The sequence below is a fragment of the Gouania willdenowi genome, chromosome 1 (genome assembly GCF_900634775.1).
Source record: "Gouania willdenowi chromosome 1, fGouWil2.1, whole genome shotgun sequence".
Lineage (NCBI taxonomy): Eukaryota > Metazoa > Chordata > Actinopteri > Blenniiformes > Gobiesocidae > Gouania > Gouania willdenowi.
Window position 1 is genome coordinate 296,877 of NC_041044.1, and position 142,500 is coordinate 439,376.

General features: G+C 40.5%; 4 protein-coding genes and 1 long non-coding RNA gene across 10 annotated transcripts in view; 3 read left to right on the plus strand and 2 right to left on the minus strand.

Annotated features, from left to right (window-relative positions):
- Positions 1 to 11,173: 11,173 nt before the first annotated feature.
- Positions 11,174 to 96,665, minus strand: LOC114465759 (tau-tubulin kinase 1-like). Of its 5 annotated transcripts, XM_028450993.1 has the most exons (19): positions 96,506 to 96,665; positions 88,509 to 88,603; positions 84,570 to 84,615; positions 82,952 to 83,110; positions 78,190 to 78,337; positions 77,814 to 77,887; positions 77,546 to 77,686; positions 73,462 to 73,566; positions 57,579 to 57,644; positions 57,411 to 57,503; positions 55,138 to 55,263; positions 54,892 to 55,046; positions 53,965 to 54,175; positions 49,616 to 49,788; positions 36,748 to 37,088; positions 30,945 to 31,126; positions 15,804 to 17,170; positions 15,321 to 15,735; positions 11,174 to 11,199 (listed from the first exon to the last, which is right to left on the minus strand). In XM_028450993.1, exons 3-18 carry the CDS (start codon positions 84,570 to 84,572, stop codon positions 15,327 to 15,329), a joined length of 3,753 nt encoding a protein of 1,250 aa, XP_028306794.1. In that variant the 5' UTR covers positions 84,573 to 84,615; positions 88,509 to 88,603; positions 96,506 to 96,665; the 3' UTR covers positions 11,174 to 11,199; positions 15,321 to 15,326. The 5 variants fall into 5 exon arrangements, with proteins under 5 accessions (XP_028306794.1, XP_028306784.1, XP_028306802.1 ...); XM_028450983.1 differs by lacking the exon at positions 11,174 to 11,199 and having other exon boundaries at positions 14,967 to 15,735; XM_028451001.1 differs by lacking the exons at positions 11,174 to 11,199; positions 88,509 to 88,603 and having other exon boundaries at positions 14,967 to 15,735.
- Positions 96,666 to 111,438: 14,773 nt separating this feature from the next.
- On the minus strand, positions 111,439 to 114,122 carry LOC114468015 (uncharacterized). The gene is made up of 5 exons (XR_003674600.1): positions 113,884 to 114,122; positions 113,148 to 113,267; positions 112,703 to 112,785; positions 112,371 to 112,546; positions 111,439 to 112,293 (listed from the first exon to the last, which is right to left on the minus strand). It is a non-coding gene; the product is annotated as an uncharacterized LOC114468015 (long non-coding RNA).
- On the plus strand, positions 113,745 to 118,306 carry commd1 (copper metabolism (Murr1) domain containing 1). Its single transcript, XM_028454614.1, has 3 exons — positions 113,745 to 114,167; positions 114,671 to 114,943; positions 117,935 to 118,306. The coding sequence occupies exons 1-3, from the start codon at positions 113,994 to 113,996 to the stop codon at positions 118,052 to 118,054; spliced, it is 567 nt and encodes a 188-aa protein (XP_028310415.1). The 5' UTR covers positions 113,745 to 113,993; the 3' UTR covers positions 118,055 to 118,306.
- Positions 118,307 to 119,892: 1,586 nt separating this feature from the next.
- Positions 119,893 to 130,350, plus strand: LOC114471070 (uncharacterized). The gene is made up of 8 exons (XM_028459620.1): positions 119,893 to 119,923; positions 120,718 to 121,109; positions 122,823 to 123,123; positions 123,814 to 123,944; positions 124,093 to 124,154; positions 126,328 to 126,485; positions 129,761 to 129,916; positions 129,983 to 130,350. Exons 1-8 carry the CDS (start codon positions 119,893 to 119,895, stop codon positions 130,348 to 130,350), a joined length of 1,599 nt encoding a protein of 532 aa, XP_028315421.1.
- An 8,344-nt stretch (positions 130,351 to 138,694) lies between these two features.
- tpcn3 (two pore segment channel 3) overlaps positions 138,695 to 142,500 on the plus strand; it is a 44,639-nt gene continuing 40,833 nt past the window's right edge. For both annotated transcript variants that reach the window (XM_028460725.1, XM_028460733.1), the window contains exon 1: positions 138,695 to 138,943. In XM_028460725.1, coding sequence (XP_028316526.1) covers positions 138,872 to 138,943 — 72 coding nt within the window. In that variant the 5' untranslated portion in view covers positions 138,695 to 138,871. The remainder of the gene's footprint in view (positions 138,944 to 142,500) is intronic.

A 142,500-nucleotide genomic window follows, 5' to 3' on the forward strand; every position in this document is an offset into this window, starting at 1 on the left:
TGGCCAAGTGTATGTTGTACACACGAGGAATTTGACTCGGTCAACTGTGCTCTCTCCAATAGTGAAACATTCAATAATAAACAATCCACTAGAAGAGATGATAATAAGTATAAACATAAGTATAAATATAAACAGTAGTTAGACTAGAATGTGCAAATAACAAGACATTGTAACATTCGTAGGAGTGACGAGCCCCAGCACGGTTTGGAGAGCTTCCTTAAATGCTTGGAAGTTACTTAACTTTAAACTATCTCTTATTTCAATCAATTATCAAGAATTTCAGGAGGACCCTTTTTAAATCTCAGGCGACCCAGATTGGGCCACCAACCCAATGTTGAGAACACTTAATTTTTCCCTTAAAAGTGTCTAAACCCAGTGAAGGTGTTTTATGGTCTTGCACGCTAAGTGCTGGTGGAACAAGAAGAAAATGGTTGGAGGGTTTTGAGGTATATTATTTTCCTATGATAAAATATAAATCAAACATCAGAGGGACGTTGGCCCCTCCCTTCCCTTTTTTACATAAGAATACATTTGGATTCTTAAAACCATATGATAAATATCATTGGAAAATCACTTATCTGATCATTTTGGATGTGTCTCCGTTTTCCTCTCTCTTGTGTCCGCCTGCCTTTGTGCCCTCCAACCTCCTCGACCTCCTCCTCCTCAGCCTTAAAAGGTCAAAGCCAGGGTCAACTGTACGCTCCTTTTGGAAATTTGAAGATCTGTCCCCACTTTTGCAGTTGGATTGGAAGTCTCTGTAGTCTCTGGAATAGATATTATGTTAGAACATCCACAATATGTCATATTGTCACGTGTCTATTTCCCCTTTGCTTCCCAGTTATAGTTATGGACAATACTTCCCTTTAATTCTCATCCCTCATCATAAGAGCAGTGACCAGGCATGGCGGCGAAGGAGGTAGGATCGGAGTCGAGAAGGCGGTGGCATCGTCTGTTCGGAAACACTCAGAAACAGAAAGAGAGGAAAACATTAAGACTTAAATGAATAATTTAAAATATCTCTTTTCTTTAGTTGGATCTGATTCGTCTCCTTTGTGTATACAGCCAGCGACCTGCATATTGGAAAAAACAACACAATAACAACAACTAAGACGAAGACATAGACAAGTGCACACCACAACGAGTATACACATATAACAACAAAAAAACATGGACACTGAACGTGAACAGTAAGGTCAGTCAAGGTCAAAGCCAGTCATTCCACTGAAAGTGGTATCATATATAAAAAAAAAACGTCGTTTGGTGTTTTTAAACACCCAGAAAAAAAACCTTTAAAACTTGGTAAACTTTTTAGAAGGCCCAAGGCCTAAAACCATAATTTTTTTTTTATTTTTAACAAGCAGCAGTGTTTTCTGAACACCCCACTACATAATTGGCAAAAACAGGGAGAAGATCTAGTGCATCAAAACCCAGGAGGAAAGGAAGGTGAAACAGAGGAACATGTGTAGTCAAACAGCCATTCATCGGTCAATCACTCAATGACACGTCCACGGCACATTCGCACTCACAACGCGGTTCTCTCAGGCATACGTAACGTGTCATCATTCAGTCACTCATGCACCGCACACGTTCATGCCTCAATTTTCACGTCCATGCATTCACAAGGTTTTGTTGCATAGTGTCTAAGTAGAATATAGGTCTCATCTAACCCACCAGCGGCGATAGCCAGTCCACCTCGTCTCTCGGGGTCAATGAGCTCTTATTGCCCCCCCATGCTTGGCAACCTTTTAGTGTTAATTAATTGCTTTTTACTGGTATCATCTGATTACTAAGAGGTACGCTCCTTTTTACTTCCGCCTTGGCGGAGTCTTAGATTATCGCCCGCGGTACTGACAGTCTACTAGCTGCTGATCAGGCAGAACTCGCACGGCCGTGCCTCAATAACAAACTCAACCCCGGTACCGAACCTGGGGGAAACTCTCAACAGCTGCAAATTCCAGAAACTTAAAACAAATATCTGAATTAGCTGGAGACCCTCTCAACCTGGCCTTATGAAAATATAAAACTGGGAGAATTTCCAGGGGAACCTTCCAACTTCTGACTTTAAGAAAAATATAAAGCTGGAAGGAGTATGGGGGAAGGGTAACCTCCCAACCTGTGACTTTATTTAAAATATAAAGCTGGGAGAATTTCAAACTCGACCACTCGTTACTCCGGAGATATAAAAACCCTCCGAATTAGCAGGAGAATTATAAACACCACCAACGCAGAACTGTCAGGACTTTATTGGGCACCTCTAAGATTGAACGGAGCACGCAACCTCTAATAACCCTCACTCTAAGGGAACGTAGAAATTTGTTCAGAACGGTATTCGGTTACCAAGCATGTATCAAATCAGGTGGACCACTATCCCCCGAAGAGCGCTTTCCCTAGCAAGGTTTATCCTTTTTCTGCACATTAAACCAGGACTTCTTGTTTGAAAAGTAATTGTCTATGTACTCATAGCAACTAATGGGACAGTTTTTCTCAGGAAAAATCTGGTACCCCCCCTGCTGTCGAGTGGCTTTGGGCCGGCCAGACAGTCCGACGCGGTAAGGGGGAGGCGCGCAAAATGAAAACAATGAATGTTGAACTAGGCTGTCTGTCGCAAGCAGCTTCAAAAAGGGTAAGGTACAGATTGTTTACGAGGGTATCGGTCAAAAAAATGTCAAAATGTAAACTTGGTTGAGGCTGCAGTCCTCAATCTCTGTCTCAATTTTCCTGAAATTGAGTAAAAACAAAAGAGAAAAAGAGGAATCGTTCAGAAATAACAAAGGAGAAAAACGTGTGAGCTCAAAAAAATCATGGCCAATAAAAATTAAAACTTCAGCTCCAAAAGCTGAGGCAACAGAGGGCTCTTTCTTCAGCGGATGTAACTATATCTTGCATTGTGGGGGCCTCCCCTCAACAAGAAAATAAAATGAAAGAAAAGCAAACAAAAACAACCTTATCAGTAACACTATTTTCTTCCCTTTTGTTTGTTCTTTTCTCATAAAGGCAACAGCAGTGTAAATAAATGAGCAACATAATGAATAAAAGCAAAGATAAATGATGGGCACACTTGATCTCATGTGGCAAACAGAAGGGTTCTGTGTGAAGTTCTGGTGGTCCTGTGTTTCAGCTCATAGTTATGAATGTGGGTGTGTGACTGTATGTCTGGTCTGTCTGCGTGTGAGAGAATAAATGAAAACAAAATAATCTAGTGCACAGTCAGAAGATAGAGGGGTTAGTATTGTGCGAAGGAGAAGCTTGTTGGCTATTTGCTAGTTGTCCCCCTCCATGCCAAAGTTCAAGGCTAAAGTGATTTAGCACTACCACCAAAGGCTGTGGTGGACTTCTTGTGGCTTGGTATCCTTGTGGCTTTTGAAACAGTGTCTTTTCTGGTGAAGATATTCCATCAGACGTGTGACCAGTCTGCAGTTGCTGCCCATCATTCAGGCAGTAGTCGTGGCGTTTAACTCGCAACTCATTGGTGGGGGAGTGTCCACTCCGACGCCCACAGGTTCTCAGTCTTTGATGATGGGGCAGGATGTGTTAATCCCAGCATGCGGCCCATTCATAGACGATGAAGAGTTGACTTGGGACTGAGCGAGTTATTTCAGCATTGCTTTGCTGAATGGGAGTTGAGTCCTTGAGTCCTGAAAGGTCACAGACCTTTGATTGTCAATTTCCTTCTGATGCTTGGTCCTTTGAATGATGTTGACATTCATTAGCGTAAGAGTTGAAGGTGATTTCATTCTTTCATTGAAGATGTCGTTTCTTCAGGGGCAACCGCAAAGCCAACAATAGAATAATAATAAAAAAAATGATAATGATGATAACAGTAATATTAAAATAAAATAAAATGAAATACTGTATTCATCTGTGTGTGTGTTTGAGTGTGTGTTGCTCATATTCATTTTAGAGTGAACCCATCAAACATGAAATCAAAATAAAATTTAAAATAAAAATAGTGTCTGTGTGTAATGGCACTATTCTGTCAGCAGGGGGAGAGGTGAGAAATCACAATGTTGTGTCACAAAATCAATGAGGGGCGCTACCTCTCTCTCTCTTGTGTGTGTGTGTGTGTGTCTTCTCGTGGGTGTGGCTCTCTCTCTCTCTTTGCATGCGCGTGCGCTGTGCGTGTGCGTGTGCGCCCGTGCGCGTGCTTCCCTCTCTCTCTCTGTGCGTGGGTGCGTGCGTGCGTGTTTGGCTCTCTCTCTTGTGAAAACTAGAGAAAACCTGTGAAAACTAGTGAAAACTAGAAAAAACTAGAAAAAACTAGAAAAAAAAATGTGAAAACCAGTGAAAACTAGTGAAAACTAAAAAAAAAACCTGTGAAAACCAGTGAAAACTAGTGAAAACTAGTGAAAACTAGAAAAAACTAGAAAAAACTAGAAAAAAACTGTGAAAACCAGTGAAAACTAAATAAAACCTGTGAAAACTAGAGAAAACCTGTGAAAACTAGAGAAAACTAGTGAAAACTAGTGAAAACTAGTGAAAACTAGTGAAAACTAGAGAAAACTAGTGAGAACCTGTGAAAACTAGAGAAAACCTGTTAAAACTAGAGAAAACCTGTGAAAACTAGAGAAAACCAGTGAAAACTAGTGAAAACTAGAAAAAAACTAGAAAAAAACTGTGAAAACCAGTGAAAACTAGTGAAAACTAGTGAAAACTAGAGAAAACCAGTGAAAACTAAATAAAACCTGTGAAAACTAGTGAAAACCTGTGAAAACTAGTGAAAACCTGTGAAAAGTAGAGAAAACCTGTGAAAACTAGAGAAAACCTGTTAAAACTAGAAAAAAACCTGTGAAAACTAGTGAAAACCAGTGAAAACTAGTGAAAACTAGAAAAAACTAGAAAAAACTAGAAAAAAACTGTGAAAAAACTAGAAAAAAACTGTGAAAACCAGTGAAAACTAGTGAAAACCAGTGAAAACTAGAGAAAACCAGTGAAAACTAAATAAAACCTGTGAAAACTAGAGAAAACCTGTGAAAACTAGTGAAAACCAGTGAAAACTAGTGAAAACTAGTGAAAACCTGTGAAAACTAGAGAAAACCTGTGAAAACTAGAGAAAACCTGTTAAAACTAGAGAAAACCTGTGAAAACTAGAGAAAACCTGTGAAAACCTGTGAAAACTAAATAAAACCTGTGAAAACTAGAGAAAACCTGTGAAAACTAGTGAAAACTAGTGAAAACAAGAGAAAACCTGTGAAAACTAGTGAAAACTAGTGAAAACTAGAGAAAACAAGAGAAAACCTGTGAAAACTAGAGAAAACCTGTTAAAACTAGAGAAAACCTGTGAAAACTAGAGAAAACCTGTGAAAACTAGTGAAAACCAGTGAAAACTAAATAAAACCTGTGAAAACTAGAGAAAACCTGTGAAAACTAGTGAAAACTAGAGAAAACCTGTGAAAACTAGAGAAAACCTGTGAAAACCTGTGAAAACTAGAAAAAACCTGTGAAAACTAGTGAAAACCAGTAAAAACTAGAGAAAACCTGTGAAAACCAGTGAAAACCAGTGAAAACTAGAGAAAACCTGTGAAAACTAGACAAAACCTGTGAAAACCAGTGAAAACTTGTGAAAACCTTTGAAAACTAGACAAAACCTGTCAAAACTAGTGAAAACCTGTGAAAAGTAGAGAAAACCTGAGAAAACTAAAGGAAACCTGTGAAAACTAGAGAAAACCTGTGAAAACTAGTGAAAACCTGTGAAAACTAGTGAAAACCTGTGAAAAGTAGTGAAAACCAGTGAAAACTAGTGAAAACTAGTGAAAACCAGTGAAAACTAGTGAAAACTAGTAAAAAGTAGTGAACACTAGATAAAACCTGTGAAAACCAGTGAAAACTTGTGAAAACCAGTAAAAACTAGTGAAAACTAGAGAAAACTAGTGAAAACCAGTGAAAACTAGTGAAAACTAGTAAAAAGTAGTGAAAACTAGATAAAACCTGTGAAAACCAGTGAAAACTTGTGAAAACCAGTAAAAACTAGTGAAAACTAGAGAAAACCAGTGAAAACTAGTAAAAAGTAGTGAAAACTAGATAAAACCTGTGAAAACCAGTGAAAACTAGTGAAGATTTTAGGAGTTCAGTCACTCACCAGGTTGTTGGTTCTCTGGCTCCAGTAAACCTACGTTAGAGGAACTAAACACAAAACTGCTGAATACATGTGTATTATTGTATTGTATTATTAAGTAGTGTTGTTTATTGATCTTAGTCCAACTTTTAATATTTTAGTTAAATGTATGTTTTTTTGAAGTTCAATCAATCAATCAATCTTTATTTGTATAGCGCCAAATCATAACCAATGGTATCTCAAGGCACTTTACAGTAGAGCAGTCTTAAGGACGGACTCTTCATTTTATGGATACACACATATGCATATATACGTATATACACATACATATGTATCCCACACCCAACATGAATTCATCATGGCGGCAAGGAAAACCTTCTGTTAAGCAGCAGGAACCTTGTGTGGATCCCATTCCTATGATGAACAGCCATCCACGTTATGCTGTGTTGGGTGTGTGCAGAGGAAAGGGTGGAGACAGAGTTGTTGAGACTCTGTAACTCCACACTGAGGATCCCACGGACCTGCAAGACAAAAGCCAGAAGGAGTACAGGAGCAAACACACAAGGGAAGAAGCAGACATAGAGGGAGTGTTTGAAAGAGGAATGGGACCCTCTCCGGTCCCTCTCTAACCTAAATGACCTCTCTCTTAACGCCCTCTCCAACCTCTCTCCAACCGAGCATGCCAGACCCCCCCCCCCCCCGGCAGTCTATGCCTATTGCATCTTAACTATGAGCTATGAGCTGGTTCCTAACTAAAAGCTTTATCAAAGAGGAATGTTTTGAGCCTAACCTTAAAGGTAGAGAGGGTGTCTGCCCCCCGAACCGTGGTTGGTAGATGGTTCCAGAGAAGTGGGGCCTGATAACTGAAAGCTCTTCCTCCTATACTACTTTTAGAGACGAATGGAACAACGAGTAGTCCAGCATTTTGAGAGCGTAGTGTTCTGGGGGGATTGTATGGCACTACAAGCTCCTTGAGATAGACTGGTGCCTGTCCATTTAGGGCTTTATAAGTGACAAGAAGAATCTTGAATTCTATTCTATATTTTATGGGAAGCCAATGCAGAGAGGCTAATACAGGAGTAATGTGATCTCTTCTCCTAGTTTTAGTCAGTACACGTGCTGCAGCATTTTGAACCAGCTGAAGTGTCTTAAGCGACTTGCTCGGGCAGCCTGCTAAAAGAGAATTACAATAATCCAGTCTAGAGGTAACAAAAGCATGGACTAGTTTTTCGGCGTCGCCCTGAGACAGGATAGATCTGATTTTAGCAATGTTACGGAGATGAAAGAAGGCAGTTCTTGAAGTTTGTTTTATGTGAGAGTTGAAGGATAAATCCTGATCAAATAGAACCCCAAGGTTTCTAACAGTTGTGCTTCGTGCCAGAGTAATGCCATCTAGGGCAGTTAGGCTAGCATAGGTTTCTCTAAGGTGTCGCGGGCCCAGTACAATGACCTCAGTCTTGTCTGAGTTGAGAAGAAGAAAATTTTGGTCCATCCAGGCCCTAATGTCCTTTAGACAGACCTCAAGTTTAGATAGCTGATTTGTCTCACCTGGCTTCATTGATACATACAGTTGGGTATCATCAGCATAGCAGTGGAAGTTAACAGAGTATTTTCTCATAACATTACCAAGGGGGATCATATAGATACAGAAGAGGATTGGACCTAGCACAGAGCCCTGAGGAACCCCGTAGCTTACTTTAGTGTACACAGAAGACTTATTATTCACGTGTACAAACTGGTACCTATCAGATAGGTAGGACTTAAACCAGTTTAGGGCAGTCCCTGTGATTCCAAGTAATTTCTCTAATCTCTCTAGTAGAATATAGTGATCTATAGTGTCAAAAGCTGCACTAAGATCTAATAAAACCAGCACTGAGAGTCGTCCTTCATCTGAAGCCCAGAGTAGATCATTAGTTACTACGTAGCCTATTGATAGGGATATATTTATTGTCTCCAACAAAGATGGGCAGACTAGGGGAATAACTTCTTTAAACAGCTTAGTTGGGATCGGATCTGAAAGGCAGGTCGATGGTTTGGAGGATGAAATAATAGAGTTAAGTTCCTGAAGTCCTATATGTGTGAAACAGTTTAGGTTAGGCCTATTTACATTTAATGGTACAGCAGGCCCAGGTGAAGGCAGGGAGTGGCTAATTTTATCTCTAATCTTATGAATTTTATGGTTAAAAAATGTCATAAAGTCCTCACAGCTGAGGGCTAGAGGAATCATGGGCTCAATAGAGCTCTGACTTTGTGTTAGCCTGGCTACAGTGCTGAAAAGGTACCTCGGATTATTTTTATTTTCTTCAATTAGTGAGGAGTAGTATGTAGATGGACTATGTCGTAAGGCTGTCATGTATTTACTATGGCTTTCTTGCCAAAGTATTCGTGACTCCTCTGTTTTATTGGAGCGCCACATTCTCTCTAATTTACGGGTTGTTTGTTTGAGTGTGTGAGTTTCAGAGCTAAACCACGGAGCTTTCCTCTGACGTTTAATAGTTTTTTCCCTCAATGGGGCAATTGAGTCCAAGGTGGATTTTAGTAGACTAGCAGAGCTATCGACAAGCAGATCCAGTTGAGAGGGGTTATAATTAATATCATAGTTATTTATTGGATGGTGCACTGAGTTTAAGGCAGCAGGAATGGCCTCTTTAAATTTAGCCACAGCACTGTTGGACAGATTTCTACTCCTAACTATTTTATTGCACAGTGCGAGATCCTCTAGGATAATGTTAAAAGATATTAAAAAGTGATCTGATAGCAGAGGATTTTCAGGGTAGACTTTTAGTTCATTAATATCAAGGCCATATGTTAGAACAAGATCAAGAGTATGATTTAAACGATGAGTAGCTTCATTAATAGTTTGAAAAAAGCCAACTGAGTCTATTAGGGACATAAAGGCTGAGCTCAGGCTATCACTATCTTTGTCCACATGGATATTAAAATCTCCTACTATCAGTATTTTATCAGAACTGAGGACTAAGTTTGATATAAACTCAGAGAATTCTGATAGAAATTCAGAATAAGGGCCTGGAGGACGGTAAATTATCACAAATAAGACTGGCTGGCAGGTTTTTGATTTGGTATGAGATAAATTTAGAACCAGGCTTTCAAAGGAAGTGTAATTGGCCTTTGGTTTAGGATAAATTAGGAGAGAGGAATGATAAATAGCTGCTACACCACCTCCACGGCCTATGTCTCGTGGCATATGAGTATTTAAATGACTGGGAGGAGTGGCTTCATTTAAACTAACATATTCATCTTGATACAGCCATGTTTCAGTTAAACAGAATAAATCAAAGTTATTTTCTGAGATAAGGTCATTTACTAGTAGAGATTTGGATCTCAGTGATCTAATATTTAATAGAGCACATCTAATGGTTTTATGTTTTGGTGTTTCTACATTTGAGATTTTAATTTTTTTCAGATTTTTATAATTGATAGCTCTTTTATTTGATTTTATGTTAAAATCATTGTGAAATATGGGTCGGGGGACAGACACCGTCTCCATAAAATAATATTCATCACCATCACAACAGTTGTCATGGCGATGAACACAGCTATCATAATAGCAATGGGAGGGAAACTGTCCTAAGGCAAGCGCAGAGGGGCGTGGAGGACTCCGCCTCTGTAACATGGTCTCATTCATGAGATGTCATAACAGTGACTGTGCCATGTTTTCTGATAGTAGAGATGCTCCCTCCAAAGTAGGATGGATTCCATCTCTTCCTATCAGGTTCGGTTTTCCCCAGAAGGATCTCCAATTATCAATGAAGCCCACCTCGTTTTCTGGACACCACCTCGATAGCCAGCGGTTAAATGATGACATGCTATAGGCTATACATGTCATCACTGGTCAGATTTGGTAAGGGACCAGAGAAAATTACGGAGTCCGACATTGTTTTAGCATAAGCACAAACTGATTCAAGTTGAGTACAGTGCTCGTCGGAAGTATGTATTCATATAGTGGGAGGAGCTTAAGAAGAGTGGTCAATTATGGGCATAATAATGTGTGTGTGTACCTGTGTAACTTTCACTAAATGTATCTATTGTCAGTAGTTAGATGTAGAGGCAGGTGTGACGTGAGAGAAGCTGCAGTAATCATCAGGTGACCTTCACTATGTAGCACCGTTTACTGATCTGACTATAACACCACAGTCACTACCACCCAATGGACGGGTGTCGTTACACAGAATGTAACGGACTAAATGGTGGTCTGTTACACACACGTAGACAATGATCGATAGTGAAGCGCACCTGATCAGTGTGTGTGTGTGTGTGTGTGTGTGTGTGTCTGTGTGTGTGTGACTCTCTACCTTGGACTCTAATCTCCTCCGTTAGTTCTCACACACACACGCTGCTGATAAATGTACATCTGTCAACACAGCAGCCATTGTCATCAATAACTTCAGGGTGAGTCTGTCTGGTCTAAATATCGTACGGTCAAACTAACATGAAAATAAACGTTTTGAAACGTCATCACCAAATAAAAAACAGTAAAAAAATATTTTTCCTCAAAAGAGAAAAGAGAAGTCCACAGGAGCTCACGCACACAGATATAGATATAGATATAGATGGTGCTCTAGCGCCCCCTCACACCCTGAGGTCAAAAGCTGAATAGGTTTCATTTCGGGGCCGTCCAGAAGTGAAATAATATTAAAATAAACATTTTGAAATGACCAGATTATTCCAAAATAACAGATACACACACTCGGGGTATTTGGAACCTGTTGACAAAGTTTCAGGTCCAACTCGCACCGTGTCGGGGAGATATTTGCTCCACACACACACACACACACACACACACACACACACACACACACACACACACACACACACACACAGACGTCCCTTGCTTTTATAGGTAGATAATTAAGATGTTCTAGTTATTGTGTTGCCATGGGTGTAGCAGGTAAACCTCCCGTCGGTGATACAACCTTTCTCCTTTGTTTGGAGATGTTCAGATGTTTAAATCCTCTGTGTGTAGGTCTCCCTGGAACAGAAGGACAGTGAAGCACGGAGGTGGCATCATCATGTCTTTTGGCTGACCTTCAGTCATAGAGGAGATAAAACCATCAGAGCCATCATATGGTCCACAAAGACTGAACATCTGACAGGAAGTGCTCATGGAGATTAGGGCGTGTCACTTCCTGTGTGAGAGAAGAATTAGCATGTGAGTAACTGGAAGTCCTGAAGACTCAGCAAAGCACAGGGAGAACATGCAAACTCACAGTGAACGGTTACACCAAGGCTCTGGTTGTGTTACAGAAGGATTTGTACTGTTTCAGTCTTTTGGCACTAATGTGACATCATTTAGACGCTCTGTGGAGGATCAGTTACTGAGCAGGTGATGTCTGCCTCCCTGTGTGCACCAAGAAATACACACATGTTGTGTGTCTGTTGGACCATCAGTGATTATTGACATTAAAAAATCAAAAGTCTTAAAAAAATGTGTTTAATGTATTACCAATAAACCAAATATGTGCACGTTTTTTATTAAAAACACATTAAAAGGACTTTAGAATGATTTTATACCTTAGATCATAAACTATAGAGAGTCTCCATTTTAATCAGGATGTGACACACGTTGGTTGATGGTCACGTTGTTTGTCTTTAAAGGGGACACATGATGCTAAATCCACTTTTTTAGCCCTTAAATGCATTTTGTTGTATATTTATAGTGTTTAGAAGTACAGAAAAAATCAAATTAGTCTCTTCAGGTGCTCCGTAGATATCTTTATATTCTGTTTTGCTCATATTTTTCAATCTGTTTAGATTTTTCTATTCTCTATTACATTTTTTGAACTATTACATCACAGTATTTGCAGCAGAACTGCCAAATTAAGACATCAACTCCAGGTCCAACACTTTGAGCAATCCACCATTTTTATTTCTGGCTTTTATTTTGTAGTCCAAGCTCCAGGATGCAGAAGTTACGAGAGGATAAGCCAAAATGTTGGGTTGTTGGATGTAGTAACCCACACGCTTCATTACACCGTCTCCCAGCATCAGAACCTTTTCAAAGTGTCTGGTTGAGTTTTATTTTTTATAGAAATGTACCACATCTGTGGATAAGGTCATTTTTGTGTGTGTGAAGCACTTCAATGATGACTGCTTCATCAACCTCCACCAGTATAAAGAAGGATTTACAGAAAGACTTTGTCTGATTGAGGGTTCAATTCCTTCTATCTTTGGAGACGATGAACAGAGCACTTCGGTAAGCTGTAAATAACGCTAAAAAGTGTGATGATAAGACGTCCCTGTCATTGTTTTGTTAGCATTAGCAGTTGCACCGTCTTCATATGTTAGCGCTGTGTGCTCGTTTTAGATCCTTGATGATATGGCCTACGTGATTTAATTTAAGTCTAAAGTTTTCATTAGTCATTTCATTTTGACGTTTTTGTCTCAGAAAAGACTGTATTAAAATGCATTTCGTGACGTTAGCTTGGCGCTAGCGTTAGCTCGGTGCTTGTGTTAGCTCACTTGTTAGGGTTCTGCAGGTTCATCATCTTCATTTTCATCTCGCTCCACTGGGTCAGACTCTGGCTGGAACATGTAAGGCTGGATGGACAAGTCTAACGTTGTTGACATTTTATAAATAACCTCTGAATATAAAGTTTATGCTCCGCTACATAGCCATATCTCTTCTATCAAACTACAAAAATGGCCGAACAGGGTGGAGTTGAACCGAGTGTCACCTGAAGAGGGGGCGGGGTATGGAGTGTCTCATTTGCATTTAAAGAGACAGCACCAAAACGAGTTGCTCTCAGAAGCACATCAGAAAATGGGCAGAAAAGGGGTGGAGCTATAATAATGAGGAATTCAGACCCAGGCATTGCAGTTCTGCTTTATATAGACCACAACTGTATGATTTATATGTAAAAATGAAGGATTTAAAACCATGATATGTTCCCTTTAAATAACTGGTGCATTGTGGGAGGTAGAGGCGTAACAGGAAGTGTAGTTTTTCAGCAGCCGTGTGTAGCCCCTCCCTCAGTGATAAAGGTTGTATGTTAGGAGATGATTAAATATCACTTTCTCACCAACTTTCCACTCAGCATCACAAGCTGTTGTTAGCAGCAGAAACGAGCCATGGCTGAGTAGTTAGGTGTCGGAAGTGTACAAATATGGTTAGAAACTGTGATGAAAGCTGCGTGAAAGGACATGTGTTCATGGATTGGATGAGGATCAGCACCTGAACCAACAGGTAAGTTCTCCTGATAGAGTTCATCATTTAGCCTCAAGGAAACAAGAGGGAACAATGTGGTGGGGGTGTGGTTAGTGCCATGACACCCCCATAGTATCCCCTGTAAACAGAAACGTAATAGTGATCTGAACACGTATGTTTACAAACTGTATTCAACCACTTTCTGTGAAGGAATTCTGTCCATTAGCCTAGCCCATTATTAGCTTAGCCCATTAGCTTAGGTCATTATTATCTTAGTCCATTAGCTTAGCCCATTAGCTTAAGTCATTATTATCTTAGCCCATTAGCTGAGTCCATTAACTTAGCCCATTAGCTGAACCCATTAGCTTAGCTCATTAGCTTAGCACATTAGCTTAGGTCATTATTATCTTAGCCCATTAGCTTAGGCTAATGGGCCTTCTAAAAACATCTTCTACCACCTAAAGAACATCTCCAGAGTGAAAGGTTTAATGACTCAGAAAGATCAGGAGAAACTGGTCCATGCTTTTATCTCCAGCAGACTGGACTATTGTAATGGTCTTCATCAAACATCTACAGCTGGTTCAGAACAAAGAGGTCAGAACACATTACACTGGCTCCCAGTCAGCCTCAGAGGAGACTGTAAAGTTGTGCTGCTGGTTATAAATGTGTGAATGGGTTTGGTCCAGAATACATCAGTGAGATGTTAGTCAGGTATGAACCCAGCAGGTCTCTGAGATCTATGGACACAGGTCAGATAGTGGAGCCCAGAGCTCACAGTAACCATGGTGATGCTGTGTTTAGTTGTTATGCTGCAAAGAAGTGGAACAAACTGCAGCAGAGCTGAAGTCAGCATCACATGTGAACATTTTTAAATCAAAGATAAAGGAACTTTTTTTCTCTACTGTGTATGATTGAGAGAGATTTATGGTCATGTTGATGATGTCGTGTTTGTTGATGATTTTCATTGATTTTACTGATGATTTTAAATGTTCTTATTGATTTTAAACAATTGAATGTTTTATCATGTAAAGCACATTGAGTTGCCTTGAGTATGAAATGCGCTATATAAATAAATTTGCCTTGCCTTGCCTAGGCCATTAGCTGAGTCCATCAACTTAGCCCATTAGCTTAGCCCATTAGCTGAACCCATTAGCTTAGCTCATTAGCTTAGCACCATAGCTTAGCCCATTAGCATAGCGCATTAGCTTAGCCCATTAACTTAGCCCATTAGCTGAACCCATTAGCTTAGCTCATTAGCTTAGCACCATAGCTCAGACCATTAGCTTAGCCTATTATTTTAGCCCATTAGCTTAGCGCACAGATCTCTTACATACCATCCAATGTAATGTGAACATTTTCAGTGTGTAACTCGTACCGATATTTTGGAGCCAACGTCTCGATAACTCTTAGTGTCGTTATTTGGCTCAGAAACGTGAAACAAATGTTTCTGTTGTCATAGCAACCATTATCTTTACACTCCACCAATTGTTTACTAATAATTTCTAATTGTTTGTAAATATACAAACATGTTTGCGTTAACTCTCAGACAATCTGACGGACAGAACAAAGACGAGACTCCTCCCACATCACATGACCAAGGCTTTACTTCACAGGTGGGCACCCTGAATCCTGAATCAGGACCTGAGCTGCTTCTCGTGGTCCATCCTGTTTTTCTCATGCGTAACAAACACATTGGAACAGAAAGAGTTGATTTGAGATAAAAATAAAGATGCTTCAATGGGACGTGACTATTATTTACAGCAGCTCAGACCGTAAACAGGAAGAGAAATAAAGCATGCCTGTTATGTCACAAAGAGGCGGAGCAATGCAACAGGAGACAGGAAGTCTACTAGTCACATGGTTTAGGCATTCAAACGATTACACTTTAGCTATTATTGTGGCTAGTAACAGGAAGGATGAACTCTGACCCCCCATCCTTCAGCATGCACTGTGAGCCCCCCCCACACAGAGACTGTTGGTAGGAGAGCAGATGGTTTAAAGGCTGGAGATAAAGTGCAAACATTCCATCTGTGAAGCCTGTAGGATAGCATGAGTTAGATGTTAGCTGTTAGCCATTAGCCTTTAAAGAGAAACGTCGCTCACTATCTACTATCTGGTTGCCGTGACCTTCTCCCGGGCTTTGGCGTCACCTCTAGTAGCACCAACGGGCTTTGTTCTGGTCCTGGCCGGCGCCGCCATGGCTAAAGTGGACGGAGTGGAGGCGTCCTGTGAGGCGCTGCGACGCATGTTGGTTGTAGTCCTGGGGGGCAGCATGGGGACCGTTGGAGCTCGCACTGACAGCGGTTGCCTGGACGGACACGTTCGCTGAGGAGAAGGACTGTCAGTTCTGCAGTGGGCGGAGCTAAGGCTACGTCGGGTTCCAAACAGGGCGCGCAGCGGCATACGAGGGCTGCCTCCACACGGGGCGGGGGACGGTGTAGAGGAAGATGTGGGCCTGGCCGTGGCAGCTTTGGTTCTCCGTTGGCTGCTCAGCATGCTCAGTCCCATCTTTGGATTCCTAGAGAAGAAAACAGTCAACAATGAGAAGAGAAACATTCAGAAAAGAAGAGCTGGAGTGGAGCTTACCCATTGGTCACAGCGGACGCAGCTTTGATGGGCGGAGTCTCTGGGACGGAGAGGGGAGAGGCTGCTGCAGGAGGAGCACTGCCTCCCCTCGGAGATCTCCTCACAGCTTTCACTGGTCGGGGGATCCTGCTCCTACTCTCCTTAGTGTCCTGGTCCGCCTCTCTGAGCCGGCAGCTCCTTCCAGATGTTTCTGAGGTATGGGTGTCCTCCTCTGAGCCCGTGGTGGACAAAGTTTCAGAAGCTCTGGGACGATCATCGTCGCCTGAGGACAGTGACGACGACGTTCCGGAGAGCATCCTGGACCTCATCCAGCGACCCTGCTGCTTGTGAACCAGCAGGCGGGCCAGGTCCAGCTGCCTCACCCTGTGATGGAGCCGGTCCCGAGCCGAGGTGGAGGAAAGCTTCTCAGAGGCAGACTCCTCCTCTGAGACCAGTACAGGGATGCGGCTCCGCCCCTTGGACCTATGAGCAGCTGAGGGCTGTGATCCAGCTGTGGAAAATGATTCCATTGGACCATGACCTTCATGGACCTGCTCCTCTGGAGGATGGGGGCAGGTGTCAGTATTTGGTTGTTTGGTAGCTGACTGATCTGACTCCGCCTCAAACAAAAACTCTTTAGTCTCTTTGTTGGATTCCAGCTCTGAAGCTGAGTCCTTCGCAGCAAAGACTTCTGGATCCGCGTCCTTCGAGGGGCGACCGTTGGAAGACATGACGTTAAGGTGGGATGTTTCTGCAATGTGGATGAAGGTGCGCTCTACCTTAGTGAAGGGAGGAGATGCAGGAGCAATGGGAGGAGAAGGTCTCAAGTCTGATCTGAGTGCCGGGGACAACCGACCCGGCTCTGAGGCCTCGGGCAGGTTCACCTCCACAGACAGGAAGTGTTCGTTACGAGACTTGAGAGCAGAGGGGGTGGCTAAGTCTGCCTCCAGCATGGGATCACCACCAGAGGGAGACTTGCGAGTGTCTCCAGGAGAAAACAGGACCAGGGTTTTGGAGGCGTCCTCCATATCAGGGTCTGCATCTGCAGCTGAGGCGTGCTCCTTCGTCACCTTCTGGTCCTCAGCCATCAGCGTGGATGGTGCCGCCTCCTGGCTGCGCTCTGTGCTCTTCTGACTGGCCTCGCTGTTGGACTCACTCTTTGTGACGTCATCGTCTCTCGGCCCCAGTTCTTCTGGGAGTTCTTGGTGTGGTGTGGCGAAGCTCCGGCGCTGAGGCAGCGTGCCTGTTAGCATGACGGTCAGGAAGTCGGCTCGCTTGGCTTGTAGCTGAGGAAGGATGTGGAAGTGCTCCTTCTCATCGCTCTGACCCTTGGTACGGTAGTCTGGAGACGGAGGGGAGGGGCTGGTTGGCTCAGGGTGCGACATCACCTGCAGAGAGACAATGTTTTAATTCAACACATACAGTAAGTAACACGTCCTCATAGAGAAGCTAGTTTAGATGTAATATATATCTATATATCAGACCAAACCAGGAGGTCAGAGCTGGGCTGACCCTGACTCTACCTTCAGCTGCTGCTTCTCTGTTTGTGCTCAAACCATGGGAGAACATGGATGATCACTTTATTGATCAGGAGTTGGAGTTGATGGTCAAAGGAGATCCAAACTAGTTTAAGTAAAGACAGGTTTTAATAAACATGATGAACACATGATGACGAAAGGGTGAGAATGAAATATTTGAAATGAAGGAGAAACAGGAAGTGAAGAAGTGCTTCCAAAAAACCCTTTAATGGTGTTTTTGAACACAAGCCTTTTCAGATTGTCTAGATTACATACATTATTATAAAAGGCACAAAAATGCATTGCAGTTAATCCTTAGATATCAGATTTTCAAGTGTTTCCTTTCATAGATATTGATCATATAAACCAAAGCTGCTCATTAACATGCACATCAGTGACTGTATATATATATATGTACACAGGAAGTATTTACACTTTAAAATACATGCTTTACATTGTACAAGCACTACTGTACAGTCAGTGAGTGATGGAAAAGAGGCGTGAGTGTGTGTGTGTTTGTAAACTAAACAATGGGAGCAACACACACACACACACACAAAGCACAATGTGAAGCAGTGAAACCCTTTGAGAGCAAACATAAGGCTGCTGTGAGTGAATATGACTGAGTCTATAGTGTGTGTGTGTGTGTGTGTCACCCTGTTACTACAGTAGAAAGGCCACGCCCACCACACACAGCTCATCTGACCTCTGCAAGACAAACTCAGTCCTTTTCTTCAGAACCAATCAGAACACATGAAGCAGTGATAGTGTGTAAAAAGGCTGATCAGTTCTTTATGATCAATCAATCCTTCTCAGCACCAGGACACACACATCCATCCTAATGACCTACAATCATATGTTACAGTGAAGCTCTTTAAACATCAAACCATCTCCATGGTAACCATCTCCTTGTGTTAAAGCTCAAAGTGCAGGAGATAATACCCAATCAGAGCCCTCAGCTCTACAAAGATCAATAAAAGAGTCGGCGTTTAAGGGCAGGTCAGCTGACTGAACCAGAGAACAAGCAGCTACATGGAACCACCTCAGAACCTCTGATCTAGAACCAGTGGAGAACACAAAGCTCTGAGGTCTTTAAAGTCAATTTATTAGAATCAGTGAGGTTAGCATTAGCATTAAAAATAACGTACTACTCATACTAAGTGTGACGTCTAAATGAGTATATGGTACGTTCACATTAGATAGTATGAATAGATTATGTGAAAAATACCAGGATGTACACGATATGGGACATGTTTTAACTATGGAGGTTCCAGATGCATCTTGGGAAACTTGGAAGTGTACTTCAGTGGGAACACTGATCATTCTAATCATACTATAGTCTATAGTAGACAGTATATACTATAGTATATAATAGACAGTATATACTATAGTCTATAGTAGACAGTATATACTATAGTCTATAATAGACAGTACATACTATAGTCTATAGTAGATAGTATATACTATAGTATATAATAGACAGTATATACTATAGTCTATAGTAGACAGTATATACTATAGTATATAATAGACAGTATATACTATAGTATATAATAGACAGTATATACTATAGTATATAATAGACAGTATATACTATAGTCTATAGTAGACAGTATATACTATAGTATATAATAGACAGTATATACTATAGTCTATAGTAGACAGTATATACTATAGTCTATAGTAGACAGTATATACTATAGTATATAGTAGACAGTATATACTAATGTATATAATACAGTATATACTATAGTATATAATAGACAGTATATACTAATGTATATAATACAGTATATACTATAGTATATAATAGACAGTATAAACTATAGTATAAAGTAAACATACTCATTGAGTGTGTATTACGTTAGAGGGACATTTACTACACAGACCATGTGACCTGATGAAGTTCTTCTGATACAGGAAGTGATTCTCAGAGACAATTAGTTCAGAACAAAGAAGATACAACACACCTGTCACACATCAGCCAATCAGACGGCAACGTTCACCAGCAGAACCTCTCCAGCATCAGTACACACTAGTACACACCAGTACACACTAGTACACACCAGTACACACTAGTACACACCAGTACACACTAGTACACACAAGTGCTTCCTGTTAGAGTTAACATTTCTTTCCCATGCTGATGAAAGCAGCTCTGCCTCTTTGATATTAAAGTGAAAAAGTGAAGATAACTGATATATAAAAGCTTAAGCTTTGAAACTGTTAGTCAGAGCGTTGGAACGGGTCTTGAACGGGTTTTGCATTTTTGCTTTGCCACCAGCCTTTGTTTTTCATTCTTTCAGGATGGAAGCTTCTTCTTTACTCCTTTTTATTTTATCTTATAATAAATCTTTTTTATAAAACCATCAATGCTCCGACTGGACTCCATCATTCAACCAGAGCAATAAATCATGTCTCCAAATGAGGTCAACCGCAATTTCTGCCGTAACACAAAGAAACTCAAAGACAAAGAGTCAGGTGTGTGTTGACATGGTTACACACTGACCACATGAGAAACATTCAAAGCTTTATTTGTGATGTGTTCACATGTTTAAACGAGTGTTCATTGTGTCACTGTGTGTTACTCTTCATGTTCCAAAGTGTGTCCAAAGGACTTCATCCACACGTCGTTCTCGTACAGATGTTTACGTAGTGATCATCAATCAGAGTCATGTGACGTATTGCTGTGGACGTGTGAGGATGACCTGCATTCCTCCATCATTGCTTCTTCATTACAGCAGAAATCAGAGATTAACAGTCAGAGCAGCTTCATATGGTCACATGGTCCATGGTTCTACTGCAGCTTATTGCACGGAAACTTCTTCTTCTTCTTCACTGACGCAGTGTGTGTGTGTGTGTGTGTCTATGTGTGTGTGTGTGTGTGTGTTCCTTACAGTCCTACAGTGAACACGTAGTGTTAAGTTGTGTAGTAGTAGTTAAGACACGCCTAAGAAACCAGTCCCTCCTCCATCTTTGATAGAAGGGGGCGGGGCCCATAGTGACTGATCTAATCTCAGCCAATAGAAATATTTTATTGTAATATCAGTGTTCAACCCATAGACGGCAGTCATTCAGACATTTAAATACTAAAAATATTACATTTAAATACTTTAAAGAGTGGGATGAGGATCAATAAAGTACATTATTGATCCCTGATATAATTGTGAAATGTGTCTTTAAAATTAGAAAGGAAGTATCTCTCCTCAGACATGGTAGAAGTTTATACAGCCTGGATCTATTCCTGTTAACATGAGCAGTGACGACTTCATCAACTTCTTTACTGATAAAATTATAACAATTAGAAACAAAGTGATCAGTCATTTATTAAACAAAGCAGATCCTGAAATATCCCCAACATGCAGCTTTGATCTGAACTGATCTCAATAGTTAGTTCTTCTAAACCAACAACCTGTCTTTAGATCCAATCCCAACTCCACTACTTCCACAACATCTACTGATGTCCACCACATCTTCATTCTCATCCACTCACATATGTCTAGCACCAGGTGTCTCCATCAGACAGACCTCCGAACACTATCATGTTTCAGGTTCTTGATGCTAGAGCTAACGATGCTAACAGTTCCTGATCTGTGGTTTTCTGATGTTCTACCAGATGTTCTCTACCTCTGGTTCCAATGAACATTTATTTCTTCACTGTAGCTGATGCTGTTCATGTGGAATCATTGATTTTTGATGAGATGACTATTGTTGTAATTTGCACAATATAGATAAAGTTGAATTTATACCTAATCATGTATGTATTCAGCAGAACAAAGTGGTTTTAGGTGCACTTTAAGTTGAAATGACATCATTGATAAAACAGCTGCTAACACAATCACAACCATGAGCTAACAACACTGTCCTTTTCCTGCTGAGTCATTCCTTCCCTGAAGTCTAAATGCAAATATTAAAAAAAAAAAAAACTAAAACTAAAATAACTCCCGTGTAGGTTTGAAAGCGTGCGCTGTGATTGGCTGTTGAGCATTTAGCTCCAGCAGGGGGCGTGGCTAAGCAACTTCTGCAAACATTATGAACACTGCAATGCTGAGAGCGATGAGGGTTAAAGGTGGAGTGTGTGACCAACTCTGTGCACACTGTGTGTGTGTGTGTGTGTGTGTGTGTGCGTCAGTGATGGTTAGCGTAGCGTTAGCTCCCTCCTGGTCCACTTTAGCATAGCGTTAGCTCAGCTGCTGTTCTTGTTCATTAGCTTAGCTAGCATGTGCTGCAGCTGCGTCCGTGACACGTTGAGCACTGAGTGTCTGCTGCGGGGGCTCCCAGGGGCGGGCAGCGTGCCAGCGTGCCGTCGCCTACCCGACAGGTGGGAGGGCGTGATATGGGCGGGGCTACTCTCAGCAGAGCGGCTCCTCTGGATGAAACTTCCTGCTCCGTGCGGATACTGCTCTGTTTCCAGCGTAGAAGAAGAGAAGACGTAGGACGCTAACCTCCTCAGCTGGTTGGGGCGGGGCTGCTGCTGTCGCTCATCCTCCACCTGCAACACACACACACACACATGGTTAGCACATGCACGCACATGCCTGGCACAAGTTACATCCCAACATCACATCAGACAAATGGCAGGAGAGAGCTGATTGGCTACTGTCCTAAAGGGGCGGAGCCTGGGGAGCTAACCAGAGTGTTAAAGAGAAACTTTCCTAAGACACTTAGATTTTAGCAGAGTGGGTTTCCCCTACAGAGAGAACACACAGGCACCAGCACAACATCTGACTAAACCTACACACACACACACTGCATTCAGGAGGAAACGTCACCATAGCGATGCAAACAGAGGAGGGAACAGAGAGAGATGATTGGTCAGTCACACAAACACACACACGATGAGGGGAAGGAGGACACGTGTGAGAACAGAAGCCAAAGGAAAAGAAGAAGAAGAATGGAGTGAGAGAACAGAAGTAAAGAACTAGTCCTAAACTGTGCTTACCCAGAAACATCCCTTTATTTCTTCTGGTGTGGTCCCCATGGCAACCGCTCTGTTCTCTGTCCTCAGGTGATCAAACGTGACATACTGAGTCATTTAAAGCCAGCAGTGGGAATGAGGAAGAGGAGGAGGAGGAAGAGGAGGAGTCTAACCATGGACGTTCTATCAGTACTATGAGAGACGCACTAGTGTCACATGATCACACCCTGAGTGATGACATCACACTGCAGGTCATTAGTTGGTGTCATCACACTCAGCCTGTAAAGCAACGTGAGCAAACAAAGCTGAAAGAATGAAGAAAGAAAGAATCACAGAAACAAATGGAAACGAGCTCCGACCAATCAGATCATTGGAAATAAAAACAAAAAAAAACATCCCATAATTCATCAGATTCAGTTTCATCAGCTCTGGAAGACTAAACACACGCTGAGGCAACACACACACACACTACACACACACACTACACACACGCACACACTACACACAACACACACACACTACACACACTACACACGCACACACACACACGCACACACTACACACACACACTATACACACACTACACACACACACGCACACACTACACACACACTATACACACACTACACACACACTACACACGCACACTGCACACTACACACACACTATACACACACATACATGCACACTACACACACACACATGCACACTACACACACACACATGCACACTACACACACACAAACACTACACACACACACTAGACACACTACACACTAGACACACACACTACACACACACACTAGACACACCACACACACACTACACACACACACACACACACACACTACACAGTACACACGCACACACACACACATGCACATTACACACTACATACACACTACACACACACACACACTACACACAATACACACACACTAGACACACACACCACACACACACACACACATTACACAGTACACACGCACACACACACATGCACATTACACACTACATACACACTACACACACACACACACTACACACTACACACAATACACACACACACCCATGTGAAGGCTGTAGTGTTATAAAGGGTTTATTTGTGGGTATAAAATAAAATAGTGTGTGTAATTTATCTCAGTTAATTCTATGAGACATGAACATAATAAATGTGTTTGTTATTTCTTTAATCATTTTTATATTTTTTTTCGTTTGGTGTATTTTTCTGTAATGGATGTTTTTTGGAGTCAGTTTGTGTATTTTTTGTATAAATATTGTTATTATTTCTATTATTGTATTTGTTTTATTTTACCCATTTAATATATTTTATTATAAATACTGTGTGTGTGTCTACCTCCATCTCCTCCGTGCGTTATTCTCTGGAAGTACCACGAAAAAAAAACATTTGCAACACCAAAGACGCAACTCTGTCTCTAAACGGATCTGTGTGCGTTCAGCGTGTACATCCTGGTGTAGTGCACGCACGCGCATCACCCTTGCACAGAACAAACAATAATCATAATAGAGACGTGTTGTGGATCCATCGCTCACTAAAACGTTACATTTCTCTGTCTGAAGAAGCAGAATGTTTGTGATTAGGTCGGCTAACGGCCGTCAGCACAGCCGCCGCCCACACTCATGGAGATGAAGGAGGAAGTGAAGTCCGTGATCTGAGATTTAAAGGAAGTTTGGAATCACGGGAATAATATTAAATAACCATGAAATATTAACTTAAATTAAATTACTACAAACCCTAATCATCATGCTTCGCTAAGGGGGCTAACATACATGCTTTTCACTATAGATGCTTCCACGCCATCCCGACACGAGGAGTTGAGGGATATTTTTCACCCCTAATGAACACATAACAGTTAATCACTGCTCTGCACAATGCATTACACAGGCGTATATTAGATATTAGTTCCTTTAGTGGTGAAGTCGTCTCTAAAAGTACAGTGCACTGTGTATTAAAGAAAGATTCCCCACCACATTTATTCCACAACACTGCTCATCATGCTAACACTAATCATGCTAATACTAACCATGCTAACACTAATCATGCTAACACTAACCATGTTAACACTAATAATACTAACACTAATCATGCTAACACTAATCATGCTAACACTAACCATGCTAACACTAATCATGCTAACACTAATCATGCTAACATTAATACTGCTAACACTAATCATGCTAACACTAATAATGCTAACACTGATAATGCTAACACTAATAATGCTGACACTAATCATGCTAACACTAATAATGCTAACACTAATCATGCTAACACTAATAATGCTAACACTAATCATGCCAACACTAATCATGCTAACATTAATACTGCTAACACTAACCATGCTAACACTAATCATGCTAACACTAACCATGCTAACACTAATTATGCAAACACTAATAATGCTAACACTAATCATGCTAACACTAATCATGCTGACACTAATCATGCTAACACTAATCATGCTAACACTAATAATGCTAACACTAATCATGCTAACACTAATAATTCTAACACTAATAATGTTAACACTAATCATGCTAACATTAATACTGCTAACACTAATCATGCTAACACTAATAATGCTAACACTGATAATGCTAACACTAATAATGCTAACACTAATCATGCTGACACTAATCATGCTAACACTAATCATGCTAACACTAATCATGCTAACACTAATAATGCTAACACTAATAATGCTAACACTAATAATGCTAACACTAATCATGCCAACACTAATCATGCTAACATTAATACTGCTAACACTAATCATGCTAACACTAATGCTAAAACTAATCATGCTAACACTAATCATGCTAACACTAATCATGCTAACACTAATCATGCCAACACTAATAATGCCAACACTAATCATGCTAACACTAATAATGCTAACACCAATAATGCTAACACTAATCATGCTAACACTAATCATGCTAACGCTGCTCCACTGGCTGATCAACACCATGAATGTCTTTAAACTCACAATGAAATCTAAAGAGACTCCATTAATGTTGTCATGTTTCCAATAATAAACACTGATTTATGAGGAAAGTGTTGAGTTATTAATCACAGGCTGATGATCGAACTACAGAACCATTCACACCTGATCATACTGATATTAGAGAGATTATTAATAACCAATAAATGACTGATATCTGAAAGAAGAAAACTGATATAAGGATATAAACATGAACACATTCTTATAATATATAAAATAATATTGAAAACAAAGAAGCAGAACTCTACTACATTTACATGAATTGCCCCTCATTAGTAACAGTCAACATAAGGACTGTAAACACACTGATCAACAACAAGGTTAATAACACTAAATATTTACATTAGTTGGAACCTTTTTAAATGTATTTGAATGAACACATGAACTTGTGACTTATTAATAAGTGTAGTAAATCTTGTGTAGTCTCTGATATTAATAGTTGTTAATAACCAAACCTAAGAAACCTCTAGGCAGAGATTTTACACTAAATATAATACAGACTGTGTTATATGGAGGGGTTCCATCATCTCCTCATGGAGTAAAAAGTATGTTCTGCTAAATAACCTGTTTCATCAAACCAAGTCGCTCCATGAACCACCAGTGGTCACTGGTACCACAGCCACACACACACCAATCAATGTGAGGCCAACGTCACAGGACACTTTGTTTTAAACATATTTACAAACAAAGAACCCAACCATCACTTTGATAGTAATAGACAAACATGAAAATAAACACATACACACATACACACGTTTGTCACCAACTCATCTGTAGATTCACCTGAATATGAAAGAAAACCAACTTCAAAGTCAACTTCTCCATAGATCAAAGTGTGGTGTCACTGAGCTGATCATAGATCTGTAACACACCCTGATCAGCTCCATTAAGCAAACAATCAATCAATGGCTCAGGCTGTTCTTCCACCACTGTTTAAGGGTCAAAGGTAACAACAAAGCCAGATGTAAAACATGCAGCGCAGCAGCCTTGAGGATTGTAAAACACGTTTTACTGAATAAGAAAAGGAGCAACAGAAAGATTTATTTATGAACTACAGACGCTCAGAGAATCTATATGATGTTCTATGATATACATCAGATATTATTAGTTATCTGATCAATGATCCTGATCATGATACCAGGATCATTCACACTTTAAAGCATTGGAACTAATTGATATCCTTTAATTAATAAACACACAGTATGTCACAATGCATGGACACACACACACACACACACACACACACCAGATCAGTTATTTAACAATGTTTAAAATGTCACCAATGAGTCACCATTTTTCAAACTGATCCAGAATCAATACATTGATCCAGATCCCCTGCAAACTAGAATGGAATCTTCCACAAACTAAGGTCTGTGTTTGGGTCAAATTCTGTCAAAATATTTGAAGAACTTGTGATGTAATCCTGCTAACAAACAAACTAATAAATAAACACTGTAAATGTAATAACTAAAACAATTAAGTCTAATAATCTATAACTACTAACTAATTAATCAATAATCTATAACTACTAACTAATTAATCAATAATCTATAACTACTAACTAATTAATCAATAATCTATAACTACTAACTAATTAATCAATAATCTATAACTACTAACTAATTAAGTCTAATAATCTATAACTACTAACTAATTAATCAATAATCTATAACTACTAACTAATTAATCAATAATCTATAACTACTAACTAATTAAGTCTAATAATCTATAACTACTAACTAATTAATCAATAATCTATAACTACTAACTAATTAATCAATAATCTATAACTACTAACTAATTAATCAATAATCTATAACTACTAACTAATTAATCAATAATCTTTAACTACTAACTAATTAATCAATAATCTATAACTACTAACTAATTAATCAATAATCTATAACTACTAACTAATTAATCAATAATCTATAACTACTAACTAATTAATCAATAATCTTTAACTACTAACTAATTAATCAATAATCTTTAACTACTAACTAATTAAGTCTAATAACCTATAACTACTAACTAATTAATCAATAATCTATAACTACTAACTAATTAATCAATAATCTTTAACTACTAACTAATTAATCAATAATCTTTAACTACTAACTAAGTAATCAATAATCTTTAACTACTAACTAATTAATCAATAATCTATAACTACTAACTAATTAATCAATAATCTATAACTACTAACTAATTAATCAATAATCTTTAACTACTAACTAATTAATCAATAATCTATAACTACTAACTAATTAATCAATAATCTATAACTACTAACTAATTAATCAATAATCTTTAACTACTAACTAATTAATCAATAATCTATAACTACTAACTAATTAATCAATAATCTATAACTACTAACTAATTAATCAATAATCTATACCTACTAACTAATTAATCAATAATCTATAACTACCAACTAATTAATCAATAATCTATAACTACCAACTAATTAATCAATAATCTTTAACTACTAACTAATTAATCAATAATCTTTAACTACTAACTAATTAATCAATAATCTATAACTACTAACTAATTAATCAATAATCTTTAACTACTAACTAATTAATCAATAATCTTTAACTACTAACTAATTAATCAATAATCTATAACTACTAACTAATTAATCAATAATCTATAACTACTAACTAATTAATCAATAATCTATAACTACTAACTAATTAATCAATAATCTATAACTACTAACTAATTAATCAATAATCTATAACTACTAACTAATTAATCAATAATCTTTAACTACTAACTAATTAATCAATAATCTTTAACTACTAACTAATTAATCAATAATCTTTAACTACTAACTAATTAATCAATAATCTTTAACTACTAACTAATTAATCAATAATCTTTAACTACTAACTAATTAATCAATAATCTTTAACTACTAACTAATTAATCAATAATCTTTAACTACTAACTAATTAATCAATAATCTATAACTACTAACTAATTAATCAATAATCTATAACTACTAACTAATTAATCAATAATCTATAACTACTAACTAATTAATCAATAATCTATAACTACTAACTAATTAATCAATAATCTTTAACTACTAACTAATTAATCAATAATCTATACTACTACTAATTAATCAATATCTTAACTACTAACTAATTAATCAATAATCTTTAACTACTAACTAATTAATCAATAATCTTAACTACTAACTAATTAATCAATAATCTATAACTACTACTAATTATCAATAATAACTACTAACTAATTAATCAATAATCTTAACTACTAACTAATTAATCAATAATCTATAACTACTAACAAATTAATCAATAATCTATAACTACTAACTAATAATCAATAATCTATAACTACTAACTAATTAATCAATAATCTATAACTACTAACTAATTAATCAATAATCTATAACTACTAACTAATTAATCAATAATCTATAACTACTAACTAATTAACCAATAATCTATAACTACTAACTAATTAATCAATAATCTATAACTACTAACTAATTAATCAATAATCTATAACTACTAACTAATTAATCAATAATCTATAACTACTAACTAATTAATCAATAATCTATAACTACTAACTAATTAACCAATAATCTATAACTACTAACTAATTAAGTCTAATAATCTATAACTACTAACTATGAATCAATAATCTATAACTACTAACTAATTAATCAATAATCTATAACTACTAACTAATTAATCAATAATCTATAACTACTAACTAATTAACCAATAATCTATAACTACTAACTAATTAATCAATAATCTATAACTACTAACTAATTAATCAATAATCTATAACTACTAACTAATTAATCAATAATCTATAACTACTAACTAATTAATCAATAATCTATAACTACTAACTAATTAATCAATAATCTATAACTACTAACTAATTAATCAATAATCTATAACTACTAACTATTAATCAATAATCTATAACTACTAACTAATTAATCAATATCTATAACTACTAACTAATTAATCAATAATCTATAACTACTAACTAATTAATCAATAATCTATAACTACTAACTAATTAATCAATAATCTATAACTACTAACTAATTAATCAATAACTATACTACTACTATGAATCAATAATCGATAACTACTAACTAATTAACCAATAATCTATAACTACTAACTAATTAACCAATATCTATAACTACTAACTAATTAATCAATAATCTATAACTACTAACTAATTAATCAATAATCTATAACTACTAACTAATTAATCATAATCTATAACTACTAACTAATTAATCAATAATCTATAACTACTAACTAATTAATCAATAATCTATAACTACTAACTAATTAATCAATAATCTATAACTACTAACTAATTAATCAATAATCTATAACTACTAACTAATTAATCAATAATCTATAACTACTAACTAATTAATCAATAATCTATAACTACTAACTAATTAATCAATAATCTATAACTACTAACTAATTATCAATAATCTATAACTACTAACTAATTAATCAATAATCTATAACTACTAACTAATTAACCAATAATCTATAACTACTAACTAATTAATCAATAATCTATAACTACTAACTAAGTAACAATAATCTATAACTACTAACTAATTAATCAACTAATTATCAATAATCTATACTACTAACTAATTAATCAATAATCTATAACTACTAACTAATTAATCAATAATCTATAACTACTAACTAATTAACCAATAATCTATAACTACTAACTAATTAATCAATAATCTATAACTACTAACTAATTAATCAATAATCTATAACTACTAACTAATTAATCAATAATCTATAACTACTAACTAATTAATCAATAATCTATAACTACTAACTAATTAATCAATAATCTATAACTACTAACTAATTAATCAATAATCTATAACTACTAACTAATTAATCAATAATCTATAACTACTAACTAATTAATCAATAATCTATAACTACTAACTAATTAATCAATAATCTATAACTACTAACTAATTAATCAATAATCTATAACTACTAACTAATTAATCAATAATCTATAACTACTAACTAATTAATCAATAATCTATAACTACTAACTAATTAATCAATAATCTATAACTACTAACTAATTAATCAATAATCTATAACTACTAACTAATTAACCAATAATCTATAACTACTAATATATAACTACTAAACTATTAATCAATAATCTATAACTACTAACTAATTAAGCAATAATCTATAACTACTAACTAATTAATCCAATAATCTATAACTACTAACTAATTAATCAATAATCTATAACTACTAACTAATTAATCAATAATCTATAACTACTAACTAATTAATCAATAATCTATAACTACTAACTAATTAATCAATAATCTATAACTACTAACTAATTAACCACTTAGCTTTCAGTTTAGAATAAACACAACATTCAAAGCTCAGACAGGAAGTGAACCAGGAAATACTTCATCATCTGACAAGCATTTACTACCATGACTCAGCACTTTGCTGTGATACTGTAGATAAGTGATGATGATGATGGTGTGAGTTTGCGTTCAAACAGATGATGAAGCATGAATAGAACCAGTGCTCACACTCCACTACAGTTACAGTTACATGAGCCAATGATGTATTCATGTGTCCAACCAGGCTGGGTCTCTTACCGGCCTCTGGGGTCCAGTGGGTTCTGACTCCCTGCGACGGGGCCGTCCTGATGGCATGGAGTGACAGGGGGAGTGGGCGGGGCTTCCTGCGCTCCTCCTGGATGCCTCCTCCTCCGTTAGCGTCAGCATCCCCCTGCTACTCTCTCTGGTGTGGGTCTTTGGACGAACCACAAGCTCCGCCCCTGAGAGGAGAGCACAGGGTCAGGTTCTGATGGAGACCAGGATAATCAATAGAGGGTCATTGGTTCTAATCCTGATCAATCACTGTGGGATGTTGATCAGTCCCATAAACATAACTGTTGGAAGGTTAATAAGTGCTGAACATGTCTGGAAAGTGGAAAAATGTGTAGAAAAGACATTGAAATATGATACATTAAAAGGAGCAAAAATATGGCAAGAAAAAGTGGTGAAAATAAATTAGAATATAGTGACTTTGGTGTAGTTGCAGAAAAATGGTAAAAATAAGCAAAAAATGGCTGAAATTATTCAGAAAATATTCTTAGTATCTTGAAACTCACTAGTGACCCCCTCCCAGTGTCTTGTGACCCCGAATGAGGTCCTGACCTCAAGGTTGAGAACCACTTTTTAAGCCCTCCGAACCCCGAAACGTGCTTTCCCTCACAAACTGTCTGGTAAAGGTAAAACAATGGCTGAATGAAAACAGCCTCCAACTGAACTCCAGTAAAACGGAAACACTAGTCGTTGCCTCGGACATTATTGCTCCTCTTATCAAACAGCACCTTGGCGCCCTAAGTAGCACTGTTAAAAGTTCTATAAGGAACCTTGGAGTAATTTTTGATGAAGGGATGTCCCTAGAACGTCACTCAGGAACTGTTTCTTCCACCTGAGAAACATCTCAAAGCTGAGACACATAGTCTCTGGTCCTGAGCTTGAGATGGTCATCCACGCGTTTGTTTCCTCACGGTTGGACTATTGTAACAGTCTGTTTACATGCCTTAGCAAAAAGGATCTGGCTCGTCTTCAAGTGGTCCAGAACTCTGCTGCACGCCTCCTGACCCGTACCTGTAGGAGAGCCCACATCACTCCTATTTTAAAAACTCTACATTGGCTCCCTGTCATCTACAGGATGAATTTTAAAATCCTTGTGCTGACTTTCAGGGCCCTTCATGGCCAGGCCCCTGAATACATTGAGGGTCTGATCCAGCCCTATGTTTCAAACAGGAGCTTGAGGTCTTCCTCTCAAAACCTGCTGCTGGTCCCCCGCACCCGCTTTAAAACACGAGGTGATCACTCTTTTAAGGCGGTAGCTCCTCGTCTCTGGAATGCTCTTCCACACACTCTGTGGATGTTTTTAAAAGTCATCTAAAGACTCACTTTTTTATGGAGGCTTTCTTGACACACTCCTGTTTGTGAATGGACTCTTTTATACATTGTAGCATCATTGTAGTGGACTTTTATATGCATTGTGCCCTTTTTAAACTGTAAATTGTGAGGCACTTTGTGACCCTGGTCTGAAAAAAGCGCTATATAAATAAACTTTACTTACTTACTTACTTACACTTCCCTACATGAAGACGCAGCATAATATAAGGTTGAATCATCTACATAGAACACAATTTTTTTGCATTTTTGGTCACTCATGCAATATCATTACAGTAAACAGTAAGGGTCTGAGGACGCTGCCCTGAGGGACACCACACTAGATCTACTGTTCCATATAGCCATATAGCATCTAGAACACACACAGTTCATATCACATAACGTCCCACACACTTCAGTCTGAAAACAATCTGACATTTTTACCAATTGTCCCATAATTAATCAATATTCACACTGTAAATGTCTAATCTGATCAATACTTTTATAAATATGGATAATATAGTGAGGGGGTGTGTCCTTATTTATCTTCCATGTTCATCTTCCAATATATCAGTAACTCCATCACAGATAAAGGTAAATATGGTATAGTCATAAGCTCCTCCTACAGAAATAGATCTGCTATACATCATATCTGGTGGACATGTCAGCTCCTCTAAATAGTCAGTGTGTGTTTGGGTCTGGAACATGTTCAGTAAACTACTTAGCATATGTCTCAGCTCCCTGTAATGTGATCAGCTTAGAGCTATGAACATAGACTGTTCACATCACTAATGATTAGTCACAGATATACATTGGTTCTAGACTCACACAATCTGGAAATATGAACATATACTTTGTTTACTATTTTCATTGGTTCATAACTGTATGTGTGAATGTAATAAATAATCTGATGTGTTTTCATTAATAGTATAAATGTTACTCTCTATTGGGATATAGTATATACAGACCAAACAAACTCAAAATGTGTGTGGGATGTGTTGAAATGACATAGAATAATATAAAGTTATTTGTCCAAATGATGCTGATTGGTCGAGCCTTGATCTCACTAAAAACATTTTTTTAATCTTTGGGTATTGGAACAATTTTAGCGTCTTCAACAACATTGTTGACTTTTACACCAGAATAAACGTCTAATATTAGTTTATTATCATAGACACAAAGAAGTTTTTCACCTCTGACTTTAATCTGGTTTCATTCAAATATGCACTGTTTGTCTTTCACTATAATGTTATTGATGATATCATTTAATTCATAGTTATCACATGCACAGGTATCCATACGGTCTCTGAATGAATGACATCATATATCAGGGTTCTCACCAGGAATTCTTCACAGCATAGGGGGAACATGTAGAACTCTTTAAGAGTCAAACTTAGTGAAGTAAAGCTGTTTTTTAGTCTTACTTTTAGGGGTGTGTCATCTAAGGAACCTCACGATTCAATTTCAATTCAGTGTGCTACGATTTGATTAATCAATGATTAATACGATATTAACGATTATCACAAATTTTTATGCATTTTTTTCCCTCAGTTTGTAGCTATTTCATACTTTTAAACAATGTAGGTGTGTTTGTATCCATTCATTAATTAAATTATTATTAAACTGGGCTTTAAGCCTTTATTTGTCATGTATATACAGTATGTTGTTACACATACAGTGGGGCAAAAAAGTATTTAGTCAGCCACCAATTGTGCAAGTTCTCCCACTTAAAATGATGACAGAGGTCTGTAATTTTCATCATAGGTTCACTTCAACTGTGAGAGACAGAATGTGAAAAAAAAATCCAGGAATTCACATTGTAGGAATTTAAAGAATTTATTTGTAAATTATGGTGGAAAATAAGTATTTGGTCAATAACAAAAATTCAACTCAATACTTTGTAATATAACCTTTGTTGGCAATAACAGAGGTCAAACGATTACTATAGATCTTTACCAGGTTTGCACACACAGTAGCTGGTATTTTGGCCCATTCCTCCATGCAGATCTTCTCGAGAGCAGTGATGTTTTGGGGCTGTCGCCGAGCAACACGGACTTTCAACTCCCTCCACAGATTTTCTCTGGGGTTGAGGTCTGGAGACTGGCTAGGCCACTCCAGGACTTTCAAATGCTTCTTACGGAGCCACTCCTTCGTGTGTTTGGGATCATTGTCATGCTGGAAGACCCAGCCACGTTTCATCTTCAAAGCTCTCACTGATGGAAGGAGGTTTTGGCTCAAAATCTCATGATACATGGCCCCATTCATTCTTTCCTTAACACGGATCAGTCGTCCTGGCCCCTTAGCAGAAAAACAGCCCCAAAGCATGATGTTTCCACCCCCATGCTTCACAGTAGGTATGGTGTTCTTGGGATGCCACTCAGTATTCTTCTTCCTCCAAACACGACGAGTTGAGTTTATACCAAAAAGTTCTATTTTGGTTTCATCTGACCACATGACATTCACCCAATCCTCTTCTGGATCATCTAGATGTTCTCTATCAAACTTCAGACGGGCCTGGACATGTAGTGGTTTAATCAGGGGGACACGTCTGGTACTGCAGGATTTGATTCCCTGGTGGCGTAGTGTGTTACTGATGGTAACCTTTGTTACTTTGGTCCCAGCTCTCTGCAGGTCATTCACCAGGTCCCCCGTGTGGTTCTGGGATTTTTGCTCACCATTCTCATGATCATTTTGACCCCACGGGGTGAGATCTTGGAGCCCCAGATCGAGGGAGATTATAAGTGTCTTGTATGTCTTCCATTTTCTAATAATTGCTCCCACAGTTGATTTTTTCACACCAAGCTGTTTACCTATTGTAGACTCACTCTACCCAGCCTGGTGCAGGTCTACAGTTTAGTTTCTGGTGTCTTTTGACAGCTCTTTGGTCTTGGCCATAGTGGAGTTTGGAGTGTGACTGTTTGAGGTTGTGGACAGGTGTGTTTTATACTGATAACCAGTTCAAACAGGTTCCATTAATACAGGTAGCGAGTGGAGGACAGAAGAGCTGCTTATAGAAGAAGCTACAGGTCTGTGAGAGACAGAGATCTTTCTTGTTTGAAGTGACCAAATACTTATTTTCCACCATAATTTACAAATAAATTCTTTAAATTCCTACAATGTGAATTCCTGGATTTTTTTTTCACATTCTGTCTCTCACAGTTGAAGTGAACCTATGATGAAAATTACAGACCTCTGTCATCATTTTAAGTGGGAGAACTTGCACAATTGGTGGCTGACTAAATACTTTTTTGCCCCACTGTATATATTGAAATGTGTCCTCTGTATTTAACCCATCCCTGGGGAACAGTTGGCAGCCATGGGGAACTGTTCAGGGTTAAGGGACTTGCTCAACATCCCACAGTGATGGACCAGGTGAGGATTGAACCAGGAACCCTCTGATTACAAGGCCAGCGTCCTAATATATATATTACAATATATATATATATACATATATATATTAGCTTGTTCAGCTAATTCAATCTGATCTAACACAAAAGCTTATTCAGTAAAAATAAAGACTTCCAAACAAAACTTAAATGAGTAACAAATCACACAAGAAACTAAACATGTAGCTGTGCACAATCAAAGCAGAACATATAAAAACATATAAAACCTATAATATGAGTTCTCATAACACTTGTAGAATTTGGGTTTTTAAATAAAAGATAAAAGAACACAATGAATTATTAATGCCAGGGACTGTAAGTGTTGAGACAAATGTGCAGCTACTCATCATCGTTGTCTTTACTTTTAAATGATTGTGTTAGAAAATGAGCTGATCATTCACTGTGTTCTGCTGTACAGTTACAGTGTTTATAGACGGTCGGGTGGCCTGTCATAAACAGGTCCCCGTGTCTTGGCGCACTGAGGACAGCCAGTGCCGTGGGTGAGGGGGCTCTTCCCCCACCGAGGAGCGGAGAGGGTTTAGCGAGGTAACCGCGTCCACAACCTTGGTAAGCGGCGAGTTAGGAGTGGGGCGGTGCCTTTGCCGCCAGGCACATCCAGGGCCCAGTATGTTTGAGCCTCCGCGCAGAGCGGTGTCCGGACTGTCCGCACTCCTCGGAGCTTACAAACGTGGATGGTGATTATGGTTACGTGAGCAGAGGATGCATACAGGCAGCATCGGGGCCAGCTAAAGGGCTGCAGGGGTCCTCAGGTAAAGACGGGCGTCCGAGCCAATCGCCTGTATTAAATAGGTGCGGCTGATAATTGTGTTTCTGGGTTATTCAGATTAAAAAGCCTTAAAACAACCCGTGAACACGTGGGAGTCCCTTTAGTGTCAATGTGTGCAACAATTAATACAACGGTAACAATTAAAAAAGGAAAAAACAAAAGGAAAACCCCATACGTTGCTGAAAACTGAACATAGGGGGCGACATCGCTCCATAGGGGAGCAAAATTACGACTTTGGGGACCCCTACGCCCAACAGCGCTGGAGCGAACCCTGATATATATATATATATATATATATACATGTATTTACCTGCAGCCCTGAGCCTCCTCCTCTCCTCCTGCTCCTCCAGGGGCCTCAGCTCCTCAGGTTCCTCGTCTGTGGTTCCTGACGTGCTTGGAAGGAAGTCCCTAAGCTCCGCCTCCTTGTCTATGATCACCCACTCTTTGCTGTCAAAGTCCTCCTCCTCTGCTAGCGGCACAGAGCGGATGAAGGCATTGCTGTGAGCCTCCTGGTCCACGGATGCCACCGACACCTCCTGACGACCGCTGGTCTGACGGTCGCCACGGCAACCAGGGTCCACTGACAACATCTGGGCCGGTTGTGATGAGTAGACGTGACGGGACGGAGACCCGAGGATGTCCATCCTGGACCTGACATAGACACACCGTTAGCAGAGTTAGCATGTAGCTAACAGGATTAGTTAACATGTAGCTAACAAGATTAGTTAGCATGTAGCTAATGGAATTAGTTAACATGTAGCTAACAGGATTAGTTAACATGTAGCCAACACGATTAGTTAGCATGTAGCTAATGAAATTAGTTAACATGTAGCTAACACGATTAGTTAGCATGTAGCTAATGGAATTAGTTGACATGTAGCTAACCCAGAGCTGCCAAGCATCACCCTTTGAGTGTGACAGTCACACAATTTGATGCATTCTCACGCCACCCTTGACATTTCTCACACTTATATTTTCCCATTCAATATTCTATTTATTTTTTTTTTGATAATAAACTTTGGTCCTCATGGCTTCCCGTAGTTCAAGTAACTTTGATTGACTGACCGAGATCACCAATCCCAGACCAATCCATGTCTCTTTGTGCCTAAATCTAACCAACCACTGCAGGTATCACGCAATAATAAACCAATCAGAAGCAACATAAGGTGGGTCTTGACGAGCTGTCCCTAAATAGTAACTTTCTCTCACAACACGTGCCGAGAACATTCTTTCAGAAAGAAAGTTTCTAGAGGACAGACGCCTTCTGAGATGGTATGTAACGACCCAATTTTGTTCACTGTTTATATTGCTGTGTGTGTGTGTGTGTGTGTGTATGTGTGTGTATGTGTTTCTCTTCTCTAACTAACTCTGTCACTGCGCTGTAGCAGAGATCTGCTGCTGCTGCAGCTAACGGGGATGTTTACACATTCTTAAAGAGACAGTGTCCTGAATGTGATTTACTTTAAAAACTACTTTCAACAACTCAGAGCTGCCCTGAAAAAATCATCACTACATCATTTAATCACATTTAGCCTTAATGAAGGAAAAAGTCCAAATGTAGTTATTGTGCTGCTAGTGATTAATAAAAGGGTCTTTGTGGCTCCACTGACTTTGACCTATTATTGTTTTTATTGTAAAACTATTGATAAAAAATAAATAGTTTATATCACCTATTGTCATTTAGAGTAAAAATATATAGATATGAATATTGGTCCATATCACCCAGGCCTAATGTAACCAAGCAGTAACGTTTTATCTTGTAAAGGATATGATTGTCTAAACCAGTGATTCTCAACTGGTGGGTCGGGACCCAAAAGTGGGTCGCAGACCTGATCCGGCGTGGGTCGCAGACAGCTGGTCAAAAATAAATAAATACTTAAAATAAATTAAATTTTAATTAATAAATGACTTACTCTCATGATAGACTTGTCTTTTATTTTGAAAGAAATGTGTATTTTGACAGGCATGCTGTGAAGTGCATGTATATAGATTTATATTTTTAAAAAGATTATGTGTGTGTGTTTCCAACAGCTATTTAAGAAAAACTACATTTGGTTGGTTGAATAAAAAAAAAAAAATTGGGTCACGATTTAATGATTGTGACAAAATGTGGGTCCCAGGGTGAGACCAGTTGAGAACCAGGCCTGGTCTAAACTGTGTGAAATGAGGCGTTCAAACACTGTTTAAAGTATGATTTTATTAATATGAGTGTGTTACTCACTGGACTGATATGATGCCTTGTTATGTAGCAAGTGATGCTAATGCTAATGCTACACCACTTTACTTAAACAAAGTAAAAAGACTGTGACTATAAGAACATGTCAGACCTTTAGTTTAATGTTAAATATACTTAGAACCAGTTTGATAAAATGTTTATATACAATTAAAAAAAATATTTGTAAATGACCTTGTTTTAAATGATCTTTTATTCCTTTTTTCCATTTAGGGTGATGATTTTAAGTTATTGATTTGGTTTGTTTTATTGGTAAAAAACTTTAAAATTGTCTAAATGATTTGAATGAAAAAAATCATATTGTGATCGTGATTTTACAAAGAATAAATTGTGATATGATTTTGTTATGGTGAAAATTATTAGTTATGTTTAAAAATATATTTAATCCTTAAGCCTTGGTTGTAACTTTCCATTATGTGATTTTCATTTCTTCAACTTTGCTCTGGGTCAGACTGCCTTGTCCAAAGCACATGATATGCTTACACACACACTCACATAGTTCCTCAAAACATTCCCAAGGACAGGTGCGTAGGCACTCTCTGTGTGCGCACTCACATGTCACACACACACGCCATACACATCCATTCATTCACACACACAAACACAAACGCACACTCCTCCGTCTCTATGACAACCGACAGATACAGGACTGGTTGTTTAGACCCAAAAGAACAAACTGTCTTTCCTTTTTTCTCCCTCTGTCCTCACCTCCTCCCTCTCTCTGTATCTCTATCTCCTGGGGGGAGGAGAGAGGGGGACTGAGGGGAATATACGTATTGGATCAGAACTGTCTCACTCAATCATCGGACGTCCGCCTGGACGGACGCTAACTTTGTTCCATCTTGTACCTTTTTCTTAGTTTAGAATAAACATTTTTTATATAAAATCATCAATGCTTCTCCTGGATTCCATCATTCAACCAGAGCAATGAATTATGTCACCAAATGAGGTCAACCGTAAATTCTGCCGTAACAATTGGCGTCGACGAACTGAATCCATCTTCTGCTCTGTGGGGCGTCGATCGTGGACCAGCACTGGGTCGACACATTTGAAGCCCCGGGGCTGGCCCGCGGTGGTCCGCCCTCGGACAGAGACTGGAGCACGAACCATCGGTTGAACCTCAAACACCAATTCGGACTAAGGTAAAGCTGCCTTTATAAACATATATGTATAAATTTTCATTTACATATATATATATATTCGCTCTGTGTTGATTTTTTTTTTGGAACCAGTCAAGCATTGTATTGATTTTCAGCTTTGAGCTTTGATTTTGATCCTCAGCTGTTCTGTGTTTTGACGCAGTGAATAGCCATGAGAAGGGCTCAAATGGTTGAGGTTCTTTGCTTTTTAATGCTGTAGGTTCTCTCTGGTTTTCTTCGGGCTCGGATATTTTGTTTAGGCATAAAATACGGCTGGTCATTATTTACTTTGGTTTTGTTCGGACACCCACAGCCTGTGAGGTCCTGACCATAGATAGACGGGCAACAAGGTTTCCAAAACATCCCAGCGGTGCCATGATCTGAGTTCACCTCTGTACCGGAAGATTAAAACCCCGAACCTAACCTAAATTGTGTTTCTGTGAATCAAACAGATGAAGAATCCAATAAACAAATAATATATGCATACGCATATACAATCTTGGTATGATGTGAACTCAGATCATGCTTCAGTGAGTTTTACTTCTTTTTTTTTTATCTTTGTATGGTTGTATGGCTTTAATGCTTTCATTTGGACAAGTGTCAGCTTTCGGCTTCTGTGCGCCTTGATTTTTTTTTGTTTTGTTTTTCTCTCGAAGAGAGAGAGAGAGTCTCTCACACACACACACACACACACACACACACACACACACACACACACACACACACACATACACATACACATACACATACACACACACACACACACACACACACACACACACACACATACAGAAAGGGAGAGAGAGAGAGCACACACACAAACACGCGCACGCACAGCGCACGCACAGGCACGCGCACGGGCGCACGCACACGCACAGCCACACCCATCCCAAGAGAGAGAGGTGGCGCCCCTCACTGGCCAGTTTAGTGCACTACACACTTGTGACAGAATAGTGCCATTACACACAGACACTATTTTTATTTTAATTTAAAATTTTATTTTGATTTCATGTTTGATGGGCAACACACACTCAAACACACACACACAGATGAATACAGTATTTCATTTTATTTTATTTTAATATTACTGTTACCATCATTATCATTTTTTATTATTTAAATTGTTAGTTTCTGTTGGCTTTGTGGTTGTCCCCTGAAGAAACGACATCTTCAATGAAAGAATGAAATCACCTTCAACTCTTACGCTAATGGAATGTCAACATCATTCAAAGGACCAAGCATCAGAAGGAAATGGACAATCAAAGGAGTGTGACCTTTCAGGACTCAAGGACTCAACTCCCATTCAGCAAAGCAATGCTGAAATAACTCGCTCAGTCCCAAGTCAACTCTTCATCGTCTATGAATGGGCCGCATGCCAATGCCCCATCATCAAAGACTGAGAACCTGTGGGCGTCGGAGTGGACACTCCCCCCACCAATGAGTTGCGAGTTAAACGCCACGACTACTGCCTGAATGATGGGCAGCAACTGCAGACTGGTCACACGTCTGCTGGAAATCTTCACCAAAAAGACACTGTTTCAAAAGCCACAAGGATACCAAGCAACAAGAAGTCCACCACAGCCTTTGGTGGTAGTGCTAAATCACTTTAGCCTTGAACTTTGGCATGGAGGGGGACAACTAGCAAATAGCCAACAAGCTTCTCCTTCGCACAATACTAACCCCTCTATCTTCTGACTGTGCACTAGATTATTTTGTTTTCATTTATTCTCTCACACGCAGACAGACCAGACATACAGTCACACACCCACATTCACAACTATGAGAAACACAGGACCACCAGAACTTCACACAGAACCCTTCTGTTTGCCACATAAGACCATGTGTGCCCATCATTTATCTTTGCTTTTATTCATTATGTTGCTCATTTAGTTACACTGCTTTGGCCTTTATGAGAAAACAACAAACAAAGGGGAAGAAAATAGTGTTACTGATAAGGTTGTTTTTGTTTGCTTTTCTTTCATTTATTTTCTTGATTGAGGGGAGGCCCCCCACAATGCAAGATATGGTTACATCCGCTGAAGACAGAGCCCTCTGTTGCCTCAGCTTTTGGAGCTGAAGTTTTAATTTTTATTGGCCATGATTTTTTTGAGCTCACACGTTTTTCTCCTTTGTTATTTCTGAACGATTCTTCTTTTTCTCTTTTGTTTTTACTCAATTTCAGGAAAATTGAGACAGAGATTGAGGACTGCAGCCTCAACAAGTTTAAATTTTGACATTTTTTTGACCGATACCCTCGTAAACAATCTGTACCTTACCCTTTTTGAAGCTGCTTGCGACAGACAGCCTAGTTCAACATTCATTATTTTCATTTTGCGCTCCTCCCCCTTACCGCGTCGGACTGTCTGGCCGGCCCAAAGCCACTCGACAGCATGGGGGGGGTACCAAATTTTTCCTGAGAAAAAAAAATGTCCCATTAGTTGCTATGAGTACATAGGCAATTACTTTTCAAACAAGAAGTCCCGGTTTAATGTGCAGAAAAAGGATAAACCTTGCTAGGGAAAGCACTCTTCGGGGGATAGTGGTCCACCTGATTTGATACATGCTTGGTAACCGAAGACCGTTCTGAACAAATTTCTACGTTCCCTTAGAGTGAGGGTTATTAGAGGTTGCGTGCTCCGTTCAATCTTAAGAAGTGCCCAAAAGAAAGTCCTGACAGTCTGCGTTGGTTTATAATTCTCCTGCTAATTCGGAGGGTTTTTTTAATCTCCGGAGTAACGAGTGGTCGAGTTTGAAATTCTCCCTAGCTTTATATTTTAAATAAAGTCACAGGTTGAGAGGTTACCCTTCCCCCATACTCCTCCCAACTTTATATTTTTCATAAAGTCAGAAGTTGGAAGGTTCCCTGGAAATTCTCCCTAGCTTTATATTTTAAATAAAGACACAGGTCGAGAGGTTACCCTTCCCCCATACTCCTCCCAACTTTATATTTTTCTTAAAGTCAGAAGTTGGAAGGTTCCCTGGAAATTCTCCCTACTTTATATTTTCATAAGGCAAGGTTGAGAGGGTCTCCGGCTAATTCAGATATTTGTTTTAAGTTTCTGGAATTTGCAGCTGTTGAGAGTTTCCCGCGGTTTGGTACCGCGGTTGAGTTTGTTGTTAGGCATGGCCATGCGATTCCTGCCTGATCAGCAGATGAGCAGACTGTCAGTACTGCAAGGGACAATACTCTAAGTGTAGACTCCGCAAAGGCGGAAGTAAAAAGGAGCGTACCTCTTAGTAATCAGACGATACCAGTAAAAAGCAATTAATTAACACTAAAAGGTTGCCAAGCATGGGGGGGCAATAAGAGCTCATTGACCCCGAGAGACGAGGTGGACTGGCTATCGCCATTGGTGGGTTAGATGAGACCTATATTCCACTTAGACACTGCAGCAAAACCTTGTGAATGCATGGACGTGAAAATTGAGGCATGAACGTGTGCGGTGCATGAGTGACTGAATGATGACACGTTACGTATGCCTGAGAGAACCGCGTTGTGAGTGCGAATGTGCCGTGGACGTGTCATTGAGTGATTGACCGATGAATGGCTGTTTGACTACACATGTTCCTCTGTTTCACCTTCTTTTCCTCCTGGGTTTTGATGCACTTGATCTTCTCCCTGTTTTTGCCAATTATGTAGTGGGGTGTTCAGAAAACACTGCTGCTTGTTAAAAGAACTATGGTTTTAGGCCTTGGGCCTTCTAAAAAGTTTACCAGGTTTTAAAGGTTTTTTCTGGGTGTTTAAAAACACCAAACGACGTTTTTTTATATATGATACCACTTTCAGTGGAATGACTGGCTTTGACCTTGACTGACCTTACTGTTCATGTTCAGTGTCCATGTTTTTTTGTTGTTATATGTGTATACTCGTTGTGGTGTGCACTTGTCTACGTCTTCGTCTTAGTTGTTGTTATTATGTAGCTTTTTCCAAAATACAGGTCGCTGTAAGGAGACAAATCAGATCCAACTAAAGAAAAGAGATATTTTAAATTATCCAGTTAAGTCTTAATGGTTTCCTCTCTTTCTGTTTCTGAGTGTTTCCTAACAGAATGCCACCGCCTTTTCGACTCCGATCCTGTCTCCTCCAGCCGCCATGCCTGGTCACTGCTTGTTATGATGAAGGATGAGAATTAAAGGGAAGTATTGTCCATAACTGTAACTGGGAAGCAAAGGGGAAATAGATTGAAATAGACACGTGACAATATGACATATTGTGGATGTTCTAACATAATATCTATTCCAGAGACTACAGCGACTTCCAATCCAACTGCAAAAGTGGGGACAGATCTTCAAATTTCCAAAAGGAGCGTACAGTTGACCCTGGCTTTGACCTTTATGGCTGAGGAGAAGGAGGTCGAGGAGGTTGGAGGGCACAAAGGCAGGCGGACACAAGAGAGAGGAAAACGGAGACACATCCAAAATGATCAGATAAGTGATTCTCCAATGATATTTATCATATGGTTTTAAGAATCCAAATGTATTCTTATGTAAAAAAGGGAAGGGAGGGGCCAACGTCCCTCTGGTTTTTTATTTATATTTTATCATAGGAAAATATACATCAAACCCTCCAACTATTTTCTTCTTGTTCCAACAGCACTTAGCATGCAAGACCATAAAACACCTTCACTGGGTTTAGACACTTTTAAGGGAAAAATTAAGTGTTCTCAACATTGGGTTGGTGGCCCAATCTGGGTCGCCTGAGATTTAAAAAGGGTCCTCCTGAAATTCTTGATAATTGATTGAAATAAGAGATAGTTTAAAGTTAAGTAACTTCCAAGCATTTAAGGAAGCTCTCCAAACCGTGCTGGGGCTCGTCACCCCTACGAATGGGACAAGTACAGAGAGCAAAAGACAATATGATTGTTCGACTCAACTTAACTTTAATTCTCTCTAACCTTAAAGGGCCAATAATCTTGATAAACTCTGGTTCAGACACAGAATAGGAGACACTTTTGCCACCAATTGACCTTCAAAATTAAGTAAATTACATCTCAAATAATAATTATGAGGGAACTGACAAATTCAGCTCTATAAAAGAATTAGGCTATGTAATTAGGTGTGGAGTGTTAACATTATTCAGAATAAATAAAGGATAGAATAAAATTTCTCCTTCACAAATAAGAGATAGCTTTCTCACATCTCCATGTCTCTCAATTGTATGTATTCATCTTGAGAAGACATGTAATCACACTCCACACTTCTCCGTCCGACTTGCATGTCCTTCTCCGTCCGACTTGCATGTCCTTGTAAACAGTGGTTCTCAAATTGCTTCTCACCAGGTAAGTAGATGTACCACAGATAATCACTGCAACTCCAGCTATGCTTCTCCTTACTCCAGGAAAAGAAAATCGAATTAATACTTCCTGCTTTTCTTTCAGCCTCATACTTTCCCACTCGCGTGCGAATGGGCTACAGAGCTAGCATGGCTAAAAGCTCACTAACCCACACCTAACCATTGTGTGATTGTGCAGCAGCACCTTTTAGGATCTGAAAAGCTCTCAGATCCTGACCTCTGACCTGTCTCTGCGTTCCTGGCCATACTAACTATTCATTTAGTTAGTTAACTAACCCTAACACCCCTCATCTACAACGCCGACCTAGAAATGAACGACCGAAGGTGGACCGACACTTTCCAAATTCAACTTACGACCCACACGGCAGTGAGGGTCGCGGAGCGAGCCACGTGGATTCACGCATCACACTCCAGGAAGGTGCCAACAACACCACTGATCGTGGAACCGCAGTAAGGAGCGTTTCCTCTTTTCTGGATTAGGAGCAGTGTTTTGAGGAGCCTTTGTGTGCCCTGAAAGTTGCAACGAAGGGCAGAAGAAAAGTCCCCGGGGTTACAAGCTAATCTTTCTAACGGGGCATATGGTCTGTTGAAACCTTTGAAATCCAACCTTGAGGACATCGTGGGAGATCACAAGCATTTTCCCGCTGTGATGAAGAGGTCACGAGCCCCTCTGTTTATGCCCCAGGAGCAGGCTGGAATTATGCCATTATTCTGTCGTTTCATGTCACTCGTGTTCTGGTCATCGATTGGGGCGATGGTCCTGTCCGCGGTTCCAGTACTCCTCTGGCTCCTGGCCTCCAGGGGGACAATCGAGGACACTGGACTTGAACCAATGAATGCAAGTGTTGTTCCTAATGTGAATGATTCTTTTTACAGGGTGACTAATGCAAGCAGAAATAGACGCTGGATAAACGATATCGTCCTGCACGACACTTTAGCTGCGACCAATGTTACTCATCCGTTTTTCACGAACACCTGGTTCCGATACGCGCACTATCAAGCTAAAAGTAGGGGCCTATCCAACTGTTTTTGTTCTTACATGCCTGTGTCATCAACACACCCCCACTTAACCGCGATACCAATGGATGCTTCCGACTCCTTTTGTTATTTGTCTCACTCTAATTTCGGCATGGGGGACCCCAACCGTTGTTCTAAACCGCCAGTAAAAAAACTGACTACACTACGCGATGACACATCTTCCGCTATGTATGTAGATTACACGCGATCCACACTTTTTTCCCTTCTGTTTCGCCAGAAACGGAACTCGCAAACTAGGCCAGATTCCCGGTCATAATTTCAATTTTACTTAGTCCTGAATGCGACACCGCACATAATTCGCACACATGTGCCCACATTCATACACCCGGGACTAATAGCTTTCATCCACACGACGATCTGGGGTACGGCTGCGCGTCGAAACCTTAGAATACAGGTTTAAGTCCTTTGTTAACGCGTCATTTTTGGCCCTTACTGGCCTCTCTGGGGGAAATCACGAATATACGCTTAATGGTCCCACAAAGTAGAATGGTCCTAGACCTACAGACCGTGGCCAAAAGAGGCGTTTGACGCCATGAACAAAGACCGCCACGTCCTATAACCCTTCCGCCGCCGGAAGCCCAGCCTGAAGTGTTTATGATGAGTGTTTTTGATGTCTCAGATGATGACTCTGCTTACTGATGACACCTACATATGTTTTTGTTGCTGTGCTGTGCTGACATTTATACCATGTGTGTTTTTGCTACTAGTGATATATATTCCATATTCATTGATCACCAATGATGTTAGTTGCTAAGGATATTTGATTTTATTGTGCAGTGTCCCCTGGAAAAAAATAATGCTTATATCCATAGTGTTATAACGGTGTCAATATCATTTGTCCTACGGACCATGAGGTTGCGCTAGAATTACACTAATTTTGATTAATGTTTTATGTGTTTTGGGCTGTGCTTTGCTAAAGTTAAACAACTTACTAACTAATTTCGCTTTTTTTGTGTTGGACTTTGTCCAAAAAGAGTGGATTGTTATGGTGAAAATTATTAGTTATGTTTAAAAATATATTTAATCCTTAAGCCTTGGTTGTAACTTTCCATTATGTGATTTTCATTTCTTCAACTTTGCTCTGGGTCAGACTGCCTTGTCCAAAGCACATGATATGCTTACACACACACTCACATAGTTCCCCAAAACATTCCCAAGGACAGGTGCGTAGGCACTCTCTGTGTGCGCACTCACATGTCACACACACACGCCATACACATCCATTCATTCACACACACAAACACAAACGCACACTCCTCCGTCTCTATGACAACCGACAGATACAGGACTGGTTGTTTAGACCCAAAAGAACAAACTGTCTTTCCTTTTTTCTCCCTCTGTCCTCACCTCCTCCCTCTCTCTGTATCTCTATCTCCTGGGGGGAGGAGGGAGGGGGACTGAGGGGAATATACGTATTGGATCAGAACTGTCTCACTCAATCATCGGACGTCCGCCTGGACGGACGCTAACTTTGTTCCATCTTGTACCTTTTTCTTAGTTTAGAATAAACATTTTTTATATAAAATCATCAATGCTTCTCCTGGATTCCATCATTCAACCAGAGCAATGAATTATGTCACCAAATGAGGTCAACCGTAAATTCTGCCGTAACAATTTTTTTCCCCATATCTCCCACTTCTACATGTATATGTCTGTGTTAGACATTAACTTAAATGAATTAAAACTCTTAATCAGCTACTAACAGTGTTATAAACACTGTTAGTAGCTGAATTACACTTGTAGGTTATATCATCATAAATACATAGTAAATGAAACAAATGTCTGATCTAATGTTCATTTGAACTGTTCTTATGATTATTATTGTATGTAATAGTGTATTTCTATAGACATTGATTCAATGAAACATGACTTGATGTTTGAATGTTTTTTACATGATGATCTTTTTAATGACGTCCTTTCTGTTGCAGACAAGGAGAGCTGAGGTAAAGGTAGCACTGCCTTGGGCCACAGTGTTTTAAGTGGGAGCCTCTGTCATCATCAACATCTGTGATAAACACCTACAACATGAGACATGTCCCCAGATAAATGATGCACAGTTGTTGATATGAAATATTGATTAATAAATGGATATTGTCAAAGTTCTTGTTAGTTTTCATTTGTAATTTGTGGTTGATTAAAAATATCATTAGGAGGACACAGTGCAGGGAGAGCTGCTGGTATGGAGGTGATGACATCATTCTGAAGGTAGAAATCAATGTTAAAACAAAGTCATGTTAAAAAATGACTTTATTTATTTATCGGAACGCATCATGTCACTAAAGTCTCACTCTGTCATTTTCTGAAACTTGGCAGCCCTGGCTAACCAGATTAGTTAGCATGTAGCTAACAGGATTAGTTAACATGTAGCTAACAGGATTAGTTAACATGTAGCTAACATGATTTGTTAACTTGTAGCTAACAGGATTAGTTAGCATGTAGCTAACATGATTTGTTAACTTGTAGCTAACAGGATTAGCTAGCATGTAGCTAACTGAATTAGTTAACATGTAGCTAACAGGAGTAGTTAACATGTAGCTAACATGATTTGTTAACTTGTAGCTAACAGGATTAGCTAGCATGTAGCTAACTGAATTAGTTAACATGTAGCTAACAGGATTAGTTAACATGTAGCTAACATGATTTGTTAACTTGTAGCTAACAGGATTAGTTAGCATGTAGCTAACTGAATTAGTTAACATGTAGCTAAATGAATTGGTTAGAATGTAGCAAACTGAATTAATTAACATGTAGCGAACTGAATTAGTTTACATGTAGCTAAATGAATTGGTTAGAATGTAGCAAACTGAATTAATTAACATGTAGCGAACTGAATTAGTTTACATGTAGCTAAATGAATTGGTTAGCATGTAGCTAACTGAATTAGTTTACATGTAGCTAAATGAAACATGTCCATCACTAGTACGCTCTGAGTTAGCATGTAGCTAACTAATGCAGTTACCATGTAGCTCACTAATATAATTAGCATGTAGCTAACTGAAACATATCCAACACTAGCACGCTCTGAGTTAGCATGTGGCTAAGTGAATTAGTAAACATGTAGCTAACTGAAACATGTCCATTACTATCAATCTTTATCAATCTTTATTTGTATAGCGCCAAATCATAACCAATGGTATCTCAAGGCACTTTACAGTAGAGCAGTCTTAAGGACGGACTCTTCATTTTATGGATACACACATATGCATATATACGTATATACACATACATATGTATCCCACACCCAACATGAATTCATCATGGCGGCAACTTAGCATGTAGCTAACTAATGCAGATATACCATGTAGCTCACTAATGTAATTAGCATGTAGCTAACTGAAACATATCCAACCCTAGTGCGCTCTGAGTTAGCATGTAGCTAACTGAATTAGTTAACATGTAGCTAATTGAAACATCTCCAACACTAGCGCGCTCTGAGTTAGCATGTAGCTAACACTAAGACTCAGTGACCTCTGACCTCTGTCCGTAGCCATCGGCTCGACACTCAGCAGCAGACAAACGCTCAGACTCGGGACTGTTCACTCTGCGGTATCTCAGAGAACGGCCCTGACCCGTGGGAGAGTCGGGGGCCCCTCCTCGGATGGGGGACGATGGGCCAGCCCCTCGACCGCCGTCGTCTTCTGGAGCTCCCTACGGAAAGAAATGGAAATGACCTTTAACCTTTAGTTGTTGGTCCAAAGCTCTGAGAAGAATCCAGGGTTGGGGTCAATTATAATTGTAATCGTGTAATTGGTAATTAATTACAATTATGATGTCACTATAACTGTAATAAATATGTTGCTGTAATCACAATTGAATTGTAATATAGTTCAGAAAATTGTCTTCGTAATTGTAATTGACATGAACATTCAATAAAAACTATCAAATACTGTTCGGCTCGATGTCGCGCGCACTCCAAAGGAGCACATTGGTGTTTATACTCGGCTTATTCACTGTTGCATTACCCGCAGCCACGTTGAGAGAGCGTGTACCGTCTCCTCACCTGCAGCGCGGAGCGAGAGAGAGTGAGAGAGAGAGAGTGAGAGAGAGAGAGAGAGAGAGAGAGGTGCACTCTGTGGGACACTCAGCCGCTCCGTCCAAAATAAGGTCACCCATACGCACTCGCACAGATGCGACCAGATAATGACCATTTTGGTCACAGTCTCGAGCCCTGCTACGGGTACAAAATCCCAAAGGTTTGATGGTGGGGCATAAGCTCATCTGTTACGGGTTGGAAAGCATCGCAAAGGTGAGTCGGGCTTTCACACCACAGCGACTGAAGAGATTCTTCCCAGAAGTTGCACTTAAAGTCCGCCCTAAGAATATCGACTTGTTGATTAGCCACAGGGAAGGTTGCCTGGTTACCCAGCCAATAAAAAAGGTAGGAGACTTCGTCCTCCGGTATGGCCCCCTGGGAAAGACCATCGGTGGAACTCATGCTGGCCTCTTCAAGGTAATAGGCCTGGAGGCAGAGAGGTCTGATACCCACTTTGTGGGTTCGCTGAGAACAGCTTCAAGGGTGTACAGGGAGATTCTCGTGGATCCAATAGAACCTAGAAAAGTCAAGGTGGAAGGATGGGAAACAATCCTTTAAAGCACGGAAAGGCGCCTCAAGAAAGAGCCAGAATGGAAGACAAGAAGCAGATCCATGAGATGGTTTCGAGAGGGGCTGCCGTTACAGCTAACCTTCCCCAGGTTTCAGCCCCGGTGGGAGAGCACCAGGATATGATGGAAGAAAACTGCGTGGGTGACGCCTTGACGTCCCACAAGGACCTCAGTAATCCACCAGAGAAGTGGGAAACCCCTCGAAAGCGGGAGGCTTCTCCCCTAAGCAGTGGGTCCTATTGGACCAAAGTGGGAGATCTGGAGCCAGAGCTGTAAACACGACCAGTCCGAAAGTTGACTGGCCTAAAAATGGCCAAGAAGTCCAACGCGCGCATGGGTCAGAGGGAGAGCTTGAGACCCCACAGCGCGACAAAAGTGAGGGCCGGCGCACACCGGCTGACATGGGACCTCGGGATGAGAGATGTGCTCGGGACTGACATCAAGGGCCACCCTTGGCGAAAGCTGAGAGCTGTCCAGGTCAAAGTCGACAAGTCCTGGACGGGGTGGAGCGAGCTGGCTCAAGGCTGAAGACATGGTCTGGATTGCAGACCAGATTGCCTTGAGAGGACAATTCGACTAAATCGGGTACATGACGTATCCAGAAGAGAAAGGAGTGGTTCGGAACGTGGACGTAAGCAGCTGCTCAGCCATTCCCGCCCCCTCATCCCCAGGGCTCTTCGGAGGAACACCCACACGCCCACGGCATGGAGAGATGTCCGGAGGCTGGTGGTCCCGATTCCTGCTGAAGACCAACAGGAGGTGAGATAAGCCCTCACCAGGGGAAACCCTGGGGGCAACTGAGTGATCCAAGGGCAAACCTACACTTAGCAGGAGGAAAGGTGGCGGGGCCTACCTCCTTAGTTAGCTTGTATTGAGGTCTGCAGTGACCGCAAATAATTCCGCACAGAACTGTTGTCACCGCAGGCCTGTGCGAAATCCAGTGAGATCCCAGTGAGAGGGTTAAGCGACTGTTGTTTGTTTATTGTGGCCTCCCTGGATCTTTAATCAGTCGGCCAAGTGGGAGGTGTTCGGCTCGATGTCCCATAGCCTTTTCAGAGGGCTACAACCAAAGATCCAAACAGTCATTATCTATCTATAAAAGCAAGGGAGCTCATATTTGCTACATAGCTTCAGCTTGGTTTAAAGCTGTGCGATGTCGCATTTGTTTGTTCTGTAATGCTACAGTTAATGAATAACTTCATAAAATTATCTACCGCAAGCGAAGCAGAGCCGCGAGAGTTACGTGTGCGGCCAGAGCCAATCACTGAAGAGCTAGAGTAGCATGTAAGCGCACACACCAGACATGTGCACATAGCCAAGCAGACACAGACCACTGATATACTGTAGATGCTCCTATTGCATTGTTTTATCATCTCATTTACACCGAACAGTTGTTTGCTTTATTTCACTCCATTTGTGCACAAACATGTAAACCTATGTACGAAAAACAAAAATGTCGATCGATTGGAGAGAAGCGACTGAGCTCCGACTTCTTCCCGAGTCTACCGGCTCAGACAGCGTCTGCTGTTAGTGTGTGTGTGTGTGCTTGTATGTGTGTGTGATGCACTCTTGTTTACTTTCACAGCGGACACTTCTGTCCGTCTCAGGACACAGAACACCTGTCAATATCGACTATCATGTTCATTTTGCCAATCATTCAAAACGGCACACAGCTCACACACACGCACGCACGCACACACAGCTCAATAAATAGTTTTATTTGTACAAATGTATGTCTTTTATCACATTCTACCTAAATCGCCACATTGGTACAAACCTTATTTATCAGTTTATCATATTCATGTCTCATAGAAATAAACCAGATAAATCACACACACTATTTTATTTTACACCCACAAATAAACCCTTTATAACACTACAGAGTACAGTATGTACACCTCTATGTACATACAACCTTCAAACACATACTCATTTGACCATAAGCAGTGTTTGGAATAACGGCGTTTAAAATAACGGCGTTTGTTTTTCAGTAACGGGATAATCTAACTAATTACTTTTTACGCCGTTACAACACCGTTAACGTTACTGAACGTTAAATGTGGTGCGTTACATGCAGTGATTGAATGAACTTTTATCCAAAAGTATCCCTGGATTCTTACACAGCTGTAGTGAGGAGGTGGGATAGTAACAAGGTGAGAGATTATGATTGGCTAAGGCGACGTCATGTTTCATGGTAGCCAATCAGAGCCAGTGTTTTTACACACACACACACTACAGATGTGATGACTCAGCAGAGATGGTGAGTGTGGAACAATCTGATGAAAAGTTGTTATTTTTAAGGTAACGATACAAACACTACTTTATATTAATTATGGTCAAAGACAAGAACGTACATGTGAAGTGTTCATTATATCCAGGAGTGAAGACTTTGTCCATATCTGTTGTAAACAACTATAATTTAATGAAACACCTCACAATGACACACGTATCTAAATAATATGAATTATTTGACATAAAGGAACTTTTTTTTTTTTAATAGTAACGCAAATAGTTACTTTCCTTGGTAATGAGTTACTTTTATTATAGAGTAATTTAGTTACTAACGCAGTTACTTTTTAGAACAAGTAGTGAGTAACTATAACTAATTACTTTTTTAAAGTAACGTTACCAACACTGGCCATAATTGACAATTCTACTTAAGCTCCTCCCACTATATGAATACATACTTCAGATGGGCACTATACTAGTTTTAATAAAAGCTAACCTGGTGAACTATGTTACAGTTCTATTACACATACGTAGTTAATAATTATTAAAATATGTTTCATATTAAGTTTACTTGTCACTTCTCTTCAGTATAATTTTACCATTTAAAAAAACATATAAATCTGTGTACAGTGACAGAAAAGGTTCAGACGTCCACACCATAAATATTAATACCAATATATTCATTGATTAGGAAGCCTAACGAGGTAACTAATTAGATGAGAAACTAATTAGATGATAATATTTATTAGTGTATTTTACAGCTGATTTAAGACACGGGTCAAACTGACCCATTAGCATTAGAGATGCTAACAGAAAGCTAACAAAAGAGGAAGATTTTTATGGGCTTATGTATTAAAGGCTCAGCAATTGAAGACATAATTGTAATTTTAGAAATGTAATTGAGCCCACCCTGGTGGAACCTTCGAACAGATCACAGGTTCTACTTCAGTTAAACGTAACAGAAAGAAAAAGATAATGTGTGTCCTGTCACACCTTGTTGAGGCTAATCCGGAGTCGGTTGCGGTTAAAGTCAGTGTTCTCCCAGGCCTCCCCAGGCTCTGAGGCTTGTTGGAGGCCTGGGTCCACTGGGAGTCGACAGGGAGGTGCTGGGGGGGCGTTCTCCTGATCACTGAGATGTTCATCCTGTAGAACATCATCAGTGTTCTCCCTCTGAACGTCTCCAGGAACTGGTGTGACGATGGCTCTGTGGACACGGTTCGACACGTCAGCACCACAGTAGCACTGAGCTAACACGGTTAGCATCAAAACACAGAGCTAAAGGCTAATGAGCTAACAGGGTTAGCATGCTAACTCAGAATTAAAGGCTGTTGAGCTAAAGGGGTTGGCATGATAAAATAGAGCTAAATGCTGCTGAGCTAACAGGATTAGCATGCTAACACAGAGCTTAAGGCTGCTGAGCTAACAGAGTTAGCATGCTCACACAGAACAAAAGGCTGCAGAGCTAAAGGGGTTAGCATGCTAACACAGAGCTAAAGGGTGCCGAGCTAACTGGGTTAGTATGCTAAAACAGAGCTAAAGCCTGCTGAGCTAACGGGGTTAGCATGCTAACACAGAACCAAAGGCAGCTGAGTTAACTGGGTTTACGTTCTAATACAGAGCTAAAAGCTGCTGAGCTAACAGGGTTAGCATGCTAACACAGAACAAACAGGGTTAGTATGCTAACAAAGAACTAACAGGGTTAGTATGCAAACATAGAGCTAAAGGGTTAGTATACTAACACAGAGCTAAAGGCTGCTGAGCTAACAGGGTTAGCGTGCTAACACAGAGCTAAAGGCTGCTGAGCTAATAGGGTTAGCCTGTTAACAAAGAGCTAAAGGCTGCTGAGCTAACAGGGTTAGTGTGCTAACACAGAGCTAACAGGGTTAGTGTGCGAACACACAGCTAACGGCGGCTACTTACCCCACCATTGCGGCTGTGGGCCGGGTGTTGTGCTGGGGCTGGGTGGAGGTGCTGGTGGACAACGTAGCATCACCTCCTCCTTTCTCCCAATCAAACGGTTCGTTCTCTGTGATGATTCTCTCCTTCATGCTGTTCTCAAACACTGACATCAGCAACTGAACACACACACACACACACACGGGCTTAGATCAGAGAGACTGAGCAGAGAGCACTCCTGGTGCTCCAGGTGGTCCTCGGGGTCCTGACCTGGTAGTCTGGTTTGGTGTAGTAGTCCAGGGCCAGGACGTGATCTAGGAACACGTTGAACTCTGAAGGCATGTGTTTGAGCAGCATCCGATGGTCGTATCGTTCTTTAATCTGACCAACTTGTTCCTAGAAGAACAACAACCTTTAGCAACATGACAACAGACACTGACAGCATGTCTGTGTGTGTCTGTACGATATAAACAGGGCTTTAAATGAACTTTTCAGACCACCAGCCAGCATGACTAGTAGATTCTTAAAGTTACCAACCAACCACATTTTACACCAGCCAAATTTTTTTCAGCAAAAATAAACTACATTATGATCCACAGAATATATTTAAGCGTTCATGTTTTTTTAAACAGTTTTTATTTTAGTTGATTGCAGAAATACATTAAAATGGTAAACATATAAACATTTAATTTAAAAACAATGTTGTAACAATGCCTAAAAGGTGTAATATCAAACTTTGGGTGTGTCGGAGAAATGAACCTTTAATAATATATATTCTCATAACTTAATAAACAAACTTAACTCAGATAAAAAATGGATTCCTGGAACACTGTTTGAAGTTAGAAAGAATAGAAGTAATCAGTACTAAGAATTACATGTACTGTAGAGAAAACATGTTTTACTAACATGCATGCTCTTCAAATGTAAACAAACAGTATAGTGAACATTTTAAAGGTGAACAAATAGTGGAGTACCAGCCACTCACGACCCGACATCAGCCTTCCTTTTTTACAGTTCAGGTTTTTCAACACCCGATCAATATCTCCACGTTTGTTTGTTTTTTTTTTAACTAATTTTACAACTTAATTTCAGCTCCTATTGTTTGTTTTGCACCGTTCCGTTTGTCTTTTCTGATACCAAATCATAACAATCACACTTATTCATTTTGGTTCTGAACCCTGTCTGAGTGTCAGTGTGGATTGGAGACACTGTCTGCTCCACTAGGACCATTGTCCCTGTTAGCTGCTACATGTTAGCATTGATGTGCTAGCTGCTACATGTTAGCATTGATGTGCTAGCTGTTACATGTTTAGCATTGATGTCTTAGCTGCTGCATGTTTAACTTTGAGGTGCTAGTTGCCACATGTTTAGCATTGAGGTGCTAGCTGTTACATGTTTAGCATTGAGGTGCTAGCTGCTACATGTTTAGCATTGAGGTGCTAGCTGCCACATGTTTAGCATTGAGGTGCTAGCTGTTACATGTTTAACATTGAGGTGCTAGCTGCTACAAGTTTAGCACTGAGGTGCAGGCTGCCCCTTGTTTAGCACTGAAGTGCTAGCTGCTACATGTTTAGCATTGAGGTGCTAGCTGTTGCATGTTTAGCATTGAGGTGATAGCTGCTACACATGTAGCATTGAGTTGCTATCTGCCACATGTTTAGCATTGAGGTGATAGCTGCTACATGTTTAGCATTGAGGTGCTAGCTGCTACATGTTTAGCATTGAGGTGCTAGCTGCTACATGTTTAGCATTGAGGTGCTAGCTGTTACATGTTTAACATTGAGGTGCTAGCTGCCACATGTTTAGCATTGATGTGCTAGCTGCTACATGTTTAGCATTGAGGTGCTAGCTGCTACATGTTTAGCATTGAGGTGCTAGCTGCTACATGTTTAGCATTGATGTGCTAGCTGCTACATGTTTAGCATTGAGGTGCTAGCTGCCACATGTTTAGCATTGAGGTGCTAGCTGCTACATGTTTAGCATTGAGGTGCTAGCTGCTACATGTTTAACATTGAGGAGCTAGCTGCTACATGTTTAGCATTGAGGTGCTAGCTGCTACATGTTTAACATTGAGGAGCTAGCTGCTACATGTTTAACATTGAGGAGCTAGCTGCTACATGTTTAGCATTGAGGTGATAGCTAAGGCTAGCAGAGCTCCACTGATCCACAAACTCTTTCTCTAACAATTTTCACACAACTAGGCTTTAGTTTATCAACCAGTGTTTTTATTTAAACTAAAATTAACGTCCACGAAGCACAGCAACAACTTCTCCTCTGGTACTCCTGTGTCTTTTTGTGGTCTGTGCATCAGTATTACGGGTATACCGGGAACTCGTGAAATGAAAAAGGTTCCACGGTGTTTGGAGTGAAAAAAGTTATTGTCTGCAAATAATTGATCGCAATTAACAAGATAAAGTTCCAGCAATAATTAAAAAATAAATGATTATTTTTATACATCTCTGAGTTACAAAATGGTGACACGCAGTATTGCTACGATTGGGGTGGAGCTGGATGTTAATGCTAATGCTAAGGAGGAGTCAAACCTTGTCTTTGATCTTCCTCCAGGGCAGCTGTCCAACAGCGAACTCTACCAGCATGTAAAACAAGGACCACAGGTCGTCATGACGACCCATTTCCTGCAGAAGTCAAACAGAGCAGATAGTCAGAACAAGGTGAGATGTGATTGGATGACTACATGTGACATCACTCACCTTGTTTTTGTGAGCGTTGACTGACGCGTATCGAACAGTTCCTCTGAAGCCTGCAACAGTCCTGGGCTGGACACAAAGTTCATCACTTCATTGTCACAGCTATAAACATACATCTATCTACTGATTGTACAATGAACACAGGGTCACATGATCTGTTACATCAAAGGAAAACAGTGTCTGATGGTAAACACACACTAATCCCAGCTGAAGCTGTGGTTTAAGTGGCACCCATTTTAACTGGTGACTGTGTTGCGTTAGCTTAGAATTAGTGTAGCGAGCAGCTGTGGTCACAGACTAGGGAATAAATGTTAAACTCATGGTTCAGGGGCCAAACAGAGGCCAGTTTAAGGACATTATGGGTGGGGTGACGTATAAATAATATGTAAATTATGTCACGCATGAACAATAATTTACAGTCTAGTTTCTGTATTCATATTTCCTTGATTTTGAGCCCAATTTGTATTAATTTTGGAGAAATTTAGTAGAATAATTTGAGAAAAATTGCAGGATTTTGAAAAATTGAGAGTTCTTTCAACAATCTGAACTAAAAACGACTGCCATCATGTGATGTAAGAACAGAAAACCTGGGAAATACTGTGTTAGTGTGTTTGGAGCGACTGAGATTACTACAACTAGATGGTATCATGGTTTGTTTGTTATTTTTACGTACTCCTGAGGGACAAATTGGATGCTCTAAAGGGCCAGATTTGGCCCCCGGGCCATGAGTTTGACACACGTGGACTAGGGAGTTAGATTTCTATACCTGTACCTGAACACACACACACACACACACATACTGTGTCAGTAACCATCAATAGGAGCAAAGTCTAGAGCAGTGGTTCCCAACCAGGGGTCCACATACCCCACATGCTGCAGATGATCACAGAAACATGAATTAATATATTTTTACAGAAACATTAATGAATGTATTTGTACAGGATAATTAATGAATGTATTTTTAACATAAATGATTTCATAACCTGTTTAAGACCCTGTGTGTCCATTAACAAATGGCATTAAATTTACTACAATGTCCTTCCTAATATGTATATATTAAATATATATGTGAATGCACACTTGGAAAAAGTTTATTACCTATATATTGGTTTAAAGATATTTGATGTTTGTGACATCATTAGATAAATCATGATAAATTAAATATTTACATGTTCTCTGCTGTGATGGAATAATATGAACCCATAAACATGTTAGCATTGGCTTTCAGTGAAAATCCTCTAAAAAAAGACGAAGATTAAAGAAAAGTTAAAAGTCAGTGACGACACAACTCTGCCGTGACTCCACCCCACAAACCCAGTGTCATAGCAACCACTCACATCCTCAGGTAACCATGGAGATGATGGAGAAACAGGAGGCATGCAGATCAAAATCATAAGTCCAAAGGAACTGTAAGAAAAACAAACGCAGGACTCAAACGTGAAAAAATAAAGACAAATAAATAAACAAATGAACAAACATTTATAAGACAGTGGATGGACATTAAACTATAAAGCAAAAAAAAGCAGATGGTCATTTCTAAATAAAAGGTTTACATCACCTGTACATATAATAAATAGCAATAAAACACAAACATATTTTATATTGACACAAACACACAGGCCTAATAATCCTTAAACAACTCCAAGTTCATTAGATGTATGAGTGAATTATTATTAATGTGTGATTTTTATTCAAACTAAAAGCACAAAAGGTTCCTTTTGACTTAGTGAATGTTTATTAAATATTATAAATACTGCAATTATACAAAATATATATATATATATATGTAAAAGAGAACCCTTTACATTATTGTGCCCTAGTTTGTCTCCACGTGTACGTGTTGTATGTAGAAAGTCACTCAATAAATTCTGAGTGTTACAAAATCATATTGCAAATAAGTCAAAATTCTTTAAAGTTGTGACCAGTTCTCTATAAAGTTTCGATTCCATTGGTGGAAAATCTGTGTGATTATTTGATGATTGACATAAAGATTCATGTTGTAATCTTCCAGTGTGCGTCTTTTCTAATGAAAAGTGTCTTAAAAACAATCATTCAAAGTCCTGATGGTGAAACATGTTTAGGTTCTATTCCTGTACTTTAGATCAGTCAATTGTTAGCTCAGGCTAATTGCTAATTGTTGCTAACAGACCCTGCACCACTATCTCCAGTTGTTAGCTCAGGCTAATTGCTAACAGTTGCTAACAGACCCCGCACCACTACCTCCAGTTGTTAGCTCAGGCTAATTGCTAATAGTTGCTAACAGACCCCACACCATTATCTCTAGTTGTTAGCTCAGGCTAATTGCTAATAGTTGCTAACAGACCCTGCACCACTATCTCCTGTTGTTAGCTCAGGCTAATTGCTAATAGTTGCTAACAGACCCTGCACCACTAGCTCTTGTCACTTACGATGAATTGTGCATTCCGGTTTTCGGCCAAACACGCCGACTGAACCAGGATGTTGTGATGACACGGTCAGCGTGTGCTTGTCTCTAAACAGACCAACCTGTCCATGGACTCAAAGAGCATCTATATTTAATACATATGAGCACCGAAGTGTTTAATATAAAACATGGGACGACGATGGAGGAAAGGATCTACACCAGGGGTATCAGGGTGGTCAGGGGGACCTCAAGTGAGACCTCAGGGGCCGAATTCCACTTTTGGCCTGAAAGACCAAACACTGTGTGACGGAGTAGCTCCGTCAGCTAGTGCAGGGGGGGGACCACAACGCTAACACACACATGCACACTCACTCAGACCAGCTTTCCCTTACCACTCGATCCGTTTACCACTGTCTTCGGGTTTCTTTTCGTCAGCCACCGCAGCCGCCATGGGTGCACACTTGGCCGCTGCTCAAGCATTTTTCCATCCGTAGTTTTCTCCGAATTGCAAACATTTCTCCAGTATACACCACTCATTCATACACTCACCCAGCCAACCTGAGTAAATGCGTCTTCCGCTTTATAATGCGTCATATGCAGGGCGCGCATGAGTGACGTCACGAGACGTCATGTGACTTTACGGTTTCAGTACAGAATTATTTTATTTTCTCTTTTGGGGGAATGTTGAGTCTTTAGTAAATATATTATTGTTGCTCGTTCTTTTTGTAATTTTTTTAAAATAATTATTTTGTGATTTGGTTTCTGTGTGTAGAGAGACTGTTGGTTTTCTTTCTTTTCATAGTATTGGGGGAGGGGCCTCAGGCTATATAAGAGGGCTTCAGCACTACAGGAGGAGCGTGTGTGCTTAAAGGGGAGCTGAGTACATGGCAGGTACCAGCTCCGGGGAAAACAAAGATTTGCATTTGGATCTGGTGTTGGAAAAGCCATCTTTTGCACTTTTTGGGTGGACCTGCACAATAAATTCACCCGAACTCGAGTCTGACTAAGCCATATCATTTTTTTGTATCGAACCCACTACAATTGGTGTCAGAAGTGGGATATGGCTAGTCGAAGGAGGCGCAAGGGTCAACTACGGAAACAGGAGGAGGAGGAAATTAGGTCAATTGAAAGGGAAGATGAAGCTTCTACCAAACAACCCACAGCTGAGCTGGTGTCGATAATGAAGGCATTCCTGGACGGACAACAGAGGAGAGAAGGAGGTCTGCTGGGGGAGCTTCGTAGGCTGAGGGTGGCCATTCCAGACCAGCGCACTTCACCTCCACCGCTACCACCTCAGACGTTTCCGCCACTACGGCGCTGTCCAAGGCATCTGCTTTAACGGAGATATTCAGTAGTCCTCGTCTGAGGGGGCTACCAACTCCTGGTGGCACGAGAGTGGTAGTGCAGCCTGGTCACCACCTGGGGGAAGAGCCAGAAGCTACTTCGTTTAACGACAATTGTGAGGGGGACGGCGGACCAAGACCAGACTGGAGGCAGTTTAATGATCCTAAGATTCCACCCTATCGTCGCGAAGAAGAGTGAAAATTATCTGTTACCGTTCGAGCGTATCGCAAAAACTTGGAGATGGCCAGAGTCAGAATGGGCATGCCGGCTGGTCCCACTTCTCTCTGGGAAAGCGCTCAAGGCATATTCTGCCATGGATGATGAGGAAGCACATAGCTATACCTGCCTAAAGAACGCACTGTTCACCAAGTTTGACATTTCTCCAGAGACGTACCGCCAGCGGTTTCGGGTAGCCACGATGCCATATGGTGAGACACCTACAGAGATGTATCATCGGCTTAAAGGGCTCTACCGGCGTTGGATTCGACCAGATCAACTGTCCAAGGATGCGATTGGGGAGCTGATCATCATGGAGCAGCTGCTAGGGGTTCTGCCGATGGACGTCAGGACCTGCGTGAAGGAGCATGAACCTGAGGATGGTATCACCGCTGCAAGGTTGGCCCTGCAGTACCAGAATGTCCATTGAGGTCCCTCTCGCTTCTCCAGTTCCGGCCAGCGTCCAGCTCCACCGCCTGGACCACCACGACATCGCCAAGGTGAATTCAGCCAGGACGCTCGAGGTACTGCCAGCAGCTGGGACATTAGGCGTCAGTGTGTCCAATGCGTAAAACTAAACTTACTGGAGCGTGTTATGCTCCTCGTGTTGAGAATGAGCAAGGGGGGAGCCAACCTACACTAAAAACTGAGAAACTGTTTTTTGTGAACGGTCAGCAGGCGGTGGCACTGCTTGACAGCGGGAGCTTCACCTCCCTGATCAAGAGGAGTTTGGTTCCTGTCGGCAGTACAGACTATCGCTCCAAGACAGACATTGTTTGTGTTCATGGGGACTGTCATGTTTACCCCAAAACAGAGGTCTCTGTCGAGATAGAGGGGCAACAGTATCTCATGACTGTGGCGGTAGTCGACAATCTGCCAAAGGACTTAATCCTGGGAATGGATTTTCCTCTGCTAATGGACCTCTTGCCGGGGCCCGGAAGTGACTCTATGGGGGTGGTCATGGGGAATGTGGTGTGTCTCCAACCTCTGCCGGACTTGGATGGTAGTGTATGTGAGGGAGGGACCAAGGGACCACACAAATCCCGGCGGCAGAGGCGTTTTGAGAAAGGTTTGGGGGGTATTGTGCATGACACTAAGGACTTAACTGTTGATGGGCTGTGGGAAGTACCTGATAATATTGCTAATTTGCAGAGACAGGATGTTTCACTGAAATGTTTATTTGAGCAGGTGGTGACCAGCACAGACCCTTCCTTTTCGGGTAAAGAGCAGTTTATGATCGAAAATGATGTTCTGTATGCTTGTAATGATGGTTGCAAACGTTTAGTTATTCCCACTAGTTGCCGACAGTTAGTGATACAACTCGCGCACACCCTGCCCTGGGCCGGACATCTCGGTCGGCACAAAACATACCTATGGATAAGCACTAAATTTTTTTGACCGGGCATGTACACTGACATACAAACTTACTGTTGCACATGTCCTACCTGCCAGCTGACTGGTCCTCCTCGCAAATCTGACAGGGCACTACTCCAACCGCTTCCCATCATCGCAGAACCATTCCGCCGGATTGCCATGGATATCGTTGGTCCATTGCCTCAGAGCGGCCGAGGTAACCAATACATCCTGGTCGTGTGTGACTACGCCACCCATTTTCCCGAGGCATTCCCTCTTCGGACTATCACCGCTTCAAGTGTGCTCAGGGCTCTCATTCAGCTCTTCTCTCGGGTCGGAATACCGGAAGATATTGACTGATCAGGGAAAAAACTTCACTTCCCGGCTGCTCCAACTGTTCCACCAACAACTGGGCATTTCCGCTCTCAAAACTACACCCGACCATCCACAGACGGATGGGTTAGTGGAGCGGTTTAATCAGACTCTAAAGAAAACGCTCCAGAAAATTGTGGATGACTCCGGGAAGGATTGGGATCGCTGGCTCCCGTTCCTGTTGTTTGCTTACCCTGAGGTGCCCCAGGCCTCGACGGGCTTCTCACCCTTTGAACTGTTGTATGGGTGGGATGTGCAGGGCCCATTGGACTTGCTCAACTCCATGTGGACATCCCCAAAGTCCAAAGCCAGCGAACAAGGGGTCGTGCAGAGTGTCCTCCAGATGAGGGACCGGCTGACTCAGTATCAGGAGGAGGCTGCTGAGAACCTGCGGGAGGCCCAGCAGAAACAAAACAGGTTGCACGACAGACAAGCTCGGAACCGGAGCTTTGAGCCTGGACAGAGGGTACTGCTGTTACTTCCCTCCTTGAACTGCAAGCTTTTGGCCAAGTGGCAAGGCCCATATGTCATAACACGCCGTATGGGGCCTGTCACCTACGAGATCCATCACCCTGAAAAGAAGAAGGCCAAGCAAACATATCATATCAACCTGCTAAAGGAGCGGAAAGATCCTGCTGGTCCAGTTCCTAATGCTGCCCTCCTGGTCCAAGCAGTGGAAGAAGAGGAGGATCTGGATGTTGGCCTTGTCGCTGAAGTTGGGGACAGACCTGATCTCTCCCACCTCACTGCTGACCTGAGTAGCCAGCTCCGGCAGATGTTTTATGATTTACCCTCTCTGTTCTCTGCCAAGCCGGGAAGGACTTTGTTGATTGAACACACTATCCGACGGAAGGACTCTCATCCATGTCGCCAGCGATCCTTTTGCATCCCCCAGAAGTTGGCGGAGCAGCTGAAGGTTGAGATAGAGACAATGCTGCAGCTCGGAGTCATCGAGCCATCTAACTCCGAATGGTGCAGTCCAGTCGTCATAGTGTATAAGAAGGATAGTACACTACGAACCTGCATTGACTTCCGCAAGCTTAACGCTGTTTCAGAGTTCGATGCCTACCCCATGCCCGGGATCGACGAGCTGTTGGAACGGATTGGGTCAGCAACCTTCATCACTACTCTCGACTTGTGCAAAGGGTATTGGCAGGTGCCTTTGGATTCGGCCAGCCGACCTTATACTGCCTTTCGTACTCCAGCAGGGCTCTTCCAGTTTACCGCCATGCCATTTGGTCTACACGGAGCACCCGCCACTTTCCAACAGCTCATGGACAAGGTGTTGCAAGGGTGCGAAGAGTGTAGTGCGGCGTACTTGGATGACGTTGTGATCTACAGTCGGACATGGGAGGAGCATTTGGTCCATCTGAGGGAAGTCTTGGGGAAGATCCAGGCCGCAGGGCTTAAGCTCAATCTCAAGAAATGTGAGTGGGCCCGAGAAGAGGTGCGCTACCTGGGTTATCAACTGGGTCAAGGTCTAGTGCGACCCCAAGTCGACAAGGTGGAGGCACTGCGGAACTGTCCATTAAAAATAAATATCATTAGCACCACAATAGCCGCACAATGAGGTCTATAATTACATATCAGCCTAAAGCACGTTACCCTCTAAACACGTAACATTGTCCTATCTATGCATATAGTCTTTAAACCCCAAAACAGCTCCCCAGGCACCGCAAAATGGCTGCCCACTGCTCCTCAGGGAAGGGTTAAATGCAGAGGACAAATTCCATGTATGTAATAACATTACATGGCCAATTAAAGGCGAAAGCCCCGATTTAATCTTTAATCTTAATTACAAATACAACAAAATAGACTAAACATTTCTTATAAATAACACAAGTGTAAAATGTAAATTACTCTGATCATATTTATTGAAGGTTTGAACATGACAATCTATAATTAGACCAATTAAAAGAAGGCCAGGCTAAGTCAGTCTAAATGAGTCATAGAAAGTAAGTGTTAGAATAAAGTCATCCAACAATAGGTCACATGACTGAATATCCAGTAGGAATTAGTAAAACTAAAAGGTTATTGATCTTAAAACATGACATTGGCTCAATAACAGATGGTACATTAACATCACCAATAAGCTCCACCCACATTTCCACACACCCATGCCTATGGCACCATCCTACTGTACATCCTACATCAGTTAACCCCACCCATTTTAGTCCCTCCCACCCATATCACACAGGATTATGATAAATATGGAGACAAACCTTCTTCAGATACTTTTTAACTTTCACCAGCTTAGCTCAGCTGTAGCTGAGTCAGCAACAACAGAACAACTGATGATTCCACCTAAATTAAAGTTCATATTCTGATATTTTTCACCATCTCCATTTGTTCTAAAAACACCAACAACATAGTATTTAAGCTTTATTTTACCAAACCCGCCTGTTTTCTGGAGTTTTAGCCTCTGAAAAGTCACTTTCTGACCAATTCTAAAACTGGGCTGTGTGAGTGGGCGTGTCTATAGATACTTTCTTTTGCTATTCACACACTCTTGTTGTTTTCAGCCCAAAAAACTGTACATTACAGTAAAACACATGGATATTTAAGCAGATATTGTGATTGTGAGTCAGAAAAACAGTGTTTGATGAAGTGTATGCACCGTGCAGCAACAGCTGAGTCAGCAGCAAAAACAGCTGAGTCAGCAGCTTCAAACACTTAGCGGAGCTGCTACGTTGCTTTATTGTCATCGTCTCATGTAGAGATTACAGGAATAATCCATTCATGGTGATAGTCAGAACTGCTGAGTCACATTGTGTCATAAACACAGTGTTGCCAGATTCATGGTTCGTGTTTGGGTTCTAAGATGTGATTGGGCTGGAAATTGTTCATCTGATCTGGCAACACTGATTTCCTGATTTCACGTGTGATGTCATAAATGGAGAAAATTTGAAATGGAGAAAATTTCTCTGTGTTATCAGATTTACACAGACCACAAACAACTGGATGGTTTATGTCACATGTTGTGATCTGGTAAACACAAAACATATTAAAACATTAGATTAAAAAATAAATAAAAAATGCTCTCCCCTCTCTCATATCAACCATGGGCTGGATGTGATGTACAATCAGGCCAGGGCGGTAACCATGGCATCCTGATCTAAACATTACTCAGTCATATTGAGCTATTACTATATACTGTATCAGATATCACACACCGCTAACTAATAGCATTAGCAGCCAGATGATGTGCAGGTCCAAAGCTGGTCCTGCTCTGATTAGATGATGATGATGATGGTGATGATGAAGATGGTGATGATGATGGTGATGATGATGATGATGGTGATGATGATGATGATGACGATGGTGATGATGAAGATGGTGATGATGATGATGATGGTGGTGGTGATGATGATGATGATGATGATGATGATGATGATGATGATGATGATGATGATGAAGATGAAGATGATGATGATGATGATTTAGCAGACAACATTGTGAACCTGTTACATTAAACTGTAGCTGTGTGAGGAGAACGTAAGTTACGTATGTAACTATGGTTCTATGAATCCCGAATGACCGCCAGAGGCGGTGCTTCAAGCACTGAATGATCATTCTTGCGCATGCGCAGGTCGAGAAATTAATAACAACAAAGTCACCTGTGACCTCAGGTGACCCACGTGAATCTATAAAGTCACATGACACCGGAAACACAGTCCCACAATCTTCTCGCGTAACCACAGAAGATTCCGAGGGACTGAACGCTCTGGCGGTCATTCGGGATTCATAGAACCATAGTTACATACGTAACTTACGTTCTATTTCATCCCTTCTGACCGCCAGAGGCGGTGCTTCAAGCACTGAATGACTAATATCAACAAGGTCCCGAGGAATCCCCGGAACCAAAAGTCACTCACCTCGCTCAAGAGAGGCGTTGACGGAGGACGCCCTCCAACGGATGTGGAGCGGCCACGTTCACCTTGTAGAACCTGGCGAAGGTGTTCGAAGACGTCCATGATGCTGCTTCACATATAGTCTCCAGTGGAACCCCCGCCTGTGCAGCCCAGGAAGTGGAGATGCTCCTGGTGGAATGGCACCTCACACCTGTGGGCAGCCGCCGACCACACCTGGCGTAAGCCTCAGCAATGACACCAACAACCCAGTGTGACAGACGCTGCTTCGACAGTGGAAGGCCCACACGGGGTCCCCCAAAGCACACAAACAGTTGACCCGACTTGCATAGTGCCGCAGTCGCACGCAGGTAAGCGGCCAGCGAACGGACCGGGCAGAGATGCTCGGAGCCAGAGCCCGAGTCAAAACGAGCAAGACGCAAGGGGCCGACCGGGGTCGCAGAGGGAACCTTGGGGATAAAAGATGGATTAGGCCAGAGAGTAACCCCTGAACCATCCGGGTTCCACTGGCAGCAGGGGTCCTCAACAGAGAACGCCTGCAACTCCCCTACGCGCTTAGCCGAGACCATCGCCAAGAGGAACGCAGTCTTCATGGACAACCATTTAAGGCTCACCTCTGCCAATGGCTCAAAAGGCAGAGACCCCAGGGCCTCGAGCACCACAGCCAAGTCCCATGAAGGCACCACGTGGCGTCTGGGGGGATGCAGTCTCCAGGCACCTCTCAGAAACAGGGAGACCGTCTTATTGACACCGACAGTAGCACCATCCACCCCAACATGCCAACACGAAATAGCCGCCACATATACCCCCAGAGTAGAAGGAGACTGCCCCTTGTCGAGGAGGTCCTGCAGAAACTGGAGAACCGAGGGGACAGGACAGCATACAAGGTCCAGCCCACGGTCACCGCACCACTTGGCAAACAGTTTCCACCTATTAGCATACAACATGCGTGTGGACGGCGCCCGTGCATTGCAAATAGTGTGGCCCACACCACCACCGAACACAGAAAAATCTAAGCGCGGCCGTGCAGCGGCCAGATCCAGAGCTGTAGGCGATCGGGATCGGGGTGTAATACCCGACCCCCCATCTGTGATAACAGGTCCCCCCTGCAAGGGAGACGCATCGGCAAGCTGCAACAGAGCCTGTGCAGCAGCGGAAACCATGTCCTCCCCGGCCAGAATGGGGCCACCAGGAGGAGCCGGTGTACCCCCTGAAGGACCCGGAGAAGCGTCAGGAAAATGAGCGGCAACGGCGGGAAAGCGTACAGCAGGACCTGCGGCCAGTCGTGCGCCAGCGCATCGCGGCCCATCGGGCTGGTGACGTCCCCCAGAGAGAACCAGAGAGGGCAATGGGTGGCTTCCCTCGAAGTGAAGAGATCCACCTCTGCCCTGCCGAAGGCCCCCCAAATCCGTTCCACCACCTCCGAATGGAGCATCCAGTCTCCCGGCGGCAACGCATGGCGAGACAAGAAATCGGCCACCTGATTCCGCGGACCCGGTAAATGCGCCGCACGTAAGCCCGCCAGCCGAGGCTACGCCCACGTGAGTAGCCGAGCCGTCACCTCCGTCAACCTGACCGACCTGGTTCCCCCCATGTGGTTGATGTGGTAGACCACAGAGGTGTTGTCTGATCGCACCAGAACATGTCAGCCTCTCAGATACGGCAGGAACTGGCGAAGCGCCAAATGCACCGCTAGGAGCTCTAAAACATTTATGTGCTCCCGCCTCGATTGAGGGGACCACGTACCCTGGGTCACTCGGCCTTGCCACATCGCACCCCAGCCCGTACACGATGCATCCGTATAAACAACTTCTCTGCTTTCTGCCGGAAAAACCCCCAGCCGGACGCCGTACTCCAGCCAGAATCTGTCCCGCCATGGAGTCAGGGCCACAAGACACCGATGCAATACACGCACCAACATCCGTCGCGGTGGGCACACCGACGACGGACAGACCCCGGTCGTTCAGCCAGATTTGCAGGGAGCGTAAGCGGAGCAGGCCCAAAGGAACTACGCCAGCAACCGAGACCAGCTTGCCCAGGAGCCGAAGGTACTTGGCAAAAGGGAGCCTCCCGGCCCCACGAAAAGCGGAGAGGGTCTCCCCTATATCCTCGACCCGCCGTGGGGAAGGCCGAGCCATCATGGAGACCGTGTCGAGAGCAACCCCCAGAAAAATCATGGCCTGGGTTGGCCTCAACTTGCTCTTGGGGAGATTGACCCTGAGCCCCAACCGCCGTACGTGCTCGAGGACAGTCTCTGTGTCCCGAACAGCCCGAGCGCGCGACGGTGCACAAATGAGCCAATCGTCCAGGTAAGGCAGTATCTTCAACCCCCGTGCCTGCAATGGGGCCAGCGCCGCTGCCACAACCCGCGTGAATACGCGGGGCGACAGTGAGAGACCGAACGGGAGAACCCTGAACTGAAAATGGCGGCCCTGAAAAACAAAACGTAGAAACTTCCAATGAGGAGGAGCGATCGGGACGTGGAAATACGCATCCTCCAGATCGATGCTGGTGAACCACTCGCCCCTCGATACAGTGCGAAGCACCTCCGTGGTGCGTAACATGCGGAACGATAACACCTTTAAAAACATGTTGAGACCTCTCAGGTCCAGCACGGGACGCAGGTCCCCTGTCTTTTTCGGGACCAGAAAATATCTGGAATAAAAAAACCCTGGATCCTGCAGGGGATCCACAGGCATGATCGCACCCTTGTCCAGCAAGGTTCGAATCTCGAGTCGTAACACCTGGGCCTTGGCCGGGTGGACGTGTGTGACCCGGACTGGGCCAGAAACGGGAGGTCGGCGGCGGAACTGTAGTCTGTAACCCCCGGACAATATGTTCAACACCCCCACGTCCCGGGTGTGGGCAGCCCAATAACAGAGCTGCGTCCCCCCCGACCCCTAGTGGATCGAGAGGGTTGCTGACTCTGTCGCTCCATGCGGGGCAGACGAGCGGCCTGCGTCCGAGGTCGATCGCCACGAAAATGGTCAGACCTCGTAAGCGGTCGCCGAGGAACAGCAAAGGGATCCGCCGAGGGAGGGGAAACCCTTGGGGGTAGACCTGGCGCAGGCGCCCCCGGAGGTGCACGCCGGTGAAGGCCCGCCAACTGCTGACGCGTCTGGGTGTTCTGTGCCGTACGGTGCAGAGCCTCCATTGCCGCCGAACCAAAGAGTTCCCCCGGGTGGACCGGAAGACCCCGCAGAGTCCTCCTACAGGACTCGGTCAGAGGAGACTGGGACAGCCAGACTTGCCTCCGAGCCAACGTGAGAGTGGAGAGCAGGCGGCACAGCTCCCTCGACATAAACGCAAAAGCCTGCAGAGAAGTGTCAACAAGACCCTGCGTAGGCAAATCTAGACCAACGTCCTCCAGTGACGCAGCCAGTCCCAGCAGCAAATGGGACAGGGAATTCCCGATACGCCCCATACGAGCCCCGGCCTCATAAGCTCTACACAAAAGCTCATCAGTGGCCCGACACTGAGGGCGCGGGCACCTCGCATCGGATCTGAGGGCCTCCTCTGGAGACACAATAAGGGAGGCCACTGCCGGTTCGACCGCCGGCATGCGATCCAAGCCCAATTTCGGCGCCTCCTGCATGGAAGCAAGCGCCCTACCATCGGCAGTAGGCTTGGAATACGCCTTTGTGGCGGTCCAGCAGGCATGGAGCTGACCGACGTACTCCGCGGAGGGGGGAACCAAAAAAGAGGTGGACGAAACCTGCCGCCTAAAAAAGGCACTCGAGGCAGTAGACTGCGCGGGGGGGGGCGTCCAGGTGCAAGCGCGCCAGCGCAGTACGAATGGCGGAGATGGCAGAGCCCTCACCATCCCCCGCAGAGACATCAGACACACAAGTGCCCAGTTCAGACGCCTCTGTATCCACGTCCGCCGATTCAGGCGAATGCAGGTCGGCATCCCAAAATTGCGAGTCCGACGCTGCCACAGACAGGACGTCCTGGTCGTGAACAGACGCCTCGTCCTCATGCCCCTGCACAACCACCCCGTGAGCAGGACCAGCTCCATGAAGGGACTGGAGGAGAGCCTTCATCTGGGCCAGCTCCGAAGAAAAGTGGTCGACCTTCACCTCTAGCCCCGATGGATGACCCACCTTGGATCGTTTCCTGGCAGAGACCGCGCCTCCTGTAGCGGAGCGCTTCCGTGCAGCGGAGGGGGCGGCTCCCGCCGCGGAGCACACCACCACTGTGGCCTGCCCATCCGGAAGCCGAGAGGAAGACAACCTCTGCGGCCAGCACGTAGAACCCTCGCACGTGGCCAACCGAGCATTACGTAAGGACAACGGCATTACCCGACAGTCCACACACGCCGCGTCGGTGAGGCCGTCTCGAAGGTGGTCCACACCGAGGCACGAGGCGCACCGATCGTGCCCGTCATCCAAATCCAGCGGCGCCGAACAATCCTTCCAAAAAGGAGAGGCCAGCATGACGTCGGGTCAGGTCGAGTCGCAGACAAATAGCGACCCAAAACGCTACAAAAACAGACCCACCTGAACAAACACGTCACTGGTGGAGTCAACAAAAAAAAAAAAAAGTAAAGCAAGCAGGGAACAACCACTGCCGATAGCCGGTAACAATACCAATTATCTTAACCAGCAACGAGGAAGCCGAACACGGCAGCGTCGTACGGAAGCAAGCAGCTGAACAAGCTCATTGTACTCCGTGTAACAAAAAAGTCACGCCGAACATGGCACCAGACACACAAGCCCACTCCTCACCGTAAACAGGAAAATACTCACCAGGGACCCACTCCGCAGCAGCAGCCCACGCAGCCCAGGAGGGCGAGACGCGCTCGCAGCTCCCACCACAGGTCACGGGCCAATAGCAGTGAGCCGCAAAAGACTACAGCAGTATGTGGAGTCCGTTCAGAAGAGCAACACTCGACCATACGCGAGAAGAACAAAAGGGACTGTGTTTCCGGTGTCATGTGACTTTATAGATTCACGTGGGTCACCGGAGGTCACAGGTGACTTTGTTGTTATTAATTTCTCGACCTGCGCATGTGCAAGAATGATCATTCAGTGCTTGAAGCACCGCCTCTGGCGGTCAGAAGGGATTAAAATAGAACTCTCATTACTCTGAGGTCTTAGAGCAGCTACTGGTAACTAGGGTTGGGCACCGAGAAGCGGTTCCTAACGTCCGGTTCCAGAACCGTTACGAAGACGTTTGCATTTCGATTCTTTTTTTCGATTCCTAAATGCCCGCATATTTTGATTCTGCGGCTTAATTTGTTTGTTTACGTGGATTTTGTATAAGATGCGTTCAGAACGCATCTGTAGTGTATGTGTGTGTGTGTGTGTGTGTGTGGCTACGGTGTCAGTTTGGACCGTGTAGCAGAAGGAGATATGAACTAATCACTGGTAAAAACCCCAATAAAACTCTGTAAAACAATAACCAGTAATAAATATTATCTCCCTGGTAAAGACAGTAGCTATAACAACTGGTAAAATGATAAACTGATGATATTACAGTCTGTGAAGGCTGGATAGGGGACGCACTTACTCCTCTGGGTCCTAGTGCCAGCCGTCCGGTGAAGCCTGTTCCATTCACCGAGGTCTGTGTGTGTTTAATAAGTCTGTGTGTGTTTAATAAGTCTGTGTGTGTTTAATAAGTCTGTGTGTGTTTAATAAGTCTACATGTTTATGTCCATTCACTCTTTTCATTATATTCATGTATTTTAAGGTTTTTATTACATAGTATCAGCTGTAGTCCAGGCCGCCGCCATCTTGGATTATGTCGTCACCAGCGAGTCATCACCACAAGACACAGAATGAGTCAAATAACTGTAAAGAGGTTTAATATTAGTCTATTATCTTTTTAAAGTGGTGTTTTTTGTGTCTTTAGACTCTAATTACATTTATGTCTATAATATGTTCCCCACAATATAAACAGGTTCACAATATAATTATTATTTATAGTTTCTGTTTCCACTGTATCCAGAATAATAATAATAATTCTCAACAACAACTATTGATTAATTTGTCACATGACTGTTCCAGGGTTTGTTTTATTTAGTTTCACATCTACCTGTAGCTCTATGTTTTTACACTGATGACATTTGTAGTTTGGACCATGTGAAAGTCATTACTGTGTTATCTGTGGCTGCAGGGCCGTAACCTGGCCGACCTGAGGAGGAGCCAGCCCAGAGGAACCTCATTCGGAATCATTCAGAACAGGAATTGAAATTGAGAATCGGAATCAGAATCGATAAAATCCAAACGATGCCCAACTGTATTGATTACAGTGTGTTTCCTCTCATTGCCATGGAGACCGTCTGTTCACTATGGGACCAGTCTACAATGGGATCAGTAAACAGCTGTAATGACTCAGCAGTTCTTACCGGGCGGACCTCTCCAGTGGTGTTGGTGTACTGCCGAGCCAAACCAAAGTCCAGCATGTAGCACTTCCTGTATGTGGAGGGAAGTCGACCCATAGCGAAGTTTGACTGTCAAAATAAAAGACAATGAGATCACAGGATGATTTTATCATGTGTGTAATCCGTGCTAACACTTTCCTATAAACTTTTTCACACACTTGGAAATCTTGTTTTCATCCAGATCTCACGCGTGAGGTCAAAGGTCAAGACGTATAAATTTAAAAAACATTGGAAACACCTACACACTGGAAGTCGGACCTTGTCACTCAGAAAATCTAATCTGTGACCTGAGTCAGAACAAACTAATGCCTCATCAGCATTAAACCAAATGTGTGAAGTAAAGAGACGTCAAGTCAGCAAAACTCAACAAAACAATAATGAAACAAGATATATATACAATATATAACTTCTCTAAAATCTACCGCTACACAACAACAAAATACTTTTCTCGTGTGAATCTGAGCTGCTTGAGTTTTGTAACACATTTTGTGAGACGTCTGTAGCAAAACTGATTCATGCTCGTAGAAATGGCTCCTCCCCTCCCCGCTCCCCCATGTGTGGGATTGACCAATCAGAAGTGAGGATTTGGAGACAGTGGGCTGTGTCTTTTTAGCGCAGCAGCCAGTGATATGACTGAAACAAAGTCTAGTTTCTTCACTGTAAAGGCAGGATAATGAAATGTACCTCCACAGATTGTTAGAAAAAGGTTGTTAGAGTGTGTTGCAAAACTCAAGATTCAAACGAGAAAAGTATTTTGTGTTTGTGTAGCGGTAGATTAGAGAAGTTATAACCGTAGAGTTGTGGTTGTAAATGATCATTAACACCAGTAATTAAAAAACATGTGATTAAATGTTAGATTACAAGTTTGCAGCTTATGTACAAATATCAGTCTATACATTTTTTCCAAACATTGTGACATTAAATTTATTTCATGTGTGTGGATTTTTTATACATAAGCTCACATCACATTTTACAACATATCTACCTTCATATCAAAGGAACCAGTTAGGAGGAGACAAAGTAACTGACAGACCATTATGGTGACCAACTACATTATAAACATTTTAATATATATTACATTAAATTATATATATATATATATAAACACTCTCTCTATGATCCCACATTTCCCATCAATGGTAGAAGGAGTGTGAAAGCAAGGAGGTCTCAGCTATGATACTGCTTCTACCACAGGGATTTAAAAGTGCTTCAATCAGCAGAAAGTCCTGGTCCCCCTGAGTCCTAATATGTGCTTGGTTTCCAAATTGCTGGAGGCAAAAAGCACAATTTTCAGGCCAAAAAAGTGTTCCTTTTATCTTCTATCCCCTCCTCTTTACTCCAAAAATCACATACCCACAATGAATAAGGATTTCCTTAGCTTCTACATGACATACATGGCTAATTTTTGTTCAGACTGAAGTAGGACCTTTAGTGGTTACAGATGATGGGACATTTTCGAAATATATGATACTATCTGACAATAAATCATGTTTTAAATACAGAAATCTGCAGTCCGCCTAAAAAAACCTAGAGATTCACATCAAATACATGAAGCTGATTCTCATTATTGAAGGCTATAAAAGCAGAAATAATTGAACTAGTGTATGAACATCAACTGCAGCAAGTTTGGTGATAATAATAAACAGGCCAAAGATACATCTTTTTGTACAAAAAAGTTCAGGTGAAAGCCCACTTTACCACAACTGTGCCAAAGTTTTCCACGAGTTTACAAACAAGTGTGTAACTTTAAAATGTCAATCAGATTGATTGTGAGTCTTATGTTTGACCACTAGGTGTTATAACAGGTACTATTTTTGGTTCCACTCTTTGATGCTGTTAAGGTGCGTTAAGGTGTGACTGTAGCGCTGCAGTCGCTTCCATCTACCCTGATGTGTCGCTTGCACATAGTGGTGCTTTTTGGTCACTCCATCACTCCACCACTCCAGTGACGCTATCACCAGGGTGTGTGTGTGTGTGTGTGTGTGTGTGTGTGTGTGTGTGTGTTGAGTCGGTGACAGGGTAGAGAGAAAGAGAGAGAGGGTTGATCACTTCTTTTCCTTCTTGCTCCACTTTTATGTTTAAACGATCAGAGATATTAAAGGATGCGTTCACTCAGAATGTGTTATGATCAGTAGTTACTAGGGATGTAACGATTAATCGTAAGGCAGTTAAAAATCGATTCATAGGTATCACGATTGATGTCGATACTTTGAAAATTGAATCGCAGTACTTTTTTTAAACAGCAGAGGGCGCTATATATTTATCCCTTCTCTTGTCCAGCAGTGTACCGGCGGGCAAAATCTGCTACTACTCTCTTTCTGGCTGCCTTCTACTCCTACATGTTAATGTTACATGTTCATAAATGATTCATTACCCCTTTGGCACCAAAATAATATCTGTACTATTACGTGAATATCTGTAAAAGTCACGTTTTTCTATTAGCTCTGTCTGCTAGCATAGCATCTCTTCTTCACTGCTAGATTAGCTGCATGCCAACCGACCACTGTGTTACCAGCGCCCTCTGCTGGTCCAAACAATTATCTGAGGTAAATCAGTGCAATCACGATTTTTTTTTTTTTTTTTTAACGTCCAATTGTTAAGGCACAAAATACATTTTCAGTTGCACTTTTAAAAAGAAAAAGAACTATTATGCAGTTTTGCATTGTTTATTATAGAACCAGAATTTAAATTAATAGGCTTCATTTTCATTTGTATTATTCCTTTATTTATTTCATTCAAGATTTATTTTTAGTTAAATTGCATTGTTTTGAATAGTTTATCAAGGAATTCTTTTGACAATGAAAAATAAAAGCAAAATAATACAGTATTTTCTAGTTTTTTTCCCAAAAAAATAAAGGAATATTTTTCAGTCATCATTTGTCTACAGTCCCATTTTGTAAAATAAATCGTGAGAGAATTGTATCGTGAACCCAGTATCGTGAATCGAATCGTATCGGGAGTTGAGTGAATCGTTGCATCCCTAGTAGTTACTGTGGTTTTCAAGATGTTAACCGCTTTAATTTTGTTCCGATAAATTGAAGAAGTTGTACAGCCTCCACAGCAGCCGTCTGCACTGTAGTGGGAGGGAACAGGGAGGGGCTACAGCCTCCGCCCCACACACAGTGAAGGACGGGAGAGTTGTCGCTTTAAGTTGCTTAAAAAGTTTTGATTTTTCAACTTTGCGCAACAAAGTCGAGCTTGACCTTGTCGCTCAAATTACACGTCACGTCGCGTTAGGGGAGAAAACTTGAGGTTGCGTTTTTTCACATTGATTTTAATGTAATTGAGTTGTGAAAGCACCTTTACATGTGTGTTATTGAGCAATGCTTTGACCAATCAGAATGATTGACACTGCGTTGTAAAGCTCAGAGTCTGTAGAAATTGGTGATATCAAACACTATGGGAGTGGCTTTAGCCCTGGCCAATCAGAGCTGAGTAAATGAGGGACCGGCCATTTTTTGCACAAGTGCTATGTGCCTCATTGGATTTATCAAAACATGGAGTTTTATGCATGTTGGAGCAACTTTTGATAAGAAACAACAAAGGTAAGACAACGTTTGTCATCATTGTTTTAGAGCTCAGTGTTTATTTTGTATGGAAAAAACAGAGTTTGTCAACTTTTCCCTCTTTGAACATAATGTCCTGGTGTGTGTGCTGATCTATAGTTTTAACTTCTATAGTTTCTAAGGATTACAGAGAGGTAGAGAATGTTTTACAACATTTAGAACCATAAGCTTGAGCTGCCCCCGGGGGCGGGTCTGTTGGGGTTGAAGAGGTTAAAAAGTGGTATTATCTGAAAACCCCGCCCCCCCTGAGTCTGAATATGTGCATCATTCCCGGGTAGAGTCTGAAACGGGTTTACTGGAGGTCCTGGAAGTTGATGAATAATATAAACACTATGAAACACTAAAGATCTCTGGTCTAAAGATCAACAGACTGACTGAGTTTGTTGACGTTTTGACACACATGACCTCTGACCTTTGACCCCACAGGTTGCACATCCACAGTTCCAGAGTGTGAGAAGGCTTATTAGAGTTAATGGTCGTACTGGTTTGATGTCCCGGTGCAGGAAGCCCACTGAGTGGATGGCCTCGATAGACTCCAGGATCTGCTTCCCTAGTCTCAGGGTGGTGCTCATGGTGAAGGTTCCTCTGGGCTGGCTCCTCCTCAGGTCGGCCAGGTTACGGCCCTGCAGCCACAGAAAACACAGCAAAGACTTTCACATGGTCCAATAACAATAGGTCATATTAGAAACTTTCAGCCATTCATTAACGCCTTATGTTTCCTATCACAGACCTTCAAAATAAAAGACTCACTTGTAGCTGCATAACCACGTAGTTGAATTTGTCATTTCGACCACAACCAATGAACTTACACACATGGTTTTTACCTGAAAGAAGGAGAAGAACAGAACATGATGTTATTGCAATCTCTGCAATAATAATGTGATTAATGATGAGTTTCATTTACTGTTTTAATGCAAAGGTTAGACACACCCTCCTATGTTCAAACTTAACTACTGATGCAAAATGAATCATTCATAAACTTAGTCTTTTTAAAAAAAGTTCTTCCTTTGTTAAAATTATAGATGTTAACTTTGTTCATGTTATAGTAAAGTGTTTTAATGTGGTGGGTTAAAGTGTGTGTGTGTGTGTGTGTGTGTGTGTGTGTGTGTGTGTGTGTGTGTCCTACCCTGTAGTTTCTTCAGTACTGCTACCTCCATCTTTAGAACTTGTTTGGGTTGCTGGGCCGACTCCACCTTCAGAGCCACGTTCTCTCTGGTCAGCAGGTCCAAGGCCTCATAGATCTCACCAAACCCTCCTCCACCAATCTTCTTCAGCTAGGACAGGAAGTTAGTTACTAGTAATTAGTAGGAATGTCACGGTATTATAACAGCCTCCATGTCATTGTAGCTATGTCACGGAATAAAATAATGAACTGTTGCGCTAAAAAAACAAGTTTTGTGTGACCGTTTCATAGTAAACTACAAGTCCCATAATGCATAGGGGCGTGGTTATAGGTGGTTGAGCCAATGGCGTGGTGCAGCAGTGTAAGGTCAGAGGTTAAAGGGAACATGGTGGATGGAGGCAGCTACAAGTACTTTCATACATGTCCTCCAGGCAAATCTACCTATAAAAGCAAGAAAGGTCTGCATGTGTGTGTGTGTGTGTTTGTGGAGCAATTATCTCCCAGACGCAGTACCTGTTCAACCTGAAACTTTATGAACCGCTTACACATAGCCCTAGTGCGTGCACGCGTCATTTTGGACGTATTTGGTGATTGCAAAATGTTTATTTTCATGTTTGGAACGGACTGGACCCGGAAGTTATTAGCGGGCAATGGCCGCGGCTGTGTTGAAAGCAAACAGCAAAAAATGCACATTTCTCCATGGATACAACATTTTAAACACTGATATTTTTATCACGTGCTATATAACCAAATGTGCACCTTGAACGTAGATGCTGAACGTACACAGAGCCGTTTAGAGAGAGTTGCGACGACGGAAGAGTTCCCGGAAGATTCAAATATTTCCCACGGGACCGTTATTTTTCTCTAGACACGCATTTCAACAACCTGTGACGTATTTGCATGCATGAACGCATCTTATACACAATCCACGTAAAACAAACAAATTAAGCCACAGAAACAAACTATGCGGGCATTTAGGAATCGGAAAAAAGAATCGAAATGCAAACATCTTCGTAACGGTTCCGGAACCGGACGTTAGGAACCGGTTCCTTTTTGGAACCGGTTCTCGGTGCCCGACCCTATGTATCAACCATCATTAATGTACCAGTGACCTGTATTTCACCTCCTGGTGAACCAGAGGAGAGCTACGATAGTACCACACCTTTAAAACATGACCAGGAAAACAAGGACTACAGAGAACAGCTAAGGATTGTGGGAAATGTAGGACTTTACTGGAAACTACTACGCAGCTGTGTACTACAAGTGTACTCGAGTATTAAAGCTGTGAAGAGTGAGGACAGTAATCCTGAGTATGTTTGAGCCTTAAAGCTCCAGTATTATGCTATTTTTCACCATCTCCATTTGTTCTAAGAACCCCAATAACAGTATTTGAGGTGTATGTTCCCAAACTCGCCAGTTTTCCAGAGTTTTAGCCTCTAAAAAGTCACTTTCATGATGCTTCTAAAAACAGGCTGTTTTGGGACCTTCGTGCATATGAACGAGTGGGCGTGTCAGTAGACGCTGACTCTATGCCTTGCTCTTGGAGAGGGCGTGGCTTGCTCTAATATTATACTGTGTTTGGTGAGTGGGATTCCAACAATTGATTGCAATAGCAGTTGCCTTTACTATCCTCACACTGCACATTACAGTAAAACGCATGGATATACAGTATAAGAGGATGTTGTGTTTCCGACAAAGAGTGTGTTTATCACAGCAGCAGCAGAGTCTATCATCTGAGTCATGTTTCACACACACACTGTAGTGTTAAACTGCTAAATTACTTTCTCGTCCTCCTCTCCTCTTCTCACCACAAAACTAGTCCATTTAAGGTGATCATCATTTGTTTTGTCCGACCGCTGCATCACATTGGGTCACAAACACACCAGATCATCTCAAAGGTGATATGAGGAGATATAACAGCTACTAAAAGTGGAACTGATTGTGAGTGCTCGCGCAGCATTTTTGATTATCTGTACACTGGATTATTTTATATACTGGATTATCTATCTACTGGATTATCTATACTAGTACAGTGCCCGTCTGAAGTATGTATTCATGTGGGAGCACAAGTACAGTTGTCAATTATGTCCAAATGAGTATGTGTTTGAAGGTTGGATGTACATAGAGGTGTACATACTCTGTACTGTCTAGTGTTATAAAGGTTTTATTTGTACCGCTCACTAAAACGTAACAATTCTCTGTCAGAATGTTTGTGATAAGGTCGGCAGTCATGGAGACAAAGGAGGAAGTGAAGTCCGTGACCCGAGATTTAAAGGAAGTTTGGAATTACTGGAATAATATTAAATAACCATGAAATAATAACTTAAATGACTTTTAGCGGTACAAAAACGTTTTTAATATTGACCTTTTTTTTTTTTAACCCAAACTGCGACACAGTGACATCATGAACCCAGAACCGGAAGTAGCGCGCTCAATACCGCGCTCATTACCGAGGGAGTGTAATTATAAAATTTACGTTTTGACTGTTTTGCTACACTGTATTACTCCAAAATAACAGATACACACACACAGGGTATTTGGAACCCGTTGACTAAGTTTCAGGTTGAACTCGCACCGCGTCGGTGAGATATTTGCTCAACACACACACATGCACACACACACACACACACACACACAGACCATCCTTGTATCTATAGATAGATACTGAATTATCTATATATTAGATTATCGATCTATAATTCAAGGGAGGTCTCTGTGTGTGTGTGTGTGGAGCAAATATCTCACCGACGTGGTGCGAGTTCAACCTGAAACTCGATCGACGGGTTCCAAATACCCCGAGTGTGTGTATCTGTTATTTTGGAGTAATTTGATCATTTCAAAATGTTTATTTTAATATTATTTCACTTCTGGACGGCCCAGAAATGAAACCTATTCAGCTTTTGACCTCAGGGTGTGAGGGGGCGCTAGCGCACCATCTATATCTATTTCACTACACAGCTCCTCACGCGAGCAAGAGTCACGTGTGCGGCCATAGCCAACTTAGCCAGCGAAGCAGCTGTGAACACACGTTTCCCAACCCGTTCACTGGAAAACTACAGATTCTCTGTGGTGTTGTGCATGGAAGCTAAGCTCTGGCCACTTGGTTCAAAGGTATAAAATTATTTTTGTTTATTAAAAAAAGACAGCCGAATTTTAGGTAATACTTTAATTTACTTACTCACTCATGTAGTTTGGAGTTTTATGTTTTGTTTTGCGCAGTTTTGTTACTTTTCTGATTGGCGCTACAATGTCTATGGAGTTTGGTTATCAGCGTCTCAAACATTCACGGGAACACACACACACGGTATTTATTTATTTGATGCGCGTTCACGGAGTAGATGGATTTATAATAAAAATATACTAAATGACTACAATAAAACAAAAAACTAAACAATATTTATACAAAAAGTACAGAAAATGACAAAAGAAATGCATAAAAATAAAGAAAAAAAAAATACATTACAGAAAAAACACCAAACAACAACAAACATATGAAAATGACTCAAAATACACAAAACTAAATATTTATACAAAAATACACAAAATAACAATAGAAATGCACAAAACTACACTAAAAAAGATACAAAAACACACAAAATGATTCCAGAACCACTACAATGGCAACAAAAAACAATAATTATAAAAAAAATGCACAATAAGAAAAACAGAACGATACAAAAATACACAATGACTCCAAAAACATACATTACAGAAAAATACATCAAACAAAAAAAATATATAAAAATGAGTATAAAAAAACAACAAACACATTTGTCATGCACATGTCCCATAAAATTAAACAAGGGAAATTGCACACACTATTTTACTTTGCACCTGCAAATAAACGCTTTATAACACTACAGAGTATGTACACCTCTTTGTACATCCATCCTTCAAACACATTCTCATTTGGCCATAAATGACAACTGTACTTATGCTCCCACTGTACTAGATGGATGTAGAGAGAGACACACACACAGTATTTAAAATAAAAATATACTAAATGAGTAAAATAAAACAAAAACTAAACAATATTATTACAAACAATACACAAAATGATTCCAAAAAACATACAATACAGAAAAATACACCAAACAAAAAAATATAAGTGAGTAAAAAACAAAACAAAACAACAAACACATTTATCATGCTCATATCCCATAGAAATAAACCAGGAAAATTGCACCCACATTTTGCACCTGCAAATATACCCCTTATGCTCCCACATAAATGCATACTTCCGACGGGCACTGTACTAGTCTATATACTAGATTATCTATATACTAGATTATCTATATACTGAATGTAAATATATTGTGGATATAAATATACTGTGGATAAAGATCAGTGGTGGACTAGTGGTTAAGGGAGCAGGCGTGAAATCAGAGGGTCACTGGTTCTAATCTCCCAGGTCCATCACTGTGGGATGTTGAGCAAAGAGTTCACATTCCTATAAGGTAGGAGGAGCCAGGATTGTCAGGAGGAGGAGTTTCCACGTTATGTCACAACACGACAAAAAATCCAACTGTCCCGTTTAAAGCTGACTTTTCACAACATGTGGTATAACAATAGAGGGAGGAAACAGAACTTTGACCCTCTGAATGAGGCTAAAGAGATGTACAGTACATCACTGTAGCTAAACTTTTAGAAAGTGATTTTCTGATAATATTGCCCCTTTCAGATGGTCCTCTCTACGCTGGTATGTGTGGCTGAATCTGTTATTAGTGAGACCTGCTGCATAGGGAGGATTAGCAGAGCTACTCACCACCTTCCATCGGTCTTTAACCATACAGTTTGGAGGCAGGATGTCCACCTGCTCAGACGTCCCATTCATGTTGGCGTTGTCCTGGAGACCAGGGACTAGACACTGCATCTGCCACCCAGACAGGACACGAGCAGCTCCCAGTTTAAAAGAGCCATTGATCTGTGAAGACAAAGAACGGGTCAGCGGTACCTTTAGAACCTCCTCAGGACAACCAGTGGAACCAGTAGAACTGGTGAAAGCAGTGGAACCAATGGAACCAGATGAGACCAATAGAACCAGTAAAACCAGTAAAACCAGTAAAACCAGCGGAACCAGTTGAACATGAGAACAAGTGGAACCAGTAACGCCAGGGGAACCAGTTGAACCAGTTGAACCAGTTGAACCAGTTGAACCAGTTGAACCAGTTGAACTAGTTGAACCAGTAAAGCCAGTAAAACCAGTGGAACCAGTGGAACCAGTAAAACAACGCATTGGAGGCCATTCTTTTGCTGCCCCAGGCTCACAGGTTGGGGGGGGTTGAAGGGGGGGGGGGGGGGGGGGGGGGATTGTGTCTTCAGAGGGAACAGCCAGATGTTCACAACCTAATGGTTTGATGCTAAGCAGAGTCAGTCCAACATCTGGAAACATCAGGATCAGCTGCTCCATTCAAACACGTTTAAGGTTTGAATAGATCTACAATAATAATAATTATTATTATTATCTACAAGCACTGAAGAAAGCGTTAGCAGCAGGATGCTCATTAACAGCAGCAGTGAGAACATACCACAGTCCTTCACATGGTCCATATGTACCATACATACATGTTCCCTGGTCCATTAACCCATGCTGGTCTGCATGCAGAGCCACAAGCCATCGTCAGTGCATGCAGAGCCCAGGCAGCTAAGGAAGGGGGCGGGGCTTCTGTTCGGGCAGCCTGCAGACACATGAGCTAAGGAAGGGGGCGGGGCTTCTGTTCAGGTACTGTCACCAACTAAAAGTCTCCTGACTGCAGAGGGTCCCTGAACACATCATCTCCTCACACACTGACATACGTTACACTCAGCATGGATGAACAAACTAAATATTATTACATTATTATTAACAGATTAAATATCATTACAGTATGAATAAAAAACTAAATATTATTAAATTATCATTAACAAATTAAACATTACTGTAGGATCAGCATCTATTATCTAATGAGGAAATGATCATGGAAATATAATCAGTTTAATTAAAAATGTTTGATAATACATGGTATAAATAGAATGGATTAAATCAGTCCTTTAAACTGTTGTTTTCTTCTTTGTTGGTAATAGAAATGTAACTGTATGGAAGGAATTAGTTATTGAAAGCTGAACTTCTCCAGGTCACCAGGGGGCAGTGGTTAGCTCATTAATCATTTTACTAAACTTTTGAAAGTTATGAAACACGTTATAAAATGAACAATTGTATAATGTTCAGTTATAATGGTCCAGTATCTCTCCAACACATACCAAACATCTTGTCCTTCCTTCTTTGTGACTAATCAGCAGTGGGGTGGGGTGGGGGTGGGGTAGGGGGCGGGGTGCTGAGCCAGAAGCCAAGTTAGCATGAGTTCAGATCCAATCTGATGACGTGGGTCAGAATCAGAGCTCACCATAGTTCTGACGACTTATAAAAACCCTTCCTGTTCTCCTGTTAGCCTACAAGCCAAAACAGAGGGCACAGTTAATCATGTTCTGATCCCTCAGGCCTTCAAACTGAGGGTGGGGGCCCCTGGATGGATCTGATGTTAAAGTCCATGTAAAGCAGAAATAAATGTGTGTTATGAGAAACATGTGTCACTGACCACTGAGACACATTTGAAAGAAGAAAAAAATCACTACGTTTATAAAATGAAGTCTCAAAATCACGGAAAAACAAGCATTTCTTTCTGCTCTGAAAAGCTGGGGGGTGTAAAAGGCCTTGGACCACGCCCACGCACGGATAGGGCACCGCCCCCGTATAACCCTATGGGAGAGAGCAGTGTGAAAGCAGCTCCAGCATCGATGGTGCTTCCAAAAGTGCTCGGATCAGGATAAACGAGGTGTCAGTGGAAAGGTCTGCTTCACCCTAGTGTGAATATGTGCATCCGTCCCGGGTAGAGTCATTTCTTGGAAAATGTGGCACCAGCGAACGCGTTTTATTCCCCAGTCCAAATATGTGGTTTGTTTTCGGCTAGGGGACGAATTGCGTCTGCAGGAGGCCGTAGAAGTTAGGTGTGCTTCAGCAGCAGGGTGGGGTTAATGCTAATGATGGTCGCATTACGTAACGCGGCTATGATTTCTGACCCGCCCATTAAATCCTGAACACAGACATTTGAAACACAGTTTGTGAAGCCTCGCTCCACTATTACATTATAAATGGTTGAATGACTTTTTACATGTTTTAAAGAAATACATTTATGACCTATTTAGTGTTTAGTGTAATTCAGAATTTACTTTACACGCTCTTTCAGGACCATTCACCATGAAGAAGGAACAGAGAAACAGGATGGAGATGGAGGGCTCCCCCTGCTGGAGGCAACACACATGACTTTAGCCCTTTAGCCCTGAGGACTGTCTGGTACCTGTGACCAGAACTCAGCTCAACATCTACCAACACCTCAGAGGACCAGGTTCTCCTTCTCAGTCAGACTCAGTAACTCTAGAACACATTTAATAATCATTCTACATCAAAGACAAACCAATACATGACGCTGACTGAGCAAAACCGTTCCAACCAGTAGTTATATATATATATATATATTAGCTTATTATGTATCAAAATACTAGTTCTAGGAGTCACTGCTTTAACTTCTCAGAACAACATGTAAAGCTCAGTTAGATGATTAATAAGTGTCACATATTGATCAGCTGTTTATTAATAAATGTCCATGTGTGCCGTTTTGTGGCAAATTTAACCCAGAATTGTTTTTCTGGTCAAACTTTATTTAATAAAATTATCTAGATTTATATCATATTTCACCATTTTGAGAATAAATATTGAGATATGAGTTTTGGTTCATATCACCAGCCCTAGTAGGAATGTTTACAGCATTTTAATGTTAATAAAGGTCGACCTACCAGATTATAATCACATTATTGTATTTAGTAAGTGGTTGATAAGTGGATATTATAGATTTATTGTACATCTATCTTAAAATATAAGTGATTTTAATCCCACTAAGGTGTGATTTTAATCTCCTATGCTTCTTTGTAGTTTTTCCTTTTTAATGTGTACCATGTGGCCTTTTTCATCTGAATAACAATGAAACACATCAGACTCACCGTCTATTCACTACAGGTAACCATAGTTACATTCAATATAAACAGTGTATTTTATAATCTAAAATTTGGTCTCAAAACACACGAAAACGTGTTTCAGAGGCTTAGACACTTTAATATTTGACATGGGGGGGCATTAACTGATCCCCTCGCTGTGAAAAGTTCCTGGTGAGAACCTGAAAGTGTTTGTGAAATCAGTGAATAATGTTCTACACTACACTAATAAACATTAATAAATATGAATAAACATTAATAAATATTAATACAAATTCATGAACAAAACACTAGTAAATATTAATAAACATAAATAAACAAAATTCATCCTCTGCTCCATGACTGAACATCAGTTCCTCTGATTGGCTCTCGTTCACTAACGTCACTGATCAATAGCAGTGTGTGATAAACTAGTACATGTAGCTCTGCTAGCTTAGCTTGTTCGCGCTCTTAGCTTAGCTTTGGATTGGTTAGCTTTGAGGGAAGCTTCTCCATGATGAAGCTCACACTGACGCTCACTTCCTGTCTCTAACAGGAAGTGACACGTGTCTCCACACTTTAACACACTGGCAGAGCCGTATCTAGAGAGAGTTGTGACTACTCCGTTCACTTTTTTTATAGCAATGGCGGCTCATGGGGCCTCAATAGTTCCAGGAAGTGATCAGTTTACTATTGTAGACAATAGAGCTAGAGCGGATTAGATCAGGGTGGGAAAACCTTTAGTCTCAGGGGCCACATGGACTTTTAAAAACTGATAGACGGGCGTGGCCAGCACCCCATACATACATACTGTACATATGTATATTCTTTCTTTAAAATTTATAAAACTTCATAACAAATTAACCATATGTTACACATTTGCAACTTTCACCCAAATGTATCCCTAATTCTAAAGAAAGTACATTTAAGGAGAGACAGACCTGTTCGTAGAGCAGAGCTTCTCAGTGTGTGGTAGAGAATGGAGACATGACTGGTGCCAATATTTTTAAAAACATCGACAATAAAAATCATCACTAGGCAAATTTACAATCCTAAAATGTATCAGAAAGTAAAAGAACATTAAATTAAGACTACATTATATATGTGACTGAGATCAAAATGTAACGTGGAACTAAAATACAAACATAATGATTAACATCAGCATATGAAGTGGAACAGAACTATAAATAAACTTTTATTATCTGATTTAAAACATTTATTTACTTTTTTGTTTTCTTAAGCTTTTTGGCAGTTTGTAAACAAAGTGTTGTTTCCTGAATATTTGGACTACTGTACTTTTACATTTGTTTATTTATGCAGGTAAATCATTTCATTTAGTTTTTCAGTTTTGATTTATTTATGAAATATACTTGAATTATGAAACATGATGATACTTATTCCTGTTAGTTCATTTCATACTAGTACTGAATTTATTATAATTAAAATTATTTTCTAAAAAAACTAATAATTCCATCAGTGTTTTTACTGCTGATGAATATTGTTTATTTCATATCTGATAATGAGTTACATAAAGTTATGATTTGCTATAATTAAACCAGATCAAACTGATGATTTAATCATTCAGTATATTTATGTGTAATAATCTCAATAGTTACATTATTCTAATGGGACCAGCTTTGTCTGTGAACACGTGAAATATCATTAAAAAATAGTGAATAGTGACATTATTATTTATGTTAACATTTATTTCACACAACGTGTGACATGTTTAGTTTTTATTCTTCCATAAAGTGTTAAATCTGACCATAAACTAATCTATGGTTCTCTATGGTTTTATGACAGTAAGACGTGTTCTTTTTATTTGGTCTATTCCTTATATGGAGTGGTTAGCATTAGCTCTTAGCCCAGTCTGTGTGTTAGCTTAGCATAATTAGCTTTAGTAGAGTTTCCAGTTCATAATGGTTGTTACAGGTTCATCTCTGTCCCTGTGTTTGTAGAACTTTAGGTGGATCTGATGGAGGAACTAGGATTGGTTCACTTTGTTGATGTTTATCTGGTTTAAACCAAGTAGTGGTTTATGATGTATCGTAGCATAGTAGCTTCAGGTAGCCATGACGAACACCTCACACACACACAGATGGCGGTGTGTGCAGGGGGCGGTGGCAGTGCACACCATAGACGCTCCGTAAACAGTGTTCTGCTCCAGAGAATAATAAGTTATTACAACAAACATGACAGTTTTGCTCCGTGGAACAAGGTTTTTTGGGGCGTTCTTGGCTAAATTGAGGGACAAATTGATGATAAATCACAAACGATAAAATATTGCATATTCCTAGCATTCATTATTAAACACTCACTGTCGACTCTTCTTTTCTTTGGGCCACTCATTGTTGTAGATGTGAATCGCTGTGTCAGCACCGCGGTTTTGCTCCGTTGGCTCACAAGGCGCTACCTATGGATTAGACGGTTTGTAAGTAAGTAAGTAGTTTATTTATAAAGTGCTTTTTACAGATAAAATCACAAAGTGCTGTACAGAGTTGTGGTACAAGTACAACACAATAGAATAATAAAACAAAAGTGCATAAACATCATAAGAACAGCAACATTAAAGGATAAATAATAATTAAAATCCAGTAACTAAAAACTTTACTGTAAAGTAAAGTCTTCAGCAGTTTTTCAAAAGTGACCACACAGTTGAGCTCCCTGAGAGACTGGTGCAGGTTATTCCAGAGTCTGGAACACCAGGTCTCCTCTGGTTTTACATTTAGTTTTTAGGGTCTTTAGGAGACCCTGGTCTGAAGACTGAAGGCATCGCCCTGATGAGTAGAGGTACAACAAGTCTGAGATATATTTAGGGGTCTGACCATGTAATGCTCAGAACCTGAGAACTAATATTTTATATTCTATGCGAAACTTAACTGGAAGCCAGTGCAGAGTAGCTAGAATGGTGGTGATGTGGGATGTTCTAGAAGCACCAGTTAAAAGTCTGACAGCAGCGTCTGAACGATCTGGAGTCTGTTTAGGGTCGACTTATTAAAACATGTAAAAACAGAATTACAGTAGTCAGTACGAGATGATATAAATGTGTGTATGACCAGTTCTAGATCTGATTTTAATAATAAATACCTCACTTTAGAGATATTTCTCAGGTGGTAAAAACAGTTTTTAGTCAATTGACGACAATGTCCCTCCAAAGACATGGACTGATCAATAACAACCCCAAGGTTTCTGAGGCTGGTTTTAACAGATGAGCCCAGATCACCAAGAGAGTTTTTAATTAGAGGATGTTTTTATCACATGATCAGAGTTTATGTTTTATTAGAATTTATCTGGAGATCATTTGATGACAACCAGTTTTTGATACAGGATATACAGTCTAAGATCTCTGATAAAAAGTGAAACGCTGAGTCATTAAAGGAACAGTACAACTGGATATCGTCATAAAAATGATAAGATATATTTTTAAAACCATGGATCAACGACCAAGAGGCATCAGATACAATAAAAACTAAACAGGAACCAGAACAGAGCCCTGGGCTACTCCACATGACAGGTTGGACATATTAGACATTACATCATTAATAGAAATATTAAAGGTTCTTCCATTAATGTATGAGATAAAACACTGGAGAACAGCACCAGAAAACCATCTCATATTTGAGATGCACTTTTAAAAGGTAAGACGTTATTATTACTATTATCAGCGTATCTAAACCCATTAACGTGTGCATTAAGGCATGTTAGTGGATTATCACCCAATAAACTACTACATTTTTATTTTCATTTTCATTTTTTGTATTTTTATTTTTTATTATTATTATTTTCTAAATTCTTCTTAGAAAATTAAGATATCATTATCAGACACACAGCGTTTACTTCACACAGTTTTATCTACACACATAGGATACATATATTCTTTTTTATCAAACAATAAGATTTTCATTTGTGTTATTTGGGGAAAAAGTGCAAATGAAGTGTTTGAATATGATGTTTTTATTGTTATAATCCTGATTTATTTTTTTAGATTTCTCCTACTAACTGATGCTAACCATTTATTTCTCTTCTCTGGTTCAGTTTGAAGCTAAACATTTTACCTCCTTTATCAGAAAGATTGGAGCATCCCCATACAGTACAGCAAACTGTATGACAACTTATTAATGTTTCTGAAATTTTCTGAATTTATTTCATTAATTTATCTTGGTACATAAGTGCATAGTAAAAAAATCTAAAGTCTATTTTTATATATGTATGAACAAAATAAATATGTTTTGTGTCCTGTCTGGATGTGGTGTTTTTTAATGACCCCATTTTTTAAAGAAAGTTGAAAGCAATACATTTTTTTGTATACTTGACTATCTCACTAACCATTCCTTGGGGAACAGTCGGCAGCCATTTTGCGGCGCCTGGAGTTGTTCGGGGTTAAGGGACTTGCTCAACATCCCACAGTGATGGACCAGGTGAGACTTGAACCGGGAACCCTCTGATTAACTACTAGGCCACCACTCCCTTATCAAAAAAAGCTGGTAAACTGTTTACACTAATCAATATGAAATTACGTTAGGAAAAAAACAATTTATGAAACTACTGTACATAAACAGATATTGTATATACACGTACATATGATGGTGTACTGTATAAATATTGTAAAGCAATGCAGTTATTGATGACAAATCCCAGTTATGTCACAAGGAATCAATAGATTCAAAATGCTCGTCAATAACTTCCAGGAACAAATTCAGTCTTACATGAATCACGTGACGGTCAAACATGATGGACTTAACTCTCTCTCTCTATACGGCTCTGAACACTGAGAACATTTTAATCTCTTTCTGTGCTGGACTCATTCTCCCACAGTGATGTTCTAGAAAGAAAGAATGTCTCAAAGGAAGTTCAGAATGAAATATAGAAAGAAAAAGAAAAGTACAAAGAGAAAATTGAAAACCAGTTTGCTGATTTTAGAGCAGAACCGTTGAACCATTCTGACTGTACAGTTTACAGTATAAATGTTATTAATAACAGTCATCTCCCTAATGCTTTTAACTCATTCTGTTGGTTTGAAAGGACAGACTTTTATGAAAACTGTTCACATCTTAAAAATCTTCTAGAACATAAAAAGGAAAATAACCTGGTGATAACTCAGTAAAGTGTCACCAACCAGTTCAGACAAGTGAATGTCCATAAAGCTGCAGGCCCTAATTTAATCTGTGGGAGGACACTGTGCTCACAAACCTGTTTAAACTTTACCTAAACAGTGGATTCATCACTAAACTGTGGAAAACATCATGACTTTATCTAAACAAACAGCTGAAAGAGTTCAGACCCATAACTCTGACTTCCTTTGTGATGAAAAATCTTTAGAAAATTCTCAGAGAAATAATTCTTGACTTTATTGACAGAAAACTTGATTCCTTACAGTTCTCATACCAGGCAGGAAACCTGAGCAGATTTTAATGTTCTTTTTAAACTTTTTAACTGACAGAGCTCAACGGGTTTTAGTGAATGGCCAATTATCAGATTGTGTCCCTCCAGTACTGGTGCACCCCAGGGCTGTGTCCTCTCACCTCTGCTGTACGTTATGTATACGGGGTACGGACTGGTGCAGATATCTGATCAACAGGGCCCTGAACCAGGCCATGGTAGTGCCCTGTCTGACTTCCTCACATGGTGCGGTGACAATTATTTGGATCTGAACGTAACAAAAACTAAAGAAATGATTATTGACTTCAGGAAAAACCCACCAAAGCATGAAGCAGCATCATTAATGGTGAAAAGGTGGAAATGATGAACACCTACAAATACCTGGACACAATATTTGACTCTGAACTCTGAACATCTACTATTTTAATGTATCTAAACCTATTTTATGTGTTTTTTATCATTCTTTTATTGAGACTTTTTTCATTCATGTGTTGGTTTTATGGATCGTCAGTAAAAGATAAAAATAACTGTCCAACATTATAAAAACTTAAGCTAGGATCATGTGTACAGATTCCTGATCTTCACTCTCTATAGAGCAGGCAGGTTCTCCAAAAATCAAAGAACATCACTTTTATCACACTGTTAGATGTAAATTTTATGTGTTGTTAAATTTATGTTGTGTTACTGTCTATGGTTCTACCGTCTATGGTTCTATGGTTCTACAGTCTATGGTTCTACTGTCTATGATTCTACTGTCTATGGTTCTACTGTCTATGGTTCTACTGTCTATGGTTCTACCGTCTATGGTTCTACCGTCTATGATTCTACTGTCTATGGTTCTACTGTCTATGGTTCTACCGTCTATGGTTCTATGGTTCTACCGTCTATGGTTCTACCGTCTATGGTTCTACCGTCTATGATTCTACTGTCTATGGTTCTACCGTCTATGGTTCTATGGTTCTACCGTCTATGGTTCTATGGTTCTACAGTCTATGGTTCTATGGTTCTACAGTCTATGGTTCTACTGTCTATGGTTCTACTGTCTATGGTTCTACCGTCTATGGTTCTACTGTCTATGATTCTACTGTCTATGGTTCTACTGTCTATGGTTCTACCGTCTATGGTTCTATGGTTCTACCGTCTATGGTTCTACTGTCTATGGTTCTATGGTTCTACAGTCTATGGTTCTACCGTCTATGGTTCTACCGTCTATGGTTCTACCGTCTATGGTTCTACTGTCTATGGTTCTACCGTCTATGGTTCTATGGTTCTACAGTCTATGGTTCTACTGTCTATGGTTCTATGGTTCTACAGTCTATGGTTCTACTGTCTATGGTCCTACCATCTATGGTTCTACCGTCTATGGTTCTACTGTCTATGGTTCTACTGTCTATGGTTCTACCGTCTATGGTTCTACTGTCTATGATTCTACTGTCTATGGTTCTATGGTTCTACAGTCTATGGTTCTACTGTCTATGATTCTATGGTTCTACTGTCTATGGTTCTACGGTTCTACTGTCTATAGTTCTACTGTCTATGGTTCTATGGTTCTACTGTCTATGGTTCTACAGTCGATGATTCTACTGTCTATGGTTCTACTGTCTATGAGTCTACTGTCTATGGTTCTACCGTCTATGGTTCTATGGTTCTACAGTCTATGGTTCTACTGTCTATGGTTCTACTGTCTGTGATTCTACTGTCTATGGTTCTACTGTCTATGGTTCTACCGTCTATGGTTCTACAGTCTATGGTTCTATGGTTCTACTGTCTATGGTTCTACCGTCTATGGTTCTATGGTTCTACAGTCTATGGTTCTACTGTCTATGAGTCAACTGTCTATGGTTCTACTGTCTATGAGTCAACTGTCTATGGTTCTGTCTATGGTTCTACAGTCTATGATCCTACTCTCTATGGTTCTACTGTCTATGATTCTACTGTCTATGGTTCTACCGTCTATGGTTCTATGGTTCTACTGTCTATGGTTCTACTGTCTATGGTTCTACCGTCTATGGTTCTACTGTCTATGATTCTATGGTTCTACTGTCTATGGTTCTATTGTTCTACTGTCTATGGTTCTATTGCTCTACTGTCTATGGTTCTACTGTTCTACTGTCTATGATTCTACTGTTTATGGTTCTTTTGCTCTACTGTCTATGGTTCTACTGTCTATGGTTCTATGGTTCTACTGTCTATGGTCCAATGGTTCTACTATCTATGGTTCTATTGTTCTAGCCTATGGTTCTACGGTTCTACTGTCTATGATTCTACTGTTTATGGTTCTACTGTCTATGATTCTATGGTTCTACTGTCTATGGTTCTATGACACATGTAGGATTCACCTTCATGGTGCGTTCCAGTCATACTTACAGTATAGGACGTTTTTTTCTCTCCTTAAGGAGCTCATATATATGTATAATATGTATGTTTATATGTTTAATATATATGTATAATATGTATGTTTATATGTATAATATATATGTATAATATGTATGTTTATATGTTTAATATATATGTATAATATGTATGTTTATATGTATAATATATATGTATAATATGTATGTATAATATGTATGTTTATATGTATAATATATATGTATAATATGTATGTATAATATGTATGTTTATCTTTAATATATATGTATAGTATGTATGTTTATATGTTTAACATATATGTATAATATGTATGTCTATATGTATAATGTATATGTATAATATGTATGTTTATATGTATGTTTATATGTATAATATATATGTATAATATGCATGTTTATCTTTAATATATATGTATAGTATGTATGTTTATATGTTTAACATATATGTATAATATGTATGTCTATATGTATAATGTATATGTATAATATGTATGTTTATATGTATAATATATATGTATAATATGTATGTATAATATGTATGTTTATATGTATAATATATATGTATAATATGCATGTTTATCTTTAATATATATGTATAGTATGTATGTTTATATGTTTAACATATATGTATAATATGTATGTTTATATGTATAATATATATGTATAATATGCATGTTTATCTTTAATATATATGTATAGTATGTATGTTTATATGTTTAACATATATGTATAATATGTATGTTTATATATATAATATATATGTATAATATGTATGTATAATATGTATGTTTATATGTATAATATATATGTATAATATGTATGTTTATATGTATAATATATATGTATAATATGTATGTATAATATGTATGTTTATATGTATAATATATATGTATAGTATGTATGTTTATATGTTTAACATATATGTATAATATGTATGTCTATATGTATAATGTATATGTATAATATGTATGTTTATATATATAATATATATGTATAATATGTATGTATAATATGTATGTTTATATGTATAATATATATGTATAATATGTATGTTTATATGTATAATATATATGTATAATATGTATGTTTATATTTACAATATATATGTATAATATAGGGATGTAACTATTAATCGTAAGGCAGTTAAAAATCGATTCATAGGTATCACGGTTGATATCGATTTTCTGAAAATTGAATCGCAGTACTTTTTTTAACCAGCTATCCACAAGTGTTGGCGGCGGGCGGAGTCTGCTAATACTTTCTTTCTGGCTGCCTTCTACTCTTAAATATGTTAATAAATGATTCATTACCCCTTTAGCACCGAAAGAATATCTGTAATATTACTTGAATATCTGTAAAAGTCACGTTTTTCTATTAGCTCTGTCTGCTAGCATAGCATCTCTTCTTCACTGCAAGATATCTGCATGTCAACCGACCACTGTGTTACCAGCGCCCTCTGCTGGTCCAAACAAATATGACGTAAATCAGTGTAATCACGGTTTTTTTTTTTTTTTTTAAAGTCCAATTGTTAAGGCACAAAATACATTTTCTGTTGCACTTTTAAAAGAAAAAGAACTAATTTATATTATATTTATATTTATATTTATAATATATATGTATAATATGTATGTTTATATGTATAATATGTATGTTTATATGTTTAATATATATGTATAATATGTATGTTTATATTTATAATATATATGTATAATATGTATGTTTATATGTTTAATATATATGTATATGTATGTTTATATTTATAATATATATGTATAATATTTATGTTTATATGTTTAATATATGTATATGTATGTTTATATTTATAATATATATGTATAATATGTATGTTTATATGTATAATATATATGTATAATATTTGTTTATATGAATAATATATATATGTATAATATGTATGTTTATATTTATAATATATATTTATTTTATATATTGAACTGTGTAAACACACCATCTGGATCTTTCCAGGTTACTAGTGTAAGTGAACGCAGCATAACTCATGTTCTGTCTGTGGTCATGTGACTTACTGAGAAAGGTTCACAAGGACCTGATGGTGTGAAGGTCCATTAATGCCATCAGCTCACAGAGAACACACTGATCATAAACAGCTGAGATGTTTCCACCCTGGGAACTGTGTGTGTGTGTGTGTTCTATGAACATGTCCTGGTCCAGGATGATCCTGATCTTATATAAGCTGCTGTGGAGGCTTCCTGTCTCTCTCTACATCCATCCTCATCCATCAGCATCCTCTCTGCAGTGCACAGTCATGGGTTCGCCCTGCGCATGCGCCCCACCCATCCTACCGATCGATCCATTATCTGGCCCGGACTCTCCCGGGTTATCGATGTAGCACAATGGCACGCACGCACACGCACGCGCACACATTAAAGGCCCATAATAACCCTGCTGATTGTAGGCGCGACATTACGGTAAATAACGGACACGTCCGCGTGCACCACCGCGTCGCTGCGGTACACACGCACACGCGCGTACACGCGCCCGCTGAGCGCTCGGTGCTTGCAGGCCTGACTCGGTGTGGTCGGACTCACCTGGCGCACCAACCGCTCCTTGTCCGCCTTCTGTTATTCTTCATTTGTGGATGGTTCGGTTCTCTGAGGAGGTCCGCGGCCTCAGAGCGGCCCTCCGTCCTAGCCCAGCATCACAGCCTCCTTCATCTGCTCAGTGTGTGTGTGTGTGTGTGTGTGTGTGTGCTGCTCCGCACTGCAGTCAGCAGCACTTCCTGTACCGCCTTCACAATAAAATGCATCATGACACGGAAGCTGTTGAAATAAAATAGTGTGTGTGATTTATCTGGTTTAATTCAATGGAACATGAACATGAAAAATGTTTGTTTTTTAATCGTTTTTATATTTTTTTCGTTTGGTGTATTTTTCTGTAATGTATGTTTTTTGGAGTCATTATGTGTATTTTTGTATTTTTTTTTTGGTGTCGTTTTTGCATTTCTGTTTGTAATTTTGTGTATTTTTTTGTATAAATATTTAGTTTTGTGTATTTTGAGTCATTTTCTTTTTTTTGTTGTTTGGTGTATTTTGCTGTAATGTATGTTTTTTGGATCCTTTTTGTATATTTTTATACATTTCTGTTGTTGTTTTGTGAGGGCGTGTTTTGAGACGTATGTGTGTCTATCTCTGTGGGTTTTCTCCCACAGACGCACACATGCACAGGTTGTTGAAATGTGTGTTTAGAGAGAAAAAAATGGAACTATTTGACACTTCCGGGAACTGAGAGCCAGTAGGGTCATGGTCAGGTGATCATGTACTAGTGGGAGGAGCTCCATCAGTATCCTGCTGGTGATCATGTACTAGTGGGAGGAGCTCCATCAGTATCCTGCTGGTGATCATGTACTAGTGGGAGGAGCTCCATCAGTATCCTGCTGGTGATCATGTACTAGTGGGAGGAGCTCCATCAGTATCCTGCTGGTGATCATGTACTAGTGGGAGGAGCTCCATCAGCATCCTGCTGGTGATCATGTACTAGTGGGAGGAGCTCCATCAGCATCCTGCAGTGGGCCACAAACCATTGCCTGATAATGTTGGAGCAATGGAAAGTGACATTGTTTCAAACGATGGCAGGTCATCTCCAATCTGACTCCTCTGTTCTTCAGGGATGAGATCTCTGTAGAGAGTGTCTAAAAAGAATTGTAATAATGGAATAATGTAAATATGGCTGAGTACACCATTCTCAGAGATAGTAGCATCCATGGTTATGTTCCCGCCCTGTTGGCCTGACACATCAACTGTAGCTCTGTGGCTGGAATCCACCACGCCTTCTGCGTTTTGTTAGATTAAAGCCCGCCTCATCCGTGTAGATGAAGCTGTGCTGTGGTTCTATCATACGCTACTGTATATCCAGAAGAGACTAAATGAGTTTGATGAATTACATACATTTTCATTTTGGGCAAGATACAGTTACATATACAGCACATATAGCATCTTCTTTTCTACAGCCATAGCAAATGTGTAAAGGTCACACTGACTGTACTGTATATCACTATACGATGTTGTACTGTTTACTGTGAGGAACAGTTGCTGCATGCTCATACAGACCTGTACATACAGCAGCTCCTTCACGCTTTCACCATTTCTTTCAAATGGAACCTTGTACAGTTGCTTCATATTCAGCACCCTGTCAATGGCTACGATGCTGATTGTTTGGATGTTATTAAAGATGTTATTGTCCTCTATAACATCACTCTGTATCTCTCCTAATGTCATTGTTTTCTACAACCATGGTACAAATATTCTCCTCCTGTTCACGTGTGAAATGTGGCCCTCTGAGGGTGTCTGAGGGTGTCTGAGGGTGTCTGAGGGTGTCTGCTGTCCTATGTGAAAAAATACAGTAAACCAAAACACAAAACTGAGTAACATACAATGTCATCATTTACATGAAGTATACTTACTGTATATTGTAAAATGCAAGTGGAATACTGTAATATTGTATGAAGCACTACAGAAAGTATACAGTATAAAATAAGGTAAGGTAAGATAAAATTTTATTGATCCCCCAATGGGGGATAGGGTTAGGGTTAGGGTTAGGGTTATATATGTAGATATTGCAGCAGCTCCAAAAAAAGAACCGGGAAAGGGAAACAGGATATATATATATATATATATATATATATATATATATATATATATATATATATATATATATATATGCATCGATGATGTGACTCATACAAACACTATCATCACTCGGGTTAACCAGAAGCCATGGCTGACAGGGGATGTCCATCGGCTACTGAAGGCCAGAGACAACGCCTTCAGAGCCGGAGATGGTAATGGCCTGAGAACAGCGAGAGCCAACCTGTCCCGTGGCATCAGGAAAGCAAAACAGGACTACACAAAAAAGATAACCTGCCATTTCAATGATAGCAGAGACACGCGGAGCCTGTGGCAGGGCATCCAGACCATCACGGACTACAAGCCCGCGCCACAGATCTGCGACGACAACATCTCTCTGCTCAACAACCTCAACAGCTTCTTTGCACGGTTTGAAGCAACAAACAACACAAGCCCTCAGAAAACTCCACCCCCCCCCCCACGACCAGGCTCTGTGCCTATCTGCTGCCAGTGTGAAGAGGACACTCTCCAGTATCAACCCCCGCAAAGCAACAGGCCCTGACAACATTCCAGGCCGTGTGCTGAAGGACTGCGCAGAGGAGCTTAAGGATGTCTTCACGGATGTCTTTAACACTTCTCTGGAACAAGCTGCTGTTCCATCCCTTTTTAAGGCCACTATCATCATACCTGTGCCAAAGAAACCTGCTCCATCCTGCTTCAATGACTATCGCCCTGTGGCACTGACCTCCATCATCATGAAGTACTTTGAACGGCTAGTCATGTCTCACATCAAGTCCATCCTCCCCCCCACCCTGGACCCCTTTCAGTTTGCATACCGAGCAAAACGCTCCACAGAGGATGCAATCTGCTCTGCTCTCCACCCAGCCCTTACCCACCTGGACACAACGGACTCATATGTGAGAATGCTGTTCATAGACTTCAGTTCGGCATTCAACACCATAGTTCCACAACAACTCATCTGTAAACTGGACCAGCTGGGGCTCAACACCTCCCTTTGCAACTGGCTGCTGGACTTCCTCAGTGAGAGGCCACAAGCAGTACGAGTCGGCAGCAACACCTCGAGCAGCATCACACTCAGCACAGGGGCCCCCCCAAGGCTGTGTGCTCAGTCCCCTGCTCTTCACCCTACTGACTCACGACTGCACACCAACCTACAGCTCCAACCACATGGTGAAGTTTGCGGACGACACAACACTGGTGGGTCTCATCACCAAGAACGACGAGACCCACTACAGGAAGGAGGTCAATCTTCTGACCACGTGGTGCAGAGACAACAACCTCCTGCTGAATGTCAGCAAAACCAAGGAGATTGTTGTCGACTTCCGAAGAGGCCACACCGAACACCCACCACTGACCATCGATGGTGCTGCTGTGGAGAGGGTGAGCAGCACCAAATTCTTGGGGGTGGACATCAGTGAGGACCTCTCCTGGACCACCAACACTGCATCACTGGAGAAGAAAGCCCAACGGCGCCTCTACTTCCTCCGCAAACTGAAACGAGCGAAAGCTCCCCCACCCATCATGTGCACATTCTACCAGGGCACCATCGAAAGCATCCTGTCTAGCTGCATCACTGTGTGGGGTGGGAGCTGCACTGAACACAGCAAGAAAGCACTACAACGCATAGTGAATACAGCAGGCAAGATCATTGGTGCCCCACTCCCCTCCTTGCAAGACATATACATCACCCGCCTCACCAGAAAAGCTACCTCGATTGTGAGAGACGCTAGCCATCCCGCACACAGTCTGTTCAGCGTCCTGCCTTCTGGGAGAAGGTATAGGAGCCTCCGCTGTGATCACTCAGCTGCTGCTGTGTGATTAATTAAAATGTGACAGACACAGACTTCTGTCCACGTTGGTCACAGTGATTCAACTATTTTCATACTATGTCCAACGTAAAGTCACAGTTTGATCCAATACAGAGTGAAACATGCTGTCATATGCAGATGAGGATGGAACACAAACTATTAAAAAAATACGTTGAATTACCTTTGAAAACATATCAATATTGTAATATCACATTATGATTTGCTCTCACCCAGAGCTCAAAGAGGAGAGGAGGAGAAGGGGGGAGTGGGTGACAAACAGCAGACGTTGATTCAACATTGATTACATGTTGGCATTTCAATCATTGAAATTTGATCATAAAACAACATTGATTCAATGACATCTTTTCAACATTATTGGGTTAGAACTGGATAATTGTTTGATGGTTGATCCACCATCAAATGTTGACCTTAACCAAAAATCAACCTTTTTGACCATAATTCATCATTTAATTAACATATTTTGCTATCTGGGACATGACCAATAAAGGCGAAAGCCCCGATTTAATTAATTTTAATTTAACCTTTTTTCATCATATTTCATCATTACTTTCTTTTGCCAATTTAACCACATTCACCATTTGTCATGCAAATTATTTGCCAATTTAAACTGATTGTTCCAATATTGAACCGTTTTTGCCACTTTTTATCCACTTTAATTTATAACTTTTAACTGATTTCTGTGGTTTTTAAAATCTCATTTCACCTCCTTTTTATTCACTTTGAACCATTTTATTAGTGATTAAAACCAGGATTTCCATTTTTAAGATGATTATAATAATAATAATAATAAACGTTCCTGGATAACAGTGGATATTATTCAGATGAATAAATAAATGTGGTTATCACAGATTCATAGAACAATGGACCATCATTTTACTGACTTTATCAGAATCAGAATCAGAATCAGAATCAGAATCAGAATCAGCTTTATTGACCAGGTACAGTTTAGAACAATACGAGGAATTTGACTAGGTAGTTGCAGTGAGAGGAGACACATCAACACACCGGAGCAGCCATTTGCGGCGCCCACATATTTAGGTGAAAAAAGGGATCAATAACAGGAGGAGAGGAGGGGTGAGGGGAAAAAAACTGCCAGTTTGAAACTGATTTCCCTAAACAGAGAAAACAGTGTGAAACCAGGAAAAAAACCGCCTCTGCAAACATAAATGTAAGCATGACACAGTCAAACAACTCGAGACAAGGCATGTAGGAAGGGTTGGGTGGGAGGTTGGCTGGGGGAGGGGGTCAGGTGGGAAGAACAACAGGAGTCCAGCCATTTGGGGACATGGGCGTGCTGCCAGTCGGCGCTCCAACCACGCCTCCATGCAGCTGCGGTTGGGGAGGTGGGGAAAGATGGCCGACGAGGCATTTGAAGTTGAAGACCTGTAGCTGCGTTACTGATAACCAGATGACGTGTGGAAAAGTTCAGCATCAACAGTTCCAGGAGGAATGTAGGGAAGGAGCGGGGGGAGGGAGTGGGGGTAAGAGCCGCCGTCTGCAGAAACTTCCTGGTGATAAGAGTTGAGACAACCTTGGCTTTAGCCTTGGCAGCTGGGGAGCTGAAAAGGAGATAAACAATGTGATTTGATACAGGCTATGTTAATTTCCAATAGCCTTCTGTCCTGGGTCTCTCTGCTGTAATCCAATGAGTGGCCTAGTTTCCACTTCCAAGCCGGGTCTCGAACTTCTCCCAGTTGTTATCCATAACGCGTAGACGATCCAAAAGCAGCTCCTGCTTGCTTTTGATATCGATCAACACATGAGTCTGAGTGTTCAGAGCCCTGCTACATCCTTCAGAAATCACTGGCAGCTTTTCCAAAACAGTCGCCAGCGTAGTACGGACTTTATGATAGATTAGGAAACAACCAGCTCCGATCAGCAGCATGCCTACTATCATTATTCCAATCATGTAGATGTCCTCCACGTCTTCCACGGAAAGGATGGACAGACACACAACTCGCCACTTGTTCCAAGGGTCAAGTGTGTATCCAGCCGCAAACGTCCCGCTTGGACATGCGGGGTCACCACCCCTGGTTCTTTGCGTCGAAAAAATCTGATCGATAGCACTGAGAGACCAACTAATTAGTTCCATTATTCCGGTTTTGGATGAGTTGCAGAGAGAGGCTCTTGTTAGTTTCACAAGACCTGACAAAGCAGCAGCTAGGAGAGAGATAAGACGGAAGGGAGGGAGAAACAGAGAATGCGACTGACCTCGTCGAGAGAAGCAAGAATGGATGGACCCCAACAATCTCCCCTTTATTCCCCCTTATAGATGGTCCTGTCTCCACATGACTGTTCTTCAATGTTCATGTCTGTGTTCAACCACCTTCAGCTACAGTGGGACCTTTATTTTGGAGGGTCCCTGCTCTATGGGACCTTTACTTTGGAGGGTCCCTGCTCTCTGGGACCTTTATTGTGGAGGGTCCCTGCTCTATGGGACCTTTATTTTGGAGGGTCCCTGCTCTATGGGACCTTTATTTTGGAGGGTCCCTGCTCTATGGAACCTTTATTTTGGAGGGTCCCTGCTCTATGGAACCTTTATTTTGGAGGGTCCCTGCTCTCTGAGACCTTTATTTTGGAGGGTCCCTGCTCTCTGGACCTTTATTTTGGAGGGTCCCTGCTCTATGGAACCTTTATTTTGGAGGGTCCCCACTCTCTGGAACCTTTATTTTGGAGGGTCCCCGCTCTCTGAGACCTTTATTTTGGAGGGTCCCCGCTCTCTGGAACCTTTATTTTGGAGGGTCCCCGCTCTCTGGGGCCTTTATTTTGGAGGGTCCCCGCTCTCTGGAACCTTTATTTTGGAGGGTCCCCGCTCTCTGGAACCTTTATTTTGGAGGGTCAGAGGGGGTGAACCAGTGTGGTAGACTATATGTAGTAAAGGTCACATGCACAGTTCACAGGGACAAATTATGGAGAGAGAAATAAAGTTATATCTGATGGAAAGTTCCTCTCTGCTACCACTGGGTGGCGGTAATGCACCAATTAGTGATTTAAACTATCAATAAACCTACAGAAGAAGAACTAAACATGTGTGGCGTCTAAAGTGCGTCCTATTTCACCTGTGCACAGAGTATGGACTTCAGGAATACCCGGATGTACACTACTTCCGGACATTTTTGAAGTGTACATGGGGAGCACACGACACGCGCACTCAACCGTCCCATGATGCATTGCGACTCGCGAGCGTCAATTCAAAGCGGAGCTGGAGGAAGCCGATCCAAGCTAGCAGCTAAACGGACAGTGATATAAATGTAAGTTTGTGTTGTTTTGTATGTTATGTGGTTAAAGATAATCCTGACACCACACACATATGTTGAGACCACTGTGAATGTGTTATAGATTTATCAGATGTTTCATAATCATATCTGTCAAGTGTTGGATTTAAAATTAAGGGACATTTTCTAACGCCCACTACGAGTCGCCCCGCCCCCCAACCAAGCTCCACTATTCTTTATATTTTAATATAGATATTTAATAAATCTATAATATCCACTTATCAACCACTGACTAAATACAATAATGTGATTATAATCTGGTAGGTCGACCTTTATGAACATTAAAATACTGTGAACATTCCTACTAGGGCTGGTGATATGAACCAAAACTCATATCTAATATATTTTATCAAAATGGTGAAATATGATATAAATCTAGATAATTTTATTAAATAAAGTCTGACCAGAAATACAATTCTGGGTTAAATTTGCTGATGTAAAATGTTACACAGACATTTATTAATAAACAGCTGATCAATATGTGACACTTATTAATCATCTAACTGAGCTTTACATGTTGTTCTGAGAAGTTAAAGCAGTGACTCCTAAAACTAGTATTTTATACATTATACATTATAAACTATAATATATATATATATATATATATATAATTCTCTTCCTCACCCTCCGTGGGTGGTCTCTCTCTCTTTTGTCCTCCAAGCTCAGGTCCTCTACCTGAGGCCTGGGATCTTGAGGGTTCTTCAGTATCTTTGCTGTTCCTAGAACTGCACTTTTCTGGACTGAGATGTCTGATGTATTTCCTGGGATCTGCTGGAGCCACTCCTCCAGTTTGGGGGTCACTGCCCCGAGTGCCCCAATGACCACGGGCACCACTGATGCCTTCACCCTCCAGGTTTTCTCCAACTCTTCTCTGAGCCCCTGGTATTTCTCTAGTTTCTCATGTTCCTTTTTCCTGATGTTGCAGTCACTCGGTGTTGCTATGACAACCACAACGGCTTTCCTCTGCTCTTTGTCCACCACCACAATGTCTGGTTGGTTCTCCATTACCATTCTGTCCGTCTGTATCTGGAAGTCCCACAGGATCTTAGCTCGGTCATTCTCTACCACCTTTGGAGGTGTTTCCCACTTTGACCTTGGGGTTTCCAGCCCATACTCTGCACAGATGTTCCTGTACACTATACCAGTCACTTGGTTATGGAGCTCCATGTAAGCTTTCCCTGCCAGCATCTTACACCCTGCAGTTATGTGCTGGATTGTCTCATTGGCCTCTTTGCACAGTCTACACCTGGGGTCTAGTCTGGTGTGGTAGATCTGGGCCTCTATTGCTCTGGTGCTCAAGGCCTGCTCCTGTGCAGCCATGATGAGTGTCTCTGTGCTGTCCTTTAGTCCGGCTCTGTCTAGACATTGGTACCATTTCCTGATATCCACCACTTCAGTTATGTTTGGGTGGTACATCCCATGTAGGGGCTTGTCCTCTCATGATGGAACCTCCAGCACCTCATCTTCTGTTCCCCATTGTCTGAGACATTCACTGAGCACGTCATCTGTTGGAGCCTTGTCCTTGATGTACTTATGGATCTTAGATGTTTCATCCTGGATAGTGGCTCTCACACTCACTAGTCCTCGGCCTCCTTCCTTACGGCTAGCGTACAGTCTCAGGGTGCTGGATTTGGGGTGGAACCCTCCGTGCATGGTTAGGAGCTTTGGTGTCTTAACATCTGTGGTCTGTATCTCATCCTTTGGCCAGCTTATTATTCCTGCAGGGTATCTGATTACTGGCAGGGCGTAGCTGTTTATTGCCCGGGTCTTGTTCTTGCCATTGAGCTGGCTTCTTAGGACACGCCTTACTTGTTGGAGGCATTTGGCCGTAGCCGCTTTCCTTGTCACCTCTTCGCTATTGTTCCTTCTGGGAGTGAGACCCCTTCTGTGTGGACGACCTTCCCTCTCTTAGTCACCATCCGACCACACTTCTCTAGTCCGAATGACATCCCAATGTCTGCGCTGTATATCTGGGTGGTATGGATCAGTGAGTCGATGTCTCGCTCATTCTTAGCGTACAGCTTGATGTCATCCATGTAGAGGAGGTGACTGATGGTGACCCCGTTCCTGAGGTGGTATCCATAGCCGTGAGTTCCTTAAACCAGTAGGCGTGTATCATGTCAGGGCCTGGTGCTGTCCAGTTTTTCATACCTGAGGCTCTTTCTTTGACGTCTGCCACTGTGATGGTAACTGGATTCTGTTCAGGGAGGTTGCTGTGGTCCTCTCTCAGAACCACCAGCTGTGCATCACTGTTGTGTGCTGCCTCCTTCTCCCATATGCCTTTCCAGTACTGTTCAGTTTCCAGCCTTGGTGGGTCTGCTCTGTTATTGTTACCCTGCCACTGAGCGTACACTTTCGCTGGTTGAGTTGCGAACAGACGATTTACTCGTCTGGCTTTGTTGTCTCTCGTGTATCTCTTTAGGCGGCTGGCCAAGACTTGGAGCCTTTGTTTGGCAGTTTCCAATGCTTCAGGTATGGGCATCTGGCTGTACCTTTTGGGTACTTGCTTTTTCATTGCACCTTTCAAGGCCTCTGTCAATTGACTCACTTCTCTCCGTGTTGCCTTGATGTTAGCCTCCAGCCTTCTTTTCCATGGTGGGTATTTCATCTCATGGTTGCTCTTACGATAGCCAAGCGTCTCTAGGATCACTGCTGCTGTGGAGTATATCAGCTCATTGATTTCAGTGATGGTTGATGTAGGAATTGCTCTCAGAGCTGCATTCACATCTTCTAGGAGACTTTCTGACAGTACTTCTCTTAGGCTCTGTAATTGGCTTCGGGGTTGCCTGCTGGACATTTTTGACATGATCTTATTTTTCAGGTCAGTCGCTGCCTTGTTCAGCGTGATTGCACTTATTGGGGCTTCATACCCAATCTCCATTGGGGGGGGCTGGTGTAAACTCCCCTCTGACCTGGTGTCCTGGCTCCCCGTTGCCGGGGCATTGGTGTTGTACCTCGTCAGTCTCAAGTTGTGATAGCATATATATATATATATATATGAAATATTATAGCTTTCTATATTGCTGAAATAGAAAACTCGATACATCTTGAATCTCGATATATCGCCCAGCCCTAATTCCTAAATTATAAAACAAATAACAACATAAATGTGTATATGAAGCACGTGTTTATTTAATATACTTACAGTTTATATACAAGTCAACTGTTAATTTCACGTTGTTTGTCTTTAAAGGGGACACATGATGCTAAATCCACTTTTTTAGCCCTTAAATGCATTTTGTTGTATATTTAGTGTTTAGAAGTACAGAAAAAATCAAATTAGTCTCTTCAGGTGCTCCGTAGATATCTTTATATTCTGTTTTGCTCATATTTTTCCATCTGTTTCGATTTTTCGATTCTCTATTACGTTTTTTGAACTATTACATCACAGTATTTGCAGCAGAACTGCCAAATTAGTTCATCAACTCCAGGTCCAACACTTCGAGCAATCCGCCATTTTTATTTCTGGCTTTTATTTTGTAGTCCAAGCTCCAGGATGCAGAAGTTACGAGAGGATAAGTCAAAATGTTGGGTTGTTGGATGTAGTAACCCACACGCTTCATTACACCGTCTCCCAGCATCAGAACCTTTTCAAAGTGTCTGGTTGAGTTTTATTTTTTATAGAAATGTACCACATCTGTGGATAAGGTCATTTTAGTGTGTGTGAAGCACTTCAATGATGACTGCTTCATCAACCTCCACCAGTATAAAGAAGAATTTACAGAAAGACTTTGTCTGATTGAGGGTTCAATTCCTTCTATCTTTGGAGACGATGAACAGAGCACTTCGGTAAGCTGTAAATAACGCTAAAAAGTGTGATGATAAGACGTCCCTGTCATTGTTTTGTTAGCATTAGCAGTTGCACCGTCTTCATATGTTAGCGCTGTGTGCTCGTTTTAGATCCTTGATGATATGGCCTACGTGATTTAATTTAAGTCTAAAGTTTTCATTAGTCATTTCATTTTGACGTTTTTGTCTTTGAAAAGACTGTATTAAAATGCATTTTGTGACGTTAGCTTGGGGCTAGCGTTAGCTCGGTGCTTGTGTTAGCTCACTTATTAGGGTTCTGCAGGTTCATCATCTTCATTTTCATCTCGCTCCACTGGGTCAGACTCTGGCTGGAACATGTAAGGCTGGATGGACAAGTCTAACGTTGTTGACATTTTGTAAATAACGTGTGAATAAACATTTTATGCGCCGCTACATAATCATATCTCTATTATGAAACTACAAAAATGGCCGAGCAGGGTGGAGTTGAACAGAGTGTCACCTGAAGAGGGGGCGGGGTATGGAGTGTCTCATTTGCATTTAAAGAGACAGCACCAAAACGAGTTGCTCTCAGAAGCACATCAGAAAAGGGGTGGAGCTATAATAATGAGGAATTCAGACCCAAGCATTGCAGTTCTGCTTTATATAGACCACAACTGTATGATTTATATGTAAAAAGGAAGGATTTAAAACCATGATATGTTCCCTTTAAGTGAGACATTAACATTTTATTTTATTATATATTTTATTATAATTTCTCATACTCACTCATATGGTTCTCTGGTATTCACTAATGACTTATTAGACACATTTATTACAGACTTTACATTATTTAACACTTTATAAACAGTGTATATTTGTGGAGCTTGTGATTGGATGATTTTTCATGGTGACTTACGTGTTTCCTTCTGCTGTGGTAGACGTTAAAATATCAGTTATTAATCTAACAGAACGTGTAACTGTGTCACATCCTGATGGTCTTTATGAAGATAAACTCTATGTTATATTTTACAACATATTTACACCAGTTCTTAGTTTTTATCACTAGAACATCTTCATTCATCATCTCTGTTCTGTTGGTTCTGGGTTTGTTGCTGATGTCAGCACTAATCTAATGAGAACTGCCACTCAGGTTATTTCAGGTGGAAGTTTGGTAAGACATCGTTTAATTATTATTACATTAAAATACGGGATATTTACGGGAAAATACTAATACGGGAAGATGGGGGGAAAGAGGGGTAAAATATCCGAGTTTCCCGGCTAAAACGGGATACTTGACAGGTATGTTCATAACATGTTGCTGTTTGCTAGTAGTTAGTGTTGTGGCAAAATTATTAGTTATGCTTAATAATATATTTACTCATATATTTTAAGCCTTGGGTTGTAACTTTCTATTGCCTTATTTTCATGCCTTCAACTTTGCTTCCAGCCCTGGGTCAGGCCATCTCTTCAAAAGCACATGTCTTCTCAAAACAATCTCATAAGGTCGACACACAGGCACCCTCTGTGTGCGCACTCGCATGCTTACACACACTCACATAGTCACACATACACACATCCATTCACACACACAAACACATAAACGCACACACCTCCACTCCCATGACAACCAGCAGATACCAGAACTGGTTGTTTTGACCCAAAGAAGAAACTGTCTCTTTTCACTCTCTCCTATCACCTCCACCCTGTACCCCTTTATCTCCTGGAGGGAGGGGGATGGAGGGGGAATATACGTGTTGAGTTAGAACTGTGTTTCACTCTGTCATCGGATCGCCTGGCCGGGCGGTCACTAATTTTGTCCATCTTTGTACTTTTTTTACTTTTTTACTAGGTTTTATAATAAACCTTTTTTATAAAATCATCAATGCCTCGCCTGGACTCCATCACTCAACCAGAGCAATAAATCATGTCTCCAAATGAGGTCAACCGCAAATTTGCCATGACATTAGCTGCTTGCTAGTAGTTAGCTACAGACTAGCTGAGGATGAAGCTTGTCTGCAGTGGGCTCCTCCCACTACAACTTGGGTCTTTTCAAATGATATTATGGTTAGTCATCAAGCATATTATCAGACCAGGATCTGTAATGAACGAATATTAATTATGTGTGTTTCTTTAGCACTCGTGTGTCCTGCTGTGATATTTTATTTTTATTTATTTATTCAGTTCATTTCCGACATGGTTGCATTCACAGAAATTCATTTGACATTCAGAGCAAAATCACATCATTGTTTTTTTTTTTTTTTTTTTGTCCTTTTTCATGCCGGAAAGGGCGACGGAAAAAAGCATTATGCTTATCCAGATCCGTCCCCTAATTTGAACACAGATAATTTTACATTCAACCTCGTTTCTTCCCTTTTTTTTTTGTCCTTTTTTTTTTTTTGTGATGTGTTCTTAAAGATAAAGATAAAGATATGGAAACATCCCTATAGCCACATAACAATTCTGAACATGTTTTGTTTTCCAAAGGGACTGATGAGGACACCAGCACCCTCATTACATGGCCGTCCGACAATGACGACCTTTTCATGGGTCGATGAAAGGTGGTGCTGAAAGGTTTACAGTAAGAAAGTCACGTCGTACAATGTGATTATTGTTTTATCTGTTATTAAATAGTTCAGAGACATGATGTAACATCACAGTTTACTCTCCAGAGATTAGCTTTGTGATTGTTGCACTGACTTTAATTATTTGTTGCTTCTACGTTTGAAATAGACATTAATCATGTGTTTATGTAGCTTAATTAGATCTGTACTGTAGTTTGAGACGAGTGATTTAGAATACAATTTGCTTTTCACGTATGCTCTGGAAAGTTAGCTACTGCTGATTCATAAGTATAGACATTATTATTTTGTAGGGATGTAACGATTCACTCAACTCCTGATACGATTCGATTCACGATACTGGGTTCACAATACGATTCTCTCACGATTTCTTTTACAAGATGGGACTGTAGACAAATATTCCTTTATTTTTTGGGGGAAAAGAACTATAAAATACTGTACTATTTTCCTTTTATATTTTATTGTCAAAAGAATCCCTTGATAAACTATTCAAAACAATGCAATTTAACTAAAAATAAATCTTGAATGAAATAAATAAAGGAATAATACAAATGAAGAAGCCTATTAATTTAAATTCTGGTTCTATAGTAAACAATGCAAAACTATATAATAGTTCTTTTTCTTTTTAAAGTACAGCTAAAAATGTATTTTGTGCCTTAACAATTGGGCTTTAAAAAAAAAAAAAAAAAAAAAAACAGTCTGCACTGTCTTTACATCAGATATTTGTTTGAACCAGCAGAGGGCGCTGGTAACTCAGTGGTCGTTTGGCATGCAGATATCTTGCAGTGAGGAAGAGATGCTATGCTAGCAGACAGAGCTAATAGAAAAACGTGACTTTTACAGATATTCACGTAATATTACAAATATTATTTCGGTGCTAAAGGGGTAAGGAATCATTTATGAACATGTTTAAGAGTAGTAGGCGGCCAGAAAGAGAGTAGTAGCAGATTACGCCTGCCGTCTACACTTTTGGATGAGAAGGATAAATATATATATGCTGCTGTTTAAAAAAAGTACTGCGATTCAATTTTCAGAGCGTCAATGTGAACCGTGATACCTATGAATCGATTTTTAACTGCGTTGCGATGAATCGTTACATCCCCATTGTTTTGTGACTGCAGTTGATTTACCTTTGATGGGATTTTATTGAGTGGTAAAGTTAAATATTTCGTTGTTTTAAATGTGCCTTTCCTATAGTTTTGTCGTTAATAATGTTGTGATTGTCAATTTAACGAAGCAAATCATACAAGAGGTCTAGCTGTTATTCAGTTAACAGTATTAACAACAGTTTACTTCTTTCATCATTTATTTTGCTCCTTGAATACACATTTTATAATCGGAAAAAGATGAGGCTGTTGCCAGGCAACACAAACATTTCATCACTGAAAGTTGATTTGTTAGAACGCCTGAACAGAGGAGTGATACTGTGTGAAAAGTCCCAGTGCTGATGTCACTCTATATTACTTTGTCAAAACTTACTGTTGTCTAATAATATATACAATATCTCAAACATACATCAAGACACAATTATAATTATAAGCTTTATCAATATTGTGTGATGGTATAACAGGAGCAAACATTCTGTAATTAGTAAACTGTTTACAGAGAATGTGAGAAATATGAATGGGAACAAAAGTATCAACATTTACATTATAAACGATAATCATGTTCTCTTACAACATGTTGGTTGGGGCAGACACTGCATCAGCAGGGTGGTCCCTGAGTCTGTCCCCCAACTACTGGACTGGGACAGGAACCTCCATGTCCGCTCCATCCTCATCCTCTAAAACGTCACCATTCCTGAAACAACTATTTCCTCTGGTACAAACTTTACTTTCCCCTCCAGGGTCTTTAGAAAGATGGAGCACCACCTCATCTTCAGGACACCAAATGCCCTCTCCACCACACATCTGGCCCTGGACAGCCTGGCGTTGTACCTAGTCTCCACAGCATTCCGGACCGGCTCACGGAATGGGGTGAGCAGATTTAGCGGCTGGGACAGGCGAGGATATGCACCATCGCCATTGAGATGCCAACCTGGGGGTGGGTACAGCTGGTGGATGTAAAAACAGCTGCTTTTAAGCTCGCTAGCATCATGGACACTTCCAGGAAGTCCTACAACGGCATCCGAGGAAAAGTTTGCTGTTGTAGTAATCGTTAGGAAACCTTCCAGGTGGCACAATCCGTACATGGCACCCATCAATGCTCCCAGCTACCTCTTGAAAGCTGCGGACCCCAAAAGCCGTTGAAAACCAGCCCCAATTTCCTGCCACTCTGCGTTGTTGGGGAAGCAGATGATCCTGTGGAAAATGTCCTGGATAGCTTTACTGGTTCTGTGTACAATGTCATGACACGTACTGTAGGGAATGGTAAATACCTCGGACACAAGCCAGTAGGATGTGGTGTTTGTCAACCAATACAAACAAAAACAACAGGATTTCAAGCACCCGTCCCCACCCACGGTCGGTGTCTGAATGAGGTCACCTCCCTCAAAATACAGGCACAGGAGAGGTACATGATGATTTATCCTGGTTATGGTCCTCACATACCACCCTGTAATAAATTAATAAAAACTATTTATTGGTATTTGTGTATTGCATTAGAAATGTTATATTTTAGGTTTTACACCTACATGAATATAAATGACTAAACTTTGCTATGTAATTAAAATGTGGTGACGTGACATTTACAATATAAATAGTGACTTACTTCTGCAGGGTAACCAGGGTAACCAGAGGTGAAGGATGGCTCGTCCTCGACGTCATCAGGGAAGATCTGTGACGTGTGCACATCTGGACTCAGAAGCAGGGACAGATGTATTTAGATATTTAACCAAAGATGTGGTGTTACAGAGACAAACACTGGAGCACTGTAAACCCCAACGTTCTAAGTCATTAAATTAAGTAGTTTATACTGTAAGTTAGAAAATGTTCTAGCTTAATTATGCCAAGTTGGGGTAACATATTCATCCTTTGAATAAATGGAATTGTGTTTATAAGTATAACTTAAAAACAATACAACTTAATAGCATTAAGTAATCACATGCTAAGAATTATAAAGTCCTCTCATTTCATATGGAGATTTAAAAATAAACTTAATTCATATAGTACAGTAACTGACTTATCAAAATGTCAGTTACTGACATTCAACCTACGGGTAGTCGGTTGAATGGAGAGGTGGTACTGTGGGGAGGTCCAAGAGGTGGAGGTCGTAAGACAAGGCAGAGGTTGATAACGGGGAGTCGCTCCAACAGAGCAGGAATCCAAGGGTTGATCTGAAGAGCAAAAGTCAGGTGGTCAAAAGAGGAACAGGGAAGTCCATCACTGGTCATGAAGAAACAGGAGCAGGTGAGGAGCACCTTTATAGACAGAGGCTGATGTGTAACAGATGTGGATGGTGAGCAGGTGATAAAGCAGGGGTCACAATAACATCCAACAGCCATGACACTTTTATTTGTACGACTAAGTTCTATTTATTAGAATGATATATAAAAAAAAAAAAAAAAAAAAAAAAAGAATGATATATACAAGTCCAAACAAAAAGGCACCATATACAGGGTTATACGTTGTCTATAAGTGACAATGTAATAATTCATCCTGGGATCAGCTTCAAGCTATAAAGAACACACCCCCTTTTCAAAATAAAAGATCTATTCCTGCGTTCCATTCATTTTTACACACTAGTAAATAGGGCTCTTGTTTTGAAGTTAACCGGAAGTTGAGTCAGTAGGGTCTCCGAAATGTCGGCATGAAATGTATTTATGCATCAAATGAGCACATGTTGATTTTCTACTCGGTCACTTTCAAACTTAAAATGTTTTCACAACTTTCAAAGGTGTAGAAATAACGGAGATATTATAGACTGTGTGCTTCCGCTTGGTGTCGTTGTACCTTCGCAATGCATCTTGGGATACTTGGAAGTATACTTCGGTAGGAAGTGGATCCTCGGAGTGAGAGAGGCTTGTAGTGCGTCATTACGGACAACCAGTGTGTGTGTTGCCATGTCTGACACTGAGTCATTCCGCTCTATAAACTCTTTAATCAGTGGAATATGTCAGACTGAGTTCTTTAATAACTCGGAGCTCAACGAGCAGCTGCTGAAAGAACAACTCTACCCGGAAGTACCGCAGGACGACTTCCGGTGTCTGTACGACAAGATGAGAGGCCTGATAAAGGTAGCACCTCACATCTAGATCTATAGATCTATGATTTTAGATGATTGTAGAGCTGTCTGCAGTGGAAGCATTTCATGTTAGACTGAGAGAGAACCTGTAAACTACATTTAAACACTTTATTTATTTATCAGAGACTCAACAAATGATTCTGTGTCACAAAGTAAAAAAGTCAGAGAAACATCATTGTATAAATTAACAACTAATTCATTTGTACATTTCTCCAAAATAATGAAACAATTTAATGAAAGTCCACAATATTAGCACGGCTCACATCCTTATATCACATGATGGAAGTCATTTTTTATCTCAAATTATTAAAATAACTCATTTTTTTTTTCAAAATCATGTGATTTTCTTCAAATTATTCTACAATAGTTCCTTAAATCACATAAAAATGTGTCACAAAATCAAATAAATGTAAAGTGAAATCTGTGCCTTATTGCTGTGATATCAGTGTTGATCATTTATGTAAACGTATAAATATATCAATATCTCCTCCTCAGTCCATGGCCTCAGCAGACATGGACCCCTCCCAGCTGGGGGTCTTCCTCACAGCTCAGACCAGGAAACAGGGAGGGGGTGGGGTTAGTGCTGAACAGGCCACCGCCCTCTCACGGTTTTGGAAAAGTCACCGTGTGAAGGTGAGGGAGAGGCTCCAGGCCCAGAGCCGCTGGGAGCCCGCCCTCAGGGGCCTCAGCTGGAGGGTGGACATCCAGACCTCCGGCCACAGCAACCCAGTGGGCGTGGTGGAGCTGGAGCTGGGCGGAGCCACACAGGTGAGAGTGCCCTTCATCTGCTGAGTCACTGTTCTGGTTCATCTGGTGATCATGTTATCCTGTGAAGCAGGATTTATTATTATTATGATCCATCCATCTTCAAACACGCTAATTCCTGTTTATCAGGGTCGCGGGGGACTGCCGGTGTCAATTTCCAGCTGTCATTGGGCGCTGGGCGGGGGTACACCCTGGACAGGGCGACATAGACGACAACCACTCACTCTCATTCACTCCTATGGGCAATTTAGAGACTCTATCAACCTTACAGTCATGTTTTTGGATTGTGGGAGGAGCCCACGCAGCACAGGGAGAACATGCAAACTCCACACAGAAAGGACCCAGGTGTACACCCCAGGACTTGAACACAGGACCTTCTTGCTGTGAGGCAGACGTGCTAACCACTAAGCCACCGTGCGCCCTACTGTTATTATTATTATTATTATTATTATTATTATTATTAATAATAATAAATATAAACTCATTAAATATAATCTGGCTTTAAGTTACGTCACAGCACTGAGACTCACTCTTTTAATGACCTTATTTTAACTGTTGATCAGGCTGCTCCACTGTTTTGGTACTTTTAGATTTAACGGCAGCATTTGACACTGTCAACCATGAAATATTGCTTTCACGCCTCAAAAATCATATTAGCATTAAAGGTACTGCCTTTAGTTGGTTTAGATCGTACCTTGAAAATGGATCTTTTGCCGTCCACCTTGGTCCTTACCTTTCAGCTGTGCCACAGGCTCCATTTTCGGTTGTTTTGGACAGTTCACTTAAGTTTGACAATCAAATAAGTTCAGTCGTCAAAAATAGCTTTTTTCAGCTGCGTTTGCTCAGCTAAATCAAATCCTATTTGCCTCACGCCGACCTGGAGCGTGTCATTCATGCTTTTATTACGTGTCGCTTAGATTATTGTAACTCTCTGTACTGTGAACTTGATCAAACTTCCATCCGGTGTCTGCAGTTGGTTGAAAACGCAGCGGCGCGTTTGCTCATGGGAAGGAGGAAACGTGAGCACGTACAGTAACTCTGCACTGGCTTCAGTCAGTTTTAGGATGGTTTTTAAATGTGTGAATGGGTTGATGAGCTTCTGTTGATCCTCCAATCAGATGACTCTGGAACAGCCTTCAGCTGAACGTCATAATGGTCCAGTCCATTCATGTTGCTTTGGCCTTCAACACAAGCTGAGCAGATCCCATGTATTTTATTATTATTGTTTTATGATGTATATTTTGTGACTGTTTTTACATTGTACTTTATAATGTTTGTTGTACAGCACTTTGGACAGTTGTAGCTGTTTTTAAATGTATTATATAAATAAAGACATTGATTATTAAATATAAACTGATTATTAAATATAAACGATTATTAATATAAACTGATTATTAGATATAAACTGATTATTAAATATAAACTGATTATTAGATATAAACTAATTGATTATTAAATATAAACTGATTATTAATTTTAACTGATTATTAATTATAAACTGATTATTAAATATAAACTTATTATTAAATATAAACTGATTAATAATTATAAGTAATTATTAATTATAACTGATTATTAATTATAAACTGATTATTAAATATAAACTAATTATTAAATATAAACTGATTATTAATTATAAACTGATTATTAAATATAAACTGATTATTAAATATAAATTGATTATTAAATATAAATTGATTATTAAATATAAACTGATTATTAAATATAAATTGATTATTAAATATAAACTGATTATTAGATATAAACTGATTATTAAATATAAATTGATTATTAAATATAAACTAATTGATTATTAAATATAAACTGATTATTAAATATAAACTGATTATTAAATATAAACTGATTATTAAATATAAATTGATTATTAAATATAAACTGATTATTAAATATAAATTGATTATTAAATATAAACTAATTGATTATTAAATATAAACTGATTATTAAATATAAACTGATTATTAAATATAAATTGATTATTAAATATAAACTTATTATTAAATATAAACTTATTATTAAATATAAACTGATTATTAATTATAACTGATTATTAATTATAAACTGATTATTAAATATAAACTGATTATTAAATATAAACTGATTATTAATTATAAACTGATTATTAATTATAAACTGATTATTAATTATAACTGATTATTAATTATAAACTGATTATTAAATATAAACTGATTATTAAATATAAACTGATTATTAAATATAAATTGATTATTAAATATAAACTGATTATTAATTATAAACTGATTATTAATTATAAACTGATTATTAAATATAAATTGATTATTAAATATAAATTGATTATTAAATATAAACTGATTATTAAATATAAACTGATTATTAAATATAAATTGATTATTAAATATAAACTGATTATTAGATATAAACTGATTATTAAATATAAATTGATTATTAAATATAAATTGATTATTAAATATAAACTGATTATTAAATATAAATTGATTATTAAATATAAACTGATTATTAAATATAAATTGATTATTAAATATAAACTGATTATTAAATATAAATTGATTATTAAATATAAACTAATTGATTATTAAATATAAATTGATTATTAAATATAAACTGATTATTAAATATAAACTGATTATTAAATATAAACTGATTATTAGATATAAAGTGATTATTAATGATAAACAATCAATAATGTAATCAATATTACATTAAAATCAATATAAATGATTAGATATGAAGCATCAGTCACTGTGTTTATATCCAGTGTAACAGGAGGACTCTATATACAGACATCTATGATGCTGACACGTCTCCTCAGACACATTTTGTTATTAATATTCACGTCACTGACGAGATAAAGTGATGAAGTAACTCAGAGTTTGTTAACCCTGCTTTATGGATATACCTGAGGTCACAGAGTGTGTGTTCATGTCACACACACACACACACACACACTGATGTTGTGTTGTTGTGTGTCTACAGGACACTGAGTGTGTGTGTGTGGAGGTGGATGAATCTAAAGTGGAGGAGGTTCTGATGAAGATGAAGGAGATCCAGGAGAACATGGACCACTATGTGAAGCAGACCTCCAACCTTCACTGATAGAGGACCAAACAGCTTCTGTTCATGTTTCATCAACAGCTGTGAACATCTGGATTATTCTAAGATCACATGGTGTCACTGATCAGAAGAAATGTTTTAATAAAGTATGTGACATCATTGGCTGAATCCTTTCTGTCCTTAAATATATAAATAAATATGATCATTATCTGTAGTTACAGTAACTAAAGGTCCTGGTACTCCTGATTTGTTGATCACACTCATTAATATTAATTATGATTAATAAAACATCATGTGGATAAAAATGTCTCTGATCATTTTTATAGAACCAGAGTGTCTGTTTTATGTCAGTTATAATCTGATTATATGTCTACATACATTAATATATGGGTTTTACATTATTTATTTAAAGTTGTTCATATTATTGCATTAATAACTTACATCTACATTACTTATCGTGAGTTTCCGTGAGTGTGTGTCCCTTTAAATGTTGTCGCTGCAATGAATTGTGGGTCATCATTATCTTGTCTCCTTTAGTAAAGGATGTATCAGTGTTTCCTAGGCTAAAGGAGGTTATAAAGGAAGCATTGAGACTCTTTTCCTGAGCTTAAAGAGAACTTGAACGCTCTTTATCATGGCCGCCACTTAAACACTTCTGGGGGTAAAGGAACAGTGGATAGGAAAGGAGATAGGAAGGTATTGTATTATATTATATTATATTATATATTATATTATATTATATTATATTATATTATATTATATACTGTATTATATTATATTATATACTGTATTATATTATATTATATACTGTATTATATTATATTATATTATATTATATACTGTATTATATTATATTATATTATATATTGTATTATATTATATTATATATTATATTATATTATATATTGTATTATATTACATTATATTATATTATATATTATATTATATATTGTATTATATTATATATTGTATTATATTATATTATATATTGTATTATATTATATTATATATTGTATTATATTACATTATATTATATCTTATGTTATATACTATATTATATATTGTATTATATTATATTATATTTTATATTATATTATATATTGTATTATATTATATTATATTTTAAATTATATTATTTTATATATTGTATTATATTATATTATAAATTGTATATATTATATATTGTAGTATATTATATTATATATTGTATTATATTGTATTATATTATATTATAAATTGTATATATTATATATTGTATTACATTATATTATATTATATATTGTATTGTATTATATTATATTATATTATATTATATATTGTATTATAGTGTTACCCACATGGAACAGCTTTACAGTCTATAAATGTATCTATATTTAGAGCCTGAGAATTTATTTAATTTTGAATTGAATTCATTGGTGTGATTTTATTTCATAAATAATTGTACATTATTACATTATATATTTTATTTATTTATTGTATTTGTGGTAGATTTGGTTTCTTCCTTAATGAGATTCTACAAAGATAGATTAATGATCAACAATAAACGTTGTGTAACAGTAGTTTAATATCAGTGCTGTAAGTGTAACAGTGCCCCCTACAGGACACAGGCTGCTCCTACAGCTCATCACTGCACTGATGAACTGCACCTGTTCACCACTTCACCTGTTCACCTGTTCACTGTTGTTCTTCTTCTGAGTAGTTTCATGTGTGATTGTAAAATGCTGCTAAAGAGCAGGTTGAGCTGTTTAAAGCTAATGCTAACGTTGATGCTAATGTTTGTGATGGAGTGGAAAGACTGTGGTGCCAGGGTGAGCATCATCACATACATCTATATCATCAATACATGATCAATATATCATAATAGATCTCTGTGTCTACAGATGAACAAAGGAGAAACCAAGTGGAGTTCAGGTAAATATTGAGTTTAATATGATTAATATCACCCTGCATTGATCATCTATAGATTGCTTTTTATTGATTCCTAATCATTTTTTAAAACTTGTAATGAATTATAGAAGATTAAATTAAACCATGTGGTACACACTCATTGTTTAATAATCAATCAGTTTATTTAATTTCTACTGACTATTGATAATATATCAACCTATTTCATATCAACACTAAAATATAAACTATCAAAGTTATTGATCAATGAACACTAACAATATAACATTTTATGACACATATTGAACCTTTAATTTGGGTCACATTTATGGGCGGAGTTAAAACCTTTGAGTTAATTCATATCATTTTAATAACCACACACTTTGGTGTAAAATAATTCTGAATGTTTTACCAATTGTTCTTTAATAATTCAATATTGTACATTTGTAGATATGGATAATGTAGAGGAGAGGAGCTGACATGTCCACCAGATAGGATGTATAGCAGATCTATTTCTATATTCTGAGAGAGTAGGTGGAGCTTATTACTATACCATATTTACCTTTCTATGTGATGGAGTTAGGACACACCCCTCCCCCCCACTACACTATCCATATCTATAATTATTGATCAGATATAAGTAAACAGTTACAGTGTGAATCATTGATTAATCACTGAACAATAGACGTGGGACATCCTGAACATTTGTTGAAACATAGAATAATTGTCTGCTCAGTGATGTGGTGGTCCTCAGTGATGTGGTGGTCCTCAGTGATGTGGTGGTCCTCAGTGAGCTCACCCTGTCCCTGTGTCCCTCTCAGATGGTGGGGGTGGAGACCCCAGTGCGTTCTTCGCCCTACGTAGCTGCCACCAGCTGCTGCAGGGCCCCAGTGGAGAACTGTTCTCTCCAGACTACCTGTGCTCCAACCCTCCTCTGTGGTGTAACTGGACCATCCAGGTGGACCCCGGTCAGAGGATCCACCTCCACCTGGAGGACCTGACCCCAGACGAGAGCTGCCCCCTCAAACAGGACCAGGTCTACGTGGATGAACCTGAGGGACATCTACTGGGTCACAAGGTTCTCCAGAAGTGTTGGAGAGAGGCTAAGTTCACCTCGTCCTCCAACACGCTCCACGTGGTGCTGCTGATTGGAGGCTGGCCCAGCCCCCCCTACAGGGGCTTCTACGGTCGCTATCAGACCTTTGGACCACCGGTGCTTTACAACCCTGGAGATGGACTCCCAGAGACCAGTGAGACACCAGAACCAGAACCAGAACCAGGAGCAGGAGGAGGAGGAGGAGGAGGAGGAGCAGGAGGAGGAGGGGGAGGGGTGGACCTCAGTGAGTCTGAACACAGAGTGTTGGAGAAGTCTGGTTTAATCTCTGATTATGACCAACATGTCAGTGCTGGGGGGTCCTGGGACCAGGAGGACACACACAGTGAGGTAGGTGGACTACAAACATGTGACTCAGAGCTCAGCCTGGACTGGATTCAAGTCTTAATCTAGATCTTTAGCCTAAACTCTAGCTTTAGACAGTGTGATGATCCTGTTATTATTATTATCAGTGAGACCTGATCCTGATCCACACCTGAACAGGTTCAGGTTCTCAATGGAAAGTGTAGAATTCCATAGAATTCATCTTCTAAAACAGACATAAGCAACTGGTGGCCCGAGGGCCACATGTGGCCCTAAGCCTAATTTTATGCGGCACCAAAAGTAAATATACAAAATGACAGACATTAAAAATAACAAAGAATTACAGGAAAATACAATAAAAAACACAGAAAATACTCCAAAAAATATACAAAATTACAACAAAAGTACAATAAAAGACAAGAACAACACAAAAACTTACTCTGCAAACCCACAATACTAACAAGAAAAATGCAACATAAATACACAAAAATTACTCCAAAAAACATAAAATGTCAGCACAAATATATGCAATATGACTCCAAAAAATACAAAAAAGTACAACAGAAACGCACAAAATGCCACAATGACTAAGACAACAAACATACACAGAATGACTATAAAACTTTGTTCTTTCCTGTAATGAAGCTCAGATCACTCATCTATACTGTATATAAAAAAGCTCTGTGTATGAATATCTCACTGACACAGTATGAGTTCCACCTGAAACTTAGTCAACGACTTCCAAATACCACAAGTGTGTGTATCCGTTATTTTGGAGTCATTTGGTGTATTATAACGTTAATTTTAAGATTAGAGGTATTGAGCGGTTCTGGGTTCATGACGTCACTGTGTCGCAGTTTGTTTGGGTTTAAAGAAGGTGTTTTATGTCAGTTATAATCTGATTATATGTCTACATATAACAATATATGGGTTTTACATTATTTATTTAAAGTTATTGCATTAGTAACGTACATGATCTACGTTACTTATCGTGAGTTTCTGTGAGCGCTCGTGTGTGTGTGTCCCTTTAAATGTTGTCACTGCAATGAATAGGAGATAGGAGGGAACAGTGGATAGGAAAGGAGATAGGAGGAAACAGTGGATAGGAAAGGAGATAGGAGGAAACAGTGGATAGGAAAGGAGATAGGAGGAAACAGTGGATAGGAAAGGAGATAGGAGGGAACTATTAAAACACAGCCAAACCTTCTCAGCCAATAGCAACATTCAACAATAATATCCTGGTTTCAACCCATAGAGGCCAGTCACTGACATTTTACTGCAAAATATGACAATTGTAAATAGTTTGATTAAAATGTGAAGTTGAATCAATAAAAACTCTATTTCATACACAGTCGTTTGATTTCAGGAGGATAGATGTGTTTGGTATTAGTTCTTCTGTAGGTTCTCCTGTTGTACGTAGACATGTCCATACATCAGATGCTAACGTGGCTCTGATGCTAACGTGGTATGTGTGTTTATTAAATGAACTGTTTCCTCTTCCTGTCTCAGGTGGGTCAGAACATCATGGATGTCTACCAGTTCACCGTGGCCCCCCCTCAGAGGACCAGTCGATCAGGCAGAGGTGTCCCTCACAGGCCCTCACCTCCTCCTCAGAGTGATGGTGAACACACTGAGCTAAACAGCAGCTCTACCCCCCCCACAACTCCACTGACCAATGAGAGCACAGCATCCAGCTGGGGGGAGGACAAGGCCAGTGATGCCACAGCGCCCCCTGTGGAGAGCAGAGGAACCACCCACCCTCAGCCCAATGTGGTGGAGCCCCTCACGGACCATCTGATGATGGCAGCAGGTCTCCATTTTTCACCTGGACATCCTCCATTCTCATTGGTTCCCAGGCTTTAAAGCATGTGTCAAACGCTCGGCCCGGGGGCCTAATCTGGGTCTTTACAGCATCCAATTTGGCCCTCAGGAGAAAGTTAAAGACAGAAAAAACATGAATTATTGTCTAAATGACCAAATAATTCAGTAAATATCTAATTTTCTACACTTTATCACGTGGCTGCAGGAATTTTAAATTTCAAATCAAAATCTCAATTTTCCTGAAATTATTTCACATAATTTCCCCAAAAAGGATAAAAATTGATCACAAAAAAATTAAATTTAAAAGACAAAATCCTGCAAATCTGTCACTTATTGACTGATATTATCTGTGCATTAAACACTTTATCATTTATACATAAAGTATAAACTTAAGGACATTATTGTGCTCGTTTTCACTGATGATCAGCTGTATTATTTATTAATATTTGGTTTAGAATATGGATTATTAAACTGTGTCTGTGTTTCTTAGTGAATGTGAGAAACCACTCGGATGTTCCACATCTTCCTGGTGGTGAGTGTGTGTGTGTTAGTGTGTGTGTGTGTGTTAGTGTGTGTGTGTTACTGTGTGTGTGTGTGTGTTACTGTGTGTGTTTCTGTTAGTGTGTGTGTGTTAGTGTGTGTGTTTCTGTGAGTGTGTGTGTTACTGTGTGTGTGTGAGAGTGTGAATCTTGTTCCTGGTTTTTTACAGATCATCTTTTTGAAGTGACTCTGGAGGTGAATGTTGCTGAAGGTGTGGAGAACTCCTGGGAGAACGTTGCCAGGTCTCTGCTCCTGTCCATCAAAGCCTTGGTAAAGACACACACACAACACACACACACACACACACACACACACACACACACACACACACACACACACACACACACACACACACACACACACACACAGAGTGGACCTCCACACCGACTGTACAACTGAGGGGTGTGTGTGTGTGTAGATGAAGGAGCAGATGGAGGCTCTACACACTCAGCTCTATACTTCCACCAAGAGAATAAAAAGGTGAGATCTGATCTAAACTCATTCTAACATCATGTCTGTGTCATTGAGAGATGGAGGAGAGGTAAAGATCAACAGGAAGCTCCACTCATGACTAAAGAGGAAGTGACATCACTAGAGAACAGGAAGCATAGAAATGTGATGAGAGCAGTAGAGCAGTGGGGGAGAACCAATGATGTAGATGTAGGACATCCTGTCATATGACTCATGACAAAGCTGAAAAGTTCTTTCCTTTTATTTTTTTTTTAAAGTTAAGATATATCAACATATTGTTTAATTAATAAATACAAAGTTAAATGAAACATTGATAGATCTTAACCTTTCAAAATAAATAGAAAATAACAGTGCTAACACTGATACTCTTGTATCAGAAACAGCACATATTGATGTAATGTGTATTTACAGTTCCTTCAAAATAAAATGTCATGTTGTGTTTTATGGCATTTTTAAAATACCTTTATTTTGAAGCCTGAGGCCATTTTATGACGGCGTTTGATCTGACCAATGAATGGTAAATGAACTTAATTTATATTTCTTTATTTCTGATGTCGTCTCAAAGCTTTACAATATCAGCTCATTCACCCATTCACACACCAACGGGACTGAGCTAACATGCTAGGTGCTAATCAACCAACGGGACTGAGCTAACATGCTAGGTGCTAATCAACCAATGGGACTAAGCTAACATGCTAGGTGCTAATCAACCAGTGGGACTGAGCTAACGTGCTAGGCGCTAATCAACCAGAGGGACTGAGCTAACGTGCTAGGCGCTAATCAACCAACGGGACTGAGCTAACGTGCTAGGCGCTAATCAACCAACGGGACTGAGCTAACATGCTAGGTGCTAATCAACCAATGGACTGAGCTAACATGCTAGGTGCTAATCAACCAATGGGACTGAGCTAACATGCTAGGTGCTAATCAACCAATGGGACTGAGCTAATATGCTAGGTGCTAATCAACCAATGGGACTGAGCTAACATGCTAGGGGCTAATAAACCAGTGGGACTGAGCTAACATGCTAGGTGCTAATTAACCAATGGGACTGAGCTAACATGTTAGGTGCTAATCAACCAACGGGACTGAGCTAACATGCTAGGTGCTAATCAACCAACGGGACTGAGCTAATATGCTAGGTGCTAATCAACCAATGGGACTGAGCTAACATGCTAGGGGCTAATAAACCAGTGGGACTGAGCTAGCATGCTAGGTGCTAATCAACCAACGGGACTGAGCTAACATGCTAGGTGCTAATCAACCAATGGGACTAAGCTAACATGCTAGGTGCTAATCAACCAGTGGGACTGAGCTAACGTGCTAGGCGCTAATCAACCAGAGGGACTGAGCTAACGTGCTAGGCGCTAATCAACCAACGGGACTGAGCTAACGTGCTAGGCGCTAATCAACCAACGGGACTGAGCTAACATGCTAGGTGCTAATCAACCAATGGGACTGAGCTAACATGCTAGGTGCTAATCAACCAATGGGACTGAGCTAACATGCTAGGTGCTAATCAACCAATGGGACTGAGCTAATATGCTAGGTGCTAATCAACCAATGGGACTGAGCTAACATGTTAGGTGCTAATCAACCAACGGGACTGAGCTAACATGCTAGGTGCTAATCAACCAACGGGACTGAGCTAATATGCTAGGTGCTAATCAACCAATGGGACTGAGCTAACATGCTAGGGGCTAATAAACCAGTGGGACTGAGCTAGCATGCTAGGTGCTAATCAACCAACGGGACTGAGCTAACATGCTAGGTGCTAATCAACCAATGGGCCTGAGTTAACATGCTAGGTGCTAATCAACCAATGGGACTGAGCTAACATGCTAGGCACCACCTGAGCCATGGTCACCCGATGACGAGGTTGACCTGGTCCCTGAGGATGTTTATAGATCTACACCAGACAAAGGCGAAGATCAATGAGACACAGATGGAAAAGAAGATGATGAAGGTGGAAACATTATGTATAGAGTAAACATGAAATGGGCGGGGCCATGAGGATGATGATGGTGTCACTGAGTGGAGTGGTCCACTCTGAAATAAGATGAGGGAAATAGAGCTCTTTGATTGTTCAAAGGAAACCCTGAAGTTTCTATGGAAACATTGACTGTACAACTGAGCAACCTTTATTTTGTGTGTGTGTGCGTGTGCGCGTGCGTGTGTGTAGGCTACAGTCAGGTGTACTCTACATCCTGTGGCTGCAGGTCAAACCTCCTCCTGGAGGTTCTCAGGTCCACAGAGACGTCCACTCTGCTCTACAGACCCTCGTCACCAACGCTGCAGCTTTGGAAGGAAAAGCTGCTATAGTCTCAGTGTCCACAGCAGGTACACAAGATCCTCAACATGAGGTACCGATCTGCCTCAGACAGGTTTGTAGTAGGATGAGGATTCCTCTAGGTTCTAGAATGTCTTAAGGATGTCTCCTGTAGAACGTGTAAGGTTTCTCTACTTTCTTCCAGATCTTCTAATTGAACAGCTCTGAGGACTAGTGACTAGAATTTATTCTAATTAGTCACAGGTAACGTTTAGTAAACGAAGCAGAAGTTTACGGCTACGTTCTCACTGCAGCTGTTAAAGCTCAATTCAGATATTTTTTAAAAATCTGATTTTTGTGTTTTCTCGTTAATATTTACCAGCGTTAGGTAACGGCGTTTGTTTTTCAGTAACGGGATAATCTAACTAATTACTTTTTACGCCGTTACAACACCGTTAACGTTACTGAACGTTAAATGTGGTGCGTTACATGCAGTGATTGAATGAACTTTTATCCAAAAGTATCCCTGGATTCTTACACAGCTGTAGTGAGGAGGTGGGATAGAAACAAGGTGAGAGATTATGATTGGCTAAGGCGACGTGCCAGCACACACACACACACACACACACACACACACACACACACACACACACACACACACACACACACACACACACACACGGTCAAAGACAAGAACGTACATGTGAAGTGTTCATTATATCCAGGAGTGAAGACTTTGTCCACATCTGTTGTAAACAACTATAATTTAATGAAACACCTCACAATGACACACGTATCTAAAAAATATGAATTATTTGACATAAAGCAACTTTTTTTTTTTTTTTTTTTAATAGTAACGCAAATAGTTACTTTCCTTGGTAATGAGTTACTTTTATTATAGAGTAATTTAGTTACTAACGCAGTTACTTTTTGGAACAAGTAGTGAGTAATTATAACCAATTACTTTTTTAAAGTAACGTTACCAACACTGATATTTAGAACATTAAATGTGTCTTCAATCAGTTTGGAGGATTAACAGAATGTGTCCCTGAAGTGATCCGTGTGTGTGTGTGTGTGTGTGTGTGTGTGTGTGTGTGTGTGTGTGTGTGTGTGTGTGTGTGTGTGTGTGTGTGTGTGTGTGTGTGTGTGTGTGTGTGTGTGTGTGTGTGTGTGTGTGTGTGTGTGTGTGTGTGTTCTACCATATATCACAGCACATTCAGGCTCTACCAGACAAACATTAAGAAAAACAATATCTTAATCCACATTTTGACATGATTTAATCATTAAGATGTGAAGAACTTGACTTCTTAGGTACATTATTGATACAGTGCAGTGTACGTTAACACTGCTGATTGTTTGGACCATAGGTTAATGTGTGTATAGGGATTTTTTTTGGTTTCTCCTTCAATGTCTCAGTTCTTCTTTCATCTGATCAAATGAATCCAAGTATTGAGACTCAGTGGTAGGAGAACCACTCCATGATGTGGGTGTAGGAGCTGTTTCATAGCAGTGAGGTGGGTCTCCTCAGAGGTGGGAGTTGGAATCAGTTCCTCTTCTGACTCATTCTCCTGTGAACTCAGCTTCTCCTCCAGCAGCTCTTCCATGCTGTTGTCCTTTGTGGTTTCCTCAAGCATTGCATGTTCTCCTTTGTCTTCATCAGCACTGCTAACTGGTGTAGTAGAACATGTGTCTGAGCAGAAACATGTGTAGAAGTTGTTTTTTGTTGATGAGATGGTGAAGTCCATATGCTACTGTTAGCACGCTGTGGTCTTCCTGTTAGCCTTTTCCACAGGATAGAATGTTCTCCTCAGTAGAGGGTTCCAGGCAGGTCTCACACCTATTAGCCTCTCATCATGGAAAACAGCCTCCTGGGTCAAGGCAAGATGATGGGAACAGTGGAGAACAATAGAACGTCAGGCTCCACTGCTACATTGAGGACTCCACAGATGTCCCTGGTGAGCTAGAAAGCAGTGGACAACCCTCAACCACCTGAGGATAGGTATGGGACGTTTTGGAGAATCAATGCAGCGATGAGGCCTCGCAGACAGTGTCCACTGTATGTGGAGACCCTCTACAGACTGTTGACCACGTCTTGACCATAGACTGTAGAAAATATGGACGACGCACCCCATCTAGGAAGAATGAACAGGACAAGCTCCAGGTAAAGTGAAGCTTTTATTGTTAGAGCTCCCCCTGCTGACTGGCTGCAGTATAGGTCATAAGCCCCGCCTCCTCAATGATAACGAATGGGATGTGGGTCAAACTGTAAAGTTAAAATACTTGTTAAATATTTTTTTCCAAACCTCATTAGAAAAATGAGCAGTTGAACACAATGTAGGGTGATAATAACTGTGAAGTTTGTTTTAAATCAGTTATTTGAGGTTGAAAAATTAGATTTGACGTCATATATGATGATGATTGACAGTCTCGGATCTTGCGTAGCTATTTGTGAATATCAGTTACGTCGTGAAGGAAATCTGAGACGTCATTAAACTTTAGAGCTTCTAGTTCTAACCTCTATGATCTATGATGACGTTGGTAGAGCTTCTAGTGGGAAAGATACGTATGGTCTTAGTGTAGCTGGGCAGCATGCAGTACGTTAAATGGGCGGGGCCTGTTACCAGGTCTCCTTCTGCCGGACCCTACTGCGCAGACTTTGGTTGCCAATGACGTCAAATTTGCAAGATGGAAGTGCCCCCAAGCGCTGTATTTTGGCTTCAAGAACATTGAGTGGGAACTATGGAGGACGTCACATCCATCTTTTTATACAGTCTATGGTCTTCACCAGCTGGTCCAAACACTGGCCACCAAATGACGACCTAGGCCTAATGAACCTGGACGGCGAGACGCTGGAATGGCTTGCTGCAACAGATCTGAGGATCTGAAGACATACGCAAGAAGATGATGAGCACCATCTCCATTGGGTCTGATAGCTCTTTCTGAGCCGCATGGTGCTGAGCTAGCTTCATGTCCTCCACTGCTTCCAAACAGCTGCAGTTGTTTCCTTTTGTTCTCAAAAGTCAGACAATCCTTTGTTTAAAAGTCATAAAATCTTCAGTTAGGTAATCGGGGTCACGGCACCAAATGTCAAAGGTTGTTTTTTTACCTTCTTCCAGATCTTTTAATTGAGCATCTCAGAGGGTTGATGACAATGAGTTTATTCACTAACAGTTTATTTAAATAAACCCCCACACAGGTGGTTTAGTTTCTGTTATCTTCATGGTTCCATCGTACATCCATGTCTTCTCCATATATCAGTGTAGTCTAGCTCTCCTCAGCTCACATTAAAAATACAGAAATATAATAAATATCCTTCACTTTGATCATAACATTTTGTTTGTTCCAGATGTGAACGAGTGTGGGACACATCTGGTGCTGTGTGACGTTAATGCAGACTGTGTGAACCAGTTTGGTTCCTACTCCTGTCACTGCAGACCAGGATTTAGAGACGTTTCACGGCTTGGACTGGAAGGAATGGTGTGTTCAGAGGTGGAGGCTGAAGGTATGGATGGATGAGTGTGTGGATGGATGAGGGATGGAACCACTGGTTGATGCTGTTTCCCTTCAGGCTGCAGTGGGGGCGTGTCCTCGGAGGCTAAGGGCGTGTACGTGTTGTTCTTCATACTGAGCGCGCTCCTGCTGATGCTGCTGGGCGTGTCGGGGCTGCTGTACCGCCGTCATCACCAGGGGGCGTTCCTGGTGCGCTGCAGCAGCAGCAGCAGCAGTATTTCTCCTCAGGACTCCAACAACAACTACCGACCCAGCAGCAGCTACTCCAACCCTGGGGAGGGGGAGCTGCCCCCCCCACCACCCCCTTCCCGTGGCCCCAGAGACACGTGGTCTCAGGTGAAGGATCGTGACCTTCCTCTGCTGAGGTTCAGCTCTCTGCTGCCCCCTGATGGCTACATGGACCCCCAGCATGGAAACAAGCTGTGATATATTCATCTCTTCTTACGTTTCTTTTCTTTGTGTTTAAATACGATCACGTTACACACGTGCACTAATAAAAACACACAAACAGCAGCTACTGGTCTCACTACATGGAGAAATACTGTGATCAATTACCACCTTCATTTAATTACTAACTGATTTTATTAGCAATAATTATTGATCTGGAGCAGGGTTGGCATTGGATCATTCGTTTCCCTAAGCAAGAGTGGAGAATTAAATTAAAATGAATATAAATATGAGAAGATCAGCAGGTATAGTTAGATTTTTTATATTAATATTTGGTTAAAAGAAAACATGTACAGTGATTGTGATTCATGTTTAATATACCTTTTTAAATTATTTAAATTTTTTTCTACTGGGGGGATATTTGCCGCCCGAGGCGACCGCCTGGGTTGCCTGGTAGGAAGGCCGGCTCTGGGGCCTCGTTTATAAAAGTGTGCTTTAGTAAGCACACTTCAGCTGGCGTACAATAAAAACCAGGAAGTGCGTACACATTTTTTTTTTTTTAAAGATTTGCACGTACGTCTCATTCCTGTTTCCATTTTTAAATCACAATCAACTCAAAAGTTGTCGTACGTGAGAAAACACCTTGCTCCGCCCACATGGTGCCTATAAAAGTTTAGGCTCCGCCCACACTGCATATAAAAGATCAAGCTCCGCCCACATTGTGTCTATAAGAGGTTAGGCTCCGCCCATATGGTGCCCATAAAAGGCCAGGTGAACGCCCTAACTGAATGTTCACAAATACAAAGTTCACGGTGTATCGAGGGGGAACAGGAGCAATAAAACAGATTTCTCTCAATATGAGGTGGAGGTATTAATAGATGAGGTGGACACACCCATCAAAGCGTAACATGGTGACACAGTGAACATAGGATAGTCCTGGTCCTGCCTATAGGTCTCACTGGTCTGTGTAGATTATCTCCATCCAGAGTTTCCTGTGCACTTCGTCCTCCAGCAGTGCCTGATAAGCCATTGTGCGTCTTTACGCATTGTGTGCGTGTTCCTTTTTATAACAGCTACAGGTGTTGTAGCCAATTCATCAGCAGTTTTGTGCAATTATGTGATTTTAATTATCATTAATATAAAACTGTATTTGTAGGCGCTCGCACGTCACGTTTTTCCTTTTTTGTTTTTGGTAAATATATCGATCATATATGATATGTGTTGTGAAAGGTACAATGTTTGATTATTCCACATAAATGTATTAATTTCACAGAGCTGTCTTTAATTTCATCCTTCTCCTGGTGGGGGCGGAGTTTCCCGTACGTACAGGGTCAGAGCTGCTGTGGAGGTGGAAACATTATCTCATCAAATCCCAAACGTTGCGTATACGTGGCGTACGCTTTCTTTTTTACCTACACAGCGTTTATAAATGAGGCCTCAGATCTGGAGTTATTAGACTTTAATACTGTATAGATACTGTATAGTATGATTTAAACACACAAAGTTGCCTTCTTTGTGTTAAAATTTGAAAAATGTAAATATGTTTTTGGAAATTTAAAAATCAATTCATAATCATCAGAATTTAAATCTCTTTTACTTTAATATTTTTTTTTACGACCCTGAATAGAATGTGTCATTTTATTCTAAAAAACTTACTTTATTTATTTACTTTTTTTTTTTACCCTTTTTGTTTTTAAATTTTGTCATTTTTTTAAAGTCATTTTTATTTGTGTTGTTTAACAAGGTGTCAGTGTGTGTCTATGCTGATCTGATCAGAGTTATTGATCATTTTCCACTTGATAGGTGGTTCCCATGCAGGGGTGCGTGTACCCCCTAGGGTACAGAAGCTCATTGCAGGGGGTACTGGATGGAAATTAGCCACTGGCTACAATCTGTTTACATTCATGTACTATTTTATTCATGTATGTCCATTAACATGCACTGTCCCAATCAAATGAAGAAATAAAGATTTAACAATTAATTAAAAAATATTTTTGGACAAATAAACAACTTTCGCTCAATAAAATATTATATCTTCTTGTAATTTATTGAAACAAGATTATTTTATCACATTTCTGACAATAATTAGTTACATATGACTTAATATTGAAGTAATCACATTAAAGTTATAGTTGAACTAAATTCCTCTTTAGATTCCAGTCATTGTTTCTCCTGCTGCACCATGACTCATGGCTTTTAAAGTTAAATGATTTATGTGTGTTTGTGGGATATATTAAATATTAATTAGATGATGAACCAACATTAAACATGGCTCCATCAGTGGAGGAGATCATCATCATCAGCTACAGCAGGGGTCACCAACACGGTGCCCGTGGGCCCCATGTAGCCCGCATGGACCATGTGAGGGGCCTTTAATCTCCATCTAAAGTCTGATTTACTTTCCAGGATTCAAACTCACAAAGATAAATACATATGTATAACAGATGTACAGTAGTTAGTACTTTAGTTAAAAACTGCTGCACATGATACAGTTTTAGTATGAAATTATCATCTTTAAATGTTTATTTTTACTAAAACATTGTGTGAATGTTTTTAAGTGTTGCAGATTTAGTGTATGTTCTATTTAATATAGATAAAATATGACATGTTGTATGTACGATTAGTTGTTTGAATGAAATGAAATGTAATGAAAATGAAACTTCATAAATTAGGAGAAATAAAGTGTTGCATAATGAAACATAAACATTTCCTAAGTCCTTATTATGGTACTTTTTATTTTATATTCAATCAATCAATCAATCAATCTTTATTTGTATAGCGCCAAATCATAACCAATGGTATCTCAAGGCACTTTACAGTAGAGCAGTCTTAAGGACGGACTCTTCATTTTATGGATACACACATATGCATATATACGTATATACACATACATATGTATCCCACACCCAACATGAATTCATCATGGCGGCAAGGAAAACCTTCTGTTAAGCCGCAGCAACCTTGTGTGGATCCCATTCCTATGATGAACAGCCATCCACGTTATGCTGTGTTGGGTGTGTGCAGAGGAAAGGGTGGAGACAGAGTTGTTGAGACTCTGTAACTCCACACTGAGGATCCCACGGACCTGCAAGACAAAAGCCAGAAGGAGTACAGGAGCAAACACACAAGGGAAGAAGCAGACATAGAGGGAGTGTTAGAGAGAGGAATGGGACCCTCTCCGGTCCCTCTCTAGCCTAAATGACCTCTCTCTTAACGCCCTCTCCAACCTCTCTCCAACCGAGCATGCCAGACCCCCCCCCCCCCGGCAGTCTATGCCTATTGCATCTTAACTATGAGCTATGAGCTGGTTCCTAACTAAAAGCTTTATCAAAGAGGAATGTTTTGAGCCTAACCTTAAAGGTAGAGAGGGTGTCTGCCCCCCGAACCGTGGTTGGTAGATGGTTCCAGAGAAGTGGGGCCTGATAACTGAAAGCTCTTCCTCCTATACTACTTTAGAGACGAATGGAACAACGAGTAGTCCAGCATTTTGAGAGCGTAGTGTTCTGGGGGGATTGTATGGCACTACAAGCTCCTTGAGATAGACTGGTGCCTGTCCATTTAGGGCTTTATAAGTGAGAAGAAGAATCTTGAATTCTATTCTATATTTTATGGGAAGCCAATGCAGAGAGGCTAATACAGGAGTAATGTGATCTCTTCTCCTAGTTTTAGTCAGTACACGTGCTGCAGCATTTTGAACCAGCTGAAGTGTCTTAAGCGACTTGCTCGGGCAGCCTGCTAAAAGAGAATTACAATAATCCAGTCTAGAGGTAACAAAAGCATGGACTAGTTTTTCGGCGTCGCCCTGAGACAGGATAGATCTGATTTTAGCAATGTTACGGAGATGAAAGAAGGCAGTTCTTGAAGTTTGTTTTATGTGAGAGTTGAAGGATAAATCCTGATCAAATAGAACCCCAAGGTTTCTAACAGTTGTGCTTTGTGCCAGAGTAATGCCATCTAGGGCAGTTAGGCTAGCATAGGTTTCTCTAAGGTGTCGCGGGCCCAGTACAATGACCTCAGTCTTGTCTGAGTTGAGAAGAAGAAAATTTTGGTCCATCCAGGCCCTAATGTCCTTTAGACAGGCCTCAAGTTTAGATAGCTGATTTGTCTCACCTGGCTTCATTGATACATACAGTTGGGTATCATCAGCATAGCAGTGGAAGTTAACAGAGTATTTTCTCATAACATTACCAAGGGGGATCATATAGATACAGAAGAGGATTGGACCTAGCACAGAGCCCTGAGGAACCCCGTAGCTTACTTTAGTGTACACAGAAGACTTATTATTCACGTGTACAAACTGGTACCTATCAGATAGGTAGGACTTAAACCAGTTTAGGAAGCCCAGAGTAGATCATTAGTTACTTTAACTAAAGCAGTCTCTGTGCTGTGTTGAGCTCTAAAGCCTGACTGGAAGTCCTCGAACAGGCTGTTGTTTTGAAGGAAGTCACAGAGCTGAGCCGCCACAACTTTCTCAAGAATCTTAGAAATAAAAGGAAGATTAGATATAGGCCTGTAGTTTGCTAAAGTGCTGGAATCAAGAGTAGGTTTTTTTGAGAAGGGGTTGATTACAGCTACTATAAAGGACTGTGGCACGTAGCCTATTGATAGGGATATATTTATTGTCTCCAACAAAGATGGGCAGACCAGGGGAACAACTTCTTTAAACAGCTTAGTTGGGATCGGATCTGAAAGGCAGGTCGATGGTTTGGAGGATGAAATAATAGAGTTAAGTTCCTGAAGTCCTATATGTGTGAAACAGTTTAGGTTAGGCCTGTTTACATTTAATGGTACAGCAGGCCCAGGTGAAGGCAGGGAGTGGCTAATTTTATCTCTAATCTTGTGAATTTTATGGTTAAAAAAATGTCATAAAGTCCTCACAGCTGAGGGCTAGAGGAATCATGGGCTCAATAGAGCTCTGACTTTGTGTTAGCCTGGCTACAGTGCTGAAAAGGTACCTCGGATTATTTTTATTTTCTTCAATTAGTGAGGAGTAGTATGTAGATGGACTATGTCGTAAGGCTGTCATGTATTTACTATGGCTTTCTTGCCAAAGTATTCGTGACTCCTCTGTTTTATTGGAGCGCCACATTCTCTCTAATTTACGGGTTGTTTGTTTGAGTGTGTGAGTTTCAGAGCTAAACCACGGAGCTTTCCTCTGACGTTTAATAGTTTTTTCCCTCAATGGGGCAATTGAGTCCAAGGTGGATTTTAGTAGACTAGCAGAGCTATCGACAAGCAGATCCAGTTGAGAGGGGTTATAATTAATATCATAGTTATTTATTGGATGGTGCACTGAGTTTAAGGCAGCAGGAATGGCCTCTTTAAATTTAGCCACAGCACTATTGGACAGATTTCTACTCGTAACTATTTTATTGCACAGTGCGAGATCCTCTAGGATAATGTTAAAAGATATTAAAAAGTGATCTGATAGCAGAGGATTTTCAGGGTAGACTTTTAGTTCATTAATATCAAGGCCATATGTTAGAACAAGATCAAGAGTATGATTTAAACGATGAGTAGCTTCATTAATAGTTTGAAAAAAGCCAACTGAGTCTATTAGGGTCATAAAGGCTGAGCTCAGGCTATCACTATCTTTGTCCACATGGATATTAAAATCTCCTACTATCAGTATTTTATCAGAACTGAGGACTAAGTTTGATATAAACTCAGAGAATTCTGATAGAAATTCAGAATAAGGGCCTGGAGGACGGTAAATTATCACAAATAAGACTGGCTGGCAGGTTTTTGATTTGGTATGAGATAAATTTAGAACCAGGCTTTCAAAGGAAGTGTAACTGGCCTTTGGTTTAGGATAGATTAGGAGAGAGGAATGATAAATAGCTGCTACACCACCTCTACGGCCTATGTCTCGTGGCATATGAGTATTTAAATGACTGGGAGGAGTGGCTTCATTTAAACTAACATATTCATCTTGATACAGCCATGTTTCAGTTAAACAGAATAAATCAAAGTTATTTTCTGAGATAAGGTCATTTACTAGTAGAGATTTGGATCTCAGTGATCTAATATTTAATAGAGCACATCTAATGCTTTTATGTTTTGGTGTTTCTAGATTTGAGATTTTAATTTTTTTCAGATTTTTATAATTGATAGCTCTTTTATTTGATTTTATGTTAAAATCATTGTGAAATATGGGTCGGGGGACTGACACCGTCTCCATAAAATAATATTCATCACCATCACAACAGTTGTCATGGCGATGAACACAGCTATCATAATAGCAATGGGAGGGAAACTGTCCTAAGGCAAGCGCAGAGGGGCGTGGAGGACTCCACCTCTGTAACATGGTCTCATTCATGAGATGTCATAAATGTGCCATGTTTTCTCATAGTAGAGATGCTCCCTCCAAAGTAGGATGGATTCCATCTCTTCCTATCAGGTTCGGTTTTCCCCAGAAGGATCTCCAATTATCAATGAAGCCCACCTCGTTTTCTGGACACCACCTCGATAGCCAGCGGTTAAATGATGACATGCTATAGGCTATACATGTCATCACTGGTCAGATTTGGTAAGGGACCAGAGAAAATTACGGAGTCCGACATTGTTTTAGCATAAGCACAAACTGATTCAATGTTCACTTTGGTTGCTTCCGACTGACGACGTCGGGAGTCATTAGTGCCGACATGGAGGACTATCCTATCAAACTTACGATTACTCTTTGCCAGCAACTTTAGATTTGATTCTATGTCGCCCGCTCTGGCCCCTGGGATGCACCTCACGATGCCCGCTGACTTCGCTAGCTTCACGTTTCTCACTATGGAGTCGCCAATTATCAGAGTTTGTTCCCCGGTGAGTGTGTTGTCCTCACAGAGGGGGGAGAACCTGTTTGAGACGTGAACATGGTGGTGTCCCGAGCGGCTTTTTGACCTTCGACTATGCTTACCACGGACAGTAACCCAGTCATTGCTGGCCGGGGGGGAGGCTAAGCTAGAGCTAGCACGGTCCGCACCGGCTAGGTCCTGCTTGCTAGCTTCGGTTTTGGTATCAGGGGTGCGGAACCGCTTCTCCAGATTGTTGATCCTCGCCTCCATATCTAACAGTACGCTACACTTTATGCAACTACCATTGTCCCTAAAGGAGGACGAGGAGTAACTAAACATCTGACACACCGGGCAGGAGAGCGGAGGGGAGGAGAGAGAAGCCATAGGTGCTAAATTTAAGCTAAGCTAAGCTAAGGACAAAAGGAAGTTTAAAGGAGATTACACTGCCTATAAGAGGCGAGATTGCTTTTTACTTAACCTTCGTACGTTTAACTGTACGGTAAAAAATTAAAACAAGTGTTTTCAAGGCTAAAATATCAATGACAACAAGTTTGATTAGAGTTAGCAGAACACAGTAGTAGAGCGCTGCAAGCAGCGGTAGAGCGTAAACAGGAAATGATCGATACGTCACCACGATACGTCACCACGTCAGCACGTCACGGAAGAGGATATTAAACTGTGAACATTTATTATTTAAGAAGTGTTTTTTAAACGTACTCTTCAGACTATACAGTAACTATGAAGTAGCTTACACTTTCAGAAAGCTTTGTGACGGATACCACAGCACACCTTCACAGGTGCAAACTGAGGGGCGTGACTTCATGCCGGGGGCGGGGTTAAAATGGCTTTACTGAACCTTGAGCATGAATTTTTTTTTTTTTTGCACTTTAATAAAAAGCTTTATTATCATTCCTGTTATTAAACATGATTAAAATGTTTGTCATATTTCATGAGATTTGAAGAATAACCACAATTTAATTTTACTTTATTCAAAAAAGGCTAAAGTACTACTTTATTTAATGACTCTGGTAAAAGGAAAAGTACTGAAGTTGCTCCTTTACTTAGTAAAAGTGAAAATTACATCCTACTAAATATAATTAGTATAAAAGTTAAATATAAAACAAATGTCCCTTCAATAATAAAACAGGGTTTTTATGAAATTCCATATTTTAAGAACTTGTAGAAAAGTGGAAATAAATTAAATCAACATTTTCCGTCTTTTTACGTCGTGACGTCATATTTAAGGGTATATAATATATATATATATATATAAATAAGGCAGTGGCTATCCGTACGGTTGCCGTATCAAAATACCGACAGTCTATCCGTACGCAGCGCCGCTCATTGGCCAGTTTAGGTCACGTGACTAAGACTAACCCGAAACCTATCCTTAGACGTTACGTACCAATAGCACCGGGGGTTGTCCGTACGAATAGACACTTAATAAAAAAACGATGTTTTAAATGTAAGGAGTAGAAAGTACAGATATTTATTTTAAAAAGTAAATAATACCAGAAAGACTATGGGGGGCGGGGCCAATGTGTCTCAGGTTCCGTTAGTCATCCGCGGGGAGTCACGTGACTGTCCAGGAGCGACCTACCCACACACACACACACACACACACACACACACTGATCCTCCTGTAGAAACAGCTGCAGATTTACTTCACTTTACTTTGAAACCATCGACTGAAGCTGAGAACTGTTTAAGGAACATTTAAGGAACATTTAAGGAACCTTTAACTCTGACTCTGTGTGTTTCTGCTGAGCTTTGCAGAAATGTCTGAGAACATTTATGAAGATCCTCCTGGAGAAGAAAAAAGATCTTCAGAATCAGAGAAGAGCAACGAGGTGATACACACACACACACACACACACACACACGCACGCACGCAACGCACACACACACACACACACACACACACACACACACACACACACACACACACACACACACACACACACACACACACACACACACACACACACACACACACACACACACACCTTCCTCATCATGTGACTGTAGTTTAAACTGAGTGGACTTTCTTCTTCTCTGATCATAAAGAGTTAACATTGAGGAGAATCAGAACATCTGTTCAGGGGGCGGGGCCTATTTAACATCAGAACTAGGCAAGGCAAATGTATTTGTTTAGTGTATTTCATACACCAGGTAATTCAATGTGCTTTATATGATCAATCAGAAAACATTAAACAGCTTAAAATTTATAAGAACATTAAAATCATCAACTAACACATGACATCATCAATATGAACAAAAATCTCTCTCATTCATAGAGAAAAATAGTTCCTTTAAAACACTTTGGTACCTGAATTGATTTCCAATTTTATTAATAAAAAATACACAAAGTACAGCATGTGACTGACATTATCATCAACTAAGCCATTGTGGCCAAATGTAACCAATTAATGACAAATCAGAACCGTTGAATATCTTCAAAGATATTTGTCACAGTTACTCCTTATGTCAGCAATACAAGTACACATTTAGACATTACATATTTTTATCTTAGCACAACTTTACAGGTGTAGCACATTTACAGCTTCACCATCTGGAACCAGATGTAGTGTCCCCTCTGAGCGGTTTATGAGAAACTAAAATGTCTCTCGGTACGTATTGATAATACATGACAGTGGATGAATACAGACACTATTATAGCTGTGACAATTGGCATCAAGGGGTTAACTTTGATTTAAAAATGTTCACATGTGATGCTGACTTCAGCTCTGCTGCAGTTTGTTCCACTTCTTTGCAGCATAACAACTAAACACAGCATCACCATGGTTACTGTGAGCTCTGGGCTCCACTATCTGACCTGTGTCCATAGATCTGAGAGACCTGCTGGGTTCATACCTGACTAACATCTCACTGATGTATTCTGGACCAAACCCATTCACACATTTATAACCAGCAGCAGAACTTTACAGTCTCCTCTGAGGCTGACTGGGAGCCAGTGTAATGTGTTCTGACCTCTTTGTTCTGGTTCAGACCTGAGCTGCAGCGTTCTGAACCAGCTGTAGATGTTTGATGAAGACCATTACAATAGTCCAGTCTGCTGGAGATAAAAGCATGGACCAGTTTCTCCTGATCTTTCTGAGTCATTAAACCTTTCACTCTGGAGATGTTCTTTAGGTGGTAGAAGATGTTTTTTGTGATAGATTTGATCTGATGCTGAATGTCAGATCTGAGTCAATCAGAACACCAAGGTTTTTGACTTGGTCTTTATCTTCTAAAGATCCAGACTCAGATACTTGCTGACAGCAGTCCTCTTTTCATTGTTACCAAAGACAATCACCTCCATCTTGTCATGGTTTAGTTGAAGGAAGTTTTCACTCATCCATCAGTTTACTTTTTCTAAACAGTCACACAACACCTCAATGGGACCATAGTCATCTGGGTTCAGTGATAGATATAGTTGTGTGTCATCTGCGTAGCTCTGATAATCAACCTTACAGTTGTGTAAAATGTGTCCTAAAGGAAGCATATAAAGGCTAAACAGAAGAGGTCCAAGAACAGATCCCTGAGGAACCCCACAGGACATTGAACCAGACAAAGGTCCATTTATTATGTTCAGTCCTTTCTATAATAATATTATATTACATTCCTATGAAATATGTATCACACATTTTATAAAAATTATATAAAATCGAGTGCAAATGTAGCAAACACGTCCAAAATAACCCAACAAACAAAAAGTTACAAGTACAAAGTTAAAATATTGGTTTACATGAGGCTGTTGGTTATTTATGAGTAAAGTTCCACAGATGGGACAATATTACGATACAATACTCATGAGACGGAAATGGAAATAAGATGACAACAAAAAAGAAAAGATGACGATGTTTTTATTTGATCTTTTTTTTAATTTTTAACGTTATTTTTGCATCAACTCCAATTGTTAGCATGAGAGAGAAAAACTCAAAATGTAAAAAATATTATTGTCTCATGAGAAAAGTTTCTAATATTTTACAAACATCGACAATGATTCCAAATTGTTAAAAAACAAAAACAAATAGTTAAAATGTATTTAACAACAATTTGCATTGTTTAGAAAACCTTTTTTTTTTTTTTTTTTTTTTTTTTTTTTTTTTTTTTTTTTTTTTTTTTTTGCCCTCCCTAGGGAAGGGTAAGAAATACTTTATTAAAGGGAGGATGTAAAAAAAGAGAGGGCAGTGTTACACCAAGGTGAGGGGTTGGAGAGGGGTGGGGAAGTTAACAGGGAAGAGGAATACAAGATAGGAAATGGAATGGGTGGGGAGTAGTCGATAGATTTCAAGTGATGCGATGTGAAATTGTGGTTGTGTATATTGTGCTTATTGTTGAGTTATCAAGCCAGTTTGGTGACCAGTGTGCGGCTTAGGAATAATGGTGGTGGCTGTGAGCAGAGGAGAAGAAGTGAGTGGAAGTTCATAAAACAGGTATTTGGGAACAACGTGTCTGTGGTTGAGCCCAGTATGAGTGTTATCCCACAGCCCAAGGCCAGTGCATCCATGACAAATGTATTTCCAAGAACCGCCACTGCAAAACCCACGAGTCGCCCCCGGGCCCCGGAAGCAGCCAGGCCAGCAGCAAGAGCGGGCAACCCGGGGGCCCCCGGCGACCACCACACGGCCAGGCAGCCCCCCGAACGCCCCCAAGATCCCAAACCGAGAGGCAACCATCGCCCCCCCCATACACACCCGAGAAAGCCCCAAGGAGCCAAGGACCCAGCGCACCACGCCACCAATCCAACCCCCAACCCCCAGACCCCCCACCCCACCCCACCCCCCACCCCCCCCACACCCCCGCGCCCAACCCCCCGAGGGGAGGGCCCCAGAGAGCTCCCCGCCCGAGACCCCAGCGGAGGAGCCGAAGCCCACGCCCAGCAGACGACCAGAGCCACGCCGAACGGGCCAGCCGGCGGGCACCCGCCGCCGGGCCCAGAGCCAGCAGGGACCCGACCCCAGCCAGAGGGACCGGAATGAACGCAGCACCAGGAGCAGCCCGCCCAGGGAGGACGACCACACCCCAAGCCGCATAAGGCACCAGGGGGCCGCCGGGAGTCTCCCCGCCGGCCCCCAGGCACCCCAACCAAGCCCCCCATGGCGCCCCAAATCACCTATTGTTGATGTCGCCCGCGCAACGGGCTTTAGTTTTTTATTTTTTTATTTTTTTTTTAAAAGCCAGGGCCCCCTCCAAGGGCCAAGCCAGACCGCCTTGTGCATCCCCAGCACCCTGCCTCACGGGGCACTGCCCAAGCAGGGGCCGTACCACTAGGTATGCAAGGGCGCGGCACGCGGCACCCGCCCCGAAAGACCCCCGCCAGGACCGGCCCGGCCAGCCAGCCAATCACCCGGGCCCCAGGAGCACCCCCCGGGACCAGGACCCCCCAAGGGCAAGTCCCCGG

Bases quoted from the DNA above. Each gene is read 5' to 3' on its own strand.
- LOC114471070 (XM_028459620.1), top strand. From the start codon at position 119,893: ATGAACAAAGGAGAAACCAAGTGGAGTTCAG. The intron at 121,110-122,822 runs GTGCTTTACAAC...TTCCTGTCTCAG, and splicing joins ATCAGACCTTTGGACCACCG to GTGGGTCAGAACATCATGGA. The intron at 123,945-124,092 runs GTAAAGACACAC...GTGTGTGTGTAG, and splicing joins TCCTGTCCATCAAAGCCTTG to ATGAAGGAGCAGATGGAGGC.
- commd1 (XM_028454614.1), top strand. From the start codon at position 113,994: ATGTCTGACACTGAGTCATTCCGCTCTATAAACTCTTTAATCAGTGGA. The intron at 114,168-114,670 runs GTAGCACCTCAC...TCTCCTCCTCAG, and splicing joins AGATGAGAGGCCTGATAAAG to TCCATGGCCTCAGCAGACAT. The intron at 114,944-117,934 runs GTGAGAGTGCCC...GTGTGTCTACAG, and splicing joins AGCTGGGCGGAGCCACACAG to GACACTGAGTGTGTGTGTGT.
- LOC114465759 (XM_028450993.1), bottom strand. The intron at 37,089-49,615 runs GTCAGAGGTCAC...TGTCTATGTCAG, and splicing joins GCCGATGGCTACGGACAGAG to GTCCAGGATGGACATCCTCG. The intron at 15,736-15,803 runs GTAAGCTCCACT...TTTCTTCTCTAG, and splicing joins GCGTCCGCTGTGACCAATGG to GAATCCAAAGATGGGACTGA.